Source organism: Indicator indicator, chromosome 14 (genome assembly GCF_027791375.1).
Source record: "Indicator indicator isolate 239-I01 chromosome 14, UM_Iind_1.1, whole genome shotgun sequence".
Taxonomy (NCBI): Eukaryota; Metazoa; Chordata; class Aves; order Piciformes; family Indicatoridae; genus Indicator; species Indicator indicator.
In genome coordinates this window covers 9,324,475-9,465,429 of record NC_072023.1, presented here as the reverse complement: position 1 = coordinate 9,465,429, position 140,955 = coordinate 9,324,475, and the positions used below count along the sequence as shown (strand labels likewise).

The window sequence follows — 140,955 nt, the reverse complement described above, 5'->3', positions numbered from 1 at the left end:
GTTTGCAGCTATCCTAATCACACTGTCTAAGGATGGGGTCTTAGACACAGGGATAATGGCCAAGACCAGAAACACACATCATTCTGAGAGCAGAGGACACAGTGGTGATCCCCAGGCCCTCCTGTAAACCCAAAACTTAATCATGTTTGTATATAAGGCTCCAGAATGGATAGCTGGAAGCTGGCCCTTGCCTGCAGCCTCAATCCTGCCTGCACCTATGCCACCTGGGCTGTGAGACAGGCAGACCCTGCAGCCAAATGCATGCACAAAGTAGGTTGTAGAGCTGCTCACTCACTTCAGTGAGGGAGAGAGTCCAAGCAGTGCCTCACCAAACCTGCACAACTTGGGAACCTTCAGCCTCTTTTTAAAAGACCTTCACGTGCATATGTTCTGTTTGCTGTTTTCCAGTCACCTGAGATCACCCTCTTGCAATCCCAGCTAATTCCATATACTGGAAGACTTGGAAAAATACAAGAGTTAATAATCTCTATTCTCTTCTTCCTTTTTCCTTAGCGTGGTTGCTACCAGAACCCTGCCTGCATCTATTAGGATTTACACATTTTCTGACCACAATTGAAACAACCTCACCCTCTTTAACTTCCTCTCACCAGCATCCTCAGGCTATGCAGCCAACCCTGCTCAGGAGCCAGCAGTCATCTTCCTGTCTTTGGGCACATCTGCCAGCACACCATCCTGAGGAGAGCACCTGAGGCTGCATCACATTTGTGGGTGCCAGCTGGGTGGACATGCCACCACAAAACAGGCAGAAAAGCCTCTTTGGGAAAGAGTGGGAGGGAGCAAGCTATTTCCACCTCCCTCTCTTTCCACTTTGGCAGTGGTGAGGGAATGGCATAGAGCAGCTCCTCCAGGTTCAACAAAATGACAGCTTGCTCAGTAGATGGTTCACACTTTGCTGAGCAACTAGAGGAGCTTCCTGTGCTGGCCTCCACCCTGGGAGTGGGACTGCATCTGCAAAGGGGGAGCAGCTCCATCTGTGTGATAGGCAAGTGAAAATGAAGCACTTTCTTCCCTGTAAGACACAGCAGCAGGATGCTTTGACTCCACATAGACAGAGATGTTGTTTACAAGAAGGTGAGAACAGTCATCAGAAGAGTCTCTGTGTTTCCTGAACTACCTAACCACAGGCACAGAGTGAAACTAAATAATTTAAACCAAATTCATGGCCTTCTCCAGTCACTCTGCTCCTTCCTGGGAGCAAGGCAGCACAGGGAACACATCCAACAGGCATGTAATACACTAGGGTAAGTACCAAGGGCTGTGCTTGACAAGAGTGACATGCATGCTCCTGCTGCTTAGGTGTGTTCTCTGACCTGTTCAAACAACACCCAAGGAGTCCCCTTGTGCTGTGGCATAAGGGTGGGATGTTACCATCCAGCAAGAAATCTTGAACAAGGAAGGGCAAGAGAGGACAGGCTGGCTGCACAAAAAATGTTCAAGAGCAGAGCAGACTGGGGCTTGTCACCTCATGTTCCTGCCCTGCACCTGAGCAACATAGCCACACACACAATAAAATGCTGTGTATGCTGCAGGCTCCTTGAGGCCAGGAAAGCATTTATGTTGACAGATGCCACTCTGCTGACAGAGGACACTTTTCTGTAGAATGAGAGGTGGAGATGCTGAGCACAAGCAGCAGAGCTGGAAGGGAACCAAGCAGTGAAATCCACCTACTGATGAGTGACCTGAGGGATCAGAAACCTACAGGCATTGGACTTCCCCTCCCCACCAACACCACTGCAGCAGGTACACTGCTCCCCAGGGAGGGACCTTCTTTGTACCACCAGCAAAAGAAAGTCCATGCAATTCCAGCTCCTACCTCATACTCAATAGCAAGGTCTGTGTGATCATCAATGTCCACTTTGGCCATCAGCACTTTCCCCCCCTGCTTGGCCACCATCTTCTCTAACCTGGGGCCTAGGATCTTGCAGGGGCCACACCACCTAGTGGAAAAGGAGGAGAGGGGACATCAGAAGAGGTAAGTGCAGAAACAGCCATGGAAGTCTTACTGGTATGCCAGTGCCTTTACCACCATCACCATTCCATTTGAGTGCTGGCCTGGAAACATCATTCCTGAACCGCAGCTTAGAAAAACATTTCTCTCACAAAGGAACTGTCAAAGGGTTTTCACTCTTCTGTGTGGGTGTGTGGTGGTGGGGGCTGAGTGAAAGAAGAGATCACTGTTCAGCATTTGTGGGGCTTTTAATGTTATTTTAATCACACTGCAGTCTCCCTCTTTTTCTCAACTATCCACAGAATGGTAAGAGCTGGAAGGGACCTCTGGAGATGTAAAGCAGGTTCACCACAGCATGTTGCACAGGACTGTGTCCAGGTGGATTTTGAGTATCTCCAGAAAAGGAGACTCCGCAAGGTCTCTGGGCAGCCTATTACAGTGCTCTGTCACTCTCAAGGTAGTTTTTCCTTGTGTTCTGATGGAAATTCTTGTGTCCGAGTTTGTGACTACTGCTCCTTGTACTGTTGCTGGGCAGCACTGAAGAGTCCAGCCCATCCTCCTGCTCCCCACCCTTTAACTATTGATCAGCATTGAAAAGAGCTCCTCTCAGTCTTGTCTTCTCCAGGCTAAACACCCCCTGGTCTCTCAGCCTTTCCTTGTAAAAGATGGTCCAGTTCATAGAATCATAGAATCATAGAATCAAGAAGGCTGGAAGAGACCTCAAAGATCATCGAGTCCAACCTGTCACCCTAAACCTCATGACTATCTACACCATGGCACCATGATGGACTCAATCCCCTCATCCAGATCCAGTTCCTTAATCATCTCCATAGCCCTTCATAGCTGTTCATCCCTACCCTGCTTTGCTGGTGCACACAAGCAAAGCTTTGACCCTGTTGACAACAAAGGAGCCCTGGAGCCAGTGTTGCTGCAGGAGTCACAGCCCACACTCAAATCTGGTTTTGCCCATCATCAGATCATAGACTTCCCCTCCATGCCCACTGCAGGGTTTACAGAAATTCCCTTTTAGCTGCAAAACTCACAGAGGCCTTGCAGCTGTTCAAAGAGAGATCACCTGATCCAAACCCAGGTGCAGCAAGAGGAGACTTTGCGGGGCCCAGTGCACAGAAAACACTCCCTGCATCTTCCAACTGCACCAGTTATGATGGTATGAACATATTCGGTTAAAAAAAAAAAGGAAAAAACCCAAACAGTTAAAGCTCTAAGTGCTCTTTTCTTTTAGAACTGAAGCTCTGATAAACTTTGTTCCTACTCAGTTAATCAATGTTCATTTTGGCTTATCAGCTTGGTCTATGTAGAGCAGAAGTTTTTGAGCTGTTTCATACTCCATTTGCCCAGAATCAGCCATAGCAGGCTCACACTGTGGGACTAGAAAAATATATGAGAAAATAGAGAAAATCAGAATTGTTAATCCTGAAGATAACATCTAGGAATATTTTTACTGGCAAGAGGATGATAATGTTGTTATTGACAGAAAAGGCTGCCAGGTGGCTGTTATTAATATACAAAGACATTTGCTGTCAGGAGCCCTACTTCAAGAGCATGCAGCGTAAGAAAACTCGAAAGGCAGAACATGATGGTGCAGGGGTATTCCAAGTGTAGTGCTCTTCCACAGCTGTTAACATCATGTAGTGTTCATAAAAGGACATTTAGTCCACAAAACTGAAAAATGGAGCTAGCAGAGCTTTTTCTTGAGGTGTCTCTTGTCAGATGATGCAATGCCAGGGCCCAGGTGACACCCAAGCAGTTCGGAGGTGCAGCTATGCTGCTCTGAGGAACACCTTCCTGGCACTTGTATTTTACACTCCTGCAGGGTGTATCTACACCTACACTGCTGCAACCCAACGAGTGAAACCTCTGTGGAGTGCCATAGAGGCAGAAGCACCCTTTAACACCCAATGTCCAGCATGGTGGTTGGCATCTCCACAGCTTGGGAAGCCCTCAGGTATATTCATGCCCAGTGTGCTCTGAGTCCCATCGTGTCAGTAATGCAGCAGGGACACACCTGCATGTGTGATGGCACAGATGGGCACAAGAGCCGTTGAGAGGGAACTTACTGTGCATGGAAGTCCACCACAACAGGTTTAGGGTTGTTCACCACACGGTCCTGGAAATCACTGCCATCCTGCACGTTGAAAGTGCTCCTGCAGCCTGCTGAGGTGCTCAAGGCCCTGCCATGAGGTGCCAGGGAAGCATGCAGTCCCAGGGAGCCCTGTGAGTGCAGTGTCCTGGGGCTGAGGGACAGCAACCGCTGGAGAGCTAGCCTCTGGGCCATCTGTTGGGAAAGGAGGAGGTATGTGGAGTGAGTGCACCCCACAACTGATTCCACTGCAGCAATACCCCACTTAAAGTCTCCTCAGCAAGACAGTCCCCATGCCAGGAGGTGCTCTAGACAGAAACATATGGAGCATTACAAGGGAGCGATTACTGTCCCTATGACCAATCCTTGCCACCCCACTGCAGCTCCAGCCCCTAGCAGTGGAGTCCCACCCACCACGGAGCCCCATCTACAGAACCCAGCGTTCTCCTTCTGTGGGGCAGGATCTCCGCACCGGGAACAGGATCCCCGTTTCCCTCTGTCCTACTGAGCACTGCCTTACCCCCCCAGCCTCTTCCCTTCCCGCAACAGGGTAGGGACCCCAACAGCTCCCACCAGTGGGACAGGGCCCTGCAGCCACTGGGTCTCCGCTCCGCCCCGAACCTGGTGAGGAAGGATAGCCCCACAAGACCACGGGGGCCCTACTGCTCCTCCAGCCCCAGAAGGCAGGACCACCCCAAGCCATGGAACCCAACTGCCCTCCCCACCCCCAAGGGAGAGGAAGCCCTAGCCAGGAAGCTCTCACACCCGCAGAGCCATAGGACAGGCCCCCGCCCACCACGAGACACACACCCCACCCCCTAAAATCCACCGGGACGCCGCCGGGCCACAACACCCACCCCACACCTTCTCAGAGGTGACCCGCGCCTCACACAACTTCCGCTTAGAGCCCCACCCGCCCACACGCTGATTGGCCGCCGCCGCAGGAAGTCCGCAAATGACGGGAGGCCCGCCCTCCCAACCGATTGGTCACTGCCCTAAGCCCGATCTCTGACTGGTCACTGTGGCCGTCCGTCAAGCCCCTGCCCACTGCTCTGTAGCAGCCGGCGGGGTGCGTCACGCGGGGCGAGTCCTGGGTGTTGATTTGCGGCAGCACCCTCCAATAGGCACCGTAGTTCGGCGCGGGGCGTGCTGCACCCCCCGCAGATGGCGCGAGTAAGGGACACGGAGTAAGGAACAGGGTACGCCGTCAGCAGGCGTGATCCGTAACGCAGCACTGCGAGTCACCGCTGAACCGAGTCCCTCAGCGCCACATCTACGCGGCTTAGAAATACCTACAGGGACAGTGACTCAACCACTTCCCATGCTAGCCTGTGGCAGGGCTTAGCGACCCTTTTGATGAAAATAATTTCTTAATGTCCAACCTAAACCTCCCCTGGTGCAACTTGAGGCCACTTCCTCTCGTTTTATCACTTGTACCTTGGGAGAAGAAAACCACACTCCCCTTGCTACAACCTCTTTTTCAGGTAGCTTTAGAGAGCGATGAGTTCTCCCCTCTGCCCCCTTTTCTCCAGGCTAAACAATCCCAATTCCCTCATCCACTCATAATTGTGCTCTAGACCTTTCACCAGATTTGTTATCCTTCTTTGGATACACTCCAGCACCTCAACGTCCCTCTTGCAGTGAGGTGCCCAAAACTGAACACAATATTTGAAATGCGGCCTCACCAGGGTAAGTACAGGGGCGTGATTGCTGCCCTACTCCTGCTGGCAACATTGTTCTTGATGATGTCGGCCTTCTTGGCTACCTTGGCACACAGCTGGCTCATGTTCATCTGACTTTCAACCAACACTCCCAGATCCTTTACTACCAGACACCTTTCCAGCCATTCCACCATAAGCCTGTAGCATTGCATGGGGCCCAGCAGCAGCCTTGCCCTGTCCTGCTTGCCCACACAGCCCCAGCCAGCAGCTCCCCTCCACTTATGGCTGGGTGACGGATGCTGCTGCTCCACCTGCTTCTTTCAGCTTTCCTGGAAAGACACATTCCTGCAACTCCCCAGTACTGCAGCCAGTGATTAACTCTCATCTACATGACACAGTGGCACAGGGAACCCAGCCCAAGTTGTACCCTTGCTCCCACAGGTGACTACAGACTGATGGCATCAGGCCCAGCTGGAGCAAGGCTGAAGGGGCACCACTCTCTCAGCAGAGCCTATGAAGGGTGGGGTCTCAGGTGGCTGCCCTGGGACCCTCTGGAAGCAAAAAGCAGCAAGACCTCTGCGGTTTCAGTTGGCACATCCAACCCTAGGAGATGGCATACGGCATGTTGGTGGGTGCTGGTTTTACAAACGTGGTCACTTTTCTAAGTGAGGCAACACACATACTATGAATCATAGAATCAAGAAGGCTGGAAGAGACCTCAAAGATCATCGAGTCCAACCTGTCACCCTAAACCTCATGACTATCTAAACCATGGCACCAAGTGCCACGTCCAACCCCCTTTTGAACACCTCCAGGGATGGTGACTCCACCACCTCCCTGGGCAGCCCATTCCAATGGCCAACCACTCTCTCTGTGAAGAACTTTCTCCTCACCTCCAGCCTAAACCTCCCCTGGCGCAGCTTGAGACTGTGTCCTCTTGTTCTGGTGCTGGTTGCCTGGGAGAAGAGACCAAACCCCTCCTGGCTACAACCTCCCTTCAGGTAGCTGTAGACAGCAATGAGGTCTCCCCTGAGCCTCCTCTTCTCCAGGCTAAACACCCCCAGCTCCCTCAGCCTCTCCTCACAGGGCTTGTGCTCAAGGCCTCTCCCCAGCCTCGTTGCCCTTCTCTGGACATGCTCCAGCAATTCAACATCTTTCCTAAACTGAGGGGCCCAGAACTGGACACAGTACTCAAGGTGTGGCCTAACCAGTGCTGTGTACAAGGGTACAATGACCTCCCTGCTCCTGCTGGCCACACTATGCCTGATGCAGGCCAGGATGCCATTGGCTCTCTTGGCCACCTGGGCATACTGCTGGCTCATGTTCAGGCGGCTGTCAACCAGTACCCCCAGGTCCCTTTCCACCTGGCTGCTCTCCAGCCACTCTGACCCCAGCCTGTCAGTCAGTCTGTGATCGCTTGTGGGAATCTGAAGATGGAAGAGGAAACATCTGGAGAATGTGTATGTGCAAGAGGGAGGTGCTCTATCTGTGCATACAGGGAAGGAATGAAACAGGCTGAGGGAGTACCAGTCAACGCATCTCAGTGACAGGCCCTTTTCTTCCCCAGGACAATGCTGAAATAAAATGCCTGTGGTGTCAAGGAAAGAGCAAGTGATGGCACCACACAGACAACTCCACACCCTGAGAGCTACTTCCAGACTGGTCTTGGAGCTGGGGCAATGGGATGTAAAGGCACAAAACACTGCTGATTAAGGCCAGCTGAGAAGGTGATTGTTTCTGCTCCTATGAACATGGAAATCTTCCATCAGCAGCTACATCGCTAGCATAGCCCAGTATTCCCAGAGAGGAGAAAGAACTCATTTGTCATCTCCTGCACTGCTTCTCAGCTTCTCCAAGGATGGAGCAGAGGTGGAGCTGGAACTGGGGCTTTATAGAATCTGAAAGAGTGAGAGAGATTTAGGTATAGGTAGGTACACTCCCCACCCCCCACTCTGGGGTATCAGGAAGCACAAGTGCAGAGGGCTATATTCTAGATGCTGAGGGGCTGGAAAACATGTTGAGGTAAAAGGCTGTTCCCTCTTGCCCCTCCTCTTATTTCCTAGAAATCACATGGATGTTATAAGGTCAAGTTCAAAGCTCCTCTTGCTTTGCAACTTCAGGGCTATGAAAGAAGCTTAGAGGGAGGTGACAGACAAATGCACACAGCTGACAGAGGGAGCAATAAAGTCTCACTCAATGCTTGTAAGTTCTCAAGGTGGTTAGAGAGGATAAAATAAAAACTGAGCATTTTTAACAACATCAAGTCCCAAAACTTTCTTGATGGGACATAGTGCAAACAGGAGTGAAATTGGTCATGCTTTACAAAAGACAGAGGCTAACCTTTCAGGCTGCTTGGTGCAGAAGAAAGACGTGAGGACAGCAGAGCTGAACTCAGTGTAAGTCTGTGTCCCAGGCATTCCAGGCAAGCTCCTCACCCTTCAGGGATGGAAGAGTCCTTTGCGATGCTCTTTGGGAAATGACAGATTACCTGATCTAAATGGTAACTAAAAATACCCCTCTCCACATGAGCTCCACAACCACCCTAACTCAAATGCAGGTGAGATACTGGGAAGTTTGCCCACAGTACCGCTTTGGGATCTGGTGCACCAATGCAGCTTACAGCACCCAGGGGACAGAGAGCTGGCACAGGCAGAGCAGGTCACCTCTGGAGAGGTACGTGACATTTTGTTACCCAGGCGTTCCTGCACTCTCTTCCGTGACCCCTGGACGTCACTGCAGACATTGGTCTGCGAGATAAACACAAACACCATCTTCAGGCAACCATGAACTCTGCAAGGACGATGCAGGAACCTCAGCATCACTGGGTTTTGGCTCCTCGGTTATCCTTCAGAGCATCTTGGTCCTCTTTGTAACAGCAAGATCTGAGCAGGTCTTTGGCAATTCATGATCCCTGGAAGGCATGAGGATGGAAAATGTGCATGGCAAAGAGCAGAACCCTGCTGTGGATCTCTGTTACAATATTGTCACAACAGCACCTATAGGTTTCAGTGTGGAGCAAGAATGGTTAAAGCTCATCCTTGGCATTGACAAGATGCTGCAAGGGACGAACTGATATCACATGATCTCTCAGCAGCTGGTCCTGTGGCTCTCTGTGGCTGCCCGGGGGTCTGTCACCCAGCATGTCTGTGAGAGTGTAATCCTCCAGCAGGCCAGCTTCTGCCGCGCGGCGCAGGAGCCACTCACTCCCCAGGAGCCCTTGCATTCTCATGTACCCCTGCTGACAGAAGGGAGGCAGCTTCTGACGGGTGAAGGTGAACAGGAAACAGGACTCTGTAGGGGAAAGGATCAAAAATCACTCAGCAGAGACATTCTCTAGAGAAAAATTCCCATAAACTCTTGAGGACTCATTCAAATCAAGTGGCAGAGAGAATGGGGGAAGATGACTGGAGTTTCCCACCCAGAACCCGGCTCCACATGGCCACAGAATGATTGACTTAAATCCAGGAGATGAAAGGTGGAATCTCCAGTCTGTACTCTAGAGAAGGAGCTGTATCTGAGTTTGTAGCCCTCCAGTGTCTTCTTCATACCACAGAATTGCTTCCTTCTGAGTACCACGTAGAATTCTTCTAGAAGGTTACCAGACCAGCCTTCAGAAAGGGAGGCAGCTGAGGCTCTCTCTTACATCCCAGTACTTCCATTTCCCACAGGAAAGCAATCCCATCATAGGTATTTGAAAAGAGATCTGGTACCCGATGGCACAAATGGAGGAGGAAGGAAAGCTGCAGCTAGGAAAGGAACTGAGCCCAAACTCATAAACCTTTCCCTAAATCTGTGTGTGCCTGGGCCAGTCTCACTCTGGTGTTGAGCAAAAGCCCAGGCTATTTGGGAACATACACACACCACCCACACTCTTTACTGTCTTGGAAGTGCATCCAAGAGGTGTGACTGGAAGTGAGACCATCAGCTAGCTCACCACAGGCAGATCTCAGCATTTGCAGAAGAGATCACTCCTGTCCCTCATCCCTCACATCTCTCCTCCTCCTCCTGTCACCTCGAGCCTGCGCTCAAATTACCTGCAAAGAAATTGCGCAGGTCAGTGCTGAGGCAGTTCTCCAAGAACCGCCTCAGTGGCAGGATGTGAGCGTTCGGGGCTGTCCAGTCGGTCAGAAAGTCCTCCACAATGTGATGGATGGCATCTGGGCGGGGAAGAGGCCAGTCTGGGGGTCGAAGTTTCATCTCACGCTCTGCCAAGAGAGTATTAAGGGAATCTCTCAGAATCAAAATGACATTAAAAAGAACTTGGGAAGGGGAAAGCAGCTACAACAGCTGTTTCAGCTTTTGTCCTGACCTTTCAATCCCTACCTTCCTTTCATTTGCAATCCCCTCTGCTAGCTGTATCCTCAACAGCCCTGCTGCTGTACAGCTGCCCCTTGTCCCAGCCTGCAGTACTTTATCTCATTTCACTCCTGTTTCCCTTAGGCAAGAACTGTGAGATGAACTGAGCTGCATTCAAGCTTTAATGCTGCTACCCATCACACTTGGTTTTTTTTCTGTGCAAGGCACAGAACTTGACCCTCGATTTTTGGAGATGAAGGTTGAGCACACTCATTTCCCAAGGAAATCTCTTCTGAGCATGTTTGTTTGCTGGATACAACACTCATCTTCAAACACTTGCCTTTGGCTGCCTCTGTCACTCTCTGGCCCCTCAAACCTAGACTGGCCACAGACAGCAGCTGTCTTGTAGCAGCAACACTGAAAAACCCAGGCTCATCTACTGGGACTCTGCAAAATACACACAGGGTGCCAGACAAAGGGAAGCAAATATCTTATTTTTGTGGACAGGGAAATTTCCAGCATGCCTATTTGTTCCTACCCTCAAATGGTCTCTGATACAACCCACTCACCCCATGCTTCACATCAGTCTGACCAACAGAAACTCTTCCCAACTCCCAGCTTTTTTTTTCATCTCACATAGTGGTGGCAAGTGGCCCAGAGAATGGACATAAAGAAAGTGAAGGGAAAGGGTGTGCCCCACCACTGGCCTTTATTTGTGAAGTATCTCTGTCCCTCACTGTTTCATTCATATCAGGTAATTAGCAGGGAGAGGCAGGAAAGCTTACCTGTTGGGAGGCGTCTGTAATAGTAAATAACAGGGTGCAAAAAGTTGGACTGCCAGGCATGCTGTGCCTCTCCCACAGCTCGATTGTAGTAGAAGACATCCTTGTCATCCCCAGAGAAATTCCTCCCATACTCCATGATGACCACAAACATCCCGTTGGGAGCCTTCCTCCCCGTCTGCATTTCCAGTTCAGCCAGGACTCCAACTGGGTACTCTTCCAGGTATTCAAAGGCTGTGGTGTTCCTGTGAATTGCAACCAAAACCATCAGACTTTTCCACCAAAGAAAAGCCAGCTGGGATCCAACAACCCTTCAGCTGGTTGAGGCTAAGGCCAAGGAACCAGCAGATAGTAATTATTTTTGGTCATTACATATATGGGCTGGACTTGATGCAAAGCTTATGAAGGCGGAGGATACTGTTACAAGGCTCCATTAATCTCCTGTATTATGGGATTCCTCTCTAAATTAGCACTGCTCAAGGAAAGCTTTTCCCTGGGGACAGGAAAAAAAGGTACTACACCCCTGGGCTGAGAGGGAAGGTCTGGACCGTGTCAGCCTTTTAAGAGAGGAAAGTAATTGGCAGAATTGGGCATACTGGCACCAGTTGTGATAGCAGTACAGGTACTGAGGTGGCTGCCTATGTGATGGCAACGTCCTTATGCAGCAATGAAGCAATCTGTGTGGTGGTACTATGGGAAGCAATGGTAAAGAAAAAGAAATTAAACGATGGAGAGCAGTGCTGGGAATAATTACTCACTCACTCACTCTCTCAGCAGTATGATGTCAGCCAGGACACTGAACATCTGGTAGAGGCCTGAGGCCTCATTCACCCTCTTGATGATGGAATTGGTCAGCTGTGTAATAGGGTAGACTGTGGACGGCCAGGGGACACCATGGTGACGGTTTTCCAATAGGCGGTGGACTGCACGAGCTAAGATTGAGAGAAACACAGACAATTTATCAGAAACACAAGCTTCTGCTCTTAGGAAATCCAATGTCTCTGCTGCAGCACACACAGCTACCAGCAGGACACAATAAATAAGCTTTACAGCTCATCCATGCTCAGGATCCCCCATCCCAGTCACTGGTAACTGCAGTGCCCTCTGAAAGCTGATGTGATGCTAAGTGGTTGGTAAGGGGGTGGGGGGTCCTCAGGGATATTTTATTACTTCTGAGCTGTCCTTTAATGATAAGGATGGACACACACATAAAGACAGAAATTCTCTCTACTGCCCAGAGCCGCTGGGTTTTAACTCCACAGCACAGACCTCTCACACACAGCCTGTCACGAGGCAGAGCATCTGGCAGGCAGAAATCTATTGTGTTACATAAATAAGAGACAACGGGCAAGAGAGACACAAGACAAAACAAAGACAGACAACCAAAACCTTCAGATATGACCCCAAGTCACTTCTCCTGTGCTTCAGATGACACAGCTGCAGCTTGCAATGTTTTGTCCTTCTTATTGCCCTCACAAGACCAAGGGTGATCTCTTTCCAGCAGCAAGCTATGAACTATTCCTTCAAAATGAGGAACAATTCCCACCTCTGCCCTTTCTGTACACCCCAGAACTCACTTGTATACCGGAATCCATGGATAAAGCCCCCAGCAGATTTCCTGAAGTCAACAGAATGGCTAGCAGTGCCAAGAACAAAGAGCCCCCGAGTGCTTCTGGACTCATAGTTGGGATTGATCTGAGGATACTTCTTTTTATACCCTTTTCCTGGCATCATTTTAAGGGATCTGAGGTGCAAAAGAGAAGAGCAGACTGTCAGAAAGTGTGGGGATGGAAAAATAAAAAGGGTTTATGAAAAGGCACACATTCTGTTGCAGCCACACAAGACTCTGCTTCGTGCCCCCACTGTCTTCCATGGGATTTACTACTACAAGAAGGATCTTCCAGAAGGCAAGGCTGAACATCTCAAGGTAGCTCTGGAGAAGATCAAATCCCAGCCTGAGCCACTGACAGAGAATTTTGGAAGACAGTAAAGTATCATTTTCAACTGCAGGATGCACTAAGAGATAAACCAAGGTGGAGTGAAGGTTGCATCCTCAGGGAAAAAAGTAGACAAAACCTTTCTGTAGCCATCTGCACCTCTACCACCCTCATTCCAAAAATATTGCTAGACTTCTCCAGGTGACGAGACGTTAAGTTCCAAAGACACAATTCTTATGTCACCCAGGTCCCAGCCTGGCTGTTTGCTCAGTCATAGAGCCTGTCAGTCAGAAGGCAGTGGTACACGTTCCCACTGTGGGACAGCTGTAGCTGAAGGGTAAACAAGGGACTGTGCAGGAACGATAGCTCAGAGCATGTGGAGGTCTGAGCAATACTGCCAGGAGGGGAACCTCCCTTTCCTCCTACTTGCTCCCCTCACCTGTTGTAGATAGAGAAGTCAAAATTCCAGCCCAGGCAGCGGATGACACGGTCGTAAGGAGCACGGGTGGCAAAATTGTCCAGTTCATCCTGTGGCAGGGTGATGGAGTCAATGCCTGCAGTGGTGTTCCTGTCCTCCAGGTAGAACCGGAGTGTGATGTGCAGCTTTCCTTTCTTGTCCTTGACAATAGCCAGATCTTCCAGGTCCCCCTCCAGAAGCCCGTCCAGAGATTTCAGCTGGTAGGTGTCCAGAAGGCCATTGTTAATTGCTCTATGAAAAAAGAATGTGCAAGAATGGTTAAAAGATGGGAGAAGAAGTGGGATCCATGGTTCTGTCTCAGCTGCTAAAAATAAGACGCCTTTAGCAGGCATCCCACACTCCTGTGCAAAGGCTATCCCCAGAGCCTCAGGGCTCACAGGAACAGCATCCTTGGAGGGTGTAATCAGCGTTTTGGTTCTCCTCTGTGATTGGAATCAAGGCAACGCTTTTTAATGATACATTTTCCAAAGAGGTATTTTCCTAGTTCACAGACTCCAAAGAGCTGTGTGTGAAATACCATCAAGCTCCTATGTTCAGCAACTACAACCTGGACTGCTTTAAACAAACAACCTAAGATAGAAGGCATAACGTTTTCTCTGCAACATGCAGGACCACAGCACATCCTGTGCCAGTCCAACTCATCATCTGGGCAACAAGTGATTCTCCTTGAAACAGTTTCCTACCTCAGATCCCCGACGTAGTGGGTGGCCCATGAGAGGCGCACGCGGGACCGGCTCACCATATGGATGAAGTTCGTGACGCCTAGAATGTTCTCTGCTGTCTCAAAGGCTGAGTTCCCTCGGCCCAAGATCAACACGGTTTGGCCAGCAAAATCCTCTGGGTTGATAGACACAGTCTCATAACCCTCGACATATTCTGAGCCAGGAAAATTCACCACGTTGGGGACCCATGTCCCAGTAGCAACCAATAAAGAGCTGCAAAAACAGAGATAGCACTTGGGAATGCAGGAATTAAGAGAATGAGGCCATCGCTTCATCTCCTCACTCATTTGTCCTCCCACTGTGGAAGATGGCTGTGATGTACACCCTGCAGCCACACTGGATCAGCTACACAGGTCATGATTTCAAAAGAAACCTCTCTCCAGTTTTATCTAATGATCTGCTCCTCTTTTCCCTATCCTCAGGCCAACAAGAAGGAACATCATTATATACATCATTATATATAGCAAAAGTCAGTGTGGATGTCATGCAGATATGTCAGATTGCTGAATGTGTGAGTACTACTCCTATGTCCTCACTGGTCATAAACACAGTACTAAAGTTTTACAGGCTTGGTCATATGTGGCTTAAAAAAGTACTCTGATAAAATTTGTACAGTAGAGCCTAAGTAATTTTTAAGAGGGACAGAAAATGGTTTCAATATTTTAAAACCTAACTTCCAGTCATAAAAACACACTGGCAACATCAGTAATGGTTAACACCAAAATTAAGTAATCTTTTCATATCTCTCCACAAGAAATTCTACTTGAATCTTAAGGACATTTTTCTGACATAGATGGCAACACCAGGCAGCCCAGGTGAGCACCACAGTGCGCTGTCCCAGTCTTGCTCATGCAGCTCCCAAGAGCACAATTTGCTTGCAGTGTGTGGGTGCCCGGGATTGCCTTCTGTCCTCTGCCAGCCTGCCAGGCAACGCACCTCCAAGTGACAGCCAGCAAGACCTGCTGTTGTGGAGCTGAGATTCTCAGGAGGTGAGAAATACACTCCGTATGCTCACAGAGTAACTTCTAGGTTTTTAGGAATACAGCTCAATGGAGGTACAGGATACACGTGCACAAATATGATAAAGGGAATTCAGGGACCAGCAGCCATGAGTGTTATTTCTCACAGGGGGCTCCCCCAGCTGCAACAGCCTCACTTTTTTCTGGTTTCCCTCTGCCAGATTTGTGCTAGTCCTGGGCTTCAGGACTAGCTTCTCTTCTAAGAGAAGTGAGATGTCACTGCACTGACTCACCTGAGTTTGTAATAAAGGCAGCAGTAAAAAGTATAACTGTGGTTTTGTTTTGGGTTGTTTTTTTTTTTTTTTTCCCCACAGAAAACAGTTATTTAGGGATAAACTAAAAGTGATTTATCAAGGATGGATCCTGTGATAATGGCAATCACAGTCAGTTTGTGTCCGCTCTGCCAACTACTCAGCTGTCTGAAGCATAATGTTGCACATGAAAGGCAACACCTTCCCAGGGGCAGGTATTACACCCACCTCACTGATCCCAGTAAAGTATTTTTCTCCTGTGATGGTGGTTAAGGCTGTAAGAGGCTGGGATACCTCCATCTTTGGAGATATTCATGCCTCAACAGGGCAAGGCTGGGACAACTTGATATCACTGGTCCTGCTTTGGGCAAGGGACTTAAATGAAATTACCTTTACGGGTCGCTTCCAGCCTAAGTTATTCTGCAATTTTGTTAGTTTGAAGATGCTCATGGAAAGCAGTGTGGCTATTACCTGCACTTGTAGTTCTGTCTGTCCTGGTCAGTCAGAAGGAAATAGTGGCCATTCCAGGCTTGCTTGTTCTCCTCAAGTGTCACATGGATGATAGCTGTGTTGTACTGAACTTGCAGCTTCAGTAGGGAAGCAAAGTCCTCCAGGTAATGCACCATTGTGTCAGCATCAGGGAAGAAATCATGAGAGTAGTGTTTGAAAAGCAGACGGCGGTCGTGGCTGAGGAGGGAGTTCCAGTCATGGCGGAGGTTGAACTCACTGTTGGACTTGCCTGTGTACCGCTTGTTGATGCTGATGAGCTTGCGGTGGCGAGGGTAGAGGGCGAAGAAGCTGCCAGGTGCATGGCTCCGCTCAAAGACGATGTAGTCTCGGTTGGCTTGCTGGAGGAAATAGGCTGCCTGCAAGCCTGAGGGGCCAGCCCCAATGATGCAGTAGTCGTGGTAGAGGAAAGTAGCACTGCTCACCACGCACAACGCCAGCCCCAGGAGTGTCCTGCAGACTGCTGGGGCCATGACAGGGCTGGGACAGCCACCCCTGCAGGGGAGAGGACCGGGGAGATGGGCATCACCCAAGGGATTAGCAGTTTTAGGTATGGAGGCCTGCAGGCAAGCAACTCCAGCTGATGGAGGCCTCACTGCAACGGCCTCTGCTGGCTGGTCCTAGCCTACCCCCTGCCCAGGCCTGGTCTCCATAACGCCACCACCCCACCTCAGGGCTCCATGCAAGGACAGAGGTGTCAGGGCAGAGCCCCATTCCCTGACAGCCAATAGTAAAGAGGATCCCAGACCTTCCAACGAACGGACACCCAGGGCCACCTGTCTCAGCCAGTATCAGACAATATGGGGTCAGCAGGCGACAAGCTGCGGCAGCACATGTGGACTAATGGCCCCTGCGCTCCAACAGCCAGCGTGAAAGGGAGACGCGAGCCTGTCAACCAACGGGAAATGCGGTGCCCCGCGCTGCCCTCGCTCCCCCACCAATAGGGACCGGCCTTGACCCCGATCCCCCTCCCGCTCCCGCCCAATAGCGTGCGGGGCGTGGCCGCCCTTCGCGAGGTGCTGCACATGATGCGCGGCGCACCTGGAGCGCGGGGCCGCCGCCAGCCGGCTGGACCCGTCCCGCCAACGGCCGCACCTCCACCGCCGAGCTCGCTCTGCTCCCCGCCTCCCGCGCCGCGCACGCGCCGGGGGGGGGCCCAGGGCAGCGCAGCCACTCCCGCCCAGACGGCAGGGAAGGGGAGGTGCGCGCGCCAGCCCCCGCCCCTCACCGTATCACGTGACGCAGCCCCCTCTCTTCCCGCCGCCGTTCGCGTACCACGTGCCGGGGGAATGCTGGGGGGGCGGGGGGAGAAACAGGGGTTCCGCGCTTAAAGGGACAGGAGAGCCATGGAATGAACACGGCCACTACTCTGGCCCCGGCCGTCACCCCGCCCCGCACCCCCGTCCCCAGCCACGCAGCACACAGCGCCACTTTGCCGAAGTAACTTTATTGCGCTTCCTCGCCCCTTCAGACTTATTTGCAGAACGGCCGCGGGCCAAGGAAGAGCTGACACCCACCCCCTCAAGGAGAGGGAGACGAGTCCAGGCACTGCCACCCCCGTTCAGTAGCTGCGTTCAGCTCTCTTCCTCTGAAAGAGAACAGAAAGGCATGAAGGGAATGCAGCAGGGGAAAGAAAAACACCCAAAAGCTCAAACCAAACCCCTGTGAAGGAAATGATAAAAGGACTGTTAAATGTCATCTGGTCCAACCTCCCACACTGAGCAATGGCATACTCAACTAGATGTTGCTCAATGCCCCATCCAGCTTGGCCTTGAATGGTTCCAGGATGAGGCATCCCCAACTTCTCTGGGCAAACCTGTTCCACCTTTACTGTAAAGAATTTATTCCTAATATCTAACCTAAATCTACCCTCTCCCAGTGTGAAACTGATCCTCTTCGTCCTATCACGGCACTCACTGAGCCCCTCCCCATCTCCCTTATAGTCCCATTTTAAGTACTGAAAGACTTCAGTAAGGTCTCCCTCGAGCCTTCTCCAGGCTGAAAAACTCCAACTGTCTAAGCCTGTCCTCACAGCGGAAGTGCTCAAACCCCAATGCTCATGTTGAAGGTCCTTCTCCGGACCTGCTCAGCTGGTTGTTGTCTTTTTTTATGCTGGAGGCCCCAGAGCTAGCACAGTGCTCCAAGAGAAAACAAGCCTGCCACTTAAAGGAGATTCATCCCACCTCAGCACACCTGTTGTCATACCCTCACCACCCCCAAGGCCTGTCCATCAGCCAAGGCCACATGAATCTCATTTGGAATTACACAATCTACATTCCTGAACAAATTACACAGCAACCTAGAATCTCCATAGGGAAAACTAAGGCAGATAGGCTAAGTTTGCAACCTTAAAACAAAAGAAGCTGTAACATATTTTATACATCACAGAAGAGTTCTAGCGTCAAGCCATTTCCCACTGTCCTTGGCACACACAGATCACATGTCAGAGATCACGTGGTTTTAGGCAGCAAAGCAAACAGTTGTCCACTGTGGCTCCACCAATCCTCTGAAACTCCCAGGCTGACCAACTAGTGATTGCTCAACAGTCACTTGCTAAAAGCCTTCACTGAGTTACCTCAATCAGGATGGTCACCATGCAATTTTAAAGGTGTCATCTTACAGTTGGATTCCCCTTTCTACAGCTTTAGTAAAATAATATCCCAATACAAACCAGCAGCCATCTGCTTGCACAGATGCTGGGGCAGCTGAATGAAGGGCCTCTTGGCAGGCTTCGTTTTCCCAGATGGACCTCTGGACATGGGTCCTCACCCTTGATAATATCAGTCCTCATTCAGCATTACCCATACATGGCAAAACATCTGTATTTCCAAATATTAGCTTTTTTTGCTTCCAGCAGAGTACTCCCAATGTCACTCACACCTCTTCCACCACTGAGTCCCATCCTCAAGACCCCAGATTCTCCAGCCTTGCTTCCCTCCTGTTACAGCACTGTTACCTCATCCTTCAGATCTGGTCAACCCTCTTGTATAGACCAGACCACTTAAAAGCATAAGTCACTCAGTATGCTACAAACCTTCCTCCTCCTCTTCTTCCTCCTCATCCTCCTCATCTTCATCAGAGCTGAAGGTGCCATCAGGCAAGCTGTAGATCCGGATCACCTGCTTGTTGGGGTCCTTGAGGATGAGGTACTTCCCCTCATCCAGCTTCATGCAGATGTCAATGACGCACCTCAGGATGCCCCAGGCGTTCTCTATGCTCAGGTTGATTTGGCTGGCGAACTCATTTGGCTTGAACTGCTGCGTGCCCAGTATCACGTGGCGAGCCGAGTCCTTCACGTGGTAACGAGACACATACCTGGGTGGGGGCAAGAAGAAACCAGAGGAATATCAGGAGATTAAGCCCAGCTAGAAGAAAGGCACCATAAAAAAGCAGCATGATCATACTAGTTTTGTTTTCTCAGCTGAAAAGTCGTAACACTCAAACACTGAAAGCTAAAAGGATCTCCTGGCTAACAAAGCTGTCAAACAGTGATGTATCGGAACCCTTCCACCACACCAAATCAGATGAGATAGTACAGAAGATACAGAAAGATTAGTCCCACAGGTAAAAATTAAGCAATACCACAATTAGCCTGGAGTCTGGAATTAAACAGATGGAAACACATGAGTCTCATATCTGAGGATGGAACCCAGGGCTGCAGAACCACCAGAACTGAGTTAGCAAACGCCTCCTGCTCATTATCCACAGCACAAACTTGATTATTTCAAGCTGACAGCTCAAAAAGGCCCAGGGCACTATTTCTCCTCCCCCCAATTTCTCAGTAACAAGGCACTGAGGATCTGAATCCTATTCCTGACAGGTAGCACAGTTGCTGAGAGCTGCAGGTTCCACCTGCCCATCACATTTCTGAGGTCTCACAAAGCTCGTCACCATGCATGGCACATCACCAAGATGCTGAAGGCAAGCAGCTTATACTGAGGCAGCGGGCACATGGCAAACCTTTCCCTCTCAGCCACTCAAAACATGGGGAGATTTTATGATTACTCCTTCTACAAACACTCCACTTTAACAGAGACTGGGTTAAATAATGGGAAATGCACTTGATTTGGTGCATGTTTGCACAGGTTAAGTGTGAAGAACGCATCTTACCCAAGTTTGAGATACTCTGATCCAGCCAGCAGTGCGCAACATGTCCAGCGAGCTAATTTGTAGCTGTTGTTTTTCAGCTCTGTGGCTATCACAGCCCCTCTCTGAGAGTCAAGCTTCTGGCGCCAGTCCACTCCATTGCAGTACTGAGAGAAGAATCAAAACTACAGTCAACCTAACAAGAAAGCAGTTGTCACTTCAGCCACCCTGACATCACACAGGGAATTTTCTCCCAATCTACCTTATGCTAGCACAGGAGGGAACATGAACAGCAGCCTACAGGGAAAGCCCTTGCACTGGAAGGGAGAAATGTGAACAGCAGGGATTGGCCAGTCCTGGTTAGAAAAGGAAGTTTGCGAGGCAAGAGACCCACTGTGCCACAAACCTGGGAACAAGAGGGCTCAAACCAGCTACCTCACATCTGGGGAAGAATCCCATCAGCATCAATGTTACACTGCCCTGGTGGAACATAACCGCCCCAGGGACACTGCCAGATGTCTGTCTTGCTTGCCTGCGGTACCTGACATGTCAGGCAGCAGTGAAGCAGTTAAGAGCTAGCTTTGGAATCTCATTCCTCCTCACCCTGGAATCCCACTCGTTCAGAGTTTTGATGTTGATGAATGACACTTCTCCATTAGCTCCTGTCATTACTCCATCATGTTCACAGCGGACAATGAGATCTATATCATCCCCTAGCTTCCACCTTCGGTACCTGCCAATGCACAATTCAGTTAGTTATTTCCAATCCTTGCTCTCTTCCAGATTCATGCAAGACCTCAGCAAAATCCTTGCACCCTTTAACTGTTCACTGTGAGGACATCTAGGAATCCTCTCATGGTAAAGCTTCTACCAATAACACTCTTGTTTTCCTTTTGTATAATGCTGCCATCTTTCCCCCTTGTCAAACCTAGCCATCAGAGAGAGATTAACAAACCTGTATGCAACAGAGGCTACTTCATTTTTATCCATGTCATCCTCCACAAAGGGGTTTGGGTTGGGGAATTTGTATTTTTCCTTTCCCTGCAGAAGAAAATAGAAAGGCATGTTAAGAGAAAAAATGTGAAGGAGTGCTCTCCTCCTGGGTAAATATTCTCTTAGGGCACCAGTAGCTGATTTCCTTGAACTAGAAAAATGCTGAACTGAGAAGCCTCATCTTCACATCACTCACTTTGCTTTAAGTAGTACTTCTCCTGGCACTTCAGCCTCACTAAGTGTACTCAGAAGTCTGCCTGCTCCACCAATGGGAGTGGGATTTCTTCTTTGTGGAATAAAGGTGAAAATCTTTCTACCAGTTACACTGCTCACTGGAAGTAACCTTACCTATTTTGAAACTGGAGTATCAGCGTAACATACCTCTGTCAATTAAACTGCTTTTGTGCTTTAGTAAAGCAGCCTTAATGAAGTGTCTCCTTCAGACTCTCTGAAATACAGACCCTACCACCCATCACTGCTTGACCTTACCATCCTCAGGCACTGCTGAGAGAAGTTATGATTGATGTAGGTAGCTTCCATGGCAAGGTTGCGTGGAGAATTAAAGGAGTTGCCCTCTTCCTGTGGTGGTTCATTGGCTGTTTCACTCACTGTCAGGAGGTCTGGGGATAAAACCAGACACCAGTAGTTATACTCAAAAGAGGGGGTAACTATGTCAGCTTCACTGCCCATCCAACCCCACAGTGGAGCAGATCACATTAACCCTACACCTAGCAAGTGTACTGCAGTAATCAGGCTGTTCCAGGGGTCTCAGCCTGAACACTGAGACAAAATCAAAAAAGCATAAAGATTAGACTCTTTATCTACTACAGCAGAAATGTCTTTCATGACTTTTCCTCACCAAAATCTGAATTGTCTCTCTTGTCAAAGAAAAGCTTGGAGCCAACTCTCTGGACAATGATGTCCCAGGAATACACGGAGCGAGTGCAGCTCATCAATGTGGCCAGGATGGCATCTGTGGCAAACACATTCCCTTGGGTCTTGGCCAGCTATGGATACAGAAGATGGAGAAAATTGTGTTTCAGCAGCAAGAGACACCTTTTCGCTTCCCCATTCAGGACAAGTGTTAGTAAACCAGATCATTGATGACTTTTCCCATGCTGAGGAAGCTGGACTGGTAGGTACAACACTCACTGTTAGACAAAGCATCAGGTACCACCCAGTAATGCAGGCCCACCTTCACCCAAACATAAGAAACCTGTTACAACAAATGCTAATGCTGCTGGGACAAGGCATGGCTCCTTAGTGATTATTGGACCACAGAGAGAGATCTCTGACTCTTCCTCATCTCCAAACCCAGAAACTCCCAAGAACCAGATCTCTCACAGGGAGATTTATTTCCCAACACATCTCAAGTACCAGTTTGCTTGCCTTTCCAGAACAACAGCTTTACCGTGACCAGTACTCTATGTTTTGTATTCATCTAGGTCTGCCTCAGACTTAAGAACAGTAATGATACCAGCTAATGCTTCTTTTCCCCTGCAAGCTTAGGGATCTGGAATTTTCATGCCATTATCTCATGGTGACAGCTGGTGCTGAACAACAGCACGCACTGGGAAACACACTTTTGGGATTCACAAGCCAGTTAACGTACCTTTCGGATAACTGGGTCATCAGTAGTAGTGACAGTATGGAAGATGCGCTTAATGCTCCTCAGCAGCTTCTCATTTCTTGTTGTAATGCGGTCAAAGGCTTTATCATAGTATTCTAGGGCTCCACAGCACTCTCTGCAAAGGGAAAAGGACCATCTTGATATCTCCCCTATAGATACCACCAGCTAAGAACCACACAGGACAGAGGGCCCTGTTGAGCATTCTATTACCTCTCCCTGCTTTGGGTACCTCAGTATGAACTTCAGAACCAGGCCAGAAGCTTGCTCTCCTGCTTTCCAAAAATCCAGTCAGATCAGAGAGCAAGCACACAGCTGCTTTAGGAACTCACATGTCTTGTGGCTCTGACACCTCCAGGTAACGCATCTTCATCAGCCGAGGGAAATCCATCTCTTCCTTCACCTCCCAATCACTGCGAACTTCAACGGAGGAGTCACGAGGCTTCTGCTGTGCAGCCAGAGGTAGGACAGAGAGAGAGAAATGGAGGCATAGCAAATCAGGATTTGTGCAAGAGGAGGTGCCCCATGAGTGCAGCCTGAGAAACACTGCACGCAGAAGAAAGCTTGGTAGTTTACCTGTGACTTTTGGTCCCACTTCTGCCTCACTCCAAACTGCTTCTGAAACTTCTTCTGTAGGCGCAAACGATCTCTGAAATGACAAACAGGAGAAAAGCTGTGAAGAATTCTCGATTCCCACATGCCACAACCATTCCTAAGCTTCCAAACTGCCACCAGAGGAGCAACACTTTCAGGCACTGAGCCACTGCAACATTTGCTGAGATGTCTGTTGATCCAGATGCCCAAGGCATTGAAAGCTCTGTTCATTATTCTAAGCGGCTCTTCAAATATTTTTATCTCCAAAGACTGCAGTACAGTTTCCAGAAAGGGTACTTTGAAGGGTCATGTTTACTTTCCAGACACGATTAAAAAAATCCTTCTAAATTCTTCAATAGCTGTCTGAAACCCATGCTTCTAACTACCAGTGCCATCAGCAAAACGTTGGACTGGAACTATCCTGAAATTCTTCCTTGCTGTTAGCTCCAGTGGGTTGTTACAGTAAATTCACACCTTTACCAACAGTATGTTCACAGACTCCAACTCAAGCATGGTACGCTTATATCCAAGGCCTCACCTCTCCTTCTGCTTGGCACTCTTTGGAAGAGTCTGCATGCTGAACTGCGGCATGTTCCGCCGGTCCTTGTCTCGACGAAGGTTCCTCTGCAGAAATGATGGAAAGAAAAAAAAAAAAAGGGATGACAGTTGCAAAATAGTTCCCAGCTGCTGAAGCTCTTTTCTGAGCCTCTTTCTGAACACACATTACCTGTGCAAATCGCATACGATTCCTCTGGTACGCTGTTTTCTGGGTTCGTGTTGTATCCACCAGCTGGAAGCTGGTCTCATCCTCCTCATGGAAATAGGCATATTGACTTCCACCTCCAAACTGCGATGAGTACTTGTCTGGATATAACAAAGCATGCTTCCAGGAAATAAACCCTAGCACTTTCCACCTTTCTCCCTCTTAATTCCTTCCAACTGCCTCCACCTAAGTCTGATGGGACTCCTGCCTTACATGAGCATATCTTCTCCCCCTCCATGCCTCCCTGAGAAGCCCCAGTCATGATGCTGTAATAAAAATCAGGAAAAGGCCCTAAGGACAGGGAGAGCCCTACAGAGCTCTCCCAAAGGTGAGGCATAATTTAAGAAGTCTCTCTTGCTGAGGTGTGCAGGTAACCACCAGCGTGGGCGTGTGAGACATGAAAGCTGGAATGACACTTGAAGAAAACTTTGTAGGAAATAAACCGGAGGCGCAGCCACCTGACAGCACGTACTTGTGTATCTTTTATCCTGATACGTAGCTCCTGTCCAATCAGCCACCTAAAAACAGACACAAAGTATTAATATGGCGTTTCCCCCGTCTCTGACTTAATACATGCAGTGCTTTAGGCAGAAGCAGCAAGCACTGCTGTTCAACTCCCAGTTCTGCATGCCATCCTTGCTAACTGTTCCCATCCATGTTACATCTTAGGACACATTGCAAAGGGTGTCAGAAGAGCAATTATAGTAGTAAGAAGTGAAAACCGGTGACAGTACACAGAGGTGGTATGCCAAAAGGCACATGGAGCTCATTCGGCAGCCGCCCAGTGTGATGTGGCACTGTGGAGATACCTTGCCGAGACGGTCTCCTTTGCTGAAGGGCTGGTAGGGCATGTCCCTGAACTGTTCAGGTACAGCACACGGGCCCCAGCCAGAGGGGTTGTCCTGGATCACAGGGGTCACGAATTTCGCCATTTTTTCAAACGTCTAAAGAAAAAAAAACCAAAAAACAAAAAACAAACAAACACCAAAACCCCCAAACACTCAGGTACTGCACGGTGAGCCCCGCCGCAGGCCGTGACACCCGCTGGGGTGGGGCACTGGAGCCCGCGGCCTTGTACCAGCACAGGCCAGGACGGGGTGTCACAGTGAGGGGTACGTAGACAGGTCCCCTCTGCCAGCCGGGCCACATCGAGGTTAATGGCTGGGGTGAAAGGGGGAACCCCGTTCGCTGCTGCCACTGTGTATGTATGGGGAGAGGCGGCGACCCGGCCACTACCGGAACCTGTGGCGGCTGCGCCGGGGGTAGGCTGGGGGTCCCGATACTCGCGTACGAATGTCAGTAGGGCACGGGGGAACCCCGTTCGCTGCTGCCACTGTGTGTGTATGGGGAGAGGCGGCGACCCGGCCACTACCGGAACCTGTGGCGGCTGCGCCGGGGCTGGGCTGAGGATCCCGATACTCGCGGACGAGTGTCAGTAGGGCACGAGGCTACCCCGGGAGCATTCCCAGCGCACCCCTCACCTGTGTGGCCCCGTCACGGCCCCGATGGCGGTGGATACAGCTGTAGCGCTAGCGGCAGCTACGCGGAAAAGGGCCGCGCACAGCCCCGGCCCGCCTATTAGGCGTCAGCGCTGCGCGACAACCGCGCCGCCAAGCGCTGCTGTCGTAAAAGCTTAAAAAAAAAAAAAAAACAAACAAAAAAAAACCACCACCACAACCCAACAACAACCCAAACCCAAAAAAACACACCAAAACGCAGAGGAGGAGAGCGCAGCTGCCGTAAACCGTCCCCCTTGGGTACATAGTACGTCCCAGCCATAGAGCCGCAGAAGCATCGGGCTAGAAAAGCTGCCGCCGGTGGCGGCTGAAGCCGAGCGCTGCTATGGCCCGCTCCGCCGAGAGTGGCCGTACTGAGGGCGCGGTTGCCGGAGTTTCCGTCTGTGTCCGGCTTCATGTCTGGGTGCTTCGGAGACATCGCCTCTCCCTTTTGCTGAGGGACCGGCTCGCTGGGAACGGCTCCGTGGCCCACGCACGCCGTGAGGCTGCGTCCCTTGCGGCGTGTGCCCTCATCGAATCGGTCTGTCTCCCGCCCCGTTGTGCCTTCTGATTTTCCTTCCCTCTTAATCACTGCTTAGGAACAAAAATGCGTGGGAGTGGGAAGAGAGTGACGTTAATGGTAGTAAATTCGCCCTATTAATTAAAAAGCTTGAGTTCGACTTTTTAGTAGAAAAGCCGGGGGTGAGCCATGGCAAAACCATCAGGTTTGTACCTGGTCGTCACTAAGGGAAGGAAAGCGTTTTCTGTGTCTGCTGAAAGCACGGCAGATCAGACGATGATGAGGTGTCAGAAATACCTTCTGCAGTGGTAATGATGATTAAACTTCCTAGAAATGTGGAACTTCTAGCACTACTTAGCCTCCAGTAGGCAAATGTCTGCTTGGAATGGTTTTGGTGGTCTTGTTTTGGACGTGCCAGATTGCAATAGGATGAGATAGGTTGTCAGACAAACTTCCTGTCTGTTCTCTACTGTCATGACGGTAATTTAGGCTTCACAACCACATAAAGGACTGCACAATATCTCTCTCTTTATTTTTTAAAATATATTGAATTCAAATTACCAGACCTAAGATCATGGGATAGAAGAATACTTATCCTCAGCTTAGTCATGTGAAGATTTCATCATCTAGTGTGCAGTCCCCTTCTGATTGTGCTAGGCAGCTCTACAGACATGAGATTGCATTACTATGAAGTCTGGCAGGTAAATTCCTGTGTTCATGGACAAAAATGGAGACAGAAGTTTAGAAATTTATAACTTGGTAGATAACAGACCTAGAGGGCTCTGGAAAGGAAGTATATCAATAAAGCCATACGTCACAACAAGAAACATGACTTAATGCTATGCCTCTTAATTTTCTCACACACACAGCCTCTTGAAATAAAAATATACTCCAAACTATGCAACAGTTTTGCATAAAAGCAGGTAATTTTCACGTTATAGTTGTAGAATAATTCAGCTGACTTTAAAGGTTGTTACAAACACTTGATTTTTGAGAGGTAAAGATGTGTGGAAAATGGGAATTGCAGTTGCCCTTGCTGTGTTCTCAATGGGATATTCAAGATTTTGCATTTTCCCTGATGACTTTCCTTAACCTGCTAGAGGAGAGACCTAGGGCTGAAAGTTGGAATTCAGCCCCAGAGCGTCTCTAGGAGACTATGAACCAGTGATTTAGTACAGCATATGCCTCACATCTCTGCCTCTGTAATTGGGATAGTATTTTTTCTCAGGGAGTGAGGGTAATAAATCATTAAATCTCAGATGTCCTCATGCCAGAATGATTGAAATTTTCACTACCCCACAAAAGAGCAAGATCCTGTTTACAGATCTCTTTAGCTTGCAGGCTAAAAACAAACTCTTTAGAGAATTTTCCTGGCTATCTTTTATCTAAGGAGAGTCTAGATCAATATTTTCCAGGCAGAGAGGTGTGCATTTTCTTCTTTATTTACCACTTGTAATTCCTACTCAGGAAAGAACTGAAGCTACAGCAGTCTCTGCTTTGCCAAGACACCCTACCATTAATCAGAAGTGGGATTATTAAAGCACTTTTCCCCGCTAGCGAAAAAATCCACTTATAGAAATACAGTTTATAAAACGCAATTTGTAACTGTCTCACCTAAACAGCTTTTTTGGAGACAAACATCATTAGTGCTGGAACTGTATAGCTGGTTGCTGGCAGTGGCTGGGTGCTATCCCAGCTCTAGGGTGCTATCCACAGCCTTCCAGAAATGAGGCAGTGGGCTGAATGGGCTGAGAGTAACTGATGGTGGTAAAAGGAGCAAGAAGTTATGAAGAGAAAAGTAGACTGAAGAAATAGACTGATAAACTAAAATCACTTTCCACAGCTTCCTCTTTGCCCCTGAGCCTGTATGAGGTGCTTACAAGAGAATGTGACACTGCTGCTGTCTCAGGGACGACAGATCATGTGCAGTTTGGGCTTAGCCCATATTTTTTCAGGAGACAGAGTTGGCTACAGGCATTGGTCAGAAGAGACAGCATGTATAGGGGGTGCCCAGTGCAGGATAAATGCTCTTTGGGGCATGGATGTAGCTCCCCAGTTTCTTACCATGGGGAAGAAAGGTTCTAAGAAAAAAAAAAAAAGGCTTTGAAGTGGGTGAGATTTGCTGCCACATTTAAATTAGTTTTACCAGAAGAGAGGAGAGAGCGGATCTGTCTCTCTTTGCACCAGGCACTGCATGTCCCATCTCCTGTGCCATGCTGAGGCTGGGACCCCACAGCTGTGTGCACCTCTCATCCTGCCCTGTGCAAACTGTTCACCACCTGGCCTCTGTCTTCTGTTAAAGGCACACGTGAGATACCTCATTTCCCGGAAAAATACTCAAAATACACTCGCTTGCAATCATTTGGTCCTTGATCCATAATTTCAGTTCATCAGTTAATTAATCACTTAATAAGACTAATCACTCTTCCCTGGAAGATGCTCATGAGAACAGCCAGGATAAGTTGCTCCCATCTGGTTTTCTGTTCTTGTCTCCCATTTCATTTTTGGGCTCTGTGCTGGTGATAGATCTGTAAAAAGAGGCATGTTCCAGCAGCATGGCTGCTCCAGTCCAAGGCCTTCACCACCATCAGCTTTTGCTGCAGTTTGGGGCTAATTGGAGAACTGTGGCCTGGTTTTGTCCACTGAGCATCAGGCTCCACCGGCTGAGTGTGGACACTGTGCTCGGGCAGCATCACCAGGGGTTTGCCAGGTTTAAATGAAGAAAAGCACCCACCCATTCCACCTCAGAAAGCCTTAAGTTGCTTTCCAGCTTGCATGGCTGTACTTCCACTCAAAGAGGCAGCCGAGCTTTGGAAACTAATGTTCACATTAAAACACCATTTCCTAGTAGTTCCTTTTCTCATTCTTATAACAAATGCATCAAAAATAGTGAGTTGGGTTCTTTTTCCTCATTAAATAACAGACAGACCGTATACCTGTGCCATATGCTTAGTCTCTACAGTCCCCTGCTTCTTGACAAACCCAGAAACCAAAGGAGATAGTCTTCAGCCTTAACACCTTCCCCCTGTGGAGGATCCTGATGATTATACACCTCTTGGGGTCAGGCCCGTCTTCCAAAGTCAATGACATTTTCTTTAAAGCCACAGAACTCGCTGATGGCTCCTGGGCTCTTGTTGCAATCAGCCTTGGCCATGTATGAACTGGCTCCTGCCACAGGCTGGTTGTTCACAGGCTGTGAAGCCCGGTGTCCTTCCCTTGCCTTCCTCTTCACATCCCATCTTCCACACTGCACTTTTATCTGCTTTCTCAGTGTGCTGTTCTCCCAGACCAGGTGCTTTGCTGTGATGCATGGCCTCATTTTCAGTGCCTTCAGCCCTCTCTTGGGTGCCCTGGAAGCTGAACTATAAAGCTAGCCTCCTCATGTGGCAATTGCTTGCCAGATTTTGGGGGGAAATGCTTGACTGGATTTTCAGGAACCCTGGGAAATGTCCATAAAGCAACTTTACTGTGCACATACTGCGAATCTGATTTTTAATTTGCTGCCTGTGCAATCTAATGGGGCTGGGAGCAGGTGGCACCTGGCGGATTCGCTGTGTGTGTTCAGACCAGCCATGTCCATACAGTAAGGTCCACATAGGAAATGTGCTGAGTTTATTATCCTTGGTAGGAGGTAGTGCTTTCACTGCGAGTTTTTCTCCTTCTTCCTCCTCCTGCCATGCTGAGTTCTCCCCATGCAGGCTGAGCCAGTCTTGCCCTCAAGAACAAAGGCAGGCAAGGCAGGCAAAGGCAGGCTTTCCCCTTCTTAAATCATGTTACTTCTGTAGGATGGGCTCAGAGCCTGGCATTGCGTTGCCTGCTCCTTCTATGCTATCAGGGAAAGTCACAAAGTTATGGCAGACAACAAAAGTTGTCTCTCTCTGAATTAGTGCTTTGTCTTTCTTTGCACTGACCATTTTTAGCATGTGTCAGCTCTCTCCCAAGGCTTCTGTAGCTTTGATTATCAGGGCCTGGACTGCATGTATCATGGGAGAGGCAGCGTGTATCATGCTCCATCCTTATCCTTGGCTGCCAAACACTACCCTTTCCAGAGCTGTAGAAAGAGCCTGGGTCCAGCTGTCTCCTTGCAAACTGTCAGCAAGATTGCCTCCTTTGATCTGCACTCCGTGCTGGATTTTATCCCAGCAGCCAACAGGCTAATTCCACAAGTTTATTCTGCAAAGCTCAATTAGAGCAGCTGGCACTAACAGCGTCCCTGCTGGCTCCAAGCCCGCGGAAGGAGAGGAAGGCTGGTGCAGTGGCTGGGGTATGAGCTTGAGAGTCCTCAGGCTAGACTGCAAATCCTTGCTCTGTGGCTGTCCTCCAGGCCACCCTGGTAAGCTTCCTCAGTGGGAGCGTGGTACCTCCATGCTGCACAGGGAGCAACAACATTTCCCTGCCTCACCATGGAGAAATACGTTAGAGATACAGGCTAACATGGGGATGGCAGACCGTGTCGACAGAGGCAGAAGCAGGTCACAGCTGCTGCATCTGGGAAATGCTGCACAGATCCAGCTGGACCAACAGCAGGGAAGAGGATGGGGCCCCGGGTGATGAAGGGTGTGAGGCACACTGTGCCTTCTCACCTCTGAGTTAGTGGTTTGTTTTGCAGCTGCAGGAGCCCTGCTCTGTGCCCTGTGGTTCTCAAGTGCCTGAATTATATTCAGCACTGCTCTGAAAAGGATCCTGTTGTGTGGGAGCAGAACCACCCGCAACATAGGCTTTCTTTTTGAGGGCCCTTGCCCAGCACAGAAGCACCCACAGTTATCTCCTTCAGTGTCATCGGTGTTATGCTAACCTCTGTGAAAAATCATGATTTTGTGGGGCTAAACATGCTCTACAAATGTTGGTGCCTGGCTGGTCCCTCCTCTGGAAAGCTTCCCATTTATGCCAGCCAAGCAAAGAGATCTGAGCAGGACATCAGGAGGCAGAAACTCCAAGTGATTTCTGCTAAGGAGTGGAGTCAGACCCTATTTGTGCAAGACCTAGTTATGAAGGCAGTGAGGAGTCGAATGCAGATGCTACCTATGTGTTACAGGCTGTTCCTCTCCCAGGGACTCTCAATATATTCACTACAAAAGAGAACAGTGACAAGGGACACACAGCAGCCCAGTGAGCCTGCAGTTGCCATTCTTTCCCCTGCCCCTTGCTAAGTCAGAGATGGGGCTGGCCGACACGCTTGGCCAGGGACAAATGTGCCTCTTGGGGTACAGAGAGTGCAGAGCCTTGGGGCTATTCCTTCCTCTCCTCTTGAGCAGATTTCAGTGCCATCTGCTCTCTTCTGTCTTTGGAGGAGTCAGCCGGGCACTTTTGTACCTTCTGGCAAACTGTGCTGTTTATGTCCCCCATCGGGCATCGGGCGCCTCAAGGCAGCTGGGAAGGATGCACAGTTTCAGCCTTGCTCCAGAAAGCTCACACTGCAGCAGCCCAAGGTCTTTCTTTCTCTTCCCTGTCTGCAGCCTGTCCCTGAAGATGAGGCATTTCCCAAGGTCACAGCTGACTTCCAAGGTCAGGTCCAGGCTTTTCTGTGCCCTCTGCAGGATGGGCTGGGAAGAGACCTTGCCTGCACTGCTCACTCTGAAAAGGACCCATGGGCAGCGCCAGGTATCGGGAGCAGCAGGGGCGAGAGGAGATGTGGGGCAGCCATGGGACTTCCTGACCTGGGAACTGCTCAGTGGGATTGCTTATTTCTCTGCACGCTTGAAGTGTCTTCCCACTAAGCATTCCTGGACAATCCTAGGCCTGGCACCAGCTGAAGATCGGAGGAGCTGCAAAATTCAGGGGAGGTGGGGAGGCTTGCTGATGGCAGGCATCTTGCTAGGAGATGCTGCTTCAAACCTTGTGGCCACACCGAGCTCAGAGTAAGAGCTTTGTTGTCTGCCCTCCCCGATTAAAATCATACCTGCCTCTGGGTAGGCTGGAGTCTGTCCCAGGCAGGACTGAGCCAAATCTCCATGTCCAGGCGAGTTATGTCACTGTGTCCCTCTGAGCTTTCCTGATGGAAGGAGACGGGGAATGAGGGGAGCCCTGGCAGACTGAAAATGGCCTCTGCACACCAGAGGGAAACTGGGCAAAAGTCCTACTGCTGTGTCTCCTGTGGGAGCTGCGTGTCTGTTCTGGCTCCTGCATAGTGCAGCCTTGAGCCTCCATTGCTGTGCTGAGCTCATCCCACAGGATGGCACTGCCTGCTCAGGAACGGGCAGCCAGGCCAGCACTCCTGGCAGGCATAAATTCAGCAAATTAAACGGTGGTGGCAGATTCTGATTGACAGGTCCCTAGAGAGCAAAGTCCCTTGTTTTCTCCATCCCCGAGGGAATCAGGAGCAGCAGGAGGAGCAGCGGTAGAGAAAACACTTTCCCAAGCCCAGTGCTTTGCCCTTGCAGATCTTTTTTTCTGGGATTCAGCCTATACCTGCATATTTTGACCCCTTTGCTGAAGCTGCCAGTGCCAGGCCAGCCTTCTGCTCCACTGTGGACTTTCTGCAATGCCAGGAGCCAACCACTGGTGCTGAGGCCAACTTGTCTGAGTGCTCATTGGACACATGAGCCGTTGGACCCAGGTCTCTCTTTGCCCAGGTTTGACGGCCTGGAGGTTTCAAGAAAGGGCAAGCGAAATGAGGCCGGCAGGGTTTGGCGTCATTCACACGTTACTCCTCTCTGCGGTGTGAAACTGGCACAAGTGACAACGCTCTGCCAGAATGCTTTATGTCTGCGTTGGCTTTGCCAGAGCCAGGTCAAAACTGTGATTTGTAGCCCAAGAAGATGAGGGCTGGGTCAGCACCCAGCCACCAATCTCCTGCCTCTGCTGCTAAGCCCGCAGGAAGCAGCATGACCGATTGGGATCCTGGATCCTCTAGTGGAGTCTTCAGTGCAGCTGGATGCCCAGCACCCTTCTAACTACCAGTGGATGGAGAATCCACCATGGACACTGGGGCATCACAGATGTCTGTCCTACCCTTGCGAGCACAGGTGCCCAGGAAAAAGTCTTTTTAGGACCTGTCTCATGTCCCGGGCTGATGGGGACTTTCTCATCTCCATGGGACATTTTGGCTTCATGGCTGCTATGCAGCTCTGGAGAGCCACCAAAATGTGGTGTGGGTACACTCAGTTTGGTCAGGTCTTGTAAATGTCCTGCCTGAGGGAGAATCAGGATACTGGATCCCACTCCCAGGTTTCAGTTTAATAAGGGGGATGGCTTGTTCTTCTCTCTTTGGAGGGAAAACTCAGGCTGGTGGCATTTAATTCATATCCTCTTCATCAGTGTATGTCCTTGACCACTCTTAAAATTTACCCTCCTTCTTCCTCCCTTCCCTACCAAAACCATTGTCTTTTCCTTCTGTCTCTCCAGAGGGTGTCTAGAAGAGCCTGGGGAGAGGAGGGGATAAGCACCCAGCAGCTGGAAAATGCCCAAGGAGGGGATGCTGAGTCATCTGGAGCCACATCTACCCTTGGACAGACCTCCAGGACATTCAGCTGTCCTGCCCTTTGCCAGATTTGCTTACCTAACAGCTTCCATTAGGTTGACTGTACCTCCTCACAGAGTCCCTTTCTCCATCAGCTTCTCTCCATCCTTGGCCAGGTGAGACATGTGGATCCTCCCCTGTGTCAGTCCTCACACACAAGACAGTAGGCTTGTGTGTCTGATGCTTTTGGCCTTTCTCTGTAGTCATTTGGCACTAAAAATTATCTGCAGAGAAAAGTACTGGGCTCCATACCTGGGTCTTAATTTCCTCCCTTACCGAACCATTATTACTAATTATTGCTTCTAGGTGTTTAAGCCATTTCGACGATGCTGTTAAATACCCAGCATTAATTTAATAGGCAAGTATCTGGGTTTCTCCACATGAGGAGCTCTCAGAATGTCTCCCACAGAAGCAAAACCCAGCCAGCCCTGACTGTGGTCCGTACCAGAGAGAGACAGCAGAGGAGCATTGAGCATACATTAATGGCAGACCCACCAGCTCCAGAAGCCAGGCATTGCTCTGCAGGAGGCCTCCCTTGCTTTATACCACCCCCTAAAGGAAGCGCACTCTTCAGCCATGCTGCCTTCCTTCCTGCAGAGGGAAGACCTGGCACTGTCCAGCATCCCTTGGGCAGAGCATGCCCTCTCAAGCTCAAATCCTTTGCCAGAGCTATCCTAGGGGATTGCTCCATCTAAGTGGGGCAGCACTCTCATTGGAAGACACATCTGTTTGCCTTTCATCCATCCCTGGCCAGCATTTGAGAGTGTGTCCTCAGATTCAGAAGCAGGGGCTGTCAGAAATCAGCCCCATGCAGAGCTGGGCACTGCTTTCCTCTGACACCTGAAAGCAGGCAATGACCAGTGCCCCAGGAGAGGTTCTTGGGTTTGGGGTGCAATGAGGACCTGGCTGAAAATATCAAACCAGACTTTGCCTACTGCATATCCACTCATACTGCCTACACTACAAAGGAACTGCTGGCTCTCCTCTCCCACTGCTGGGGGAATTGGGCCTTGGGCAGGAAAAGTTTTCCAGGATGGGCACAGGGTAACATTGTAGGTTCTCACACCCACCTAAGCATTAATGCACCCTGGGAGAGAGCGGGAATGAATGCTTCCACCCACACAGAAGCCCTTTGCTTTCAATGCTACCCCTTTAAGACATCACTTCATAAGACAGATTAATTAGTTAATGTTTGCAAAGTGCTTTGCACATGAGAAGTGCTGTACAAGTGCTAAGTATTTGTATTAATTATGATGGCATGGAGGCTGGCCCCACCTGAGCAGCACTCCCCATGCCTGTTAAAGCCCAGCCTTTAAAAGCCAGAAGGAGAAAGAGAGAAGAAAAAAATAAGGCCATCTGTAGCCGGCAAGGAAAGCGCCCCTTATGCAGTTGTGTACAGGGGCTGAGTCATACACCCCCTCCACTCTGAGCAGGGCATCGTGTGGGGAATGGAGCCACATCTCCCCAGTGCCCCAGTGGCATGGGGGGTGATAAAGGGAGCACCCTTTTGCGCCCAGCTCTTCAGTGAGCTGGAGTTGGGCTGGGGTTGGAAACATTGCAGGGAGGATGGGAAAGATGTGGAGGGGTTTCTTTAGCTCATCCCACCAATACTTGTATGTGCCAGAGCCAGAAAGGAGGATGAGGAGGGAACAAGAAGGTTTTGGGGGCTGTGAGCTAGACAAAGTGGGGAGGTGGTTGTGTCCTAGACATGTGCATGGCAGGGCTGGGAGTTCCTTGGTGTCCCTCAGAGCCAGTGCCTGGCCCGCTTTGCTACTTCTCCCCTCCTTGTGCCCTCCTTCTTGATGAGGCTGCTCCTGGGAAAGGTCCCCAGAGGAGGAGCAGAAATGGGGTGGTGCATGGCCCAAATTACCTCAGTGGTGAAGCATACTGCTGGCTGGCCCATGAAATGTGTGTGCTGACAGGCATGCTAGGGAGGTATGAGGTGGGTATGAGAGGATACCAAGGGTCTAAATCAGGGGGTGAGATGGAGGGGATTGTGCTGGAAGGGAGAGCTGAGGAGAGCCAGACACGAGAATCCAGATGCTGAGTGCCAGTACCAACCTGTGCAAGGCAGGAAGCAGGGCGAACTGCCATGCTATGATTGTGCTGTCAGGTGTGCCTTTACCTTGCTCCCCACCTGCTGCCACCAGACTAACCCTCTTCATCCCACCTGCTGGTTCAGCTTATGGTCTCACTTACCTGCGATGGGTCAGACCCTGGCTGTACTTTGGACAGGCTTTGTCACTCAGGTGGCTGCCCTTCCCTATCACCCCTCTGAGCTGGTGGTGACAGGGTCTGGTGGGGATCCTGGTCTGCTCCAGAAAGCCATGGAAGGTCTCACAGTGAGTGGGAGCTCAGTGGGGGTTGAGGGGATCTTGGTGCATTGGTGGCACCCTTGCTGCCAGTGGTGGGGTTGGAGGTGAAGGGACATGCCAGGAGCCTAGTCCCCTTTGCTGGGCTGTCACCTCCCTGCCCAGCTGTCCCTTCACCAGTTTCTGGATCTGCAGGTCCGTCAGGAAAATAAAACTCCCCAATAAATTCACATAAACTAGGACCAAGTTATAAAAAAAAAAAATCTTTATTTCATGTACCAGGATTTTTTTTTATAATTTTCTCTTTTTAAAATTTTTTTTCTTTTTAACAGTCTGAAAAAAACCACAAAATAAAGAAAATGGAGGTTGGTTTCTTGTACTGGTTTGAGCTGGATACGAGCAACATCCTTGGAAAAAAGCTTCCCCACCAGCCCTCCCCTGCTGCCCACACACTCTCCCCTTTCCCGCCTGGCCTGGGTGCACACTCGGCTCTGTGAATGCTCCCCAGCTCCATGTGGTGTTGGGGGGGTGAGAGTGGCTGAGGATGGAAACCCCAATACCACCCTCCCTCTCACCGGGGTCTGGGGAACCAGCATGAACTTATTCCTTGGGGGGCAGCTGTAGTTGTGAGGGGGTTCTCTGTGAATCGTTTTGCATGGGCTGGGGGGCCATGGGAGGGGATTTCAGTAGGGTCTGGGCACCCAGCCAAGCTGCTTGCATCATCCTCAGGCCCTGTGATGTTGTTCTGTGGGGGTCACCCCCTCCTGCTGCTGCCCCTCACCCTACCTTGGAGCAAGGAAGGGATGCTAAAGCAGTAGTGGGAGGGGTACAGGGAGGATCAGGTTGCTTTTAAGCAGAAACCCCACTGGGACCCGGAGCGGGGGACTGTGCGGCTCCTAAAACTGGAGCAGCAGGAATGGGGACGGAAAAATACTCCAGAAGTGGGTCTGAGCTGCTGAAAGGCTCAGCGGCCCCATCCTGCAAAGCCTTGGCCTTGTGCCTGCCCAGGCCACTGCCGCTTTTCGGCAGGAGTCCCCAAAGGGGCCCTGTCCTTGCCCCGGGCTGGCCGGTGACTCACAGGGTGTTACAGAGCCCCCCTGTGCTGCCCTGCCACCATCTCCCCACCCGCCTGTATCCACAGCGGCCATCATGGGGGGAGCTGGATTAAAAGTGGTTCCTGGCACCCCTAATGCCCCATTCCCCTGGCACAGCAGGGAGGGAGTGGGCTGTGTTCCTGGGACAGGCTGGCAGGGGCCCAGCTCTCCTTGCTACTGTGGATAAGACCACAGCAGGCCAGGACCCCCTGGCAAGGGGAGGATGAGGACAAAACCCAGAGGGAGATGCCTGATGGCTTTGCACCTCTCCCTGGAACGGCTGCTGGGTCTTGAGGGGCTGAGGATCAGAGCAAGGAGCTGCCTGGGATTTGGGCTGGGGAAGTACATGTGTCAAGGCCAAGCAGCCAGTGTCCGACTTTGGGTCAGGGCAGGCTGGCTCTGCCTAGGGAAGGAATAAGTGACTTCAGGGGGTGGCTAGGTGGACCTCACCATGCCCCCACATGGCTGCAGTCCCAGTGGAGGGACCTCAGGGGGACCTGGGCAGTTTTGGGGGACACACAGCTGCCCTGGGGAACCTCTGGAGCATTCACAGGAGAGCGTGCCTGCCCCTGGGCATGTATGTGTGAGTATGGCGACATGTGCACGAGTTCCACCTCCCTACCCCACCTCACACTGCCCTCAGCTTTGGCCTCCCATGTCCCGACCCCACCACAGCAGCAGCCTCCTGAGGGGATGAGAGCCCTGGTTCACCCCACCAGCCTCCCACCCTCTGCCTGCACCTCCCACCCTGCTTCCTGCTGCCTTTTTCCCGTTTGGTTTTTTTTTTTTTCACAGTTTAAATTTGGAAAAAACAAAAATGAAAAGAAAAAAATACTATCTGCTTTTCTTGCAAGTAAATCCACTTATTGTATTTACATTTATTTATAGCTGTTGTTTTATTAAAAAAATTGCCACTTTTAAGAAACCTTTTTTTGTCCTTTTTTAGTTTTTGTTTTTGTCTCTGTGTGTATATCTTTATTTACTGTGACTGTTTGCTTTTTGCACTGTCACTGTTAACCCCAGGGTCCTCAGGGCTGAAGAAGCAGGGACCGCCCTGGGGGCCACTGTGGAGGGGTCACTCAGCATCAGCTCCTGCACTCCCTAGGGACAGGAGTTACTTTTAACCCCTACACACCTGTGGGGCACGAGCAGATCCCCACAGATCCTGGGGGAATGGAGCAGAACCCCATGGATCCCAGGGGAAAGGAATAGGTTGACGTTGACCTCAGGGATCCTCCATAACTGGCCCAAGGACACCAAAGCTGCTACCGGCCAAAACCCCATGCCCTGTCCCCTGAGGAGCCAGTGCTGTGTTAAAGGTACGTGGGAAATAAACCATAAAATTAAAGAGTAAAACCTCCCTAAATCCAAAGAGCTGCCTCTTCCTCCTCCCACTTGATTTATTGTCAATTGTTTTTTCTTCGTTCCCTTTTATTTTTTTTAAAGTCTGTTTTTATTAAATGTTAAAATAATGGTACATGGGAAATCATGCATTTTCTTTTAAATTTATTTCTATTTTTAAATCTCTTTCTCTCGATTTTAAAGTTTTTTCTTTTTTTTATTTTTTATTTTACTTTTTTTTTTAAGAATTTTTTTTAAATTGTTGTCTCTTTCCTCATGTTTCCTTTTCATTTGCATTTGTGGTTTTTTTTTTTGTTGTTTGCTCACTTGTTTGTCTGCTTATCTCCTTGTTTGTTTAGGATTTAATTTTTTTTGTCTTTTTTTTTTTGTTCTTTTTTATGGATTTTTTTCTTTTTTTTTTTTTTTTTGCATTGGGAAGGTCCCCACCCCCTGCAAGGGGCACATCCACCACCTCCTCCTTCCCACCACCCTGCTGGCCCCTGCCCTTTCCACCCTCCCCATCCCGCAGCCCACCCCTTCTCCTCCTGCCCGCTCCTGCCCCATTTTCAGCTCATGGCGACAGCTTCATACCGGGGTGGTCCGGCGGTTGGCTGTGTTGGTGTGGATAGAGTCCTTGTTCTCTTTCTGGATACAGTTGTGAACCTGGAGGAAACTGTTATCCCTGTCGGAGTTGTAGGTAGCGGTGGGGGTGGTGCTTGCCTTCAGCGGGTCCCTGGTCAGGGTATACATCGAGATCTCTGTTGATGGGAGGGTATTGAACCCTTTGATCCCGACGGGAGAGGCATCCCTGGAGTGTGAAGGCTCAGTGGAGCGGGAGCTGGAGCGGCTGCGTCTCTGATAGCGGTACCGGTAGCTGGGGATGCGGGTGATGGCGGAGGACTGGAGGTAGTCCGTGGCACGAGCGTTGGCGCGCAGCTGTTTGTGCCGGTCTATGAACATGTGGACGGCCAGCACTCCCACCATCTCGGCTATAATGAAGGACAGGGCCCCGAAGTAGAAGGACCAGCCGTAGGAATAACTGTTCTTCTTGGAGTCACTCTTGGAGGGGTCTCCAGCGTTGGCTGATATGTATACGATGATGCCAATTATATTACTCAGACCTGCCAGCCGGCCAGTGGAAAAGAAAGAGAGAGACATCAAGAAGGTCACATGTGGCCTTTGGGGGGGGGCATGGGCTTGAGCCCCTGCCCCCAGGATGTGGGAAGGGAGGGAACCGAGCCACCCATCCTCTCCCCAGGGACAGCTTTCCTTGGGAAACCCAAACAAGACCCTCCTCACATGCCTGCCACATCTTGCCTGGTCTCTGAGAGATGCTGGAAGTAGGGAAACTCTCTCCCTCTAGCAGCCCCCAAGCAGCCGGAAAGCCCCTGCCTGCAGGGCACTGCTGCCTGCCTCTGCCCAGAGAGCAGGCAGGGCAGAGAGGCACCCTTGGACTGCTTTCACCCTGAATAAAGCTCATCAGGCATGAGAAATGCATGCAGTCCTGCCTAGGCAACTGTGCCCCTGCAGGAAGCCCTTAGCTGGGCAGCCCCCCTCCACCTCCCAGAGCCCATCTCTGCGGGCATCAGGTGCTGTGCATCTCTTTACCTGCAGACACGAAGAAGATGCCGGCACTAAGGATGATGTTGTGTCGGGTTTTGTAGAACTCGCTGGCTGCAATGCAGAGTCCACCCATGAAAAGCAGAATCACACTCAGGATTGGGAAAATACTAGAGGCTCTAACAGCCCCTGCAGAGGAGAGAAGGAGAGGGACAGAAAGAACAACACAGGTGTGAGAGAAAGGAAAAAGAGGCACAGAAATGGTGACAGGGTGAGGGGATGAAGGGATGCGAGCATGTTTTGTGGGTGGGGGCAAAGGGGAGAAACAGAGGGTAATGTGTGGGGTGGGGTGTGGAGTAATTCAAGGAGGGATAAAGGCATCAGGGGGTGGAGGGAGGGAGTGAGAGAGAAACAAAGTGTGTCAAAGAGAGCAGAGAGAACTCTCCTGCGCCCTGGCTCTGCTGCTGCCACAAAGCTGCTCCTCACCGGTGTGAGGAGGTGGAGGAGGCTGCAGGGCTGCGGGCTGCAGGGCTGGGGGCTAAGCTGGGAACCTGCCTGTGCTGCCTGTCTCTGCTCATGCTGTTTTTTCCCCTGCTTTTGGGGGGACTGTGCTGGAGTGGGAGCCTTGGCACCATCTGTCTTCTCCTCCTGCAGGGTGCTGCCACTCAAGCCTGCTCTTCAAAGAGCAGCAACCCAAATGCTTCCTGTGGAGCTGCTCAATCTCGAATCCTCCCGAAAGGGCACAAGCATCTCAAGGAGAGATTTTTTTTTTTTTTTTTGTAGGGCTGAGAAGGAGGTATTGGTGCTATACACTGCTCTGCGGCTGCAGTGAGGACTGGGAAGTGCAAGTCCCAGCCCTGCATGCTGAAACGCGGGGCCTGTCCTAGTGATTAAACAACTGGGCTCCTTCCAGAGGGCAGGGATGGGGCTGGATGTGCCAGCTCCCACACACGCAAGCTCTCCATCGGTCGATACATGAAGAGCTCAGCCAGCAGAGGGCAATGGCACAGATGCACGTATGTGCTCAGATGCCCAGGAAAACATACCCCACAGCTTCTGGGGGGACTCTCTCATAGCCATGCAGGGAAAGGCCAGGGCTGTGGAACATGCACACCCACGCACACACACATGCACACGCTGCTGGTGGGCTGTTCAGTGGGTACCAACAGTTTGCCTGAGTTCATGTTGCCGATATTCCTGTTTTCAAAATGGGAAATACCTTCCTTCTTTTCTTCCCAAGAGAGAAGCAGCTGTTAAAGTATGAGATGAAGCCTTGCTTGACAAAGAAAGATATCATATAGGTTGGTGCAATTCTGCTTCTTGAACAAATATCTGGGAGGGGAGATGAAAGCTAATCCCTCCTTGCCTGTAAGAATGAACCCTATAAAACAAGCAGAGGACTTTTTCCTAAATGGGCTTCAAAGACCATGCTTCAAAGACCCTTTTGGCATCTGGATCCTACCAGGCACAAGGAATCATCTCCTTGAGGGGGACGCTAGCCTACCTCTTGTGCATGGGAAATGCAAAAGGCAGGGAGAAACCTCTTTTTCTTGTTTTCCAGTTCTGCCTGGCTGTTTTTCAGGGAACAGGATAGTGATAATAACCATCTTGATAGCTTCTGGAAAGCAAGGCGGCATTTGACAATGTGAAGCTTAAATGGCAGTAAGCAAACATCAAGCAGGCATCTGCTGTTCAGAGGGCTTCTAGAGGAATGCTTGGTCAGTCCCACAGCCTGGCCTTGACCACATCAATTCTATCTGGGTCTTACTTCTGAAATTCATGTCTGTTGGGAGAACACGAAGTTGCTGGCTGACATGGGGAGCTGCAGGCATTATGTGATGGGGAAGGACAGCAGCCTTGCTCAGCCCCTGCATTCTGCCCCTCAGGAAGACCATGTCAGCAAAAGAGAGGCAAAATCTTATCCAGTCTTAAGTCCATAGCCTTTTGTCTAAAGGGAAGAGGTCTCCTGGATGGTGTTTGAATGCTCCATTGTATCATCTGTCTATTCTCTGGATCGAGTGTTTTCTAGCAAAAGAAATGCAGGGATGCTTCTGCTTCCTCTCTGAAAATAGGTGTTTGATTTCTAAAATCCTGAGACATCTTAGGTGGATAGCTGGCAGAAAGAGAGCCTAAGCCCTTCTAGCCAGGCCATGAACACTACCCTGCAATCATTCTGGTCCCTCAAACGAGGTAATCACCTAGTCTGATACTAATATACCACTTCCTAGCTGTTCTTGCCAATATCACCAGACATTGCCCGTGTGCAGTGCTCAAGGCACTCCAGCTGAGCAGTAGTCCTGGGAAGAAGCTGTTCAGTGGGGTCCCTCTCCAGTCAGGCCTAAGCCAGCAGAAATCCCATTTCCCTCAGGAGTGACCCAATAGTCCTTTATTGACTTGCCAAATCTCTCTTTGAACCTGGCTTTTTCTTAAAAAGGGCTCTATCCTGGGGACACCCTCAGGTCCTGATGCTAAGCAAATTTTTGTCTTCAGATCTTGTTCACTCTGAGGGAGCAGGCCCATCCTTCTTGAGATGTTCACCCCCTTCCCCCAACCCTGTTTTTCTGAAGTGAAGCTGATGCTGCAAGCAGCTTCTTCGCTCCCAAATAGCTCTGCAAGAGCTGCCTCAGAGGCAACCTGCACAGTCACGGTGCCAAACTGGATCAAACCCTAGTCTTCAGCTCTGTTGTTCAGGGGCCACACAGCGATTAAGAGATCGATGCTGCAGAAAGGCATCTGAAAGAAGCAATCTCCCTGGGTTATTTACAATTTACAGTGGATGAAGAACAGTTTGAGAAACCAAGAGGAAGCAGCATAAGATCCACCTCTTTTCACATACAAATGAGCCTCACAGAATTTAAATTACCTCTTTCATCCCTGCCGCAGGGCTGGTTCTCCACATCTGGCTTGGAGTACACCCAGATAACAAGGAGATATTCTGAAACACTCCTGGCCTTTGCAGACCTCTGATGCTTAACCTTGGGAGGTCAAAAGCTCTTATCTCAAATTTCGGAAGGGAGAAGATCTCTTCTCCTGATGTCGAAAGGCTTTGGGCTTGTGGAGAGAAGGCAGGATATCAATCGGGGGACATAAGTAGAGGAGTGATCCCTTTTCAGATGTGCTAAAAGACCAGCAGACTCCTGCTTCTGGGGCAAGTGTGAAATACTGACTTGAATTCAGGGAGGGCAACACATGATGTGCACCTGCTGGCCATGCTGCCTTTCCTGTCCCCATGTGAAAAGTGGCATGAACTTCCAGGCTGGACTCAGAGCTCAGATTAGGCTTCTTTACAGAGACACCCTGTGCCTGGGGTACAGCACCTCTCCTGGGGGCTCTGAGTGAACACCAGGTCTATTTTGCAAAGGGCTTTGACTGTTCTTATACCTGCTTGCCGTTCTCATCACTAAAATCACTAAAGACATCAAAGATCAGATCTGCAGTCTCTAGAGGCAAGTGGTGTTTGGGGAAAGATGAAGACAGAAATAGGCGCTCCTTGGACACAATCCAGCTAATTTTTTCAATCTGATGCAACTTGAGTATCAGGTAGGGAAATATAAAATTCCTCTGCTTAAGGAGGAAGCACGAACCTTCACACACACACACATGCACACACACACACGTACATGCACGCACTGTCCCAGCTAGCCCAGTCCTGACCGTATGACCACTCAGCAGCTCTCCAATGGATCTGAATTAAGACTCTGGATTTATAGCTTAATTAATGATCATTATTAAAAAATACCACTGGTTGTTACTATGAATTTGCAGCTTGCACTGTCTCATGGACAGGGCCCCAGGGAGGTGAGAGTGGAGCTATTTTTGGGGGGTGGTGAGACTCTGGGGTCACTGGCATGCTCATAGGTCCCATCATCTCTACCACCCTACCTTCAGAAAGCAAAAGGCACCCGACGCTACCACCTACGAGCTGCTGCAAAGAGAAGAGCCTGCGGACTTACGGAGGAAATATTCTGCTGTATCGGCTTCATAATCTGCATCCTCAGGGAAGTGATCGATTTGCTTACACAGACCTTTAAAATTCCCTAGGGAACAAGAGAAAGAAAAAAAGAACAAATGAGAACACCAACCCCTGCCTCTCAGGAACAGCTGCCCTCTGCGTTGCCCTTTGTACCCTCCCTGCCTTCCTCCCGGGCAGCAGACCTGCTCATGTATGGATGCCCATTAAATGCCCAAATGCATTTCTTGCACACTTGCACACATATCTCCCTCTGATTTGTACAGGAACATGGGATTTGCTGTCTGTATCCAGTCTGATGCCCATCTAGCCCAACACCCTTCGCTCAATGATGGAAAGCACCAGAGGTCAGCAGATCTGACTCCTGCTGCAGATGGCACTGCCTGCCTCTGAGGGCTGTGGAATGAGAAGAGGAGCCAGAGGCTGGGTCGTGCTGCACAGATGAGGGTCAGGGGTTCCTTCCTTTAGCATTGACCAGTGTGGTTGTGGGTGTTTGTGTTTCATCTTTTGTGGCCTTAATGGATCCCAGCAGCACTGTGCACAGTGGGTTGATAAAGTTTGGGTGGAAAAGTGTTTGTTTCTCTCAGCTGTGAATTTGCTGCCTATTCATTTCATTGGCAGGATATATGCCATTGTTCCGGTGTGGTACAAGGAAACCGAAAGCTCTTAATTGACTTTCTCCCTATGACTGCTTGTTTTGCATACGTTTATCAGGCCTCCTCTTGCTTCCTCTCACAGACTAAGGCTACAAGAAACTTGGTGGAAGTGCTTGGTATGCAGCTCTGCAACAAAACACCTTTTGAACTGGAGGAGCAAAATCTTCTTCCATAAGTGAGGGAAACTGGACAGGTTACCCCTAGTTTTGTCAGGGTGGTTTATGTACAGGGCCTTCTGATGGATTTAGTCATGGGGCATCCTTTTTCACATGCTCCCAGCAGAAGGCCAGTATTTTGCCCTTTAGAATCCTTATCAGCCTCTTATTTTCATCATTCATGTCTCTCTTCTCTTGAAATCAGAAATACCACATTGGAGAGGTAATGCTCAAGCCCTATCATCACCATTACCACTGGTTAACTAGAATCTCAAAGGAGGAGTCATGTAGAAGGCAGTTTCATCGTATCTCCTGGAGTACCCCCCCCAATCTTTTTCTCATCCTTTGCCTTGTATTTCCCCCTGGGCTCTTGCACTGGATGGCCATTAACACAGAACTGAGTAACATAATCGGTCCAGAAGGGAGGAATGCAGTGTCTGCATAAGGTGCATGGATAGACACAGTGATCCCATGGGCCTCTTCACCAAAGGTCAGCCACTGATGTGGCTCAGGCTGACTGATCCCTCAAAAGAAGAGTTTGGAGTCCAATTCTGGAGAGTGACAAATGCTGAGGCAGCCTGGGAAAGCCACCTGCCACCTTGGCCCTGAGCCCAGACGCTGGACCAGCTGGGCATGCAGGGCAAGGGGAAAATGAAGCCACCGCAGTTATGATTGCTGCATCTGGGAAGGGTTGCTTGTGGGAATGTAGAGCTCTTCTAGGCAAACTCTGCCTAGGCTGAGACCTGCAGGGACCATGTCAGGTCCTTAAGTCATGTCTCAGAAGGTTTATTCCAGATGAATTCCAATTATCTTGTAGATATTTGAGAAGAGCTGGAAGAAGGACCAAGCTCAAAGGCTGTCCCCTGAGTCTCTTCCTGAGGCCAAACCTTACTGAAGCAAGGTTAGGGATGTGTTGAGAGGCAGTGCTGAGCAAATAAATGTAGAAGGCAGGCAGGTGGGTTCCTCTAGGTCAGCCCCCAAGCTCATTCCCTCTTCATCCAGTTGGCTTGTGTCTGATGCTTCTGAGATGCCTATTGCCTTTAACTAGTTCAAAGAGCTTCCAGGAAGGGGCTAGAGACAGCAGAAAGGAGTATGTGTGCATGTAATAGGTAAGTAACAGGAGAAGAAAGTAGGAACAAAGCTTCTCCATAACCAAGTGTTATTCCCACACTGAAACTGTGAGTTATGAAAGGAGGCTATTAATCACTCATCCCCAATCCAGTTATCTGGAATGTTATCAAGAAGTGTCTGCTTCTCAGCTATGGCTCTTCCAGAAGGAAGGATTCATAGCCAAGCAAATTCCTTTGCTGCAATCCCACCCTTCTACTTGCCCAATTAAATATCTGTGGGTCTCTTTTCCCTTGCTTGCCCTTGACTGCCTTGGGCCATCTGCCCGTGACAGACCAGCAGCTCATCACCCTGGTCCCTTGGCTGCAGTCACTGATGTACGGTGCACATGAACACTGCCACTCTCCGAGGCACCAAGGAAGTATCCAGCCTCAGATTTCATCTCTTTGCCCAACAGATCCTGAGCACTGACTGCCTCCTGTCCACACATGGTGTGGCAGCTAACAGGGCCTCCTTGGCGCAAAGCCAGAGCTCCCCAGGTGGAATAAGCCAAGAAGGAAAGAGGTGCTACATCTGGAAAGTCTCTCTCACTGTGCCCTCTTTTCCCTGCTTCCTCTCTTCTCCGTCTCCCCTGTTCCATTTCTTGCTGCAGTTGTTTGGGAACTGTGCTGGGGTGTCTTTCATATGGACCCATGTGGGATAGCGAGTTAGAGGTTCAGCTGCTCAGACAGGGTGAGGGAACACGCAGGCTCTTTGAAAATCTGCTCCTGGTACCAAGTGTCTAAAAGGCCTTGCTGATGTGGCTTAGCAGGGTGCTTGGCCATTGGCATGTCCAGACTTGACTTGCTTAAAATGCCATGGCATTGAGGAGCTGCCCCTCATGGCAGCCTGATATGCTGTGACAGGCTGATCCCCTGCCCTGGCTCAACTCTGCCAGGGTTCTTGAGGGCAAGGTGGGCAGCACTGGTTCCACTTTAGCCCCACTTTGTCTGTGCTCAGCACAGAGTGCTGTGACTCTGGATGCTGACTATCTGCCTGTGCTACCACACCCTCTCCTCCAAAGCCTCCCAGCTCCTCTGGGCGATGGATGGGGAAAAGATGCAGAATTTAGGTCATTAATATGCTAACTGGAAATATCAGAGAACAAGATTCAGTTTTTGCTCTGCCACAGGCATGCTGTTAAAACAGCTTCTTCTCTTTGCCTTAGAGTCCCAGCCTGTAAAATGGGGGTGACAGGACTCCTCTGCCTCGTGCTGTATGGACATGTGTTAAGGAGGGCATGGTGTGGGTGCACTGGTGCCAACAGCTGTGCAAGTACTTGGAGTAGGTGAGTGATGAATGGTGGCGGTTCAGAAACCCACTCAGTGCAAGGAAGGTCATGCTGCCACCTCTTCTGCCAAGGTCACTTGGCAAATCTCTGATAGACATCTGTGGCCTGCTGAGTTGGTGCAGCAGCCTCCCTGGCAACCTGTGTTGGTGGAAGCACAGTGGCCACACACAGGGAGGGAGATGAAGCAACTCAGCAGTGCTGCTGAGGTCTGACACAACAGCCTTTTCCCATGCTGCACATGCAATTTGAGGAGCCAGGGAGGGAAGAGCCATTACCACCCTATAGTTAATACTCCTGAATACCTGTGCAAGAGCAAATTGTTCTTTGGGAGGGTATGTAGGGTTTGAGAACCCCTCAAGAGAGTAAGAGCAATGTCATTGCTGTACTTGTGTCCCTTTGCCCTTCTTGTTCTTCCTAACTAGAGCTATTTCATGCTGTGAACCCTGAAACAGGCAGATTTTGAGTTCTCTGGCTTCTCCTGCATGCCTTTCTGAGAAACTTAAGCCACGTGCTTCCACCTCCTCACTGCAGCTCTCCCAGCACAGTTCAGGTTCTCTCTTCATCCTTTCTTGTGCTCACCCACCAGATCTTCCTCCTATTTCTCAGTCTCTCTCATTCATTGCAGCCACCTCCATCTCCCTGGTGTACTGGTGTGGGCATCTTCTTCAAGCAACCTGCTCTGGGATGTGCAGGCTGCAAAAGGGCCAGGAAGGAGCTCTGACTTGTCTCAGGACAGAAAGGCTGGGGATGCCCAGATCCATGAAAAAAAATCACAGAGCAGCCCTCAAGTCCCCTGGGTATTACTAGGACTCCTTAGACAAGATCTCCACTGTTTGCTTGTTGACTGCTTAAGCTTTGGGAAACACAGTCTGGAGGAACTATGACTGGTGCAAGAGACTCCCCCAGTGTCTGGACCAGGACACAAGCTGCCCAGCTGGGTCATTAAGAGCAGAAGCAACCTGCCTAAGATGCATGAAAATCCACACTAACTGTGTGTTCAACCCTCAGAGAGACCTCCTCCAATGTGGCTGGGTCATTGTTTGGGTACATGCTGTCTATTCAGGACAGCTGGCAGCCATCAGCTCTGCTGCAGCGAGAGTCAGACCAAGTTACCCCCAATGAGAACCTGTCTTGGTATTGGTGATAGGGTTTATTTTTGTGCTGCTTTGTGCAGCTCTGTCTCTTTCAGAAGTCTTGCTTGCCTGCAGAGTGCAATCCATTGCAAAATAGTAAGTTCCAAAGAATGAAAAGCTACTCCCTTTCTGCAGGGTAGGAACACTTTTAAATGGTCAGGACGGCACATCTGAAAACTGGGAGCCAGAGGCAGAGGAAAAGACGTCCAAAAGGAGAGAAGCAGACAAAGAGGGATGAGAACAGAAAGACCTGTTTTCCTGGAGTGATTTGTGATATTTCCATTTATGGAAAAAAGCAATCCACTGAAAGCTTTCCTTCAGTCTCACTCTCTAATTTAGCAGAGGTTTTGGCATGATGGCTTATAGAGAAATAAATAAAGGAGACTGGATATAGCTGTTGTCTCTAAAAGCTCAGAAAGACGGCTTGGTGTTGGCCAAGGATTCAGTACCTCTTTTCTGCCACACGTTCCCTGTATCATTTTAGGAAAGTCACTTAACCCTGCTCTGCTTTCATTCAAAATGGGAATAAGGATATTTCCTTGCCTTAGGAAAATAGCCTGAAGATAGTTATATTAAAAATATGACAATGATCATACACTGGATCATTTGGGCAAGATAATTATCCCCAGTTTCCAGTTCAAACATAGCATGCTCATCTTTGGTGTGACCTTCCCTCAGATAAATGTGAAGGCTATATACATGTGAAAGCTCTCCCAAATTCACACTTGTGATTCCTGCCTCAGAAGTAATCTTTGCTGCAGATTGATATTTACTATCTACTCATGAAAGAAATGTGAGAAACAGTGCATGAAGGGTGGGTAGTCAGACACAAACACAAACACTTATTTCTGATCCAGGCCTCTGTTTCTGAGTGAAGTCTGTTAGGTACCAGGTGGTGAAATGGGGCTCAGAGCCAGTTTCTGGGCTGGGAATACAAATTCCACAGCTACATGGCAAATTGTTGGCATGTCTTTCTTGCATGTTTTGGCAAAGGGCTTCCAAACCAGAAGAGGAGGCCTGCCGTCCCTGTCAAAAAATGCTACTCGTGACACCGAGTTGTTAATGCCCAACCTGACATGACTTCAAGGGTAAGGAGTGAGGTTTCATGAAGTGCCAAGGGAAGCACAGGAAAAGCCCTTCAGAGGCATTTTGATTACTCTCCACCCTTCCAAGAATGAGAGCACTCATTGTTTTGGGGGATTTAGAGCTGATGAAGAGCACAGTGGCAGGGAGCACAGACAGTGCTTGTGGGCATCTGCTTTTACCCACCTGTACTGATGTACCCAAAAGAAAGGCTGGCTTTTCAAAAGTGCTCATTATCCCTCTGGGGGAATCTCTCCAGAGATAGCACCCTGCAAAAATTAGGCCATCTTTTCACATGCCTCAGTACACATTTAAAGGTCTTGGTTACAGGGTGTAGGGTTATACCAGCAAACGCAGCCATTGTGCCACAGGGATGGTCATTTCTGGGCTTGAGCAAGTGATGCTCTGGCAGTTCTGACCCTTCACAGTGGCAATGGATGCTGTACTAGTGGCAATATCTTTTGACTCATGGGTAATTTCAAGACCAAAGAATCCATAGCTCTTCTTAGGGACAGAAGAACTTTCCCCTACATGGTGAAGCATAGCGGGGCAGCAAATGAGGTCTACGGGCTAAGCCTGGGACAGTAGCTGAGATCCTGTGAGAACAAAGGACCATCAGAAATTGGTGCAAATGCAGTGTGTGCCTGCTTTGATGTGGTCTTCTCTAAGATAAACGTGCAGCAGTGCATATGTTAAAAAACCCAAACAAAACCTTAGCAACATAACCAGTATGTTGCATACATAATTCTCTCCCTGGGGAGAGGATAAAAGAACAAACCACATATGACTGATATCAAGCCCCATCTCTTAATGTGCCACTGGAAATCATTCAGATACTGTGGTGAAAAAGCTTGTAAAAGAACTGATGCAAAAGAGAAATTGATCTTGCAGTTATGAAAGAATATCCCCCCTGCCTACAAGGCAGAACTATTATACCAGCTGTCCTCACCTTATTATTAATAATCATGTTTATTACAGCTGTTGCCAAGTATCAGATGATAAAGGGAGTTTACTGCAGTAAAAATGGTACAAACACTGCCATACAAACTATTGCTACCTTGGTGAGCATGAAGGGAAGGGTGTATCACAGAGCATTAGCAACGACCAATGCTACAGCAGTAAAATGGCTTAGTAATAACAGTTCTGGGGAGAGGAGTTTAGTCAGGAGATTGTAAATAAATAGAAAAAGAAATGCAGACACAGATGGGCAAGGAAGGAAAAAAGTAGGAGAAGCCGGTATAGGGTAGTGCTGAGGAGATGGTGAGGTGAAAGGAGAGAGGCAAAGTGAAAGGCCACCGAGCACTGGGGAGAGAAGTCCCCTTCAAGCCAGTATGAGGCTCCTGTTCAGCCTTTTTCAGCTCATATTCCTTGCTCGCTCTCTCTCCTTGCAGCACCTCCCGACAGTCACCCGGTGAAGGAGAGAGGGCTAATGACAGAGGAAAACGGTATGTGTGGCTGCAGGCGGCCTGGCTTACTCCCCCACAGAGCCTCAATGCTGTGGGAGTGCAGAAGAACCCCATCGCATCTCAGCATCACCCACACGGTCCCCGCGCAGCACTCTGCCTGCCTGCTGCTGCAGCCGCAGCAGCGCACGAATGGGGATCGCTCTGCATTACGGCCGGACCCCGCGCCTGCTCTCTGCCTTCCATCTCTTCGTATTTTCCTTAGAGGCAGCAGCCGCCTCACCTTCCCACCCCGCTCCCGAGCGCTGCTAAGTAGCCGATAGACACTGCCTCAGAGCTGGCTATAGCTATTCCTTGTACGTGGGTAGAGAGGCAGTGGTAGCAAAACCTATTATTAAGATTATATGAAGATTTCCATTTTTAAACACCCTCTTTTTTCCAGGATTGTAACTTTCAAAAATATCCTCACCAGCGCTTGAGTTTTCCTGTGCTTTGTCACAGGCAGAGAGTGGGATTGGCTGGGAGAACTGGGCAAAGGCTCTTGAACGTGTTTGGTGCTAACACAGACCCAGCACTTTGGAGCTTTGCAAGCTGAAACATTGTGGGTGGGTGGTTCTCAGGGACTGCTAGACATCTGTCCGAGTTACGAATGAAAAACCTCAATACAGCAATAATAACAATCATGCAAAAAAAATCCTTTTTCCATGTAAACATCTCCTCTGAGAAACTATGCCTCTATGGTCTAGACTATGGCAGAATCAAACCTGAGCTGAATTTCTTCTGAAAATAGTACCGGTCATAAAAATGTATTAGGCTTGTCTAAATCATCCAAAGCTGTGGATAACTTTCCTCCTCCTAACATTATATTTCTCACATTTCCCTGCTGTGCTGGCATTCTAGAATTGAAAAAGTGTTATATATATACATGTATAACAAATGCATGTCATGGTTTCACATATATATGTCAGTGAAATAATTTTTTTCCTCTTTTTTCTAACTGGTGTTTTCTTGTGTGATTCAGTCAATATGTAAAACATTGACAATACCTCTTATTCCTCAACAGTGAGGTCAGGAACTATTTCTACAACTGCCAGAGCGACTAGTGTCACTCCAGGTAAGCAAACCATGAACTTTCTGGCATACAACCTCTGTTGCAGAGATTTCAAGATAGATCAGCTGAGTCAGCAAAAGCCATTTTCTTTGCCTTGAGAAGAGGCAAAACTGATCACCAAATGAGCTGGGAACCACAAAAAGAATTGAGAAAAGTGTTTGTAAATAGTTCTGCTCAGATGTTACATTGTGATGTTGGGTTTTAAATTTCAAAGGTGCATCTGAATTGCTGGGGCTGCTGGGGTGGAGGATGAAAAAGTGAAGGCAGAAGTTGATCAGAACATGGAAAGAAGGCCAAGCAAAACAGAAAGGGCAAGTAAAAGAAATCAAGATATTACAGAGGATTAAAAAAAAAAATCTGGCAATTTGTAGCAAAAACGTTTGTGTGTGTGTGTGTATGTAACGAGTCAAATGTGACACTACAACTGTGAGCCAAGTGACAGGAAGGGTGATGCAATTATCTGCAGCGAGAGAGAAATGATGTGCATAAGGTGTGGGAGGAGAGGAGGTGCTCCATAGCTACCACAGGCAATCCCAATCCATGACTGCACATCCAGATGTCAGAGGAAGGGAGATGCTAATACAAGCCTGGAGAGAAAGGGGTGGATGGGATGAAGGCAGTATTTAAGAGTTGTCACTTCTCTTTTCTTTGTTTTTGTTTCTTTTTTTCCCCTATCATGGCAACAATATTGTAACTAGGCCAGGTTTTGCATATAGGGTTACAACATCAAACTCTCAGAAATCAAAGCATGTAAACAACATCCCAGCCAGATGAGGACATAAGGACTGAACTGTCTCGAACTTGAACTCAAAGACCCAGAGCTCAAGTGGGTTACTTTCCACCCAAAATTATGCAGAGGAAATCCAGGGGTCAGAAAATTTATAAATCAGCTGACCCTACTGGGTTGCATTTTTCTTCCCAGACATAACTGTGTTACTGACTTGTAAGTGTGCATCAGAGGACAGACCCAGACTCACTTTGTACAGCAGGTCATCTTTTGGGTCAGTGGTGAGAACGCAGTTCTAGGGGTGACTGGAAGTTACTGCACTCAGGCACAGATTTACCAGGCAAGAAAAGAAGGAAACCCAGGCCTCCTTACACAGTGAAAAGTGGTCTGTGCAGCCTGGAACACAGCCAGGAGCTGCACAGTGCCTTGCTTCAGATGGGGGCTGACCACCTACGGTAGTGGTAACTTGGGCTTGCCTATTCTCAAAGTCCAAATCGTGGATCTTGCAATTGTAATGCTGTGCTCACAAGGCTTTTTGCATGCAATTTCCTTAGTCATTTTTAAATTACGAAGGAGGAGAAAAGGCAATTCAAATCTTTCATTTCCAACTCCACACCGCATTTATCTCTGACATATCCAGCTGGATCTATAGGGAGACGCTGTCCTCAGCTAAACCGGTGTAAATCTAGTGTGACTCTGAGCTGCTCCTTCAGCAGATATGGTCACAACCAAATTAGGCTTGCAGCTGGTAATTAGCTTATGAAGTATGTGGTGTGCTTTAGGGTCCTTCAGGATGCAAAGGGCTTTATAGAAATTATTATTAGTTATTAATAATAAAAATACCCGAGAACCCCAGGGAAATAATCCAAAGAATGGAACAAGTCAATGACAGAGGCAGCTTTTAATCCATCCTCCCTCTTCTGCACCACTTAAGCTCTCCTCCTCATTCCCTTCCAAGCCTCAGACACATGGAGGAAGGGAAAGACCCCCGTCACACGTTTAGCAATTTGGCAGTCTCAGTAAGTCTCCTGTGTTCTCCCACACAACACTGTCAGCCTGCAGTAGGAATTGTCAAATCTGTACTGACAGCCAGCAGGAGAAATTTTGGGAAATAGCAAGGCGTGGGAATTCCTCAGCTTGATTCCCATGGAAAAACAGCAATCCTGCTCTGGTGGTCTTCAGAGTCTTTCATCTCATTGCCCTCCCCACCCCTGGGAAAAGGACTGGGCAGGTAGGCACTGCTTGCTTTCTTTAATGATCTCTGGGTGAGGATTTGGGGTCTGGTGGAGGTTGTCTGAGTTGGAGTGAGCAGCTCTACTGGGGATGTACAACCTGTTTTGGCTATTCCAGTCCAGCAGATGAGTATGAAGTTTATTTTAGGTGAGGAAATAGAACAAGAGAAGGGCTAGGTTTTCTCTAGCACTCTTTATACCCCAGGGAACCCAAAGCCCTTCATGCAACACTGAGAAAGATCCCCCAGCGTGGTGGCTCTGCAGACGAGCATGGCAGCCATTACGTGCTCACTGAGCTCGCACACGCTTGCCCTCGGAGAGCGGGGGCGGCTTTACCCAGGCAGGGAATATTGGTTATCCCTTACTCTCTTCAGAAAGCACACTGGAGTTTTTGCTGTCCCTTCAGGCAGCCCACCAGAGATGGCCAGGAGGGAGCTCGGTGTAGGATTTCCTTGGCAGGAAGCCCTGCTGACTGCAGCGCTTTGGGTTGAGCTGCAATGTGCAGGGCCATGCGCTCGTGGAGATTTTCTGGCCCGTGCCCTTTCTGCCCTGAAGTGCCCCACCTTCAAGGAGAAAATTAAACCCCTGAGGAAGAGGTCAGGTCAGGACTTCATAATCTTTGCAATTTCCTCTAACAGTTGCTGCCCTGGTGTTGAGGGAGAAGCCCAACACAGAGCAGTTCCCCAGCTGGGCCAGGGCTACCCAGCACTGTGCTCTGAGGAGCACCCTGGCATGAGGGGAATGTGAGTGTGACAAACCTCTTAGGATGCTCTCCCTCAGCACACCCACTCCTGTCCTGGATCTCACTCATAAAATGATCCAGAGCTTCCAGAATGCTCCTAAAGCAGTAAAGAATCAGGAGGAAAGATGGGGCAGGAAGAGTGGATGGCTGGCTTGGTGTCCCCAGCTACCCCAGAAAGAGGAGCTCCCTGACTTGGCAACGTTCCCAGCTCTTTCCCAAACACCCTGAACACTGGATCCAAATGTAGCTTACTGTTGTTTCTCGGATTTCCCAGCTCTTCTGGGACTTAGATTTTGAAGGGTTGTGTGGCTTGCATGTATGGGTCATAATTCCCTGGGGTGATTACTCTGGTGCAATTGCTGGCAGGAAAAATACCTGGAGTAACAGCCGGACTGGCCTGTGGAAGCTGTCAGAAAGCAATGCCCTCTGTGCTAAAGGAGTCAGAACACAGAGTTTGCTTTGTTACACACAAAACAAACATCATGCTCATATTTTCACTTGGGCCCTTGGAGTTCAGAAAGTGTCGGTAAACACAGTCTGTATCCCACAGGGCTGAACAGGGTAGCTGGCCCCTGTGAGTCTGATGAAATTGCCTTAGCACAGCTATTTTGCAGCTCTCAATGTCTCCAGACAAGCTGCTGCTGTTCCAACTGCTGCTTTACTCATAATCCACATCAAACATTGGGTGTTAAAGTAGATATTGCACAGATTTGATTTTAGGTCCCTTTTTATGCAGCTGAGCGAAAAACAAATGCCAAGCCTTGCAAGTGGAGTTAGCTTTCAGAGGCTGCTATTAGAACATTAATAATTTTATGATTGTTATTTCCACTGGGTTGCAGGTACCCCAGTGATTTACAAAGAAACAAAGTGACTTGGCTCCCTTCTGAAGTGCTTACAACAAAAGTTAGACTTAAGCACAGCACTGGGCTTATTTAACAAGCAAACAGTGCCAGCAGGGTGTTTGGAAGAGGGAGGTTTATAGCAGCACAGGATCATGAGACATTTATGGTTGTGTATGCATGTGTATCCTGGCTTTTCAAAAGAAAACTCTGGAGGGAGAAGTGTGCTAGATTTACAGACAATGCCTGCAAGAAAGGTAAGTGGAGGTCAGGGAGGGAAGAATGATTTGGTAAGGGGAGGTTGAAGGGGAGGCTGCAAAGCAGGAGTGTGAAACTATCTGTGGCATAGCCAGCGAAGGCATACGGGGGAGCAGGTACTGCTGCTCAGTCATAATAACCCCTTTGAAGCTTGACTGCAAGCCGTGCTGCCGCACCAATATTTTTTCATCCACTGAGCACACTAATTTATTACAGAAGCGTCTGTAGGTGTGAGCTATGTGCTAGGGCTAATCTCTGAAGCGTTTTCAGCTACTCCACACATAACATTACTCTTGCGTCCTGGGGAGGAGGCTATTCATAATGGGATAAAATTTACTCACAACAGTAGACTAGGGAATATTATTTCTAATGTGATCTGATCCAGTTACACTCAGTTAGAAACCTGAAAGGCCGTTTCAGGGGTTTGAATCATGTCCAAGCCAGGTACCAAGCCACCTTCTGTGGCCAGGATTGTGTTACTTGGAGACATGCCTATCCGAGCTTGTTATACCAAACCATACCTCCCCGCCTACCCTACATGTGGAATAATGTGGGTCTCAGAACTGAAAATTCCCTGGTTTCCATGCAGTAGAACAAAAACTTTGCCTCCTAAAGAGTGCCACACACCCCACACCCCCCCCCCCCCCCATGTTTCCTTGGAAAAAATTAGCAGTTCTCCACTACAATAACTGATCTGAAGTTCCCTTCCTTAGTTTCTAATTTACTGCTATAGGTACTGCAGTCTGTGAAGCAACAACAACTATTGTGCTGCACCTTAGATCTTAACCTCATTATCTTACCTGGTATGTCAGGGAGTGTTTTGACTGTATTGAGGTTGATGATGGTGATGATAGACTTGAGTGTTTATGGGTAAGAATCAGGGGGAAGGCCAACAGAGCAGACATCCTGTTGGGAATCTGTGGTAGACCACCTAACCAAGATGAAGAGACAGATAAAATACTCTTTAGGCACCTGGCAGAAGTCTCACGATTGCTGACCCTTGTTCTCGTGGGGAATTTCACCTTCCCTGATACCTGCTGGTTTAATGGCCACAGTGCTGTTAGGTCGATGGTTGGACTCGATGATCTTAGAGGTGTTTTCCAACCAAAACAATTCTATGATTCTATAACAAATGCATTGTGTAAATGCCTCTTCGGGTCTGCCCTCCGTCCCCGCTGAGGGGCTCCACTTTTCCTGCAGTACTTGGGAGAGTGCTGCGGCGCAGAGGCGGTTAACACATCAGCACAAGAATGAATGACTTTGCCTAACCGCCGGCATCCTGTAACAACCCCACACTCGGAGATTCCCCTGCGGGGGGGAGAAGAGAGAAATTTCTTGACTAGCTGGAAGCCCTGTGTACAGAATACCTGTGGAGACTGGCAGGGAAAGCGAGTGAGTTGAGACTGGATGCCTTCCAAGCATCAGAGCAAAGCTGAGTCTCTCAGTGGAGGATGCTAAATTTTGACAACAGGGAAGAAACAGATAGACAAAGGGTGAGTGGGAGCAGAAAGCCTTTCCCTGCTAATGCTGCCTGCTTGTAGCATTCAGCATTATTATGTATTTTCACATGCCATCACACGTACGTGGAGTTTTACTGGCAGCTGAAAAGGCAGAATTGTGCCCCCAGGACTTTGCACTACAAAGACCCCAGCCTCTGGGGCACTAGCAAGTGAGGATGCTCAGCTCTTCAGAAGAGGCTCTTGGGCAGCTGTTAGGCAGCAACTATGAGGCCTGGATCCTGCTTCTGGTGAGGTCAGAAGGGAAAACAGTAGGGACAAGATTAGGTCTGAGATGTGCAGGCTGGAATGAGGGAAGAAAGTGCTTGAGAAAGGTCACGAGCTGAGCTATGGCATGTTCATGTCATGTTTGCTCTTGGCTTTGGCCGATATCTCTGAATCATTCCTCATTTTAAAGATGTAATGCTGTAAACAAAGTTAATAGTCAGAAGGGGCAAAGCTTGCCAAGGGCACAGGAGAAGTGGAAGTCATTAACACAGGAAGACTAGCTGCAGTAAATGAGTCCTGAGGGCAGGCATGAGGGAGGTGAATAAGGTTGTGCCATGAAAGGCGGGGAGAGGGCAGAATGAGAGAAGGAGCAGAGTCATTGCTGCAGGGAGATGGAGGGGAGGGCAGAGAGAGGGAGATGTGCTGTGTGAACACTGAGTAGGGTGGGAGAGGAAGGAGAGAGCAAGCTTCAACAGAGCCACGTGAGGGCTTGAAGATGAAATGAGGAACTGAACTTTGATGTAGAAGGAGACTGGAAGTCAGCACAGGGATTCAAGAAGAGAGAGTGACACAAGTGGAACAGCAGATAAGGAAAAGATAATGTAGCTGCTGCACACTGGGTGCTTTGGTGTAAGCATTAAGCCTCCCCTATAGTCCTGCTGGGCCTCTCTGGCTCTGAGAATTGAAGGGGTTTGTGCCTTTGTGATCTGGTCTAAATAGCTTGATAGAGCACTGTCTCTGTATTGCTTTTGCCTGATCGATCAGTCACACATCAGGAGTGTTAATTTGTAAGGGGAAGCAGTTGCAGGGAAATGCTGCCTGTGACCTGTAGGATGGGTGCTGACACAGCAGCAGAACAATATGACACTGAGAGGCTGTGGATCTCCCATCCTGGCCCATAGGTTGTAGAGTGCAGAGCGTTTCTACAGAAGGGAAATCAGTGGGATTGCCTCAAATCTCAGCATCTCCCCATAAGGTGACCAAGGAGATAATCCCAGCAGCAGAGCATTCCCACACTCTGCATGTTCTCAAGGAGATCAACCTTTGAGCAACCTGATCTAGTGGAAGATATTGCTGCCAATGGCAAAGGAGTTGGAACTAGATGATCTTTAAGGTCACTTCCAACCCATACTATTCTATGATTCTTTGATAATACTGCTGTCTCTGGCTTTTATTGCAGCTTTCTCTAGATCATGTACTACCAAGGACAGAACTTCCAGCATGAGCAAGAAACAGAAATGTTCCTATTCCTGTGATTCCCTTCTGGAAGAAGACCCATATCTGAAGCTCTGAGTAGAGCTTATGTTTTTGAACTGCTCATCTCTCCTTTCACTCCTGAAGCAATTTTCTACATGTGAATTTCTTCTATGTTCTTACCTTCTATGACCTTTCAGACTTCCTACAGTCCTTGCTTTATTGCTCCGACTGTGGCAACTTTTTCTTCAGGCTGCCCCTTCCTCTTTCTTCTCCTTCTTTCCGTCTTTTCCTTCTTTAGATTGGAAAAGACTTTTAAGATTATTGAGTCCAACCCTTAACCTAGCACTGCTGAGTCCACCATTAAACCATGTCCCTGAGCACCACATCTACACATCTTTTAAATGCCTCCAGGGTTGGTGACTCAATCACTTCCCCGGGCAGTCTGTTCCAGTGCTTGACAACCGTTTCAGTGAATAAACTTTTCTTAACAACCAACCTAAGCCTCCCCTGGTGTAACTTGGGGCCATTTCTTCTTGTCTTATCACTTGTTACTTAGAAGAGGAAGCCAACACCCACCTTTCTGCAACCTCCTTTCAGGTAGTGGTAGAGAGCGACAAGGTTTCCCCTGAGACTCTTTTTCTGCATGCTTAATGTCCCCAGTTCCCTCAACTGCTCCTCACAAGACTTGTGCTCTAGACCTTTCATCAGCTTCACTGCCCTTCTTTGGACATGTTGCAACACCTCAATGTCTTTCTTGTAGTGAGGGGCTCAAAGTGACATGGTGTTTCCCACCTTCAGCCTTCTGATCTCTGTGACTATTCTAAAGAGCCCAACTTTTCCTTCCCTACCCAGCACAGCCTTGCTTAGTCTTCACCAATCTCTATTGTGTCTTCATCTCAAGATTACAGTAAACCTTTGATGCCCTTCAAGCATTATCCCCATGTGTTTTTTATCACCCATCTGCAGTTTGGCTGTCTCCCTCCTTTCCTCTCTCAGTCCATTATGGCAATACCTGCAGTGCTGTGTTAATCTCCATTTCTGTCCAACACCATCTGCATTAAAACCCAAAACCAAACACGACCCATCACTTCAAGATTTTCTGCAAGACAATTTGTCCAGTTTCTGATTTTCAGTCATTTGGGTTCTACTTTCAGAAACAACAGTGTGAACCCCTCCATCATATGCATCAGGAGACTTAGGGCACTTTATTATGTATAGTCATTCCTTCTTCATTTCTCAAGCTACTTTGGGCCCTTCCTCCCTGTTTTTCTGACACTGGTATTCTTCCCAGCACACCCATGTTGTTCACACCTAGCCCTTTTCCAGACAAGTACAATACCCTTTTTTCATCTTTCAACCACAAATCGTGCTGATTTGTCTCACTTAGACTTAACACACCCCTCTCCCAAGCCCTTCTCATGCCTCTCCTCCTACTCTCTTTCCAGCCCTGGAAACATCTGACATAATTCAGTCACTCAAGAAAACAACTACTTCTCTTGACCCTGGTACCTCTCATCATTTAGGCCTATCTCCTTACTCCAGCTTTTTACTTTACTCCTGTTCCCAGTAATTCCTTAGCTTCTGGTACTCTGCTCAGCTCTTTGAAAAGAAGCCATTATCTGCTGTGTCCTCAGGCTCCTCCATCGACACTGCTGTTCCATTTAACAAGCACCCAGAGCCTCCTTATTCTTCATAGAGCACTTAAGAGAGTCACTCCCTCTTATCTCTCCTACATGACTGTCCTCGTCCATTTTCGCTGCAGGTTCATGCAGACCGTAGTGCAGGAATCTAATGATCTCCTTTCTGCTAATGATGCTTGGTCCCATTTCTTTTTTACCTTGTGGCAGCCTTGTGAAATGGTTGCCCACTCCATCTGTCTCGGGGTATTCACTGTGATGAAGGTACTCTGGTTTCTTAGCAACTGCTCAACTTTCAAGCAGTTCTTCGGACAGGGATGCTCCTTCTGTGCTGGGATCCCTTCTCTGGGGATAAATGATCCTTTTTCTAACAAAAATTGCAATCATACTTAACACTCATACTGCTTTTCTTCTGTGAAGCTCAAAACGTTTTGCAAAATCAGTAAGCATCATTTTCTCCATTGTAGAGATGGAAAAGCTGAGTCACAGAGATGTTAGGGCCAATATTTTCATGTGTTCATTCATTTTATGCATCTTCATTTCTGGGAACCCAGTCTGAAATAACTTAACCTAATTGCTTTGCTGTAGGACTTGAAAGGGAGCAGTAGGTCTTCAGCACCTTTGAACAATGCAGAATAGAACAGTAGGTGCAAAGTAGCTCAGAGGAGGCACTGAAAAATGACTACCTATGAAAACGTAGTTGTATACCATCTGATCAAGAGCACACAGAGCTCAGCTGCTTCTGGCATCAGAGTCAGAGACCTTCATTCATGAGGGTCTTCTTTCTGCCTTAAGTGGTAGAGAGATGTGATGGTGCAAGCCATCAGGGTACTTTAGAAGTTTCAAAATAAATCTTCAGTTCATACTGTGACATATCCATACCTCCATAGTTGGTTTTTTTTTTTTTCCCCCCCTCTGGGGAAGGAAAGAAACAATCCTGCCCTAGAAGTGGTCTAGCAGCTAGGCTTAATATTGAAGTGGGGAAAACTGGTTCAAAATTATTCTTCTCACCTAGCAAAGGCTTCACCCCAGATTTTCTGTATTCTAGATAAGTTAATTAACCATTTGGCTCTTCTGATTGCCTCTTCTCTTTATCTTCTTCTGACTAGTGATCCCACCTCAGATCTAAGCAACCTTTTCTGCTGAGACTAGAAAGCAGGCTCCTGCAGAGTGTCAGCTTCAACAAACTGACGTTCACAGACAAAAAGCATCTTTCAGTAAAAAAGTCTTCTTTCAGTAAAACATTCTTCTGAATTCCTCTTTCAGTAAAAAATTCTTCTGAGCTCTACCAGCTGCTTTAATGTCAATAGTCCTCAATTACACAGAGCTTTTATACCCGGCCCTGGCTCTTGCCTGCTTACCTGCATCCTCTCTCACCTGAGAAAGCTGCTGGATTTGTATCAGCATTTCTCAATTTCTCCACAGGTAGAACAGTTCCTCTTAATCTAAAATCCTTCAAATAACTCATATTTCTCTCCTGCCCCATTCTGTATATGCTAGTCCCAATCCGGGTGTTTCTGTGAATTTTTAAGTCACCTTCTCTACATAGGTTTGTCACAGCAGCAAATCTACCAGGCATAATATCTACAGCGTTCTCTGACCTTTGAGATGTACTTAGTTGGGGCTTTTCCAAATTTATACATACAACTAAACAGAACATTATCTCCTTGCCTTTTCATCTCAAATTCTTTGTTTTCCATTCAGTTCAAAGCAAATTTTCATATTGTTCTCTCTTTTTTTTTTTTTTTTTTTTTTTTGTCCCAAGCTGATTTTCTCCAGTCTGGGCCATCACTCACATTTCTCTGCTAACACCAGCTTCCTCAGCGTCCCACAGCTCCAGCTGTTGACATCTTGTCCTGATACTGCTTGCTTTGCCTTGACTAATATTTTCTTCTCTCTGCTTTTTGGACTCTTTCTCTCTTTCCCCTTTGTCTTGATTTCTGTTCATCTCAGATCTGTCATCAATTGTTTTTTAAAAATTCCATCTTGTATTTTTCCACTGTGAACCGGGGCCAGCCTGCCTTATTCCAGCACATAATAAGGAATTTTGTTTCTTATTTACAGGAGATGGGACTGAAAACATCTCAGTTGAAGTAGACGTAGAAGTACAATTCCATGCACGATCAAGAGAGAGCCCTTCTCTCTTTTGAAGAGTCTGGGAGGTATCCACTCCCTCAAAAGTATTAACCCTCACTCCCATCTGTTTTTAAATAATTCTAGGAAGAAAATAATAATAATGATTTCCCTTAGTTTGTTTGTTGATTGACACGTTTTGACAACACAAGTGCGATTCAGCCTCTGATTTGTTTGCTAATCCATTTCTGCCAGCATTGCTTTAAGTGTATGAGACGTAAAGTTCAGTTCTTTTCCGACTGGACACATCTACTAAGTTAATTTTATCCTATACCATCGACTGGAAATGGAAAGCATTTTATTTTCCATTGCTCCTTAAAAGGGAGGATTGGTGCATTTGCCTCACACACAACGAATTTTCAGTGACAATTTGGTAGTGGCTTTAACTCATTAATAGTAGTGTCTCATCAGAGTGAATGCTTCTTGATTATGGAGTCAACATTTGCTTTTTTTTAAACAAACATGTTCACTTAAATGTTTCTGTTTGAGTGAAAATCCATGCCAGTAAATATGTTGCTGGAACAGTCACAGAAGGGAGACAAATGGAGTGGGAACACAATTGAAGCAAATTTGTTTAATGTAAACTGAACGATCACACACAAATATTTGATGTGATATTTACTGCAACCTATCTCCCTGCCTCTCTGATAACCACAGCTGAATTCTTGCAAAGCAAGATGCAACGTCCTGACATCAGACCCATTGGAGCATAACCTGTCCTTTCACATGGTCGGAGCTAACCAACAGTGGGAGATGCAGCATGCTGAGTTTTCATTAAAAGGGTAATCTTAGAGGTCAGTCTAAAATCCAGGTCACACACACTCTTCACTCCAAAGGCACGTCTACGCTCAGTGGCAGTTTGACTGCAACCACAGAACCCTTCCTTGATGAAATAAGCCATTTAACAAAGAAAATGTGACTGGAGAGGCGATGCTTCAGGATAATGATGGGTAGAGGGTATGAATTGCTCACTTCTCCTGGTGGAAATGTATCAGCTTTCTCAATTACTGCTCTGTCCAGTGATGTTTCTTTTCTTGGCTGCTTCCTGGGATGCTACTGTTGTAGTACAAGGTAGTGTTGCAGGTGCTATTAGGAGCACCACATTGCTGTCCTGTTTGTTGGGCAGCAAGAGACAAGTGCAGGGGAGTCCAGCAGTAGTTAAGATAGGTTAAGTTGTGCGAGTTATGTGCTGGCAGGACAGGGAAAATGGCACATCACAGCAGCTCACAGTGCCTCAAATTCGCTCAGCTCAGGCTGTGAATGCAGCCATACCTGTAAGATTTGCTGGCATTTTTATCAGTTAAAAAACTTCCATCTTCTCCATCTGAGCCAGTGAAACTGCTCTTGTAGCTTGCTGAACAAAAAGCCTTTGCTTCTGAGTGGAGAAGTCCTGAAATTAAATCCCAGACGGTGTGTGCAGCGAAATGGCTGCAGCACAAAGTGATGGCTGTGGGTAAATAAAGCTGCTATTGGCAACTTATAATGCAAACATCTGATGAACTGTTCAAAAGAGAGATGACAGCGATGACAGTGCCACCACATCTAGCTCTGGATCAATCAGGCTACTGTACACCATTACAGGCCTAACATATAGATTATAAGCCAGCTATAAATCTGATCAGCAGCCCTGGGAATCACACACGTGTCGAGCCCCACAAAACATCAAGTGCTCATCTACCCTGGGATGTGGCACAGTGGCACTCTGTGCCATGGGCTGCACTGGTGAATGTGAGCAAGAAAACCTGGGGCCATTGGTGAAGTTGTTTGACTGGGCTCCTCTGACTGCACAGCATTGGGTTTGGAGCACAGTATCTCTCCAGCAGAGCCCTCTTTCCTTGCTGGCCTGGGCAAGCAGCTCCAGAAAAATGAGGCTGACAGTGACCAATGTGTGTGTGTGCAAAGAATGACTGGAGGTAACTGTAAAGAGGAGATGCCTGCGACCAGTGTAGCCACTGCTATGGCAAAGAGAGAAGCTTCTGATCATACAAGAGGCCCAAGCTGTTACTGGGGGTCTGCACAAAGCTGTCTGCAGCCCTCTGTCTGGTGTCCCTGGAGCATCAGTGTGCAGAACCACTCAGAAGTGCAGCCTCTCCTGGGGGCCCAGAATTTGGGAAGGATCCTCTGACTGCAGGTTTGACTGCCTAGACTAGACTAGATGCAGTGGGCCAGCCTAAAGCCTTTTTTTATGTGTTTGTCTAACACATATCACAGCAGGAGATATTGCTTTATGAAATACTTACTGCTCCTAATTACAAACCAGGGTTTTCCAGAACTGTGGCATTAGCTGACAGACGTTCACGTGGTCTCAGATTGCCTTCTACTGTGTTTCTCATCCTCTCATTTGTCCAATAGACCATTGAACTATTGAGCAGCCCTGGGTGACACAGTTTTGCAGCTCTGAGACCTACAGCAGTAGATCCTCAGCATATGGAGGCTGTGATCCCTTGTCATGTTCAGGGAAAATAAAAAAGTAGCTTTTTTTCTGCAATGGCTAAACTGTTCAGTGTTGCTCTTAAAACTTCCCTGTCCACTTTGTACTGCATCATGAGAGTGCTATACTCCCTGAGCTCCCTGAAAAATAAGCCAAATAAATGGGATTTCAGGGGCATATTTTTGTCCTTGTCTCTCCAGACAGGACATTACCATGGGCATATTCCAGCACAGGAATTCAAATCCAGTAGTATCCATGCTGACTGGAGATAATTTCACTGGATGCAGACACTCACCCTACTCCCAGGACTCTGAGGATGGGCAGGTTGGGTAACAATAGGGTGATGGCTTCTGTCTAACTCTGTCAACAGAAAGGCTTAAGTTCCTGTTACACGTGCAGAAGCCTCCAAGAGATGGCTCACAAAGAGGACCCCACTCATCCCCAGGACAGAGGGGAGCTCCATGTCAATCTGACTGCAGGGACTACAATATAGCGTGTGGGATTTCACCTAGTAGTGCAGAGGAGCATTAGAGATGTTCCCGTGGGTTCCAACCTCCTGTGTGGACATAGTGAGCTCCCAAGGAGCTTGATGCTACAGAACAGGTTTTTGTACATCTCTTACTCTCTGGCTACTCTCTAGTTGTTGTGATAAGGTAGATGCTTGTGTGCACCTCTTGGGAAAGTCACAAGGTTCTTCCTTTGGCTTCTGTAGCAGCATATGGCCCAAGCAAGGCTTGCAGATTCTATTGATTTGAGATCTAAGATGAGCTATTTTCAGGTCTTTATCAGTACCCAGTGAGGACTGTCAGACTGAGGAGTTAAGTTTCAAAGGTGTGATGCATAAATGACTAAGACCAAAGCATTAATTTTTAAACAGTTACATGCCTCTGGAAGTTTGGGCATGGCTGTTCTTCAGTGATATACCACAGTCCTTTAAAGTTCTGCTGGGATGTGATATCAAACATGGCCCCAGCTGGATAAAGGCCTCAACAAACTGGTCTGGCTTCATAGCTGACCCTGCTTTGAGCAGTAGTCTGGCTGAGAGACTTTTGTGAGATCCCTTCCCACTTGAATGGTTCAGTTATCCTGTGATTCAAACTTAGCACAACTCTCTGACTGACCTTTCTTCTACCATCACTCCCTGCCCTGTGATTGGAGGGTCTATAGAAACAAGCACAACTGGAGGGGAAAGTCAATGCTGTGTCACTGCAAAGCCTGGCAAGCCAGTGCTAAAATACATATGCAGAATGATAATGATCAGACTAAAACCACCTATGGAGCAACTGTAAAATTTCACCCTACCACAGGATCCAGCTGCTGAAGCCTGAGTTATAACTCAAGAGAATTCACCAGGAGAAAAGGAATCAGATTGAAAAACATGTGCAAGGGAAAACAGACTTTCTCAGGCTGACAACATGGTGACAGACTGCCATGCTAGCCTAAACATAGGAACAGTGTGAGTGCTCCATCAGATCCACTTCATTGGCTGGTCATGATGTTCTCCATAACTGGTAAGCACCTGAAAACATTTTGGGATGGCAGCCTAGGCTTCACTCAAGATTTATGATGCATTATTGTTTTCAACTTACCAGTGAAAACAAATCAGAGGAAAAGAACTGAATCTGCTTTCTAACTCAGGCCAGGAGTATTTTATTTTTATTCATCTTGGGGTGACCAGGAGTCCCACTACATTTGAAGAGTGCTGTGTGCAGAGCAGGAAAAGTGGAATCCTGAAATCCCAGTGAAGGAATCTCAACAGCCAAAAAGTGAAGCACTTCACTGGATGTTGCTGCTTTCTGGTGCAAAGTGAAAAACCAGCTTGTACTTCACAGGAAATTGCATCAAGAGTCCACTGACTCTTAAAACCACCAGTAAACCCTAGCTCCTTCCCCCTGCAGTCCTGAGCATAATGTTTCCTCAGAGACACACACTTGCTGTAGAAGAGGAGATGGAGATTATTAGTTTTGTCCCTTCTCCAGTGGGGCTTGCACAGGTTCATTCCACTACTGCACTGATGAGACTGGTGCGGGCAATGAGGTCATGACTGCAGTTACCTTAGACCTTCGAGGGTCTCTGGGGAAGCTAACCCTTTTCTCTAGGAATGCAGCTGCATGCTTTCAACCTGCATTTATCTTACATAGCAGCGTGTCTCGAGTGGAGGTTCTGCACAACAGAATTCTTCATAATGGACTTGACAAATCTGGGGCAGTACATAGAAAATCTCCCTGCGAGGGAACAGGTTCAGGTGCACTGACACCAATTTTCACTCTTCAGCAGATGGAAGGCTATTTAAAGGTGGAACACTGACGACGGCATTAGTGCCAGGACTTGCACCCTGGGCTCGAAGGGAAGGGAGTAGTCAAACAGGAAGATAACGCTGGTAAGAAACTCCCAGGCCACCCCAGCTCCATTGCAGCAGGAACACTGAATGAATGATCAGTCTCCTTGAGCAGATACTGCTTTTATGGGGTAGAGGGCTTCATAAAGAATTGTTGTCACTGTGGAATGTGTCCAAGTAGAGATATGAGATGTGTTTGAGGAAAGAATCTCAGACAAAACAAGAAGTGTACAGCCATCTAAGCAGATGGAAAGTGATAGCACTGACTGGCCTGACAGACTTGTTTGTATGTGCATGGTGAAGTTTGGAGGTGAGCTGCCAGGGATGGCTGAGTGCATTCTCTCCCTGAGGACTTCTAGATGGGAACCTTGGACTGGGATGTCCTTGTGAACTCAGTGAAGCATACACCAGTTCTAGACTCTATTGCATGCTCAATAGCTTGTGGGAGAGGAGGAGGGTAAAGACAGTCTTGCTGCTCTGGGCTTCTAAGGTTACTCTAGTGGGGGTCAGGATCTTCACTTCTCTGCTGAAATTAAGGAAATGTTCCAGGCATGAATAGAGTCCCGGGAAGTCATACAGAATAAAGCTAAGACAGGCATGCTTCAACTTTTGATCAGTGAGAGAAGAGGGATGAACAGGCATTTCCTTTCTTTGCCCCATCCTGTCAGTAGCTATTGGACTCTGTAAGGCTGCTGAGGTTTTGCTAACTCACTGCATTAGAATCTGCTTGTTGCTCCCCATGGATGTAGGAGAGGACAGAGGGCTCATTTGGGAAAAGGCAGAAAGAGAGGGAGTATGGAAAAGATCTTGGAAGGAAAGCCAAGGACAGTCAAATATAGTCATGATGCTTTGGCTGGCATGTATATTGAATAATACTTCCCAGTTGCCCATAAAGTTAAGATCCTGGCAGAGGATGGATCTGGATGCTAACTCAGCATTTATGTGTTGTGGTGAGAATACCAAGACGTCTCAGTCTGTTTTCCTCACTGAAATGATAAACTCAAATTGGTTCCTACCTCACCCAACCAAAATTATCCTCCTTTGAAGGTCTCCTTCCTCATTCATGCTGTGTTTGTGCTCTCTCTGTAAAAACTAGTGTGTCTCAAATGCAGCTGGAGTTGAAACCACAGAAGGGACACAGAGGCCTCTTATCCAAAAGAGACCTACACAGAAAATTAATCCCATTTTGCACACTGCAACAGCTCCCAGATTAAAGAGACAGAAGACAGTAGCATGGCTGGACTGCTGACTATACCTCTGTTTGCTGCCCTTGAAAGAGGACTTTGCTCACCTGCACTAAAATACCTGAGGAGTTAGAGGAAGGTAGAACGTGGAAGATCTTGTCCTGATGTTACATCAGCACATCGTGTAACTTAAACTGAGGGATTGGTTCAACTCTGTAACTGTGAGCAGACATAACTACAGTGCAGCAAAATTGTTATAAGGAGGAGTGAGAGGGGTTTTAGGGACTGACTTTTGTGACATATCTCTCAGGGAGAAAAAAATCTCAGTGAAAGCCACCAGTATTAATGAAAGCCAATCGGAACTCGGTAGGAATTATTTTGCTATTTTGTCAGCGTTGGTTGGAACACAGGGATTTAGGAAGATTTCCTTTGTAGAAGCACATCTAGGAGCTGTCTATCCTGAGCTGTGAGATGCACAAACCTTTGGAAATTTGTATTTCTCTCAGGATCTGGTTTGTATTCAGCTTTCCAGACTTTTATGGGAGACCAACAAACCCACTTTGCTGGCATCCATTACCCGGATGAGAAAACATGAGCACAAACACAAATCCTACCTCTGAGCCGTGAGAGAACCAGAAGAATGGAAGGGAAATTCAGGGCTGACAACTCTAACCACTGCATCTCTTCTAATGGTCACCCCCACAAGCTAAGAAGAGGAGACCCAGGATGGATAAACAAATAGCTTTTCACAGTGGGCTAAACTGCCAAGTCCCAAAGAGTGGGCTTCAAGAAAAGTCTTCTCAAATCATTAAATAGATCATATCAAATAAATGGCACACGAGAAAGTGGCCTCTACTGCCCACTGTCATGATGGGTTCAAAAACTGGAGTGGGAAGGCCACACAGTAAGTGAGGACCAGGACAGCATGTAGGGACCCCCAAGAAAGACACATGCTACAGCTGAGACATTTTCTAACTGCATTTGCTGGTATTGCACTTGGCTCTGATCAGAGCTATTTGTTGCTTTTTCTTGGGAGCACGCAAACATTCCCTCCCCTTTAAAAGGAAGGAGAAAGAAGAGCTCAGCTGCAGGGGAGAACAGAGAAATCAGAGAGCAAGGGAGGGAGCAGCAAAGAAAAGAGCAGGTATAGCACGTCCGATGATGTCCATCTGTTCCTCATTAACCAGATGTCCCCCACCCACCTCCTGAAGTGCCATTGACTGTGTATTGTCAGGACGAGAAGGGGATAACAATGCCACCATGGCGCAGACATTCATACACCAACAGGAGCCCTGCCATGCAGCCATCCCTCCCTCCACTACCCGTCCAGATTGGATGCCAAGTCCCTCTTTTTCCTAATCAGCTTTTAAACAGTTCCATCCTCATAATGCTTCTTGCATTATAATTGCCATGTGTTTCATCCTGCTCTGAAAATGGCAAGTTATTGCAGCCCAGCTTACCAGAATCAGACCTGACTTCCTGTGTGTCACCACTTCCTGCAGCATTTAAATGAGAGAAGACTGAATCCTTGATTAAAAAAATTTCTTGCTTGCCAAACTTCATCATTTTAAGAGTCAGAGAGTCCTTGGATTCACACCTGTATCCAAAGACCAGCAATAGATTTATGAACAATTCAACCCACTAAAGATTATTCAGAAATGCAGGAAGAGCTGTAAATTACTTTGTCCGTGTTGTTAGCCAAGGATCATTTACACTAAGAGCTGATCGAGTCATCCTTACTCCAAGGGTGAGCTGTGCATTGGTCTGTGTGTGGGCACATGGGCATAGGAAGACTGTCTCATACCCTAAGTTGTATTCACATCCTGTTCATGGGAAAAGTTCCCTTGCCTCCATGTCCTTGATGAAACCAAAGCACTCTGCCCTCTACCCTCTAAATCTTACTGCAGCAGAGCCCATAAGCTGTAGTGTGCAAATGAAGCATCTGCTGAGCTGCAGCCATGGATAACACGATGCTTCCACCTACCCCCCTTTGTAAAAACATCTGGGTTATGTTGTGTACTGGGTCCATGACTCATGTAGCAGCTAGAAGATAACCTGTACTTTGATTTCTTTTTCTTTCAGCTCCTGTGATGAGAACTTGAATGGGTGGACAAGATCCAGGTGGGCGGGTGTCCTCCAGAGCCAGCAGCTCTGAGCACCTGCCAGATGAGCAGTTGAGGGCCCCAATCTCTCGTTGAGATAAATATCTCTACTTCTTTCAAAGTCATTGAGTCATTGTACTTACTGACCCTGCAAACACTACTACAACAGCACTAGGTTGAAATGCCTCTTCCCTAGGTGCCAGCTGTTCAACAGCTGGTCCTGAGTCTCATGTTGACACGGGACCTCTGCATGAGTTGTGCACTCTCCTTGATGTCACAGAGTTATTACATGACTGTAACTGTGAGAGTAGCTTCAGTGTGGAGGCCTGCTCACTGTTAGGCAGAAAAGTCCTTCGTATATCATTGAGAGTAGCTGGTCCTTGAAACCTTGTGGGTGATAACTGAGACTGAACACAAAGGTGGTGAGATTGCTGAGCCCTCTGTACATTACAAAAAGGCAAAGAAAGCCAGGTAAGGATAGAAAGGATTAAAGAAAGACTTGGACAAGGAACAAACCAGGCAACTTCATCAAGAGACAGGAGAGAATGGAGAGAGAGAAGAGTGAGTGGTTTTTAAAACAATAATAAAAAAGCCTAATTTAGTGAAGGTAATAACCACATGCAGAAGAGACAAATTATAAGCTGGCAATGGGAAGGCAGGAGATCTCCCACTGAATCAAAGGGAGAGGGAGAGGTGGGTGGGGACACTGTTTGTTGTTTTCTCTTGATCTGTATTTTCTGAGAGATGCTGGGTTCAGCCATTATGTTCACAAAGTTCATCTTTATCACACACATGTTCCATCTAACAGTGCCTGAAGAATTAAAGTGTATGCCAGAAGGCTCACACCTCATGATAGGATTCTGTGAAAGGCTGCACTTAAGGTACCTGGGGGAAGTTGTATGAGCCTGCAGGGAAAGGCAACTGCAGTAGGAGGTCAAGCTCTCAGGAAGAGATGGTCGATAGAGGCTCTGTGCCTCTCAAACATCCCTGGAGATGCCCAGTCAGGTGTAGAGCTTTTGTCTCTCTTTACGCTCCAAAGCCTAAAAGCACATTGGAAACCCAGCAGCTGGATTCTGCGGTAGCAATCTGATTAGTGTCCAACAAATGGCTCCCAGCCAGGTTTGTGACAACCTGATCAATCAAATTCAGAAAATCCCTTTTTAGCTACACAGCTGATGTTGGAAAAGATCTGGGAACATGTTTGGGAATTGAAGGCACCTGCTGAACATGAATGAGAAAGAAAAAAACCCGCAGATAAGCAGATGGAGAAAGAAATGAATGGACAATGGCGAGATGATTCCTTGTGCTGGTGTGTGGAAGAAAGCAAGCAACAGGAGGTGCTAGACTGTGTCTTTGCCTGCATCATGTAGTACACTGCACTGTGGTGGCAAGTTAATGTTGATGTGTTTCCATGTCTTGCTTTTCCAGTGGAAAAACACACCTGAAAATTTCTCCAGGTGAGTTACAACTGGCATGGAAAGCCTGGAAAGAAAGCTGTACTCCAGCAAGACATGGAAAGGCATATCCAGAGTGGCTGTTGTTGCTATTAAACACCATCTGTCACAGATGTACACAGGAACTCCGTACTGGATCCTCCTTACATTGCAAAGGTTAAATGAGATAATCTGCATCTTAGCCTCACATGTACCATTGCTGAGCAGAAGAAGCAGGGATTTATACACACTTGTAGCAGCTATGGATTTGACCTGGCATGTCAACCTCAGTCCTTACTTCCCTGACACTGCCCAAGACTTCAACAATATGGATTTCCTTTTTCTTTTTTCTTTTCCCATTTTCTTCTTCTCACTCAAAGCATTATAGAGTTGGTTTGCTTTTTAATAAAACCTTTTTTAGGTACCAAGTAAGTCTGCAACTGCGGCAAGAACAATACCCCAGTGTTCTCTCTTTCCCCTTTGGTTCTAACAATCTCTGAGTATCAAACAGGCTTTGCTTTGGAGAGAAAAAAAGATTATAATGAACGACTTAAAATAGCTCTGCTGAGGAAAAAAATGAGTTTGATTTCAATTGCAGAGGGAATCACTTTTTTTTCCTGGCTCACTCACTGACTCCAATAGAAGACCAGAAAGATCTGATGCAGCTCCTGTGGAGACCTCCCTTGTTCAAAGAATCTGGGAGCTTGCAAGAAGTACTGTAGAGCTTCAATTGGCTCTAATACACTACTGATTGCAATCCATGACATTTCCATGGTGTTTTAGAGATCATCTAGGTACTTCACTTGGAAAACGCACAGCACTCTTCTGTGGTGTGATAGACAGGTGAATGCTGCTCTGGGAGAATGGTAGAGTGATCTGGATGTGAATCAGTGAAAAGTGAGTTCACCTCTGTTGCAGTCTCTGTGTATTCTTGGCTAACCACTTAACCTTCCTGTGTCCGAAATTTTCCACATATAGAATGGGCTTGGGAGCATTTTCTTATGCTCCAGAGACACTGAGTGATGAAATGCATCAAGGAGTGAAAAAACATGCACTAGCAAGAATGACCTGCTGCTCTGAGCAGAGGACAGCAGTGGCATGCACAGAGAGCACAAGTTAAATACTCACTAGCAGCATTGGTTTTGCTGATGAAAAATAGGACATTTCCTTCATCTGTTAGTCTTTGTTTACCTGACCAGTGATGGCACTAGTGGGTTGGGAACGTCATCCTGATGGGTACCAGTCAAACTTTCATACCACAATCTGCCACTCTATTCTGGAGGTGCCATGTGTGTCATGGAAACATACATTTATTTTGAGAGGTTTAAAAATGTTATTGAGACTATTCTTGTGTTCCTTCTCTGTGAAAGCAAGCATCAGTTACTACTCATCTAATCACACAGACCTTACAGGAGGTCATAATAGTCTACTTAAAAAATCCTAGAATAATCTTTCTATACATAAAAATGTCAACATTTTAAACTCTTGCCATTCAAAGTATCTTCTGTTGGGAAGCTGTGGATTTCCAGTTTTCTCGGTTGTATCTAAAACAGGATGGATGGTGTGGGGCTTAAAGATGGCTTTGTGCTGTGTTTGTATTTTTCTGACCATCAGACCAGAATAGATAGACTTAGTTTCTGATGCAATTTATAATCACCTCAGGGGTCTTCTAGCATATACCTGACCAAAACTGTAACTCAAAACAAGGTCCCACTGAAGCAAGGGACTCCTGAAACATGAGGTTTTGTTACTTGTTCTAGTCATCCTTAGGCCACATCCCCTAACTGAGGGGAGGTTGAGAGGTTACGGCTGTGTGGGATCTTCCCTGTAGCAGGGAGCTTAAACCAGCAATGTGCAGCAATGTTAGCAGAGGGCATGAGCTCTTTCTTACTCTGTGGGGTCAGGCAGTAACACATTTCACTGAAACAGTGTGATGTTTTCTGTTCTGAAAACAAGAAGTCACTGGCTCAAGACTAGATATTGCCTGTTTTGGGCTTTGGGCAGGTGCTGTTTTGAAGGGAACAGATCACAAAAGTTTGAACTAATAAATGAGACAAATGCACATTTTTCAGAGGAGAGATACTTCAGCCATGGGAAGAGATCATAACCAGGTGCACTAAAAAGCCACACAGCAAACTCTTCTCATCATTCCCCTGACATACTCCAGCAGGGCTCCTGATGAGTTCAAGAGATGGCATCTGAGAAACCCAGCATGACCCTGTGACCCAACATAAACTTGTATGACACAGCAGTACCTGATATAACCAGTGCAAAACCACCATGATAACCTGGCATGACCCCCAAGACTGACCCTGTGACAACATCTGCTTTATTCCGAGTGACACGGATTTAATCACTCACCGGAGAACGCTGAATGACGCAGCAGAGCGTTGCTCACTGTGGCTCTACTGAACTGGCACGCTCTGATTGGCTTTGGGGACACACCCATTGGGTGATTCATCCAATTAAAGAGCAGTCAATCCTCCCACCGCTAATGAAACACATCCCTACTGCACTTGTAGCACTTTCTAGCAACCCATTTAGGCTTTACTGCTGCTCTCATCACCCTAAGGTATGAGGACGGACAGCCGGTTTGCAGTTGAGGTCAAAAGGAAAAAGCCTGGTTCCTGAAAGGATAGAGCTGAATAATTTGTAAGTTTGTAATCAGAACACAAAGGTTCAGTCAGATAATTAATTATTTGCTAGCTTAGCACAGGTTGGATGTTATTCCCCACCCCAACAAGGTTAACATAGAATTGTTAAGACTGTAACCCAGAACTGTTAGGACTGTGTGCACTAAGCAACCCAGTGTTAAACTGTTGGTATCAAGTGTGTAAACTGTTTCTCAAATATGGTTTGAGATTTCCTGCAGAACATGAGAAAGAGATGGTGGTACTTCTCCAGTGGAAGGAAAAGTAAAGATAGCTTCAAGGTGCAAGGCAAACTGCCCACTAAGATCACTAATGCATTGGCAGATGTCTACAAAAGCATAGAGAGATTCTTTCCAGTTGTTTCACTCCATTTAATAGTGCAAAATAGCAAAGAATGTTGGTTAAATTCCACCTGGAGACATTGTGTATGTAGGGGAAATCCTAGAGGACATAAATTCAGAGACATATGAATGTGACAGTAGTTTGACTTTTTTCCTCTCCTCTGTCATTCTGGGCCAAGTAAAATCCAGACATCCTAGAGGACCTAGTCCACACGTGAAGGACAGCCAGCATGGTCTGTCATGAACCAAACAGGATAAATAGTATTGTCTCAACCTTCATGACAGACCTATTTATCTATTACAGCCTCAGTTTCCCTTACTTCTTTTGCAGGTCCCTTTGTCTAACATCCATGAAGTCTCAGCTCACTTCTTTCCCTGCATGAAAATGAAATCTCCCCTTAGCTGTAGGCTCTACCCCAATTCCCCACTCATTTCACTGCTGCACAATTAAATCCCAAATTCTCCCTCATTCGCTCTCATCAGCCTCCTAATCTACTGCACTCCTATTATTCTTGTAAGAGCATGTAGAGATGTGAACTGATCTGCCTCCCATCTTGTCATCTTCTCTCATATATCCGACCCAGTTCCCAGGGTCTGATTTTGTACAACTATGAACAGTTATTCGAGAAAATTTATCACTAGCCCATAGGGTAAATGTTTGCTACCCAGAGGAAAAAAAAAAAAAAACCAACCACAAAACCAAACCAAACACCACCACCCCCCCCCAAAAAAAAAAAAACAAAAAACCCAAACCAAACCCACAAAAACCAACCCCAAGAAATTAGAAAAAGGATGACATTACAATTATTCTTATTTTAGGTCCTGAAAAGGGCAGAAAGTCCTACCACATTAGCAGTGAAAGGAGCAAGGGTGGCTCAAGAAGCTCTTGGCAGGTTCATGAAGTTATGACATTTGAATGCAAAGTCCACATTTGATCACCTATCAACAATTTATCAATAGCTCAGTGATCAAAAACAAAGCTCTTTCACTTCATTAACCACATTCAGTGCCATTTGCTCTACATTCCAAATGGCTGAACTGATGTTCCAATGCAGCCTATTTTTAGTATTTCTGATTGGTTCATTATTTGGGAAAAGCTACTGGCTGTGTATCTGTTACAAAGATCCAGTTCTTCACACGGCTCTGAAAGAAGAGCAAGGCTTCATGTAGATCTGGAGAATTTGTTTGGATCTGGGTTCAACCTCTGTCACTGCTGTGGTGCAGCTCAGCAAAGTGATGGCCATGGAGCTTTCCCCTCCTTCAGGGCTCTCCTTTGTTTTTATTATGGGGAAGAAGCCATGCAACATATTGCACCTTCTTTTCCCCCAAGAAAACTAAGATCAAGAATGACGGAAAACTAGCAGTCTCAGTGAGAATTAAACAAGATACTCAAAATAAGTGATCTCTTGGGTGTCTGAGTAAATTACCACCTCCACATCAGATTTTATTTATTTTCAGAACAAACTATTTCTTTGCTGGTAAATCCTGCAGTTTTGTCATGAATCCAATGAATTTTCACTGGTAAGCGACAACCCTAGAGACAGAAGTGGCCGTGTATCCCCAGGGCAGATACCACATGGGCAAAAGCATTCCAGCATTGCCTCTTCAGCAAGCTTCAGCCTTCATGTGAAAGGACAGGATCTGCAGGTCACATGGAGATTAGTCTCTGTGTCCTTCAGCCCTGCCTGCTAAAACTGCAAAGGAGAAATCCAGCTATGATGGCATCCTCTGGCTCTGGTTTTCTCAAGCACTGGAAACATGTCTGGAAGCAAGCTCCCTTTCAGACTCCCAAATAATACAATACCCTTCCCATAGGAACAGAAAGAGATGTGATCATCTATTTCGTTCAGACCACCTGTGGTTACCAAGTATAGGGAAACTCCCCCCTATAACCACATAGGCATGCCTGTATGGGAATTAGATTTGGATTGAGAGCTGAGAAAGGCTCTTACCGTAAGTTTCCTTGACAAAATATAATGTGACCTTGCATGGGTCTTGGAAGCAGCACACCTGAGTAAGCAGTGCATCCTGACAGCTCTCAGGCACACTGCTAATTCGTCTGTGCAGAGCACCATGCTTGAGTACCCATTAGGGCTTGAAAGACCTAAGCTAGCTTGCTTAGAGTTATTTGGGTATTTCCTTCTGGCACTGGACAGACATGCCCTCTACTGCATTCTGCTCTGCCTGGAGAAGGAGGTGAAGTCAGTTCTAGGTGTAATATTCACTTACTGATGTCAAAAGCAGCAATGCAGAAACAAGTTCTACACATTTGCTGTCTTCTGCTTTGTTGCCTTTCGTATGTCATTTGTCATCTTAGATTGTCACTTCCTTTGATGTAGGGACGACAGCTTTTGTGCATACATGGTGTCTATAAAGGTGTTTCCACTACACATGGAAGAATTTCAGTGCATCCATAGTGGTAATAAAGGGTGAAATACCCAGACTCTACTGAAGAGCAGCAGTCAGAGAGGAGTGTTTAAGTTTTGGTTCCCCTTCTTTACTGGAGATAATCTGGCCAGACTGTGGGTTCTGTTCCATGAAAACTGTGCCTCAGGCCTCCAGAAGAAGGAATCACAGAATCACAGAATTAACCAGGTTGGAAAAGACCTTCGAGATCATCAAGTCCAACCTATCAACCAAAGTGCTTAATTTACTTACAGCTGTGAGACCAGCAGAAAGCCTCAGTGCAGAAGGTGGCCATGTCTGAGTTAAGTTGCTAACACAGATAAATTTCTTGGTATCCCCAAGCTGGGACCAAAGAAAAAAAAAAATTCCATTTCCTTTGATTCTTCCTCTTTCCTGCTTCCCCTCATCAGATTTTACTGCATCAAGCTGCAACCACTGGTCACACTTCCTAAATTACTATAGGTCCATGGTTGGTTGGTTTGTGTAACTGATTTTGCCCTGTCTATGTGTCTAAACCTTTCTTCCATGAGCTGGAGCAGGGTGAAAAGGGAGAAAAGGTCTTAAATCCATCCCATTCCACAAGGCAGAGAAGAAGGGTGAGGAGGTCTGTCTCTCCATCAATCAGCTCCAGCTGATATTCCTACTTCTCTCAGCAATTCCAGTCTCTCATACCTCTGAGTCCCAGGGTTTCTCCTGACTCACCCTGCTCTTTGAGACCATATTTCTCAATTATCTCCTTCCAGCACTCACACTGCATTCCTATTATCACCTCCCCATGCCATGCCATGGCCAAGTCCTGGCACCCCTCTTGCTTAGTGTTTCCTTCTGGCCATCTGTGATTTCCAGCTGCAACAGACACTTCCAGCCACCACAGATCCTTCCAGCCCTCTGTTTCCAGCATGCAGAAGTGCTTTCCTCCACACCTGAGTCTGACTACTCACACAATCAACCCACCCCATTCAGTTTCTGCAGAAGTGTCTACATCCTCCCTGGCCTTGGTGCCTTTACACCCTTCCAGTGCTCTTTCTTGCAGTCTTGTTTTGCTCGGAATGCTTTCCCCCTCGCTGTTCCTGTAAATGTGGGCCAAGCTGTAATGATGCAGCACATGGAAAAACACCTTTCTCCTGTGATCTTAGACAGCCCCTGGAATTAATTCCTGGAAAGCTGTTCTTGGCCTTTCTGAATAATGCTTTCCTGCAAACACACAGTCAAGGTGATAAGCGGGGAGCGGAAGAGCGGCGTGGTGGCTGGGGAAGAGTGGTGCAATGATTGCTTGGTCACCTGAAATTCAGGAAAATTGTCAGACCCACACTTGTCCTGTGCTCTGTGCTGCTGTTTGGATTGCAGCTCACTCAGCAGGGTAGACATATTAGTTTCTCTATTGCTGCTTTTCCCAACAGCAGAACAGCTGCTCTGCTCCGCTCTTGGCAGTTGTTTCCTTTGAGACTATTGAGTAGGGTTACAATGGAGGTGTCTCAGCTAGAGAACACTCTGCAACATTCAGCTCCAATCAATCTCCAACACCAAGCCCGTTCACAGCTGCTCTGTTATCCCAAACCCTTGCACTTCATGATAGACCATGTCACCCTCCCTGTTCTTCAAAACCTCCTATTGAACTTTGAATTATCTCTTCTTTGAAAGGAATACATGGCTCCTGCTTTTGGAAACACAAGTGGAGCTGGAGAGTTTTAAGCATCTCAATGACTGGAAGACTTAGGAGTGTAGGCCCCTGTGCAATCTTTCCCAGCCTGGGAGCTGTGAAGGAACCTAGACCTGGTTATTTCTTGAGGGAGCAGCTGTTCCCTCTCCACTTCTGTTGTTTTGCAGGTCAACTTAAAATTCCTCTTTGTGCTGCATACACTGAGATGATAGGGCTCCAGGCAGGCAAATTATCTGAGGAATATCTGGGACAAAGCTTTCTGTACCAAGCTGTAGCATCCCTCCACATCCCAAAAGCACAAATTGCAGGGATGCTCTGAAGTAAGTTGGAGGAGATAGAAGCCTGGAGATAACCGTTCCTAGACTTTTCCTCTGCCCTAGCTGCATTTCAACAGTATATTGGGATCTCTGTCTCTCATTCAATTCCTTCCTCTGAACACCAGCCCCTCTTGCTGTCCTCAAAATACTCTAAACCAGCTATCCAGTCTTCATACAATGTTCCCACTGTCTGTGACCAAGTATGGAGACTGAAATGCAGGGAAATTATCCATCCTGGGTTCACATCATTCAGTAAAACTTCATAGTTGCTTTAAACTATTCCCTGCACTTCATTTCACCTCTCAAGCACCATTCCTTAGTCTCTGAATATTTGATATATTCTGTTTCCCCCCTCTTCCACCTTCCTGTAAGATAACATTCGTTTCTGCTGGAGTCCTTTCAGGCGCTATTGATCTTGAAGCTCCCCAATTACAACAACTTTTCTTGTGATGGTGACACCTTAAGAGACAACAGCAGCTGCCTATAAAGGGCCTCTGCCATCTGTTTCCTCTGCCACTTCTTTGAGACAGCTCTAGCTAAATACAGAAAAATATTTATCACAGTTCATTCACTCCTTCACTCAAAAATGAGCAAAGAGGAAAATGCCTTCTTTCATGGTTCTGCCACTGCCCTTCAAAAACCCATGACCCTCAGCCTAAGGAAAAGGGCAGTACTTGAGTCTAAAAGGAAGCAGCAGAAATTCTCAATGATTGATCCCTTGAGACCCATTCTGAAGGCAGTTCTGGGGGGCATCTGCATTTGGAAATGACTCTTCATGTCTGTCTGAAAGGCAAAAGTCAGAGCCAGGCCACTTCATCTCAACCACCAAGCTTTCATGCTGACCATATCTGAAAAGAGATGCACACGTGCATGTGTGCACACATGCAAGTACACTTAGCTCTTGATCCTTTTCAAGCAACTCTCCATAGACTGTACAGGATGGGAGAAAGGGGAATAGTTCCTACCCAGAAGGACTATCAGCTAGAAATGTAAAGGGAAGAGAAGAAATAACATCAGGGGTGGAGGCTCGGGGTGAAAATGACAGACAGGAGAGATGATGTGAAGAAAAAGGGAAGAAAAGAACAAACAATGAATTCTGAAGGGGATTGAAGAAGATAATGAAGAAAAATTGAAACTGAGAATGAAAAAAAATTAAAACTGAGAATGAAAAAAATTTTAAAAGATCACTTTAAGAATGAGAAGTATTCAGCATCACCTTCAGGAGGAAATAAAGCTCTAAGTTCTCTGAAATTTATTGGTTAGAATCACAGAATGATCTGGGTTGGGAGGGACCTCCAAGGGTCATCTAGTCCAACCCCCTGTGCAGTAAGCAGGGGCATTCTCACCTAGATCAGGTTGCTCAGAGCCCTCTTGAGCCTCACCTTGAATATCCAGGAATGGGTTACAAAAGAAAGGTCACAGTATGGTTAGAAGAGTCAGCAAAGAGGGTTGGATCAAAAGTAGTTCGATTGACATTGCTTGGTCTATAGTACTGAACAGGATCATAAACCTGGGAAATATTCAGTGTTCAAGCATGATCCATGGCACTGCAGCTACACTGGTGTGAAGGTATAAACAAGATCTGAAGAGAGAAGTTCCCTGAGCAGTAGCAAATTTAAGAATGAAACATATGAAAAATGAAGCAGTGGGAGGAGAAAAATAAAACAGACACTAAAAAAAAAATCATGTTCAGGAGGAGAATGAAAACTGAGAAATGAGAAAAAAAATCAGAAAGGGATAGAAAATCCATGGGGACGGAGGTGGATTGTGTTATTCCTTATTTGACAGACTGTATACTTTATACAACAAGTTAAATCAGAAATTTATAGTTGTTTCCTTCTAGCAAAAACACACATCAGGAGAATTCCTACCTGTGGACAGGAGGGTGTTTTGTTCTCGAGTTTTTGTGAACCATTCTAATTTTCTGGTCTTCACAGCTAGCAGGCAAGAGATAAATGCTCTGGGGGAATAGGAGGTGCAGGATAAAGGCCATACGTTTCTCTGGAGAGTTATAGATTTGGTAGGAAGCTTGCATAAAGACCTCAGCAGCCTGTGCCACAAAACCAGAGGTGGATTTCACCTATCCTGCAGGGCTTGTTATGAAAACTCTGATTGTGTAGTCTGAAATTTTACGGGAGGATGAATGGGGCTGGGAGTCAGAAAGCTGTCAGTAAATAAAAGATTCAACAAAAGGCAGGAATGCAAAAAGAAGGAAAAGAGAAAGGCAAATACCAGAAGGTTCACAGTCCCCTCTGCCATTGCACCCACTCACCGATCCAAGGTGAGGAGTCCGTAAGAGGATTTTTGGCCCCTGGGAGGGCAGTCAGGATGAATTTTTCTATCGAGGGTGAAAGATGATGAAAACAGAAATAGTTAAAAGTGGAACTGCTAGACTGGGTGAGCAGCTGGCATGAAGAAGTACAGAATCTTGGTAACTTTGCACCCACTCGTGCTGGAAGAGATTTCAGCCCCTAGTTTGTCGTGTATGACATCAGCAAACAGGGACAGGCAGTGACCTTGGGGGCATGGCTGTTTCAAGCATACACAACCTTTCCTCAGCCTCATTCTCCCCTTGCCTACCCCGACAGCATAAGCAGCGTGGCTCCATGCGAGTCAATGAGGTTGCATCAGTGCAAACGAGGGGAGAATAAGGCCTTCATCTCTTGTGCATAGAAACACTACAGCACTGTACGTCATCAGATGCCAGTTCAGTAATCATTTCCACAGATACAAGAGGAAAAGAGACAACCTTGTTTCTAATTTAGTCATGATAGCATCAGAGACCCACAGCCTATCGCTTTCTGGGAAGCAGGGACTTCAACAATAATAATTCTTCACACATATATAGCACCTTCATTGCCAACTACTTACTTTATACCCTGGGGTGTGAAGAGAAAGGACTCCACTTAATTCCATATGCTCTTAATTGCCCTCTATCCCAGATCCTTCCCAGAAAAACATGATAGAAATACCTAAGGTTGCCGTTAATTTGTCAAATTAGGGCAGTCATTGACACGGGCAGAAACGCAGGCCCAGTTTGCATCATATATTGCAAGTGCAGAGCATAGCATCTAGAAACAAAAGAAACACCAGACTAAGTAAATCTGAGCTCCATTTAATCCCTGACAAATGTTTCAAGGAAGAGGCAAGATCCGCATGGCAGTCAGATAGGGGATAGGCTGCCCTTGTGAAATGTTATCCTGGTTTTTATGATGACTGGCTTAATTGCTGAATTACGAAACACCCCAAATGCTGCTCACATCCATTAGGAGGGTGCTCGCTTTTGGTGAACTCTGTGGTAAATGCCCACTCGCTTGCTACACACTGTTAAAATCTTGGCCACGGGAGCTCCGGTGGCAATGAGCTCCACGGCTCGGGTATGCATCAAGTCAGAAAGCTTTAACCGGGTCTCCGGTGACTCACGTCAGGTCCTCTTGTCTGTGTGTTACAAAATGGGGAAATCAAGAGCTACTGATCCATCTTCTCTAGCCCATTCATTATTCAATACAATCCAATCACTTTCCCTCTCATTCACCTCCTTTTCCAGGTAAACATGCCTAATCTTGCAGGCTGCCTTCATACACATGGTCTTTTCTACACCTCCTTGTCCCTATCCCCCTTTTATGAACCCCTTTTTGACTTTGCAAACCTCTCCTGTGGGTAGCCCTTGTTCCTGCATTCTCTGTTTTCCCTTCTGCTCTAGTGCTTGTGCCTGTGAGACATTGTGGTTCACGTAGAGCCCTGCATGTTACACAGTCTCCCTTTCTCCATCAGCCAGCAGTACCTTCTGACCTAACTTGCTGAGGTTCATACAGCCAATCTTCAAGATCCAGTGGGTCTGGAGACCTCAGCCCCATACACCTCACCACCTTAGGCGTTCCTGAGGATCTCAGAGTAAATCATACCCTGCAAACAGCTTAAAAAGTACGATTGCTTGCTGAGAGACTTTTTTCTGACAACTGGGGTTCCTTCTCTGTAGTGCACAACAACTGCCCCAGGGTTGTGGCTACAGAGACCCTTATCTTCCATTTGGATTCTGGCCTGATCCGTGTCTGAGGGTTGCAAGAGAGGGTATTTAGGGCTGTCGTGAGCTCCTTCCAGCCCAGTTGCTGGCTGCATGCAGATGAGCCAGCTCATCAACTGAGCTGCCAGTGAGCCCTCTGGCCAGGAGTGGTTGGAGGCAGCAAAGTGGAGGGATGTTAGCTTGACCACAGGCAACAAACAATGAAGGGAGCAGAAGGAGGGGCTTGAATCTCTCTCCCCTCATAGGTGGCCAGGCTGCCCTGGGGGCAAGCGAAAACAGCAACTGGTGTCACACACTGCTTTGAGGAGGGGGACACTGGCCACAGAAAGCAGGGGGAGAGCTAGAGAACGGATGTAAAAGAGTTGCCTTAGAGTGTAGAGGCAACATAATTCCAAAAGAATGGGGTTCTTCAGCTGGAGAAATGACTGCATGTGAGATGGGAGAAAGCCAGGGGGAAATGAGGGCAGAGGGAAGAGGAAACAGGACAGAGAGATGAGACAGCAGGAGCAAAGGGGACAGAGAAGAGCAAGGACGAGATAATGTAACAGAGGAAAGAGCAAGGGGGATGGGCCTCAGACAACTTGGAGAGAAACAGGGAGAAATAATGAAGGAGAAGCTGCTCTTCAGAGAAAGCACAGAAGAGACAAGAAGATGAAAGAGAAAAATAAAGAGGAAAAACAGGGGAGGGAAACGAGAACAAATTAAAATGGAGATGGATAGAATGAGTCAAAGATGGAGGGCAAAGAAAAAAGCCGGGGTCATACAGGCAAGGGGAAAATAACTTTTAGATGTATTGTATTTACAATACGTTCTGTGCATGCCTGACCTGCTCTGCGCTCTGTGTTTCTCCTGCCGGGTAGCTGTCGCCCTAGGATGGGGACTGCGGGGAGAGGAGAGAAAGCGAGAGCCCTGCTGCTAACCCATTCCCCTGGCAGCAGCCCTCTTGCCTTCCCAAGAGCCCCCTGCAAGGGGGAAGGTTTCGTGCCCACGAAAAGCAGCAGCAGCACATCCCCTGACAGCGGGTGCAATATGGAAGGGAGAAGCAGTGCAGAATGGAGCAGCGAGGGCTCCCCCTGGGATAAACCGGGTATGCTTGATTGGGAATCTGCTCTCGAAACAGGGGCAGGGGGCAGAGCCAGCTGAGAGCCTGAAATGTTTCCTGCTCCCCCCGGCAACCTCCTCACTGCTGCTTTTAAACTAAATAAATATGGAGATTCTGCTGCCAAACCTCAGCAGTCTTCTTCCCCCCAAAAACTCCTGCTTAGATCTTAGCAAGCCACAGCAAAGTGAGGCTGGGGCTCAGAGGGCTGCAAGGGGAAAATGATGGGTTAAAAGGGAAACGTTGGATAGGAATAGCTCCTGGTCTTCCTGGCAAAGAGACATTTGTTCTATCTCTGTGTAATTTCTTTATACATTACTGCTGCCACACTGCATCTCCATGTCCCTCCCACTGCATTTCACTCTCACTCTCTTCAGCAAGGCAATTTCTGGTGCATTTCAGGACAATATTAACCCATTCCTCTTTCTTTGTCAGTAGGAAGATTCATAATTTAAGAGCAATTTAAAACTCAGTTCTAGCAACTCACTGGTGAGGAACCACATATCCTTGTCAAACCTTACAAAGCAATTACACTTGCAGGTTTCAGCTGCTGAAATTCTTGCCTTCTCAGTTACTTACAGCCAGGTGTGAATTTAAGCTGAGAGGAGAACCAAACCTACCCAAGCCTGGGATCCTGAATAGTACTTTCTCACCATCTGCCAGCCCACTTTCAAAAATCCTTTATCTTCCTCTTCATCCAGGGCCTGTTCAGCTCTGCATCCTCCTCTCTGGTAGATGCAATGCCAATGGCAATCAGCCGTGCGCTGGGCCTTTGCCTCCTGCTGCATCTCAGAGCTGTGCTAGGCTGCTCCCAGTCCTGAATCATGAACATATGGAGACCCTGACTTAAGCTGCAGCTGTTTTCACTATATGTTCAGAAAAGTCCCTAGATTAGGACAGCAAGAGTCAGGGGAAAGGACCCAAGCAGATTTGTGGATACTTGGAATTAGGATGGCATGCAATTCCACAGCACAAAGCTTGAAATAGTCAGAGAAACAATGGGTAAAAGAAAGGAAATTGGGAAAGGTAAGAGGGAAGATAAGGAAAAAAACCCACTCATAAGATGTGTGTGAAAGGAAAGAGGTGGCCAAGGAGCAAAGAGCAGTGGGAGAAGGCAGCACAAGGAAGCGATGTAGCACCAGAATTCTCTGGCAGAAGCTTGTTCACTGCTTGTGCCCTGCCTCACTTTGCTGTCAGCTCTTCATTTCTGCAAACCCTGAAACTGCACTTAACTCTCATGCACTGTTCAGATATAACAAGCTGGAAGGGAACTGATCTGCTCATTAATTTTCCTTGGGAAGGGTCTCTAGGCAGGAATTATTTTCTGCACCAACATCCATTCAATTACTTGCCTTCACACCAGTCAGATCTACAGGGATGTCTAACCCCATGCACATCACTCATGCCTGCCTGCCCTGGACTCTTCTTTCCCTTCTTCTCAGTATAAAAGCCTCCCAGACCTATCCCTTTCCTAATAATAATGACAACATGACAAAACCAATAACCTGCAAATACAACGTACATTTCATTTGCTTGCTTCATAAGACCCTGATAAGGCATCGTCGCTCACTTTTTGAGATCCTGTAGGAGATCTACAGGAGCTAATGAAAGAATTAGACAAGGCATCACTCATAATAAAAAGTGGTTTTAAAGCATTTGGTGCCCAGAAGGAATTAGGCTGGAAGATCTGCAGCCATTTCGAAGTTGTATCCATGTGTAGCATGAGCTTGCAGATCTCAGTTGCTCAGTGTACATGTGTGGCTTGTGCCCATGCATTTAAAGCACTGAGAAAGGCCTTTTTTTCTTCAAGACTAAAGATTTTTGAGTGCCCCTGGAACACATCTGGGCAACTCCAAACTCTGAGACAGAATTATCTTGAGGAAGATTAGGAAAACAGTCAGAAGTGAGATTTGCAGTATCACAAACTGACACCACCTTTCTGCTTTAGCCCCACTGTGGAGCAGGGGCTTACTATAGGACAGAAGAAGGGAGAAAGAAATCCTGATAGAGGAGGAACATCCCACATGACACTCCTCTTTGAAGAAATACAAAAATCTGAAAAATGATGACTGAAAATCCATTGCGGAGAACTGAATGACTGGAGAGAGGGGAACCAGAAAACAGAAAGCCTGGGGACCAAACTCTCCGAGAGGGGCTTGCAATGGGTCTGTGTGTACAGCCTGAGACTGAACCCCTACATCAATTTTTTGCTGCTGGATAGCTTGGCCAGGAAGAGAAAAGACAATTTAGCACAATATTTTGAACACGAGGAGTCCACCGTTTCTGACAGCTTACGGTGTTGACTAATGCCAGCATACCCCACATCCCAAGAAATTAGCCTCATCAGAGACTTCCCACCAGTAGCAGGAGGAAGTATGGGCTATTTCTTTGATTATTTTCATGCTACAAAGCCTCCTGCTTTCCTTTTCACTACCTGCCCTCACACTACAGACCTGCCTTTGACAGCCATCCCAGATAGCAGAAGCATGTCTGTCCCATGCCCTTTCTCAGATGCCTGTGTCACACAATGTACAGGGTGTGAGCAGAGTCCAAGGGGTTTGCCCTTTTCACAGCCTTCTGGGGCCAAGCCTTTCCCTCCACAAATCCACCCACCCTCTGCTTTATGGGGAAAAGGAGCTTTTGCTGCACCCTTCTCCCTCCTGCTCAGCAGAAAGCAGCTTTTACCAGGGAAAGCAAGTCAACTGGGGACACCTTTCTGATTCCTTCTGCTGAGAAAGAAGATAACCACCCCTAAGGTGATCAGAAGTGACACTAAGGGGCCTGCCATCCCGGGGCTGGTGGGGTTGTTTGGCTTTGCTGTTCTGGGAGCAGGAAAATGCCAGCCATGCAGGTGGTGGGGCTGCAGGAAGCCAAGCGGAGGCATCTCAGCAGCGATGGTGCCAGACCTGTGCCATGCCAGCCCATGAGGTAAACCTGTGGCCATAGGGATGGTTTTGCCTCTTGCTGAGATGCTTTTGCTACCGAGCCTTTCTCCAAGTTTTGGTGCAACCAGTGCCCTCAGGCTAGGGACTCAGAGCTGTGCTCAGCTCCTGTGTGGTGCATTGCACCCTCCTACCCCACTCAGTGCTTCTGCCAGCATTCAGGGGCTGGTCAAACAGGCCAGCCCAACACTCACAGGGCTGCAGTGAGCAAGAGCACCCCGCCAGAGCCATGCCACTTGCACTCAGGCTGCATTTCCCATCCCTCGTGTGGGGCTGCAGCCTGAGCCCACCGGAAAGTGGCAATAGGGAAGGCAGGGGTCTGGGCTGGCAGTGCAGCACTGGTAGGGCTGGGGCTGCTTTGGAGCTTTTAGTTGGAAGCATCCTGGCACTTTCCTTTGCCATGGAAGCCACTTCTCCACAATGCCTGTGGGGTCCTGTCAGATGTAAAGGAGAAGGAGCCCCAAGCTCCTCCGATCTGACAAACCTCACCCGCCCCTTCCTCCTCCCCCTCAGACCGCGTCCCTCTGGGTACGGCTCTGTGGGCAGATAGACATGATCTGAATTCACTGCCTCTCCCGGCCAGGGTCCTCATACTTCTTGTCTCCACCCCAGCCTCCCTCCACCCTCCAGCTTGGGGACACGGCTCAGAAAGGGAGTTCTTCCCTGCAGCCTGCCTTTCCCGCATGGCTTTGCATTTGAGCTTCCCTTTTTTTTTTTTCCCTCCCCTTCTCTCATTAATTTTTAATTAAGGAGATGTCTCCTTCCCCAGTTGTAATGAATAGCTGTGTGAAAGGCTTTTCATTTTTTATTGATATATACCTCTATATATTTATCTATTTGGAGGAAATGTGTGCATGTGCGTGAGAGAGTGTGTTTAAAATATCCCCCATTAAATTACTGCTATTGATTTTCTGGCGTGGAGACAGCATATAGTATTCAGCATAGAGCTCCTCTGCAGGATATGTTAAAAGGCAGCAGTTTGGGTTGACAAAGGGCACTAAATGCAGTATGCGTCAAATAGACCATCGCTCAATGAAGTCACTTAGCTATTCAAAACATGTCCAGCCATCACTCAACCGTTTGCACCAAGAACGGGGGGGAAATTCACGCTTCTTCCCAGACACAACCATTTCCAAACAGCAGCTTTAGCTTGCTTTGGTGAGAGGCATCAGGACATACACAGTTTATTCCCCCCTCCCCCCTGCCTTCCATCTCCCAGTGCTGGTCTTAGGAAATCAGTTCTGCGGTGCCCACTCCCCGTTCTCTACCAGCCAGGAGCTCCAGGCACACCCAGCTCTGGTAGACACTGACAGACACAGACGTTATCCCTGGATGTCCATAAACCCCCGGCAGCCCACCCTGCAGCTGGGAGCTGATTCATAAACAGGGCTTTTACACTGGGCTGTGATGTGCACTCTTGTGCTCTGGCTCACTCCTTGCTACATGTGTAACACAAACCACGCATTTACAGTGGTTGCCTCTATCCCTCCGCTGTGGGCTGAAGACCACCTCCCCAGCCCACATGTACACCAATAGAAGTACTGAGCAACACATATTTAAAAGTGAATCACTGGCCCATCTTTTCTTTCCTCCTCCCTTAGGAATGTCTGATTCCAGAAGTTGGCTGCGGCGGTGTCTCTTCTGCCATCAGACATGTCACTGAGTTGCTGTTCAGTTTCACCACATCAGACTTAGGCTGATTTTTCTGTATTTATTTTTAGCCTTTACCATAAACAATTAAAAAAAAAAAAAAAGAAAAAAGGGGAAAAAAAGTGCCTCAAACAAAAACCTACCCCCAACAACAAACAAAACAGGGGAAAAATCCCAGCCCCAAACCAAGCCAATCAGCCACCAACTAGACCCCTCTGCACCCAGCCCAGTGCGATGTGGTTTGTTACAGACATTACGAAATGCTCTGAACTCTGTTCGAGATGACTGGAATCGTTAGAATCACTGTACGAGGCATTTTGGGCATAACAAGGTTACTTCCCTTTCCCTCTTTTTTCCCTCCTCAAGTGAACTAATAATCGCATCCAAATTGCTTTGCAGTCACCCCGTCCCCACAACTCCCCTCAGTCCCAGTCTTGTCTTTGCAAATAAGCCATTTGCAAAGAGAGCAATTATTTCACTCTGTGCCTACAGCCGGAGCACAGCAATAATACAGCTTTTTGGCATTGCTTTCCCAGCAATACAAGCAAGCTGAAGACAGGCAGACTGCACAGTTGCTTTTTTGAAAGCGTCTCTTGGTGTTTTTGTAACACACAGAGTATTCCGGTTGGAGGGGGAAAGTGATTTTTTGGGGAAGGTGGAGTGTGAGGGGGGAGCGGAATGGGAATGGAGACGGGAACAGAACAGAGAATGTTTTGCCTGTCTTCTTGCCTCTGTGCCCTGAGCAACTGAGCCCACCGTTCTTGATCTGTGGTGAAAGGAATGAAATGAGAAAATGGTGGGATGTGGAGGGATTTATTTGGAGGGGAAGAGAAACGTGGGGTGGTGGGAGAAGAAAGGGGGGAGTGGGGGGGTGGGGGGGTGTGGGGGGTGTGGAGATCCAGAATCAAATACCTTCCAGGCAGCAGGTTCTCCATAATCCAGAATGGGTCATGACTTCCTCGTTCTTTTTGCTGGTTTCGTTCTCACTGACAGTTTTAGTCTTGCAAACCCCTCTGGAGTAAAGCCAGTAGTCGGTCCCCACAGCTATGGTCATCAGGCTGAAGGCAGCGAAAGCACCAACGGTGGTTAAAAGCATCTGAACACCTCTGTCAAAGAGCCCCATAATTCTTCATTATACAAATACCCAACCGCCTTCTGATTCTTGGGGTGTGTGTGTTTAATAAAATAAAAAGAATAATAATTCCGACTAATAATATAATGGGTATATAGAGAGAGATAGATATCAAAAAAGGGAGGTAAGAAAGCCCACGGAAAAGAGTGTAAATTAGAAAGACCACACGGGAAGAGGCTTGCCTTTTAAATCGGAAACGTTCTGGTTGAAATATAAAAAAAGGAAAGAGGAAAAAGAAAAAAAAAAAAGGCGAGAAAAGAACCAAGAAAAACTAAACAAATAAAGAGAGAACCCCCCCCAAAACGAGACGCCTTAATCCCTTTTTCTAAAATTCTGGTCTCCAGTTTCCATATGTAATGGCTAATTTGGAGATGGCTTCCACAGTGAACAGGGGAGCAGCAGCAGCATCCTCAACACAATCTCTCATTATCTGGACCTAGACAGTTAGAGACTGTAAGAGCAGAGATGCAACCTTCAGTCTTCTTGCTTAGCTCTGCAGCCTGCGCCATGAAAATCCTTTTCCTTCCCAGTTATCTTCCTTGGGTTTTTATTTTTTTTTTCCGGCAGCGGCAGTCGCTCCAATCCTCTCTCACTTTTTCTTGCTTGCTTCTCCTTCCTTTGGTTCGCTCCTACCACCAAGCCAGACTGCCCAGTATACTGTAAGCCCTTGATTTCAGCTGAACAGGTGCCGAGGTCTCGCCTCCCATGGCTTTTCCGCACAGCCGCGGCGCTCGCTCCCGGCGGAGGTGGGCGAGGAGAGAGAGGGGGGCTCCTGGGGGAGGGGGGGACGGGAGGAGGGGGACAGGCGCGGCGCCCCTCCCGGGCGGGGGGCGCGGAGCGGAACCCGGCTGCGGCACCCCCTCCCCCGCGGCGGCCCCCGGCGACTCCCGGGCCCCGCTACTGCATCAAGGCGGCGGCGGCGACGCGGCGCTGGACGGCTTCCCCGCGGCGACGGTGGCCGGTGGTGCCGCAGGACAGCTCCCCGGGCGGCGGCGGCGGCGGGGCGGGAGCAGCGCTGCCGGGCCGGTGGTGCCGCAGGACAGCTCCCCGGGCGGCGGCGGCGGCGATGCGGGAGGCGCGCAGCCGGGCCCGCGGTGCTGAAGGACAGCTCCCTGCCCGCACCGCCCGCCCTGCCCGCGCCGCCCGCGCTCCAGCATCCGCGGGCGGCTGCCGCCCTCCTCCGCGCTGCGCGGGCAGGCGGGCGGGCAGGCGGGGAGGGGCGGAGGGGCACCCCCCTCCCGGCTCCGCTCCCCGCTCCTGGCCCCTGCGAGGGCTGGGAGCTTCCCCAGGCTGCCGAGGAGCCCGGAGGAAGGCGTATCTGGGGCTCTCCCTCTTGCTCGCTTTCTGCCTTTCTATCCCTCCACCTCCGCTCCCCAGCTCAGCTTCCTTCGCAGCCCCGCCAGACTTGCCCAGAGCTGCAAGTGCAACCCCGCGGTAAGACCCGCACAAAACTTCGGTCAGTCCTTGCTCTCCACAGGAGATAGGCGAAATGTAACGTGGAAGGGTAATTTGAAAATATGACTGCTACTATGGCTGTTGAAATGATTGTTAAGTGCTTCCTCTTCACTCTTCTCGGGTTTGCTGCAAGTTGCATATGTTTCGGTGTTGCTCGTTTCCTGTCCCTCTGTCTCCCCCTGACCAGTGTTGTGTGAATCCCCACGTTCCAACTTTCTCTTTGTAGCTCTCTGTGAAATCTCAACACCTGCTCCAAGAAGCAGACATTTTGGGAAGATTCTTCACAAGAAAGGGCGATTTATAATTATTACTATTATTTTGTTAAGGAAAGGAAGAACCAAACCTGACTTCCTTCCCCACACACCCTCAACCCCCAGAATGTAATCCGCCTTTCACATCCTCATTTTACACAGAAAGATGCATGAGCTGAATGGGTGCAGACTGAAATTTGTCACTGCTCAAGTTTCCTGTGTCAGACACAACCTGATAGTACTGGGAACATATACAAAATTGTGGAGTACTGACTTCTAAGTCTGTCATAATCCTCTCTCTCTTCCTCAGCAGTATCATTACACCAGGTTAATTACATTAGTCACCTCCCAGTTCTATACATGTAGCTGCTCATTAATGCAACAGTCATAAAGAATCTAATTCTTGATGCTGCCGATTTTGTTTCTCTCTGATAGGATTCATTGTTCAGTGAAGAAGAGACCAGAGGAGGTGCTTTAGGTTCACTGCTGTTCTGTGTGTGGGAGCAGGCCTGGGGGAAGGAGGTGGTGGGAGGTGGAACCAGTTGGAGGGCTTCAGTCACATTGCAATTTCTTAATTCCCTTTTTTTCCCCTCCATTTCCCTTGCAGGACAATTTGCTCCAGGACTGTTGGACATGAAGGGCTCTATAGCAAGCAGCAGGAGGGCCTACAGACCACTGGTCATTTCCTCCACTTGGAGGGTACCAACCAGGTTGTCCTTGAAGCTGATACTGAGATAGAGGTGTTTACTAGCAAGCACTCATGGTGACTGGCATGAACTGTATGAAGATCCTCACCAGTAGGTAGTAAAAGCCCTGTGGAGCAGAAGAAGGGATTGAGGTTGATACCACTGAAATATTTTAAGGGGACTAACACAGTCTTCACCTAGGAAAATCCTGGCCTTGCCCTCTGTCACAGGAGCTGGGAATCACTGTCTGTACTCACAGAGATGCCAAACGGCTTAGGATGGATAAGAGGGGAGAAGGGCCCCCGTGCACCTTTAGCTCTCAGAGCACAGCCTGCTGCAAGAGTGTGGAGGATGGTAGCTGTGGACAGGGTCTCTGAGATGTTTTCCTTGGGTCAAAGAAATTTGAGAGGCAGCGAGATGTAGAGAGCACCCCTAAGCTGGTTGGAAATGATGGCTCTACAGGGATGGTCTGTGTTGAGGAGGGGGCTCTGTGAGGCCCTTCTGAAACATTCTTACTGAAATGAGGAAGGGGCCTTAAAGAAGGAAAGCATAAGGGAGGAGAAAGAAATTTTTGGAACCCCAAGGCATTTTCTTTTAGTGTTGGTGGCAATTCCCTTCCAACCACACCCCAGTATTAAAGTCTTCTCATTCTTCAAAGGTGGGTAGAAAAGCTGGGCCAGGAGCCTGAAAGACTCTGCAAAGGAAAAAAAACTTCATCTGCCTACTCTGGCACTCAAATCCATCAGGCACCAACATCACATACGTGGATGGGAAAGACACTCTGGAAATCCATGGAGCTCATAACTCCAAGGCAGGTGGGCTTCTCAGTTACTCTGAGCCCTCAAGAAAAGTGTAGCACAACTCTTCTAGTAATGCCACACAAGCATCCTGTCTGGAGCGAGTGGGAGCAAAAAAAGGCTTAGGCCCTCTGAAGGCCCACCCATCCTTACACACCAGGGTCATTCAAAGAGAAGAAGGAGAGGAAGGGTTTTCACTTAGGGCTTGCCTGTGTAGCCCATGTGGTTGTTTATTATGCCTTTACAAATGGTAGTGCTGATTTGGGTCAGGGTATGCTGGGCTGCACCAAGAGGGGCTGTCTTTGGGTTGAGTAGCTTCCTTTTGTAGCATCTGAGTCTAGAGAAATCAGTAGGGGGAGGATTGCAGAGGTTATGGATTTGGGCTTGCAGGAGACCCCAGCGCTGTGACAAACTGCAGATTAATTCTCTGACAGGAAAAATACTGCTGAAATGTCACCATTACGTATCTTTACATTTACCAAATCCAGTCAGATGCAGAGGACAATTGAGCAGCTGGGCCAAACCAGAGACACTCAGACCAATCCAGAACTGTTGCTTCTGTTACATATTTCCACATCTTTGACAAGTTTGGTTTTGAGTGACTGCAGCAACAGGAGAAGGGCGTGTTCTTCCCAGAGAAACTGCCAGGTTTGCAGGGTGGTGAGCTCTTTAATCTCTGGCTAGGAGGAATGACATCTATGGGAACTCAGCACATCTCAGAATCAGGACTAAACATGGCTTCCTGCCTTGCTCTTCCCAATTTCCAGAAATCTCTTCCTGCTACCCTACTTATATACTCTTAGACCACTCACAATAATCCCTCTCCAGTTCTAAATGCCGCAGAAGAATGCAACAAAGGCAATGCAAATGCCAGACTGTCCTGTGTGACTGCTTGTGCTGTGGCTAGATGCTGTGCTGAGATTTCATCTTTCCTACCAAGAATCATTAAAAATGATAATACAAAGCAAGAACACAGAATAAAAACACTGTGACAGATTTTAAAAACACTTGCATCTTGCTGAACAGCTCAACACAGAATGACATCTATAGCAGAGTAAGGAGAGAGAAATTAATAGTCTGGAGGAAATAGAGAGATTTTAAATTACATTTTAAATTACTTGAAATGAGAAGCTGATGAGACAGGGAGCTGCAGGAAGTCTGCTTCCAGTGGCAGACCAAGAGTGCTGCTATTTGTGGAGAGAAAGGACAGCGCTGTAGGAAAAAAAGGGCACAAGAAAGATGCAGGAAGGGAGATGCAGGGCACGAAGTCGGAAGCAACTCCATGGGATGGTAATAGAACTAAACAGAGTGTTTGTGGGTTGAGTGCTGCAGTGGAGCTTTTGGGCACATAGGAGAAAATCAGACAGCGACAGTATAGGAAAACTGCCATCTGGGAATCTTCATCCTGGGGAGGCCATCTCAGAAGAAGCCTCTGTAATAGGATGTAAAAGAGACAGAGTTGGTGCAGCTGTACTCACAGGCAGAGCAGAGGTGTTAATAGACAGATGCACCAGCAGAGGAGATGTTAGCAAAAATAAATTTGGGTTAGGGTGATGATTATAGATCTGGAAGCCAATGGGGCAGAGAAGACAGAAGTGAGATATGATGCAGAAGGAGAATTGAAATTTAAGAGACTTCACTGGAGAAAGCTGGAAAAAGTTGCGTATCATATGGATAGACAAAGAGAAGGGCCAATCAGAGCAGTCATCCCTGCTATCCAAAGCTGAGAGTCCCAAAGCACTTAACAACCATTATTCACATCATATCTGCATATCAGTGGTTTCCTTAGACCAATTTAACAAACTAAGGAAAGAAGATTCATGTTTTTGCCAGATAATTGCAGGTGGAGATGTTAGAGCTAGAGGTGGAGATGAGATAGAGATAAGGAGATAAATGTAGATGGAAAAAAGCCTCAGTGGTCCTCTCCTATTCGGCTTCACATAACTTGAGGAGGAACATAAAAGTTCAAACATCAAATGAATTCAAACGCTACAGGAGAGTCATCTCTAGTGTAACACTGTGACCAGAAAGGAAGAGAGAAGAAGGGAGATATAGGGCAACAGAGGTCTAACAATCAAAATAAGTAGGTTTCCACGAAAAGCGGTGCTACCCTGAGAGTGCATAAAAACCTCCTGTGTTGGACAGGAATGGAACTCTCGTGCCAAGTACGAGATTATAACACTACCATACATAACTCCCTCAGCTTCTGACCTATATCCTCTTCCAAGCTAAATGTTGTACAAACAATTCATTTATCCTCACAACATTCTTATGAAGTAACATGTTCATTAATGTGCAAAGGCACTGGGGCACTGAAAAACTGAGAACATAACCGCAAAGCCGACCAAAGCAAAAGTATTGGCACTGATTTTATCTGGGATCTGGGTGCCATTACAAGTGAGTTGGGTACCAATGGATACCAAATAAATCTGTTCCAGACTGAGTCTTCAAGCTAGAATTCGTGTGCTTTCCATGCAAGACTCCTTTTTCTCATGTAGCCTTTTCTTCCATTGTGGGGTAACCTTTGAAATGTTTGCAACTTGAAGGTGGTTGGAAAATAAAAATGTCATCTCATGAGCCCTGTAGGCTGATTTCTTCAAAAAGGGAAAGGCTTCCTTCTTTACTTGAAAGAGATAGTGGGAGAAGACTGGGATTCTCAGGATGAATTTTCTGCCATGATGACTTGTGGGGATGTGAACTGCTTTGCCTCCCTTTCTCTTTCCATGCTGTGCTGAGGTTTGTATGTACAACAGCCTCCTAATCAATAGGAATAGAAAAAAAAAAAACAAGAAAAAATCAATGCCTGCAACCCATTAGCTCTAACAGAGGGCAGGCTGTTAGAGTGGAAATCACTCTAGCTGAATTCCAGTATAGTGAGGATATATGCACACACACACACACATATATATATACACACACACACATACATATATATGCATACACACACACACAAGTTTTCTGAATAAGAGTAGCAGAGGAAATAAGTTGTGAAAACATTCCCCCTCCCACCAGCATGTCTATCCCCATGCATTTGCATAACTATGTTAAACTAAAGACTCTATCCCCCCCGCCTCCCCGATGCTGTCCCTCATACTTTTCCACTCCAGAGTACAGATTTTTCTACACTTGATCTATAACCACAGGTTACCTTCAAGCTGGACTATCCTGTATGCAAATAAATATGTCTCTCCCCCCTGCATAAACCACACACCACAGAAATCCAGTTTCAGCCCCACTTATTCACAAACATACAGCCATTTCTTCTCCTTTGCTGTATCCCCAGATCCTCCATGGAAATACTCTTTTTTATTTTTTCCTTCCCATTCATATCCCAAACCTGGCACAGATAGTTCCCACCGACACTCATCTATATCCAAACTCTGGAAGCATATTCCAGGAAAAAAAAGCTGGAGAAAAGGTTATGGCACAGATTTTGTGATCAGAATCTGCGCTAAGGCCAAGGTATAGGGAAAGGTGCTCCAGAAGGGATCAGAAGGGGTCTCACTGGCTGTTGTGCATGAATTATGGTCAAAAAGTACTGTTTTGCCCCCAATAAAGCCTTTGTCCATTCACTGACACTAACTGTAGGAGACTCCCTCCTGTTCTGCCCCTCATGGAGGGGACAGTCAACTCCAGAATCCATGAGTTTAAAAAGCCCTGATTTCTTGACAAACAGGTTTATGAAACACCTATGAGGAAATGTGCATTGATTGTGCTTTGGTTCTTAAGGAAGAAAAAAGTCTGCTTTCATGAAAACACAGCAGCAATCAGAGAACAAAGAATAAGGCAAGAAAGAGAAAGGCCTTGATTGTTTTCTTCTGAACCGAAAACTTTTCAGAATCTTCCTGGAAGCATCAGCACAATGATAAATGCCGAGGCAAAGGTGAGGCCTACAGTGAGGATGGTTCATGTTGACACTGATCAATATCCTGTGATATCAGGCTTTCTTCCAGTGTAAAGGGCACAGAGAAGAGGATCCTATGCAGCCTCATCTTTTCAGTATCACCATTTAAAGCCACGACCCAGCCCAGACACGAGCTTTTGCCATCCGGTCTTCAACAGCCACAGAGACATCACTGGGGCTTCCTGTTTGAGGCAGTCTTCCTCAGCTGGTGGTACTGAAGGAGGTAATCCTTCTGCAAACCAGTCATACACACTTCTGCCTTCTTTAGGACATCTCCAGCTCTTCCTCTGCCTGGTAGTTTAGGATATCAGAGGAAGAACATTGAACTTTTAATCTCTCTGATGCTCAGCAATAAATCAGGCTTAAAAAACCACTTAGGAACATCCTAAGTAAAACAAGAGGAATGGTTAGTGTTTGGGATAGGTTATTTAGTTCCTCTGACCTTTCAGAGGGACAATTCAAGAGAAGCAAATACCCCCACACCTATTCAGGAGCACAGTGAGTGGGTGATCTTAGAAAATTCAAGATCATCAGGTCTCACTGGTGTTACTAACAGGCTACTGATTCAAATGTGACAAGGGTTTGTTTTTGTAGTCCCACATAGTCAGGGAGGCATCCCATGAGATGTGAATGTAAGACACTGTGTTGCAGAAAGCCAGCTGGTGTACTGTGTCCACAGAGCTGTTCTATGAATTCCTAGGATTTGGTTTTACGTTACTATTGTAAAGGTTTAGGATCCCCAAAGTGAATTTCTAAAGAGGAAGTAGGTTAAACACATCAGATGAAGCCAGTCAGATGCTAGACTGGAGCAGTACAGTCATGCACAGGAAAGTATACCATGGAGAGAAATTGAAGAGAGGTGATATTCTCTGCCTTGGGAATAGAGGCCTATTTTAAAAAGAAGGCAAAACACATATGTCTATTTAGGCTTCTGACTCCATGTTTAGACATCGAAGAACTGTCCTGATTTTCAGATGTGCTGAGCAGTCACATTGATTTTGTGAAGATGTAGAGGCTCCAAATACCTCTGAAAATCTGGATGTCTGCTTTGATACCTTCATGTCATTTTAGCAGTTTAAATTTGACCTTGCATAACAACAAAGTTCTGAATAGCCACGAAATCAGAAGTCTCAAGGCCAAATGTTGGGCTCATGTGAATTTGCCACTTTCAGTCATTCATTGCAGCTACTGACCACTGGTGAAAATTTCTGGGAATGGTCTGAAAGCAGAGTTTACCTACATGTATAGTGGGAAATCATGGGAATTGAAGAGTCCACTGCAGAGCAAAGCAGTTCCCAGTGAGCAGTGCACTTGGCTCATTCTGTTCCACTAGACCAAGCTCAGGACCATGATGATGCCTTTCTGCTGGCTCTCCGGCTCTCCTTGGCAGCACCAACCCCAAGAGAGGTTGGCCAAACATTCCAGCCCATCCTCCAAGGGTGATGGGGCATGGCTCTCCTTTGTGCTTCTCTAATGTGTGTGCTCTGTTGTCTGCTTTAACACAGTGAGCAAGCCTGGCAGGAGGCATGGGGAAGCATATTTCAGCCATGCTCCTCCCTCCATATCATGGACACAGGAGAAGACAAAGCAGGTAAAGGGAATCTCAAAATGGCTATTCCCTGGATTAAGGATGTGGCTGGGAGATGAGCAGTCCCCTGTGCAGAGCTGGTCCCTCTGTGCTCACCACTGTTGCATTCTTTGACAGGATACTTTTCCAGGTTGTTTGTGCCTTCAGTTGCCATTTTTCCAGTAGTCAGTCTGAATGGACAAAGCACTTCTCTGTTTCACAGACCATTGGGACTCTTCTCTGCAACTGACCTATATTAGTTATAAGCTTCATTTTTTCTGGCCGGCACTCCTCTCTCTTCTCCCACATGGAGCACATGCACTGCTCCTCCCCCTCAAACAAACACCTTTACAATGTCCTTGGATGTGTAAAAATAAAATGATCACAACCTGGCCCTCTGGGAACTTTGGTTTTACAGTTTGCCCAGCTCTGATGCCAACGGAATTCACAACCCAGTTCAAGAGAGACAGACAGTGAGTGAGAGAATGCAGGCAGACCAGCACAGACAGAAGGAGATGGAGGAATTGGAGAGAGATAAAAAGGAACAGGGGAAAAGAAAGAGGGCAAACAGAAAGAATAAGCTGCAACAACCAAGGGAGGCATGTAAACTAGGAGTCTTGAACACAGCTGAGAAGGGGGATGGTATTACAGGGAGGAGTAAAAATTCAAAATGATAGAAAGTTGGAAGATGAGGTAAAGAAGATGAAAAAAGGCAGATTAAAGAGCACAGAAGAGAAAATAAATGTTCCAGCACAAGAAAGGTCAGGGAGGCAGCAAACCAAGGTGGTGTCTTTGACACGAGGCAGAAGAATTAAGAAGGTGAATCTGGGCACTGTTTTTTTCACGCCTCCTTTTCCATTGAGAGTACACTGCGGTGAAAAGGGCAAGAGGAGCAGGAAGGAAAGGATAAATAAATGCCTGAGCTGCCATCTTAAACAGCCCCCAGCACTCAAGCAGGTACACTAGAAATAGGCAGTCCACAGGTTGCAAATGCTCCGGTACACATTGCAGTTTGGCAGGCAGGAAGCAGTCTGCACTAGAATGGTGGTATTTGCACTCCCCAGTCTATTGGGTCTCTCCATGCACTGGCAGGGAGCTCTGCACACAGAAAGAAGCTTCTGCTCAACACTGGGGAATTCTGCTCTGATCTCTACCCTACATCCTCTCTCAAGTCCCAGGAAGAAAACCTCAGCTTCAAACACAAGTGCTGTTAGTTTCCCTTCTTCTCATATGAATCCTCTTCATTCCTGCTGATCCCAGTTCTTGTTTGCACTCCAAGGGCTGCCTTGACTTCCCATGCCTCTCTTTTCCCCACAGTTCATCTCCAGCCTTGCTCTTTTGATCCTCTGCCTTATCTCTCTCCTCTTTCCTTATGGGTCTTCTCCTCACTGTCATTCATTCAGCTCCCCCTTACACAGGCCTATATAAACACAGAATTCCCCCCCACACACACACACTTTATCTCCAACTCTGTAGTTATCTACTTACTAATCACTGTAGTACCTACCTGACGCACATCTCTTTCCCACAGACAATCTACGTATCTCCACACCACACACCTGTCAAATCTGCCTGTCTGTCTTTCCTTCACAGCCTTTCTCTCGTTGTCCCCCAGCCACTCCATTTCTTTGTCTCCCCTGCCAAGTTCTTCTGTCTGTCTTCCCCCTCTACAATCCATTCCTCTTTCCTTCTCTCCCACTCTTCCCATCTGTCTGTCTGTCCCTCCTTCCCACAGTTCTCTCCAGCTGATACACATGCACCCCAGTCTCTCTCTCCCTTTCTTCCCCCCTTCACATATTTCGTCTCTTTGTGTCTCCCACACACCCAGGCCCACGCTTGCTCTCTCCCATACTGAGAGGAGGCGGCGGTAAAGAATTTGCTGCTGACCGCTGCATTGCTAGGAGGCAAACACATGGCCGGCCTTGTGCAGGCCAGTTTCTGCCTGAGTGCCCCAAGTCACATATCCCCAGCATCATCTCTGGCACTGGGAAAACAGATGGTATAATAAATGAGCACAGTCTGACAAAAGGAGGAAAGGGTGCCTGCCTCGGATGCCCCTCACCCACATAGAGATACACCTCCAACACAGACATAGCTCTCCTGCTCCTGTACCAGGCCAGTTTTGTGCTAGAACTAGCCAGCTGAACAAGGAACAAGCTCTACCCTAGTGCCAGATGGAGAGAAGAGAGGTAGAAGAGGATGGCAATGGATAGAAAGACCAGTGGGGTTTTTTTTCTGACAGCATCTTATAACCTCAGAAAGAAAACTACAAGGGGAGATCTAAGCAGTTTCTGGGTGATGGGGAGATGGAGAAGAACTGTGGGAATGTATAGTTACAAGAGAAGGTGTAGCAGAATTGTGGGGGTGTGTAGTTACAAGACGTCCACACGCAGAGACAGGAGGAAAAAGGCAAGAGGCGTGGACAACATAGGGGAATTGGGTGTCAGTATGGCTGTGGATCAAAATGGCAACCCAGTGATTGTTTCTGTCGTGGTGAAGAGGGAAGGGCACCCTGCTGGCAGAAACAATGACTTAGTCCATTTAAGTGAGACGTTTGCAGGTCTCAGTGGATGCAGAAACCACAGGACAGAGTTTGCATCACTCTGCTTTTGCTTGTACCAACACTGTCTTCCTGCCCTTGCCCACTTTCATCACATTGTCCAAGAATACTTCTTTACCTCCTCCACTACCTCCCCACACATCTGCATCCAGAGACGTGCAGCATCCTTTTCTCTGCATGTACCTCAGTTACAAGAAACCCACACTTGTTACTTATTTCCAAACCCACCAGCGTGCCTGCTCCATCTAACATTTTCACATTCTTTGCAGCCTGATCTCTCTCTGCTGACAACAGCACTGAAAAGCATTATCTTAACCCTGTAAGACATCTTTCCTAGACACTCTGTTCTGCTGTCCTTACAAGCTGATTTTATGTCTGATGCTTCAGCTGTAACCTGAATTCCAAAACTTCCAGCAGTTCCCAAACTGAAGTCACCCAACACCACAAAAACAAAGTCCTAGAAATAGCACACGATGGCCACGCACAACTATCAGAGAAAGAAAAAGTGGTGCTTCACAGGAATCAAATAAATTACCAAAAGCACAGAAAGGGAACCAACAGAGAAGAGATTCCTCCCATGCAGAGCTAAAGGCATTTCTTTTATTGTAGGTGATTTTATTCCTGAACAGAGCGATTTCTATCTGCTTTACCCTGACCTCACACACACTGCATTTTTCTGTCTTTTGAGGTGAAACACTGATATCCTGGGGAGGTCTTTGTCTGTATGAACTGATCATGGAGTCTTGTTGTTGTGACATGTCAGTGTTCAAGTTGTAGTGGGCACTTCTGCTTGATGAGCAGATGAACATAACGTATTCAGGATGCTGCAGCAAAATCAGCATAAGTTTGTGTTGCTCCTTAGCCTTTCATCCCCATCTCCCCATTCCACCCCCCCAAAAAAAAAAAGAAAAAGAAAAAAAAGAAAATGTTTAAACAATTAGATTACCCCTCTTTCTGGCAAAAGAAAAGAGATAATGCTGCAACTAATCTGTGTTTTAAATGATACAAAGACGTGTGGGTAACAATTGTAGGCTCCTATTTCCCTCCACTCAGAATTCCCCTCAGAAGAACTGTACTCAGTTTGAATTTCCAACAACACTTCCAGCCTGATAGTTTGATACTGTCCTTAGCATACCTACTTTATATTTATGGGCTCACCCGGACATGCTGATTCCAACCACTACTCTTCATAGCATCACGGCTTGCTGCTCTTATCTCCCCACACTACTCCTAAATTATCATTCTGGACTCTCTCTATTGCCCTGTCAAGTCTCAGCATCAACCCTGTCATGCAGACTTTAACTCATCCTGTCTTGTTCTAATGCAGGCCCTACATTTTGAACCTAACCTGATGGCTACTGTTGACCTTACCTATCATGGCTCTGAATTCCCCAAACTGACCTTGGCCACAAGCCCTTGGCCCTGTAAATCTCCATTCAGTTATTTATTCCTACCACCTGCTCTCCCACCTGCAGTGTCATCCAGCTCTACCCTGTATCCTCATTTTCCCTCAATGGCTCATACAAAAAATTACTTTTCCTCCTACTTTATTTCCATACATCATTCTACAACCAAGCCTTACGTCTTCCCACCCCTAATTTCTACCCTCCCACTCTGCCTCAGAAAATCCTTTGGGCTCTTCAAGAAGGGATAACCCCCCCCAGTTTTTCCAAGATACTCCTGTTCCCCTACTGCTCCTCCATTTCCCCTCTTTGGGACACAGCAGCTGATCAGTTCTGCCTAATGTACCTGCTCTGCTCATAGTCCCTAACTCAAAGTCCTCACATCGTGTATTTTTCCAGTACTTGTGCAAAAAGATGAGAGGCTTCACATTTCTCCAACTGATGCATATCTGGCTGGAGGGAAACTCATCAAACTGACCCCATCTCTGACCCCAGCTTGACATGTAGGGTCTGTCACATTTCCCAGATTTGGCTTTGATCTCAGAGACCAGAAAGGAGAGCAGTTCCAGGCTGCTCTTGACAAATGGCTCTAGGGGAGGAAACATGTGAAGCTGTGACAGAAGAATGAGAGAAAGACCCCCAAGGAGTAGAAAAGAAAAAAAAAAAGCCACCAAAACTCCAAGTGAGAGCAAGAACACTGCAGCAAGCGCTAAGGAGCCAAGATGAAGCTGTCAGGACTCAGCTGGTGGTCTCCTGGCAGGAAATTACACTCTAGACTGAGCAACATCCCCATTTCTCAGGTGACTTCAACAGGGAGGCACAACAGCTCAAAAGCCTTGGAAAAACTCGAGATTGAGTAGCTTTCCTCTTTCTCCCTCCCCCAAGCATTGCTGTTCCGGGTCAAAAGAGCCAAGGGCAGCTGGCACAGAAGATACTGTTCTCTAGGCAAGATGACAGCAGGAGGAAGAAACAGGATGCGAGAAGCAGAGAGCTGATGTGCCCTTAGGCTGAGAGATACGTTGCAGGGGCCAGCGTGGCCCTGAAAGAGCTCCTGCTCAAACTCCACCTCTGCTGCAGGAGTCCTTTAGCCCCAGCTTCCATGGAGCACCATCTGCAAGACAGAAAAATTACTTGCTAAGAACAAGCAGAGGTAGATTTTCTCCATCAAGAGCTGCGTATGAGAGAGGAAAAGAAGGACTGAGAATGCATGAGGAGAGAGGAGTCCCATCATGCAAGTGTCAAGAACAGGAATGTCTTCCTGCTACTAGCAAATAATCTGCCATCACACTGCAGGCTTTATACAGGCAGATAAGACCTGAACATCATAGGTATGGTAATTAGAAGCAGAGCAAAGTCCTGAGTGGGGTATGGACCCCCCATGGATCTTTGTAAGCACCAGTAGAAAGCAGTTGCTGCCTAAAGAACAGAAATGCAGTGTTTTCCCTGCTGTCAGCACCTGTGTCAGGCTCCTGGCTTCTCTTGAGATACAGCTCTTAATTGGGATAGATTGTACATTGTCTGCTGCAGCCCAGCCCTGCTCCCAGTTTAATTGCTAGTTTATGACTTAGCCTGTTTTGTGCTTTCCATGCTATTTCTTTCCCCACTTAATCTAACAGAATTATAGAAAGTATTGCTGGAAGGACCTCAGGAGGCTGCACAGTTTATCCTTGTGCCCCAAGGCAGTATTTCATTTTCAACAACATCATGTGTCTTTTACTATCAGGTCAGATCAGTCCAAGATGTATAGTGGGTAAAGAAATGGAGCTTACCCAGGGGAGTCAATTGGCATAAAAGACTAAATCCAGCCCTTTCTGTCACTGAAGTTATATCAGAAATAACCCTGGTCCGAACGGTGTCATTTATCAGATCAGCTTTCTGAACTATGTCCTTTCTTAAGTTTTGAGTCTCCAAAATGAACAAATCTCTGGAAGAAACTGTTCTGACAGCCACATTTCAGTATATTTAATGCTTTGTTATGAACAGCAGTGACCATTCCATTGTTAAAGACTGAACAGATCTTACCACAGTATGATCAGCTTTGAAACTCCTATTAATTCCCACAATAAAATCTGATCTTTCTGCATTTCACTCCACAGTAGAATATGTCTGGCAAGACAAAACAAAACTCTTAAAGTACCTTTAATATGACAACTTTACACAAACGAATTTCCAGTAAAATTTCAGAGCGTCAGTCAGCTTCTTAAGGTTCTTTCTTCCAAGACAATTTGACTAAAAATTCCACTTTTGTTTTCTTTCATCTATTAATCTCTCTAAGAAGAAATGTCTTGCAGCCTTGGGAATAGATAATGCAGAAATTAGAAGGATAAAAAAAAAAAAAAGAAATCAGTTGGTGATGTATCAAGCTAAGTAGGGCACAAGTATAACAGGGATTCTGTGCAGCAGAACCACGAGGACCAAAGGAAAGGTAAAAAGAAGGGACTTCAAGGAGGAAAGAATGTTTTTGTCTAATCAAATAAGCAAGCAGGGAAAAAAGAAGGGCTATCCTCTTATAAGTGGTTAAAGGCCTGTTTTTTTCCCTCCCCTTCTTTTGAAATTTCAGTCCTGGTGGAGCTGGGTCTCTTCTGGGTTGTAAACACCCATGCTGAGCACTGCACAGCTGGATGAAGTAGGGGAGCTGTAAGAAGACAAGAAGCTTCCTGGTCAGCACATAGACTTTCTGCCTTCCTCCCACTGCTCTCCACTGTGTAACTCAGAGTGATGCTAAGGCTATAAGCAGCAAACACATATCCTCACCCTGCAGACATTTCTGAACACAGTAAGAGAAACTTGGTAATGACTTTAGATTCTTACTCATCCTTTTGGTCCAGCTCAACTCCTCACTACTCTAAGCTCCTTCACAGAGGCACAGAACTATTTTCCACAGCCTTCCCATACCTGGCTCTCTACCCACTCTTCGCTCCTTGCCTCTGCAACCAAGGCCACAAATAAGCCAGGAAAACAGCAAAAAGCATCACCTGCAACTTGCTGGTATTATACAGTACACATTAGCCAGGAAGGACAACATAATACTTTTAAAATGCATTTGGAAGGACTGAGATGGTTCTTGATAAACATGCCCATTTGAAGGACATGAAATTGTGTCTACATTAGTACTGTAAAAAGCAAGTTGGGCAACATGCTTTAGACACAACCTCTTTTCTTTTCTATTTCTAGTCATGGCCTGTGGAAAGAGGGAAAGGGGCAGTGGGTGAATCCCTACTGCTAGCTAATTAGATCATACATTTCCTCTCTCAGGCAATACATCTTTCCCTGCATGGGATACATTTTTCTTCTCTAGCCTCTCAAAAGCAGCTTCCCTATAAGTCACAAATCACCACTGCAAGCATTCCCTTAATGAGATCCTCCATCTTTTGTGTTCATTTAATAAAACAGTGTTCACCAGTCTTCATCTTACTGGTGCATTTAGACTGCTGATCTGAAGACATCAAGAGGCCCTTCTCATGGAGAGAGACTGAACTCCCTGGTTAAAGACTGCATAGGATTAATTTTATCACCCACTCCCAAGACATTCATCCCCCCATATACCACATTACAGGTGGCACACACACCTGGCACACTATTTTCAGTATGAAAAAACATCTCTCTTGTGTGGGAATCACATCATTCATAGAACTGAGGGCAAACAAGCTACTAAATCAGACGAAACCTTTAGTTCTTTAACTAGATAGCACAGCATCCAAAATAATTTTTATTCCTAATAGTCAGAGGTATTAGCACCTGCAGGCAGGTGCAGCAGCACCTCCTCTCAGCCCATGTAGATCAATGGACACCCCCAAGGATTAACAAGACAACTCATACAAAGTATAAACGCCAGTAATGCTAATCCAATTTAAAAAAGACTGAGTCTTCTAGTTACCCTAAGCCCATGGAGGAGTCCTTCCTTCTTTGGAGGAAGTAAGAGCCTTCCCAGATGGTTCTATCTTTTTTGAGGTGGTTTTTTAGCAAAAGAACATATTTATTTTCTTTTCTTGTGGGGTGAGCTCCTTACTTAACCTCCTTAGCTGGTATTCATGCTCCCTAGCTAATTCCCAGCATCCACAGTGTTGCCAGCGAAATGAGCCCAGCTGCTTCTCTAGGTTCTTGAAGCGCTTCATAAATTCTGCTACAACATCTGCAGCCGTATTTCCTATGTTCAATCCAATATACTTTCCCCAGCACTGGGCATAAAAACGGTTATAAAACGCACATATAAAAATCTCGAAACACAGATTCCTGAAAAGCCTGCCTGAAAAAAATCACTCTCTACAAAAAAATTACCCTCTACAAAATTCAGTTTCCCTTGCCCAAGGGAGGCTAACATAATCTGGCAGAAGAGAAAGGTTTCAGTCTTGAACTTCTCGGTGTTAGGCTCGGTTACAAGGCAGTACCTTACCATGGATGCTTTCACATACTGCCTTAGCAAACAGACTCTTACATATGCAGCATCAGTGCTCCACACAAAAGAGCAGCTCTGTCTAAGCTTGTACCCCATCAGATACCAAACTTGTAGCCAGACAGGGCTGAGTCAGAGTAACTTAGCCAAGCTGCCTTTCATTTCCTTAGTCCCGTTTCCACTGGCAACACCAGAATCATGGTCTTCAATTCACAATGCAAGGATGAGCTTGGAAAGTTTATCAACAAAGAGGGCTCTGATTCTAGCAAAGGACTGAGAACTGAATCTAATGAGAACATGGAATTGCCAAGTTCATCTGACAAAAGAAAAATGACACAAAAACACATAAGATGACAAGGAGATTGAAGAAGAAAGGATTAAATGTTTTAAATTTTAATGTTTTAAGTTTTGGACTTGTCTTTAGAATAAAAGCAATATTCATGCTATCTGACCCCATTGTGCAGGAAAGCCAATTTGGATGTGTCTGTAAGAAGACCTGCTCGCTTCAGGAGAGGTAGCTTCTTGAGAAATCTTGTGATCTGTCACCAGCAGAGGGCAGTACGTTACCAAGTGACAGCAGTACAGATGAACGACAGCTCCTACCAGACAATGAAAGTGAGCCAGGTCGAAGAAAAGAACCAGATTCTAGGAGTCAGAAACACCTATTTGTCACCAGCATACCTGTTCTTTAACTGATAAGGGTAACACTGTTAAAACAGGCCTCCAACTCTGGAAACTGCTAGAAACACACCCAAATCCAGCTTGGTCCCCATACATCTTGGTCTCACAAGTGCTGATTTTAGGGCACAAGCCTCCTACTGAAAATGCTTTCCAAGCAGCAGGGACAAATCAGTCCTGCCCTGCAATGCATCTATCAAGGTTGGGTTGCTTATGTTGAAAAACATCCTGTCAGCTTCCTCTCTCCTTCTCCAAACCTCTAAATCCTTGCTTGTAGCAGCAGGAAGTCTGTTCAGACAAGAGGCAAGACAATATCAAAGCAAAAAGCTGGCAGTTTCCATTCTGCCCTCCCCTTTTACTCTCCGCCTCCTCCAACCCAGCAGAATTTCAGTGAGCAGAGAACCAAGTTAGAGGACATGAAAGGAATGCTGAGGTAGCATGTTCAGAAGAGTGTCTTTCCACTTGCTTATTTCTAGTTTATTTTGAATTACCATAAGATGACCATGAAGAAGGAAAAGCTCATCTTTTTTCTTCTCTCTGTATTCCATCCTGCAGGATTCTGGCCACTGGAAGAAGCTTAGAGGATAAATAAGTTGTGCCAGTCACAGCCCTCGAGCTAGTGAGTGAAAAGTTTCCAGTTTCTCTTTGTAGAGTTGGTGGAATGACTTTGCCAGGATGAGGAAAGGGGCCTCAAAATTTTTCATCTCCTTCTGTAAAGAAATAAGAAATTTGTGAAGGACAAATGGAATAAGCATTTGCTCTAACTGCTTCACAAAAGGCAGATTAAAACTGAGGGTGAGTGTGATGACAAACAAGTGGAAGAGAGCCTCCCACTATCTCCTTTTACCTGAAAGAGAAGGTAACCTTACCCCCTTCCAGAGATGGTGAAAGGAGCAGATACTTACCACTGACATCTCACAGTATTCCAGACCATGCTTCTCAGCCCACTCCTGTGCTTCTTTCTGCTCCACAACTCGACGACCAACCAGGTCTGTTTTATTCCCCACTAAGACACCTACAGAAAAAAAAACCAAAACAACACACCACAAAAACAAACAAATATGAAACAAAGGAAAAACAGCAATGCAGAACAGCTATCTTGTTACCAAGAAATGTTACAGTGCTTAAAGAAGTATGTGAAAAAGTTGGAGAAATGGAGAACAGCCTACAGCTACCTAGAAAATGTTCCACAGAGGACATGTATTCATGCCTTATCTGCTTTGAGATAAAAGCAAAGGAATTGTGAGGAAGCCATGCCTGCCCCCGGCTTCAAATGACTGCTCTGTGCTCCATCTCAACTGGAACAATTGCTGTGATGCAGGAGGAGAGCAGAAAACAGGAATCTCACCCATTTTTTACCTGGGATGTGCACTCCAACTGCTTGAGCCCTCAGCTTCTCTAACCACTTGGCACAGTTGTTGAAAGATTGCTCATTAGTGACATCATACACAAGGCACAAGACATTAGGTTGCTCCCACTGCACAGCAAGAAAGGAACATTGTCAGCTCTAATGAAACTGATGTGGTCAACAGCCAGCCTGTAAACACAGCAAACACAGATGCTAAGACAAAAATAAAAAGCCTAACATACAGGAATCCCATGCCCTGGCTGAGGCTTCACAATTCAATTGAGCTGACTAAATGAATTGCTGGCACTGGGAGAGGTGGTCTTGCTTTCTTTCCCCATTCCTGTCTCCATAATCCTGCTCCTTTACTTGTATTGGCTCTGGCACTCATCTGATCCCTGGGGAAGCTGATTCTTCATGCTGAATCAGCATAAAATTAATCCCAGAGAAAAAAAGAGAAAGGTTTTCTTCCAGTTTGAAAAGCTGAGACAGCTTCTAGAGGGGTCACTTGCACAACAAACCTAGTACAAGGGCAAAAGTGGAATTGCCTCTTATAGAGCAACAAACCATTAGGTTGACCTAGCCATCTTAAGATACCTCACATCAGTTAATCAATCCTACATCTCAAAATAAGGTAACACAATGGAGAACTGTACAGGTAAGGACACAAATGCACACAGGAAAAGACTCAAGGGCAGGATTATGCCCAAGGACAAGAATAAGCCCTCTTGGATCAAGCACATCATTGTAATACAAAAAGCTTCTCTGTTGGAGGATGTTTTTCTAAGAAATAAAAATACCTTTAACTAACAGCACACAGTAATTCTCAGTTATATATCCCTTTTTCTTTTGTAAGATAACTGAACGACTATCTGCCTTCCTTCCTCTGGAAAGTATTTTTTCTAGTACTTTTACAAGTTTTAGAGAGGCAGAACAGGATGCATTGGCAAGTGAGGTAATTGCTCCCATTTATACTAAAGACAAAGTTTGCTACATCTGCCAGACTAGGAAGTTCAGATCTTCAAAGCAAAAGCACTTCTTTGGAAGAAGAGGACTGTTACATAAGACTTACCAGCTTCTCCAGCATTTCAGAAAATAGATCTTTTCCTGCAGAGTCAAAAATGAAGAATTCCTGAAAGCGGAAACAGAAACATGCAGTGTAGGAAAAGGCTTTGAAAGTAAATACTTGAACTTGTAACTCCTGCATTTTGCTCAGTACAGCAGTGTCATGTCCCTAAGGGACAAGTTTCCCACACTGAGAATAATCCTGTTCAGATAGTATGAGAAAAGAAATAACTGGTTTTCATATATAACCAATAAAAGGGTTACCTCCAAGGCCCCAGATGGTTTCCATCCCTACTGCAAAAAGAGTATGTGGAATGGGGCAGTAACCTGCACCACTTATACAAAATTGCACATGGCCCACATTTCACTAGTGGGAGTTTAGAGCAATAAGGGAAAATCACAGATAAATTCCAGCTTCTGCAGTTCTAAGCAACATGAACTACACCTGAGTGCCCTAATGGACAGAACAGAATGCTAACAAAGCTAGCAACAGCTTTGGTTTAAGATGTCATGTTTGGATACAAGTATGTAAAACTTAGGTTTTTAAGATTAAACTAACGCTGCAGTATCAGCAATTGTACATGATCAGCCTCATTTCCTTAATGCAACTCAATGTCCATGGAACACGCAGAGCAATTGTGCACCAGAATGAGACTGAAGTGAGGTTTGAGCTCTGAATGTCTCTTTCTGACCCAATTTATGTCACAGAAAAACTCACCACACGATCACTTGTCTCTGGAACTGATACAGCCTTCACCAACAGTTCCACACCCGTTGTCTGTCAAGAAAAATCAGCAAAACAAGGATCAGAAGAGTTTCTAAGAGCCTGTCTGACTGCATACCAACTATGCATTGAATTGAGACAATTCTTGTGATCATTACAATCCCATCAAACAGACTGCTCATAGCTCTGGTAACATACTCCCACCTACATGTCAAATCCATGTAGATTTGCTCTGGTGGGGGAAAAAGACAAAGAACCAAGGGCCAAGGTTTGCTTATATACAACTGAGGGTACTAGCTGAAATCTGCAGGGCTATGTTCGCTGCCACACTGCTGCTCCAAAGCATGCCTTGGAACGTTTTGCACTAACCATGTGATCAGCTAACATATGGGACTGAGGTTCTTTAAGCCTCTTCAACCTTTTATCTCATTCTGCTTTGTAGCTTGCTCATTTGTTCCGTTTCTATCCTTAACTTCTGGTTTCCATCTTTATTTCAATGAATAAACACATTTTAGGTTGGGGGTGTTTTGGTTTTTTTTTTTCTTCCACACTCATATTTTCTTCCCCCCTTACTTATATTTACTTTTATTTTTATCCTGCTTCTCATTAGTCATCACCACTGATTCTCACACTGAAATACTGCAAACTGTATCCTCTTCATCTGGGAACAGTTTCTGTAGATTATAATTATCTTGGGGCTATGCAGCACATCTTCATGTTTGCATAGTGATAAGCACCCTGTCCACATGCACATTTAATAGTCAGAATTAAAAGCTTTCTCCTCCAGCAATGCTTTTCCATAGAGCACTCCTTAAAGGGGGAAGCTCTCTAACACCACAAAAGCTTGTGAAAACATTGGTTCAGCAGGAAAATTATAAAATTAACTAAATTACTCTGCATTGTTTCAAAACTAGCACCCACATAATGTGAAGACTTACAGAATAGCAAATGGTTTCTTCTCAGAATCGAGGATGTAAGAGGAAGAAAATGCCATGACCTCACTCTGGATGCCTCAAGTTAAAATAATGTTATGTATCTTGTTCTAGACCTTCTTAGTTCTCTCATGCAACTTAGAAAAATGCTGGATAGCAGTTTGAGCCTGTTGTATGCTTACCAGTGTGTAGTTCTTCTGAAAATGAGCCCCATTACTGTAGAACATCTTGGCTAAAGCACTCTTCCCCACAGCTGGATCTCCTGCAAAACCAAAAACAGAAAATATTTTTGTTTCATCTTAGAGAACCTTATTTTCCCTCAGTTCTGTTAGTACCACGTGTCATAAGAACTTGGATGCTGTAACTCTGAATACAGGCAAGATAACTGTCACAGGAAGCAGAAAATGATCTACAAAGTACTGCCTACGTGAGGAAATCAATATTGCCATTATGCATACTGGTGCTGACTTCAGATTTCTGATATATGAATGACAGTAAAGGAAGCTCAGTTCAGGGGGCAACTACTACTTCATGCCTAACCTATAGCTTTCACGTAAAATATTAAAATGTCCCAGATATACTGCCATGCAATGTGAACAAGGCAATGGGGCTGCACAGGAGGCTATTTCCTCTCCTTAGATTATCCATTTCCCCAGATTCAAATCCTTCTTTTACACTGAGTTTAGAGAACAGACAGGTCATTTATATACCACATAGCTGCGTAAGCTGATAACATTCCTCGATGAACTCTTCTTGCTGACCCTGCTAAGAGAGCAACTCTTGCTGACTCAATACTGCTAGTGGCTCATTAGTTGCATCCTGGGTATAACAGAAGCAAATCCCACTTGGCTGGAGAGAAAGAGCCTGCTGATTCATCCCTATATGGAAGGAAAACCAACGGGCTTTAGTTTTTGCTCTTCTAGAGCCAAGGCTTTCTGGTGTGGCTTGCACAACATCTTGGGAAATCCTGGCAGCTGCCTGCTTTGGCCTGCTGTTACAAAACTCTCTAAGATCCAAGGCAATGGCAGAGAGCTGTAGAATTCACACATGCCCATATCACCCTATGAAAAATATCATAATCCTTGCAAAACAAAGACTTTGTGTTCCCAAAGGGCTTATCCTCTCCACACAGTATGTACTGTCTCAGTAGCCTGGGTAGTTTGAATGACAGGAATAGGGAATCAAATACCTCAGTGGTTCTAGTCTTACCCTTAAGGAACACTCATGGCAGCCAAGCCTGGAACACAAGTATTTTACATTATGTTGTTAATAAATAAACCCAGAAAGGGGTAGATTTTGACCCTATTACAGCCTCATAAATGGTGTTTTGAAGAAAAATGGTAAAGTTATATGTTCACATAATATTATAGAGGAGGAAGGGTGTTTAGGATAGTCACAATTGCTCTAGATGCATTAACCAAATGTAGGTTTTGTTTAAACATTTTTAGCATGCTTGCTTACTTTGAGCTGAGTTGGGCTCATAATATTTAGACAGGAAAATATGGTAAGCCAGCTTGTTTGTTCCCTGATCAGTTCAAGCTTGTGCTGAAGACAACACTCTGTTCTGAGTAGAAGCTATTCTGTATTTCAATAGACAATTAGGTCTTTGTAAAATGAGACAGTGAAGCATATATTGCTCCAAACTGTGCAGACATCAGACAGTGCAAATTCTTAACTAAAGTGTTGCATTTCTCCAGTTTGACAGCCCCAGGTGTTCCTTCCTTCTTGTTCTTTGACATACTCTCAGTCCATTACATCACTACACTTTCCCAAAATAATCTTCCTGGCCCTTTTCATTTAGTTTGGTCTCATCTGCCAGTACTGCATCCGACAGTATTCATTCCATCCATATTTCTGTTATTCTGCCAGAATCTGTAGCATGTCTCTAAAATCCCTGCTACTGCCAACTGTCTTTCTACAATTAAAATCTTTTCGTAGTGTCTCCATAGTAAGCTCAAACAACAATATTTTTTTACTGTGTCTGTAAATTACCCTTGAGATAACACAGGAATAGGTTTTATTGTCAAGTTAATAGTCTCTTTTTTTGCTAATAAAAGCCCTTTTCCCCTGTTGTTCTCTTTGACCTTGGTGCAGCTCCCAATACTGTGAGATGCTCAATTCTTCATAATTATTTCCTTGGGTACACAAGAGTTCCCTGTTCCATCTCTGATGGTTTTGCTCCTACCTATGTAATTGCATTTTCTTGTCCCTTTAGGTTGTTACTCATCCCTTTAGGTGGTTGTTACTCGTCTCTTTTGTCTCTTTCACTACGTTGGTCTTTTCAGCAAGACAGGAGTTATTTTGCCCACTCTGCCTCATTAATGTATTATTTTTAATAATACATGGATACTATTGTAACACTTAGGAGAATTACATACGGGACTAGACCTTCCTGTTGTTTGTGTTGTGAATAGAATTGAAAAGGTAGCTCCAGAGCCAATTAGGATTAAACACATAACTAGGTCACCCAAAGAAAACCTATGTGGATTTAAAATGGTCATGGAATTGTTTTTTGGTAACACTACACAACAAAACTTGAAAGACTTAAGCGGAGGCTAGGTATTGGGAGCTGGAAACTTCCAAATTGGAAAAAAATGCATAAATTTCTAATCTAGAAGCCAGGCAAGATACGCATGCTGTTCACAGTAACTGTCAACAGTGGCAGGATGGCAATTAATTCTTTTGCATTTGACAAAGATCACACCCAGCTTTGTGGAGTTAAGCCTGGGAGTTGTCTGCACGCAAAAGTTTTATGGATTTGTTCTTTTGGCTGAGGCTGCACAGAGCTTCAATGCAGAAGTAGGGGTGTGTGGGGGGGGAAGTTTTCTTCCCACAGTGTAAACAGTTAGCTGCACTTACTGTCAGAATCTCCATAATCCATCCTGACTAAATCCACTGATGTCTCCATCTCACTTTTCTGCAGGGTAACCTCCATTTTGCTTGGGGGAAAAGATGCTTCTGTGAAGTGCACCTGCTTTGTCCTTCTACTCTTTGCTGCAGCTCTACCTTTCCATCACACTCTTGGAAGCATACCGGCTTCTAACATTAATTTTTCCTCCAGCACAAAGGGAGCTTCCCATAGGAGACAGGACTGGGCTGTCTACACTGATCCTTTCACACTTTCCTCAGCCCACATTTCCACACTGTAGAAACACTGTCTTCTCTTTCTTTCATCTCTTTCCTTACTTCTTTCTTCTCTTCTCTTTTCTTTCTTTCCTTCATTTCCCTTCCTACTGATTTCCTTCCTTCCCTTCCCTCCAAATTCCTTCCTCTTTTTAAATTTTTTTTCTTTTCTTTCCCTTTTTGTTATTCCTTGCCTTTCATCAGGTCCAGCTCTGCTTCACATCCCTCCTGAACACAGCTCTCGATTCTCCACAAGTCATAAGAGGAAAAGGATGCAGGCCAGGTAACAAGGTAATTTCCACCATTTTCATCCTGAGGAAGCTGGAGGTCCCCACTTCTCTCTTGCTGTCACTTTCCCCACCTCTTCTCCATCGGTGCAACTCCCTAATGAGGAGCTGAAAGAATCCTTTGAGATCATCAAGCCCAATCGTACATCTAAGGTTGCCAAGTCCACCATTAAAGCATGTCCCCAAGTACCACATCTACATGTCTTTTAAATATTTCCAGAGCTGGAGACTCAGCCACTTCCCTGGGCAGCCTGTTCCAATGCTTGACAACTCTTTCAGTGAAGACATTTTTCCCTAACATCCAACTTAAACTTTCCTTGGTGCAACTCGAGGCCGTCTCCCCTTGTCCTCACTTGTTACGTCAGAGAAGGGGCCAACATTCGCCTCGCCACAACCTCATTTCAGGAAGTTGTAGAAGAGCGAGAAGATCTTCCCTCAGCCTCCTTTTCTCCAGGCTAAATAACCCCAGTTCCCTCCGTCACCTCCCAGCGCAGGCCTCCACCACCCGCCTGGGGCTCTCTCCTCACCGAGGGGGCCCGAGTGTGCCAGTGCCGCCCCCGTGCTGGCCTCGCCCTACCTCACGGAGCCCATTCCAGGCCCCTCCAGCCAGCCCGGCGGGTGGCACCGGACTTACCTGCCAGGATACACTTGGCAGCTAGCTTCACCATCTCCACAGCCTCGGCAAAGCGGCGGCGGACCAAGAGGGCAGCGGTTACCGCCGCGTTCGACAGCGGCCCTAGCAACAACGCGGCCCTAGCAACTGAGCGCCCCGCCTACTCTCGGGGTGACCGCTCAGATCGGTTGGCTGTGAGCTGTGCCCATCAATGCCATCCGAAGTCCTTATTGGTTTTTTTGTGTTTTCCCGCCTACCAAGCATTCTGTCATTACAAACCCGATCCCTCCCGCCCCTCCACTTCTGGTAGCTAAGCTGGGGGCCCCGTTCAGCGGATGGCAATGGGGACAGAGGAGTAGTTTCTGCCTAGCAACTAAGTACGTTATTAAGAGCTGGTTTTGTTATTGGGCAGAATACGGCGGGCAGTACCAGCGAGCCGAAATTAACCGGCTGGGGACAGGGCAGATAATAATAAAGTTACAGGCAAAAAGCTGTGTAACAGGCGCAGCAGCATCAAGGCGGGCAAAGACAAGCGAGGGTGAGGGAGAGACGCCTTCATGTCCTGGGTATGAGCGCACAGAACCCGATCTCCCATCCCAGAGCACGGTCGCTCGTATGCGCGCCACTGGCCGCTCTCACTTCCGGCCCGCCCCCTCCGCGGGAGCGCGCTCATTGCTTTCCGCGCCTCATTTGTGTGGCAGTGCGCGTGCGTCGCTGTGGGCTAGTGACGGTGCTGCTGGCGCTGCGGGGTCCAGGCCGACGAGAAGGGGCTGTGTTCAGCCACTGGCTGCAAGAGCCCCGTGATTTGGGTCGGTTTTGACTCAGGGCCTAGAGCTGGATTCACATCAGACCCCGAAGTCTCAGGTGTGCCCAGCTTTGTTCTTTGCTGCGGTTGGTTGTTAAGTCGAGCGCCCGCCTCCTGTTTAGTGTTGTTTAGGTCAACAAACTGGAACACAGGAACTTCCACCTCAACATGTGGAAAGTCATCTGTGCTGTGAGGGTGATGGGGCACTGGAACAGGCTACCCCAGAGAGGTTGTGGAGTGTCGTTTTCTAGAGACTAAAAACTCACCTGGGTGTCTTCATGGGTAACCTGTGCTGGGTGATCCTGCTTTGTCGGGGGCGGGGGGCAGCGGTTTGGACTTCATCTCCAGAGGTTCCCTCCCAACCTTACCTTGTATTCTACAAGTCTTATGTTCAAAGTGTCTGGTTTAGAAGGCCTGTGTGTCCAATGCAGAAGCTGAGCAATGTTTCCTCTCAGCCTGGGTAAACGTTTGATCTGTTACCCTTCTTCCAATCCTGCTTTCTCTTGCTTTTGACTATTGCTACTGTTCTGGAGAGAGTTCTCTCTTGCTCACTAATTTCTTAAGTTTATGCTTAGTGTCTCAATTTTGTTCATGCTTTCCCTTCTTTGTTACCTTTGTAGTCTTTGGCACTGCAGTAGCTTGGTTCTTTTTACTATTATTTTTCAAGTATTTTTACTTGATACTTGACTACTCTTAAACTATTTCTATGCTGTATTCTCAGTCTTCAACTGATTTGTCTTAAACAGTCCCAGTCAAAATGGGTCTGGGTTACAGCTGAAAAATGCTGACTGTGAAATGTCTTTTTTTGCCCCTCCTTCCAATCCCTTTGAAAGATCTTAGGCTGTTAGAAAGCATGTCATTAATAATGATACTTTTTCAGGGTAAAGGTTTTGCTTGGGTACGCTTTAGGTTGTTTACTGTGGAGTGCAGAATCTGCTTACTATGAAAAGCGTTAAGTAAGCTTGGGAAGAAGAGAATATTGAGTAATGAATCTGTGAGTTACAAGACTGGACGTTCCAAGAGTAGAGTTGGTTGAAAAGTATTTTTTCCAAGGTTTATTTTAACCTCAAAGCAGTGTTTTCTTTGAAGGCAGTTTTTGTTTTGTTTTGTTTTCCTAGTATGAATGACCCATTTTATGTGTTTGGGAGTAGATGACATATCTGCCAGATATCTAGCCAGGCAGCAAATAATATAATAAGTAACTATAGCAAAATCAAAGGAATGTTCTATATGCACATAAAAAAAATTGTGTACTTCCCTAGCCCAAGTGGGCAAAGAGTTTAATTGTAGATGATTGTAGCAAACTACAATGAGGGAATCACTATTACGGGTTCCTTTAAAAAGGAATTAAGCCCAGGCCTTATTGTTGCTTTCACTGTTTTCCATTCCTGAATCTGCCACCACATAAAACAGGTGTATGGTTATTGATGTTCTCCATCCCTTGTGGCTAAATAGCTTACCTCCTTTTTCATCTTGTCTGCCTTCCGCTCCATCCTCTCAAGAAATGCACTTGTCTCTGTGTTGTTCCATTTTTGCCATCTTTGCATTATCCTTTGTTGTCTATTTGTAATATTGTCCCAGTTTAGTGACAGGTCTGTATGTGAAGGCTTTGAGGCTCCATTATGATGTACTTGAGATTTATTGATCGTGGCTGTAATGTAGTAGTATCCATCAGCATTTACTGAGGTCGCAAACATCTCTACCATTTTGCCCTGGGATCAGTGTAATGGTAGGTGTTGGTTCTGCTGGATGGAAGTGAGATTTTCACTACTGTTGAAAAATTCCACTTGGAGTCTGGCCATCTCTTTTCTCATAGCTACTTTCCTATTAGCACCCTGGTCCTTTTCCCATTCCCTCCTTTCCTACTTACCTCCACATGCAAGTGCATAGAGCACTTAATGGATGTGGGTCCTCTCCATTTCTCCTGTCCTTCTGCCCCATATTTTGTTTGTTTGGGCTTTTTTTTCCAGTCTCAAGCTTTTCCATTTTCTGACATCTCACAGGTAAAAGCTGCTCCATTAACAACACTGACAGTGATAGATTTAGGATGGAATTACTTATCTGCACCTTGTAATCCAAGCAGAATTGCAGTCTGTTGTTAGCAGTCTACAGGGGTTGCTGCTGAATAAATTGGAATACTGGTAGCTGTGCTCACTGAAGCTTCTCTCATCTTGAATATGTGAGAAAGTGAAGAGAGACCCTGTGGATTTAAAAAAAAAAACAAAAACCCAAACCCAAACCTGCAACAAAGGATGATGTCCTTACCCTAGAGAACTGTTTGTTACGTTAACTATTGTATTTACCAGCTAAGGAGGAACAGGACACTCTTTTTATTTGCACATTTCGTTTCTTCCTCAAATAAAGCAAGATTCCTGAGTGGGAAGTGCCCCATCTCTAATTGGCAGGTTGCCCTGACAGCCACAAGACCCTGGAATTTGAAGTCACATTCCTTCAGGCAGTGGTCACCAAACAGCAGATAAAGTGCTTTATAATGTCTATGTGCAGATCGCCTCTCATCAAGCTGCAGAAGGCAGCGTTGGTAGAACTGCAGCTCCAGGAGGAGTGGCAAGGCATTTCAGAATCAGGGCTTCACAGAGGGGATTAAACCAAGGCCATGCAGTCTTTTAGATGCATGGCTTATTCTTCAGGGTCTGTCTAGCACTGTCCAGGTCACTTTGTTGTCTCCTTCAGAACATAAACCTGTTAAAAAGTCATTTTTTGTGGGGCAGAATTCACTAATATTCCTAGGACTCCTTTGTACAGTTTTTTTCTGTTTAGGTGCAAGCATTCTGGATATGTTCAGAGTTGAGCAGGTGACAACCTGTAATTTAACCTTGCTGCCTAGTAAAAGCTACTGAGGAAGTAATGTAGCTTTCCTTGGAACAGGCAATGCGTCTCAGGAGAGCATTAATGTGGAGGAAAGGATTTAGTAAATCTGTAAGTGTTTAATCAGGTTGGGTTTGGTTTTGTTTTGCTTTTTTTTAAATCTTGCATCATTAAAAGGAAAATGTGACTAAAAAATCCCATCAGAAATGCCTGGCAAATGGATGAATATTCAGAGTTCCTGCAGCTTTTGTAATGTATTGATTCTTACAGAACTGCCTACCAGTGCTTACTGATAGGTCTGGAGAGCTTTGACAACTGCAAGAACGATGTGTAAATTTTATGGCAGATTTCCATTCTTTACACTTTCCCCAAGCAGTACAATAAGTAGAAACTTCTTCTCTTTTGGGGGGCATCCCTCAAAACTGCTTTTTGTTCCTCTTCAGAGTGTGGCTATTAAGCACAAAAGTATGAATTTGGATGCTTTTGATATCACTGCTGATAACAGCATAACTATAATTCTGGGTCTTCGGATTTTGCTCTTTTGTGTTAGGGAGTGAGATACAGATATGAAGGCTTTTTGGCTAAGAGTCGGTGCACTGAAATGTAAGATGATTATGAAATGGCTGAATCAGCCAAAGGATTTGTTGGCAGTTGCAGCAGTGCTTCTGACTGAACTGGCATGTCTGTCATTTGTTTCTGATCTACTACATTGGAAAGGAGAAGTTAGAAATGAGTGGCAGTTGGGGCATCAATGAAAAGTGGTAAATTATTAGATGCAGGGTGGGTACCTCAGCAGGGCCATGAACTTGGTTTGAGTGTGCTAATTGTAACTGTTATGTTTTCTCTTCCAGTGAATATGAAATGAGGGACAGGTTTCTCAAGGGTGCATTCAAACCCACAGAGGATAAAGATGAGTATCTGGGGGGAAGAATTTATTCTGCATGTCTGGAAAAATTCCATCTTGAATCTCTATTTGTTTATTCTTGCACATGAAAGCTGGCAAAAGTGCTGGGAACAATACCTAAATCTGTATTTAGTTTTCTAACAATACACCCCAAAGCATTAGACATGGATAGCTGACTGGGGATCTGGAACTTCATACAGAAAGTCTTCTGGTTGTTTAGATATCTCCAGGGAGGAATATCTGTGACAGACTAAGGACTTGCTGTGGCCTTGTGTGTGTCCTGAACCCTTCTCAGCTGTGAGCATGCTGTTATTGGAGCAATCAGTTACGCTCTTTCACACAGAGTCGTGCACAGTGTGATTGGATGCTGGTAAGTAAGAGCAGAGTGCATCATGTTGAATACAGAATATATGAATATGTGACACCTTTAAATGAGCTACCCATAATTCCAGCATGCCAGTCATTATGTGGTGATGATGACTGATATCAGCTAGGAATCTTTTTTTGGATCTCTAGTTGCTGTCTGCTTAGAAAGCAGCTGCAAGGTTTACGCTTAGTGCTGTATCTGAACGATTAAAAACTGTAGGAGAGTGCATGCAAATAATGAGATATATTGGAAAATAAAAGGTTATGTTTTGGTTTATATCCTGTTTATGCTTTTAGGGTTTGAATGTTCAAGGTTTTCTCTGCAGGCATGACAGCTAGATTGTTTTTTTTCCCCTTTGCTGAAAACTGAGAGTTAGCCGTGTGACTCCAGGATCTGGAGGTTTAATGGAGGAGGGGGAAGATAAATATTTGAGACTCGTAATTAAATTTTCAAGAGTTTACAGCACACTGTATCCTATCACCTTCACTTTTCTAACAGGTTAATTTTTGGGTGCAAACTTTTCTATCTTATCCATGTCCTTTCTTTTCAAGGTCAATTTGTTATAATAAAACCTCTTCTGCTCTAAGTTTTTCAAATCTTCCCTCTAACCATTGCCAGTCTTCCCTGCTCTTGATGCCCTTTCCCCCCTGAAGTCTCATACCCTAAATTTCTGTGTTGTTCACCCTCTTAGACCTCTGTGTCCCAGCTATTTTTGCACAATCCTTCTTCAAAAGCAAGGCTTCCCCTCCTGCATTTCTGGTAGCTGTTAGCTGGTTGCACCAGCTACTTCCTTCCCATTTGCTGCTGAGCCTTGGTGGTCAAAATCACTGTGGCTTTCTTCCTACAGACATCAAGCCTTGATTCCTGCTTCTGATGAAGGTTTAAACATCTGGGCTTCACAGTGAACTTATAAAAATTCTGAACAAGAAGGATCCTGAGCTTGTGAAAATAGGATACACCCAGGAAAAAAATTACGTGGGAGACTTTCATTGTTAGACCTTCTGTGTTGTATTCAATAGACTAGATGAAGTTTCAGATTAATTTTGACCTATCAGGCTTTCAGTGAGAAATAGTTTAAGTTCCATTTTATCAGTTGCCTTCCTTTGAAGCATTCAAAATGAAGATTCATTTGAACCCTAGGATCCTCAACAGGCCAAAAAACATGTAGAGTCATTAAATCTATGGGCAAATGTCTCTTAAGACACCTCTGCTTTGCTAAGAAGACTATCGCATATGAACAAGAAAGTTAATACATGCAGATAGGAACAGAAAAACACTGGCTCTAGTAATGGAGATTATTACAGAATATAATTGAACACTGACTGCAGCAAAGCTAAAAGAAGACTTGCATTACAATGACATAAAATCTTTATTTTTCTCCTAACCTCTGATTTCAGCTGTCTGACTAAGAGCAGGTGCTGGGCAATAGCTCAATTTCAACAACCCATTGCAGCTGAAAGAGTAGATGCGATTGTGCTGTATCCAGCAAAATTGAAAATTACTTTAAGGGGAGGGGGAGGGAGAGAGAAATGCAAATGTTTTAAGATAGAAAATGTTCGTTCATCTGCAGAAGGAAGCATAAAATTAGCACAGCCATGTGCTTTGTATTAAAGCAGTTATAAGTGCTTGATAATTTGCTATTACCTATATGTTTTAGTATCTTTCTAGTGGTTTTTTTTTTTTTTTAAGTGCATTGAATTGCACTTAAAAGTTTGTTACAGCTAAAAAATTAAAAAATCCTTCTGGGCAACATTTCCAGGACCTGAAAAGGTCTCCAAACTATTTGACTTTTTAGCAACCTATGGACCTTCCCTCCAGTAATCAACACTTAAGCATTTGACCTCTGGTCCTCTGCCTCTTATGACCTGTCTAGAAGCTCCAGTGGTGGAGACAGGAGAGTTACCATGTTCTTACCACCTGAAGGCTTAAGTGTCCATTTGTTAATGCCAGTGTTGTGCCACTTTAACACCAGTGAAACCAAGTGCATTTTTGTGCATAAACCATCAGTCACTCAGATGAGCATCTCCTGTTAATGCCAGTGTTGTGCCACTGTAACACCAGTGAAACCAAGTGCATTTTTGTGCATAAATCGTCAATCACTCAGATGAGCATCTCCTAGAATTACAATCTATTGTTGCAAGAGGAGTTGGACATTGTAATGCAGACACTGACAAGATCCTTTCACTTAGATTTTCCTTGGTGGAAGGCTGAATGAGTGGAAAAAACACCTATCTTTTATAGCTGCATGTCCTATAGGCTTAAAAGTAACTTCCAGTATTTTCATTTGGATCTTCTGGTCCATTTATTGTTGTAGCTCATGCAGTCCCTTCTGTTTTTTTGGTAGCTGGAAAAGGGACTCTAGTTTTGACTACTCGTCTCTTGTACTCACAGCTAACCCCCTTTAGAAACATTTGGCTTCACTCTCTTGTTTAAGAGGAAAAGCATTTGGAATGTTGGAGCTCTAGAGAGTGTTGGGATTTCTAAGGGGTGTGTCCCTTTGGAAAAGCTGATCTCTTAAAATACTCTCTCAGAATGAGGGTGCAGCAGCTCAAGTTCAAGTACCTGTTAGTGATGAGAGGATGTATTTTAATCACTGGCATGTGCTAATGCCTGTGCTCTTGTATTGGTGTTACCCGTGGTTCCTGGATGGTCTTAGGAATAGAATGTGTGCCTATACTTTAACCACAACTGAATTTTGGTGTGTTAATGCATGCCATATTATTTCTTTTCCATTTGCCATTGATCTATAAGTAAAAGAATCTGTTCTTTATGCACCGACTGCTCACATGTCAATCTGGAATTTGAGAGGCAAATTAAGGTTTTTTTTTTGTGTTTTATGCTAATAAAAATTTTGTGAACTATTTTGTGTCTTCAGTGAACCTTGTATAAATTCATAATCTTTAATGTTACTTTGTTGAGACAGAGCTTGTTGCAAATTTGTGAGCAGCCCTGTGGAGAAAGGCTTTGGGGTGTTGTTGGTTGAGAAGCAGCTCAACATGACCTGGCAGAAAGCCATCTGTACCCAGGGCTGCATCAAAAGAACCATAGCCAGCAAGCTGAGGAAGGTTATTCTTAACCTCTACTCCACTCTGGTGAGAACCCATCTGGAGTACTGTGTCCAGCTCTGGAGTCCTCAGCACAAGAGAGACATGTACCTTTTGGAGTAGGTCCAGAAGAGGCCCATGAAGATTTAGGGGACTGGAACACCTCTCTTATGAAGAAAGGCTGAGAAAGTTGGGATTGTTCAGCCTGGAGAGGAGAAAGTTCTGTGGAGACTTTGTAGTAGCCTTTTGATACTTAAAGGAGGCCTACTGAAAAGATGGACAGGGATTTTTTACATATAGGGATGGGAAAAGGGGTAATGGTTTTAAACTGAAAGTGGGTACATTTAGATTAGATATCATGAAGAAACTCTTCACTATGGGGTGGTGAGGCACTCAAACAGGTTGCCCAGAGATGTTGTGGATGCCCTGTCTCTGGAAATGTTCAAGGCTGGGTTGGATGGGGCTTTGAGCAACCTGGTCTAGTGAAAGGTGTTCCTGCTCACAGCAGGCAGATTGGAACTAAATATCTTTAAGGTCCCTTCCAACCCAAAGCAGTCTGTGATGATTCTATGATAATATTGTGCAATGCCAGTTTTTAATTCCAACCCACCCCAAATATCAACTCTGTTTTAGAGAGAATGTTGTTAATGTTTAGATACTATAGCACAGAGGCTTTAACAAAACTATGTGTGTGTTGTTGCAAAGGAGAACATGATCTGCATTTCCCATCTTCAAAAGTATTTAGAAACTAGGGGAACTTCCCTCACAAAGATGCAAAGTCAGAAAAGGCAAAAGAAGCAAACAAGCAAGCTTTGTGTTGATAAAGTCAACAACGTGTGGAAGCTATCATAGGACATTAGGCAGTGTTGAGCTCAGGGCAGGTGGATAGACTGTAAATATGAATCCCAGCTCAGCTTCTGCAAAATGAACAGGTGTTACAGCCTCCAGTCCATTGATTCCCAAAATAAGATGTGGAAAATTGTTGATCCACGAAACTCCATTAAGAGCTCGGCAGGATCCTTAAAGCATCAACAATTATTCATTTGATGGTTAAAGTTTGTTAATAGTAAATGGTGATTGGAGAAATGTGAAGAGTTGGTGGTGGTCTGTTGGTGCAAACCCTCTTTGTTAAATGTCAGGAAATGATGATTTGTCTGTGACTTGACGATTTGGCTCTTCTTCCTTTAGAGTTGTAGCTGAGAGTGAGCTGTGTTTATTTCCTAGCCACATTTAATACCAATGTGAACAAGTAATGTCCTTTTTTTTTGGTGTGTGTAAACATAATTTACATATCTTAAATCATCCAGTTGTGTCTTGTTCCAAACCATTGGCTATGAGTCTAAGGAAAAGATGTGCACTGATTATTTGAGATTTTGTCTTCAACATCATGGCTGAAGTTGTTTGGATTTTTTTTATAGTTTCTGGTATATTACAACAGAGTGGGGGGAATTATGGAACACTTACTGTTCAGGACAAAGGTGATGTAAGATGCCAATTAAGAAATTCAAGGTAAATGTTTCTTGGAGAAACTTAATTTTGCTCTTTTGCTTATGCATGTGGAAATTCAAGCATCCTTCATGAACATTGCAGCGTACTGTGGACTACTTTTTTTAATTATTATTTGTCAAGTGTACTATAATCCATGCTCTGCTGGAAGCCTGATTAAATTTTGTAGCAAATTCTGCTTTCTTCAGTTTTACAGTCGTTTCTGAGCCAGTCTTAAAGCTCTTACAATGAGAGCAATATGAAAATGAATACTGTATTGAATGTATAATGCTTTATTCTACATTTTAGTGTAACTTAAAATCCTGCATTTGTTTACTGCATTTTGAACCATGAATAGATAGCTTCCACCTAAAAGGAAAACTCTATGAGACTTTTTGTTAATTGGATGTGGAACCATTCAAGATTTGAGGAGGGTTTAGAAGGAGTTTGTGTGGGAAAATCATAGAATCATAGAATGGTCTGGGTTGGAAGGGACCTCCGAAGGTCATCTAGTCCAACCCCCTCTGCAGCAAGCAGGGACATCCTCAATTAGGTCAGGCTGCCCTGTAAGAATCTAAGATAAACATTGAAAAGCCAACAGTGCAGAAAAAGCAGTGGTTTGATAATTGATAAAGCAGTTATTTTATGTTTGGGCAGAGATTATATTACACATTTGATTTTAAAATATTCTTTTCTTAATCGATTTTTTTTTTCCCCTCTGCTTTAGTGAGACAGGTGTGAAATGTTGAAACTTGAATTTAAAATATATTAGGAAAAAAAGAGATTTAAAACAGGTTTTATGAGAATTATGATAACATGGGTTCTGAGTATATCGGTTTCATATTTGAATGAACTGACCAAATACATGTTAGGAACATCAGGTACAGGGACCATGAGAAGTGAAGATGGTATTTCAGAGGTCTTTCAACCTACTGTAATTTTTGCACTTTGAAAGTAAGGGATTATTTCTTTTCATCTCATTAATTACTATATAGGTGAAAAATTCCAGGCCAAATTAGGCACTTGGTGTTGCTTGCTCAGGAGTGATTCATAGAATGTTTGGGTTGGAAGGGATCTTAGAGATCATCTAGTTCCAACCCCCATGCCATGGACAAGGAACACCTTCTACTAGACCAGGTTGCTCAAGGCCTCGTCCAATGTGGCCTTGAACACCTCCCCGGGCAACCTGTTCCAGGCTTGAGCTCCATCTTGGAGAAAGTTAAGCTTGACATCTCTCTGTCCTGCATTAAACCTTCCCCAGTATTTGAGAGCCACCAAAGGCAAAACCAAGGAGGAATCTGATTGGTTTCTGGTTTTGTACTTTTATTAGACTGAGGGAATAATGTGAAGAAAGACTGATAAAGGAATCTTTGGGGTCTTCAGACTTTTATGCCAGTGAAATATCCGCATTAATGCCGCTGTAATGCTTCACATCACGTACTATAACTAGTTTCTTAGACACATGAATGGCTGTATTTGTTTGCTATTTGTTCTGCTCTGCTAGGGTTTTTTGGTTGGTTGGTTTGTTTTGTGAAAGCCCTGGATAAAATTTCACCTTTCATGCCCTCCAATGAAATATTGAAATATAAATCCTTGCAGGTTCAAAGACTAGAAAGAGACCGTAGAGGGCTTTGCTTCCATAGCGATTTTTATGTCGGCTCTCTGATGGCAGGGGGCTTCGTTCGTGGTATTTCAGTGGCTGGGTTCCTACCGTTTCTGATCTCGCCTTGTAATTACGCGTTGCTGCCACTGGAGGTCAGCAGCTGCCGAGGAAAAGAAGTCAATAAACTGTGGCTTCATTGCGGTCCGTTTTCATTTGCTTTATTTAGAATACTTAAAAATCAATACATTCTTCAGATCCCTATATACATTGTGCGAAACCAAAGGATTTCTTTCGAGCGCACAGCAGCTTCAGGAAAAAAAAAAATCTTCCTTGTAAAGTTACTACAGAGTGAAAATCTAGAATAGCTTTAGGGAGTGTTTATTGGCTTCCCCAGCAGCAATGGGTAATCGCTGTGGCAAGGATGGTATTCTGTACAATGTGATGGTGACAGAGCTTCAGCTTTATCTTTTGGTGTCTGCTAAATTAGTGATAGTAAATCTGAATGGAATAAGGTATTATTGCTGCAGGGCATAGGTTGGAATCCAGACATGGCAAATGTCCTTCCTATTTATTGCATTACTAATCAATGTTCTGTCAAGATGTGGGGACGATGCTGCCTAAAAAGATTTCCCCCCTCCCCCTCTTGGCTTTTAATCTTTACTTAAAAAGAAGAACAAAAAAAACTCAGCCAAGAAACAGAAAGCATGATCTTGGTGCCAAAGTTACTGAAGAGGATCAGGGTTACAAGTGTTTAGCTCTTGGCTCTGCCATAGGCTTATTGTTGGCTAGTCATTTTCTTAGCTTGAGTCTCAGTTGCCTGTGTGTAACTCAGAATAATAATTCATTTCCCTGGTAAATTTTAGAAGAAAGAATTTTTTTAAAATATTATTTTATATATATATATATATATATATATATATATATATATACTGTTTTAACAGTGGGAATGTCAACAGTAGCACCCGTCAACACCTGAATCTTGGTGTGCCCCTTCCAAAAATTCATACTGTTGTTTCTTGTGAGTATTCCATTCTTCTTGTCCTAGATAGTTGTGTAACACTGCTAGTAAACATATCCTGTGTTTCAGAAGTGAACGCTTTTCCAATTGTTTACAAAGTTATTTCCATGCATGATTGGCAGGCACCAGCTGATATTCCTGTCAAACCTTTTATTAAAAAATAACAGCCAAGGATCAATTTACTGATCACAAAAATGCAGCAGGGGAGCTGTAGGTTAAATATTAGGAAATACCTTATTTGTTTTTTTGGTTTTTTTTTTTTTAGCTATAAGACTGATTAAGTCAAAGGAGCAAACTGCCAAATGAAGTTGGGTAATTGCCTTCAGTAGAGATTTTCCAGGCTATGAGTATGCATCCATTTAGCAAGGATGGCTTAAAAATAATGCAGTCAGTTTTGCCACAGTTCAGAACTTGGACTGAATGACTCATTATATGCATGTTTTATCCCAGTTTTTAAATTTTTTTAAAAATTATTTCTTCCCACTTTAACCTAGCTAGGGATAAAACAGCAGGAATGTCAGCAAGAAGGAGTAAAATTTTCTCTCAGTGTGTGCCAAGCCTGCATGAAATAAGAAACAAGTTATAGTGAGAGAGAATAAAGCCCAGATTGATGTGACCTTTATTACTTTAACAGTGTCTTTCAGCACAATTACAGAGTTGCAGGATTGCAGAGAACAGAGCTGGAGTATAAAATAACATAAATAAATAGAACAGGAGCCAAAGCAGTCAGCAGGAGGTGGTTGGAATTGGGCAGTGAAGGATGGGTGAAGGGTTTGCATTGGTCAAAGCCTTTATGATTCAGCCACCAGAGTTGCAAATTCTGGAGAAAAGAAAAAGTTTAAAAATTATTAAAAAAAAAAAAAGTGAAGAGGCAGGAAGCATATTACAATGATTAGAGAGTAGAGAAACGTCACAATAACAGAAGAACAAAGAAATCTGAGTTAATTAAAGGGAAAGTATGACTTGGGAAATCTTACAGTGAAATGAAGGGATTTTTTTGAGGTTAAGGGAGAAATGCTATGCCAGACTGTCAAGATTCTCCACTGCTATTCATCTGAAGAACTTGATTAGTTCCCTGTGATTCCTTTGTAAATCTCAATGGGATGAAGGCAAGAACTAGAAATTTAATTTCACAGTGAGATAAATTTCCTTTATATCAGCGTTTGGCAAAGAGACTCATTAATGAGTCTTTCAGAGTATTCGTATCCTTATATTGTAAGTATATTGCATTTAAACTCAGTTTCATAATGACAAATTGACTGAAAATGACAGATTACAAAAACCAGAGGGCTGACATCAACCTGCACAGCAATCTTGGTGGTAAGGAGACAAAGTCTGGTGATTTCAGAGAGCTTATGGCTTTGATTAGTGTTACATCCATAATGTTTGGGGTAATTTTATGCTGTAGTATATATAATACCTTTTAGCAGGGTGATAAAGCATGGAAAAGGCAGGTTTGTGTCCTGGTGAATTGCTGCTTGGCCGACTGCACTCCAAGGAGGTTGTAATTCCTAACTCCATCTAACCTTGCAACAGTTACACATGGGAATACCTTGAACGCTTCCCTGTGCCTTGAGAGCCTTAAAAATGACAGACTGGAGGGAATCCCAAGAAGGCAACAAAGATGATAAAGGGATTAGAGGGTATACAGAGAGAGTGGTTTACAGGTTTAACATAATCAGCTGAGAGCAAAATGACAAACAGGGGGAGCAGTCATCTGTAAAGACTCAAGAGAGAATTACTGAAGTTTAACATAATGAAGAGTAATGTCTTGCAACTGAAAACCACAGAAGATGAAAATAAGCATTTTAAATAACATTCTAATGTTCACTCGAAAACCACTAAGCTCTAAACAAGTTAGATCTTTACTGACTGGAATGTGCAAACAGATAACATTTTTGATGATGTGTTAAAAAAACCCCAAAACAACAAAACACATGATGCCAACTTCTGACAAAACCAGACTGAGAAATAGAAGTGTCAGAGGGTTTAAATTAGATCCAAATTTACCCCTCATTTTGAAAGAGATGTAAATCCAAATTAGGATTAGTGATGCAGATTACTTGACACAAAACGCATGTAAATCCTGCACACAGTGGGTACACAGACCCAAAGTGTTGCAAACTGAATTGAAGAGATAACATAAAGTGCTTGTGATAGAAACCCAGACTGCTCGGGGTAGAAAAAAGGAAAAAGGCTATGATTACTAAATCACTGTGTGAAGAAATCCTGCAGAGAGAAGCATGGACTGCAATGGATGAATCCTTTCCAAAAGAGAAAACTAGCTATGCATATTCTATTAGAACAAGTTGTCATACTTGCTACAGCTAAATTAAAAACTTTTTATAATAATTTGTATCTATGGAACGTATTTGGGAAAGGTTATTCAGGCTTGCAGCCAAATATTTTCTATAATACATTCTGGTAGTGATATTATCACTTAATGGCAATGTATTTTATGAGTACTTTCTGATAGCCAGCAAACCATGAAATACTCCTTCATGAATAACTGCTATGTACTTTATACTTTTTACGGAGCTTTCAATATACTTTAAATATCTCAAAGATGTTCCAGCTGAACAATCTTGTAAACTAGTTCACTCTTTATTTTCATATGAAGGTTAACCCAACCACAGGTGGCTTGTGGAGGCATTGTTACAAGGTCTATGTATGCAAAAGGTCTGAGATCAGGCTCTGTATATTAGCCCCTGCCTGTTGGTCATTCTTGTAAAGATTTATTGCCTCTGACTGGCCTGGTAGTGAGAGAATCCTTGTGATTGACTATATCCTCTTTTCCAGTTGTAATTCTCCTTCCAAACAAAATTAACTTTCATCTTTCATTGCACAAAATAATAGTTTTAAATTACAGGGATTGAGTCTATTTTGTCATCTAAAATAATTTACTAGCTGTCTGGTGTCAAAGCTCTGACTTCAAAGGAGAGGATTGCTTCACTGTGTTCACTACGGTTCAGTAGTGTATACCAGCCTAATGCATACCCTGTAGGATCTGACCAAAATGACAGATGTAATTACAGAGGACATGTTATAGGCTAATAATTTCTTTCATCAGATTGTGGTTGTGTGGTTTTTTTTTTATCTGTATAATAGATCTGTTTAGGAAACTTCATAAATAATCACTTAACACTAACCTATTTTAGAATCTAAAAGAGCACAAAGAAGGGTAAGAAATGAAGGACTTCCAGAATATTTTTCTTTTTTTGTTGTTTTGACTTTCACCTGTGGCAAGGTCATGACTTACCAGTTGTAATTTTGAAGGCCTAATCTCTCATTTGTATGACATTGAAAGAAAATGATTGAATAATGAAAATATCCAGAGAAGCTGAGCTGTATCAAAGAAAAGACTTTTGACTTACTGGGATATAAATTTGGATTTGTTCTGTCTACAGTGCAGTGAAAATTCTCTATGTACTTTCTCAGGTCTATAAATAATCAAGAACCTGAAAGGCAAGGTGTGCATGTCCAGGTGCCAACACACAAAACAGATTAAAACAAACAAACTTAGTAAGCAGAAATCTTAATTTTTTTTTTTCTCCTTTCTTATAAATGTTCTCCTGAAGTTGACAGAGCTGCTTCAGCATCACTTCCCAGTCTGGTCTGGAAGCTAATATTTGTAGTTTTATTAAGCAACCTGGCCTTGATCTGCAATTTTTTTTTTCCAGGTTCATCATCTTCTGTTCACATCAGTGGAAGATGGAGGGGCCTTGACACCACACATGTCTTCACATGAACAGGCTGCAAGTTTTCAACTGAAACTGGCAGATCAGCCATAAATTACAAATCTTGATGGGACAAGAGGTAAGCTGGTAAAACTATTTCTGAGGTGAAGAGTCCTGCAGGAATGTTAAAGGGTTTAAAGCAAGAGTCCCAAGAGAAAAATCTGTAATGTGAGACCCTAATTGGAAGAAGGCTGATTAGGTTGGGATTAACATTTGTGGTGATACATCTGAAAAAGATGGCTTTGTGGTGTTAAAAATCCATGAAGATCTGATCTTAAAACTGCTATGGGCTCCTGAGGGACAGCTCTTAATGGCCATCTAGTGAATTCATATTAAACCCTGTGAAAGGCTGCATGTTTGTAACCAGTTAGTTGTGTACAAAGGAGTAAAATTGATGTCTGACAATTCAGTTGCAGTTTGTAACAGGAATCCAGCATTTCAATACTGAATATGAATGCGATGCACAGTTGTGACTTTACATTTTATTTGCATAAGCTACTATGATCTGGAATTGGATTTATGAACCAAAGGAAAAGCTGCAAAGTATCTGTCAGGCTCATCCTTTGGGCACAGTCCCAGCTGTTAGCTTTGCATGTATTTCAAGCCTGTCTGGTGTAACAATTTGCTGGTGGAATCAAATTTAAGAAATGGAAGAGAAACTGGTGATGTTGTGCAGTAGGGATATAGCCAGAAGAAGCAATAAATAAATAAACCCCTTCATTACCTTCTCATTATCAAGTATAAATTCACAGTATTCCAGTTCAAAGTTAAGAAAGATTGAAAGTTGCAGAAGATAGAGATAAGGAGAAGAAGTGTTTCATATTGCTGTATTACAATGTCCTGGCTCTCAGGCATTGTTTCAGCTTGATCAATCTTAAGCAAAAAAAAAAAAAGTTAGTGCTGTATTTTCTTGTAGAAACCAAAATAATTCTGTAATGCAGCTGTTATATTCCAGTTTATACTGCTTTTGTTTTGCAGCCTTCTGGATATAACTAAAAGTGTATATGATGTGAGGTTAGTGGATCAGCTGAAAGTTTACCTGAATCAAGTATTCCTCTGAAAATCTTGCCCACTGATTTCAGTACTGCTGCCACTAATTTTAATAGGAATTAGGAAGACTTGTATAATAAACCTGTGAAATGTCAAGTAATGACACACTCATCAGGTTCAGTAGCACTGTTGAAGTTTAGCAGGAACTTCCCTATAAGTTTCACTACTGGTCCTCTTCAATCATAATATAATCATGATATGAGAAATTAAGAGGCTTTAGTCTAGAAACAGGGTCAGAGTCATGCCAGTGTGCTATGAACAGGCAGTTTGGTTAATATATCACCTGACTAATAGGTCAGTGTCTGATGTTCTGTGGAATATTTTTCAGCTTTTAAATTAAGAGACTATGTTAGTTAACTGCATTTTGCTTTCTATTAAATTTTTAATTGTTTGGGGGTTTTCTTCTTTTTTTTTTTTCCCCTCTAGATTTCAGCATATCAGTATGGTGAAAACTTGGCAATTGCCTTCTGTCTAGGTGGTTTAGTACTCTGGCCACAAGCTTCCATTACAATTGAATCTTGCCTGCAATAAGGAAAGATTCAATTTAAAAATACGTTTATTCATGTCTCTTGCAGTGTGTCTCAGGGATATGGAAAAAGGAGAAATTTTGTATGTGGGTTAATTTGATTCATCCCAAGGGGGAACAGAAAACAGTAGGATTTTTTTTTTTATGCAGTGTTGTGAGAAGTTGCTCTTTTCTTGTAATTTTCATGTTTCGTAAAAGGGAGTGACAAGCTTTCTTAGCTGTGAAGACCCATATAAACACCAGCAAAAGCTGGGTGGACAAATATTATATAGAAATACTGAATCAGACTGACTGTAGTTTGAATTTTAAGAGCACTGCTTTGCTAGGTTATGCATTACATTCTGTTTACTGATCATCAGGCAGAAATGCTGGTATTCGACTCTTTTTTTTTTTTTTCTTTCTCAAGTTTTATAGTCAAGTCTGGGCCTCTGAATTCTCAGTGTCCTGATCCTCACTCCAGTGGAGTCAACAGAAAATGCAAACTAATTGAAGTATAATCTGGGATCAGTAGTTAGCCCTGTGCTGTGCCTTAACTGCCTCTGGATTTTTGCAAACTCTTGCCCCCTCTAGTGTCAGAACTCGGCTCCTGTTTCCCCTTAAGCCTGCAGGCAAGGTATAGCAAACCTTGGCATTTCATTAAATCTGAACTGTGTCCTTCAGAAGGTCACAGCCCACACTGATTCCTAGATTTCCTCCATTCCTGTCTGTTAAAGCAATATTCGATTGTTACTGTCAACGTTTACTCCTCTAATCACATACCATCAGCGCCAATTTTACCATCCCCGTCCTTATCTCCAGCAGCCAGAAAAGCCTTTGTTTCTTTGTCTGATAGGTCTCTTCCATCTGGGGTAAAGCCCTTCAGTACAAACCTAAAAAGGAAGCATGGGAAAAAAAGTGTCAGGTTTTTTCTTTTATTTTCTTTTCTTTTTTTTTTTTTCAGATCAGTTTCACTTTGTATTTGTACCACTGATTGGATACATGAGTTGGATTCCAGGGTTGTGTTTTCTGCTGTTGACCTTCTTTAGCATTCAAGAGGAATACTTTAGTCTGAAACTCCATTTGACTGAAGAACTATTGGTAAGGTATTGATCACTGGTGTGCTTCAGAGATCCTGCAATAAAAGTTACAACTAGCTACCTCCAACACACTTTAAACCATATGATCAGCAAACAACTTATTGTTGCACACAATTGCCAGTCAAGAGATGAATTGTTGCTATTATCTAGAGTCTTGCGAAAAAAAAAAAAAGAAAATAGGAAATCAGACTCTTAACATGAAGTCATTTGAGAAAGGACACATCTTTACTTACTTTAATTCATCCTCTTCAATGAAGCCACTTCGATCTTTATCAAGAATATGGAAAACCTTCTTCACATCTTCTGGGCTCTTCTTTTTCAATCCTACCATCTCGAAAAACTTCTTGTAGTTAAAAGATTCAGCCGCTATAGAAGAGGAGAAGTCAGAGAGCTGCTTAGAAAAGTCTTTGAAACATACAGCAACACATACCCGTGCTTTTCTTCCATACTGCTGCCTGTCCTACTGTGGGAGGCACAGTGGACCCCGGCTGTGGCAGGAGCTAGATGTACACACTGTAATTGTCCCTGCTTCACAGACACTCATGGAAATAAAGAAAGGGGAGAGGGACAGTGCTTCCTTGAGCAGGTGAAGAGCTGAGCTACAGAAGGATGGAGACTTGCCCAAGGTCACACAGGAAATCTGTGATAGAGTTGGGAGCTGAAGTGTAACCTGCTTGGTCTCATTTCAGTGCCTTGAATCCTTTGTGTGTGTGTGTGCCCTAAGTTTTACATTAAAAGTCACCTGAGAGCAGGCTCTGACCATTAGATTGCTGCCACTTTTTGGACATTTTTAGCCACGGGGAGGAAAAAATCAAAACAACAAAAACACGCTCTTGCTCAACCATGGAGCCTAGCTTTGGCAAAAAGTGTTTCACAGCACATGGCTGTTTGAGTTCTGTTTCGTTTTTCCTGAAGACTTACTAGAAATCAGTGTTGTGTTTCGACCGCTAAAGGTACTTGTAGTCGTGGTCTATAAGCTCAGACACTGCAAGGGAGTGCTGTGCTCTGTGCTGCCTGCAAAACCTTGTCAGGCGCGATCGCCGGGGAGGGAAGAAACCAAACAGAGCTCTTGAAATAGGAGCCGAGATAATCGAGTTTACCTGCTCCACCTCTCCTTTAACCGCACCTGGTTTTGTCCCACCCATGTCGCTTAACGACTGCGGTGTGGATTAGAAAGATATGGGTTAGAAATGTAATACAGTGACCTCCAAAACATGCTGTGGACTTTTCCCCCTTTCCCCATGCATTCTTATTCCCGCCGCAGCTTTTCCTATTATGTAAAATTAAGGAGGCTCAGTCTTTAGCGGTCTGCTTGACTGAGATCTGTCATTAGTTGCTGCTAATTGCATCTACTCCGGGACTTGGAAATGGCCCTAGAACAATGAAAGATAATGAGAAAACCAGCTGCTGTGTTCAGGGAAGCAGTTTGTTGGTCCCTTCGATTCTCCGGCTGCTCAGTTCAGTCAGGCTCAGCGGGTTTTACGCTTGTCTGCTCGGGAAGGTCATGGCATAAAGCAGGACAGAAAGGGGCTGCTCTTCTGGGTGATGCGACCAGCCAGAAGGGCTGAGAGGAGGGCTGGGGAGGGAGTGGGGGGAAAACAGTGTGCATCCTGGAGCACGATTTCTGCCGTAACTACCTGAATTTTTATAAGCACAGAGAAGCTTTGCAGTCAGTGTAAAGGGGCGCGATGGATTAGAGCGGTAGCGAATATCTGAAACCCAGGGGAGTCTGACAGGGAAGTATGGACCGCTGCATACAGCCATTCGTCCTGCAGAAAGCTCCTGCAGTCAAGCAGTGCACCCGCTTGCTCTGCTGTTGCCTTCCACTCCATCCCGAAAAGCAAAGCCCACCCGGGGATTCCGCATAGAAAGCGGGAAAAGAGCGGTTCCTTTACCCTTTGAAAAGAGAAAGAACCGTTCTGCAATACCTGAAACTGAATTTCAGGGGAGTATGGGAATCTGCCGCCATCCACAGCTGACTTCCCTATCCTACATCAAGATATAATCCACCCTGCGTCGCCGAGAGTTTTGTTCCCTTTGAAAGTATCCTCCCGGTAGAAGCAAAGTCTGTCCGCAGTTACTCCTTGCCTTCCTTTGAAATAAATATTTCGCCTCTATAATGTGCAGGGTAACTTTGCTGAGGATGCAGTCTTGTACTTGATAGAACTGTCAGGCTTTCACTGCACTTCTGCGAACACATCCTCATTTGTTATTTTGTCTAGCCGGATCTTCTGCTCTTCCCCGAGTTAAAATAAATGCACTGCTATCCTAAGATAAAGAGACTAAATGGGGAAAAGAGAAGAGGGAAAGAGAAAAAGCACTCACCTGAAAAGGCTCCCACAGCCTTCTTGATATCGTCAGCGCTGAGCACGTCAGTCATAGCCATCCTGCAACTGTTTGAACAGGGAGGCAAGTGCGAAAAGATTAAAAAGTGCTTTTCTCATCATTTCTGCTCATATGACCAAAGCTGCAGTGCTGTGTGGGGACGGCACACCGGGAGAGGCTGGCCCCGTGCCAGCTCTATAGCTCTGCCTGGAGAAGTGCCATGGGCTGTCGCTCTCCAGTTTGCAGAGCACCAAGTAGTCCACAGACGCGAGGGTTCGGCTAAAGAGAGGGTACGGGGATGCCTTTGCGGGAACTGGGGTGGGTAGGTCGCGGGTGGGGGTCGCTCCCCCCGAGGAGGGAGCCTAAGCCTTACTGGAGCAGTGCCAGAGTCTGTTGTGATACCGGCTGGAGGAAGAGTTGTGCCAAGGTCAAGTCTCGGGTGCGGTGTGAGAGCTAGTGGTGCAACGCAGAGCCTTTCCCTTTAGGAACTCAGGACGAGCTTTACCAGTTCTGTTCGATATGAGTAAAGAACTGCAGCATATGCCAAGCTTCGAGCTGCTCTTGAGGTCGGGAAGCAAATGGAATGTAGCTTTTTGAACACTTGCCTTACCGTTCGAACACTTCAAACATCTCCCCCCTCCTTCCATCCCCCTCCCCTACACACACATACTCCTTTTTAGACCTCGTTTCTTTCGGGCCAGTCCATATTAAGCATCATCCTCGCTGAATTAATTATCACATCCCTACGAATCCTACAGATCCCGTTTGTAATGCACAATATGCTGCAGAATCATCCGTGATATGCAATGGTGAAACGAGATGTGAAGTGACAACATACTCGTGAGGAGCTCCTATGCAGTGGTGGGCTTCCCAGGCGGGACCGGCCGCTTCCTGACATCGTTAGGAAAGATTTAGCAATTGTATTTTCTAGGGCTGAGGTTTGTTGTTGTTGTTTTGTTTTGTTTGTTTGGGTTTTTTCCTCCAAGAAACTGCCTATTTTTCACATGAAATATAGCAAGTAGTCCAGCTCGCTCTCGGAGTTTGGGTGGGAGCCATTAGGCTGAGCTAGCCAAGGGCCCAGGAGTAGGACAGATCTCTGCAGGAGTGTTGGCATCTCTGGTGCAGGAACGACGGGGGGGCACAAGAGCGGTGGCAGCGAGGTCCCCACGCTGCCATCAGCGGGTACAGCCTGATCCCGCTGACGCAATGGCACCCTTGGCCCGAACGGGACCGCGAGAAGGGAGGCGGCTGCTGCACAAACGCGGGGCGCTCCGGTCGCTCTGGCAGCGGCTCCTTCGGTGCTTCTAAAAGCGCAAAGCCCCATCCCTTCCTCCGCTCCCCAAGTTCAGCTCAAGCGGGTGATTCATTAGCACGGCACTGAGCGCAGAAGGATGGAGGAGGAGGTGACATTGGGGTCCCCTTTCTTTCCTTCCCCCTCCCTTTTTTAAAGTCACTCTTCGTTGTGGGAGGGACTGTCTTTCTTTCTCGTCTGAACTTTTTTTTCCCCCCACCCGCTTCTGTGCGTTTCTTGAGATACACGAGAGGCTTATTTTCCGCCAAGGACGAACAAGGAGATGGGTGTGGGGGGGTGGGGGCTGAGCCCTCTCCCCAAGCTGAACACTTCTTTTCGCAGGGAAAGAAGAGCTGTGCGCTGGGATGAGGGCCCGAGACAAACTGCGGCCTCACAGAAGGTCCCTGTGCACCTTCCCTCGCGGGCAATTCTCACTAAGCTGTCCCCCGCCCTGGGTTCGAGCTGGGAGGTGCACGGATGCGGTAAAGACAGGACTGGGGTTCCTCCTGTCTCTTGCTTTAGCAGAGTTCAGCTTGGAGAACGGAGTTTGAAAAAGCGTCGCCTAGCACGGGTTAAAACCCAATCATTAAGCCCGTTTTGCGCTTGGGTTAGGTAGACCTCGTCAATATACAGCTATTTGCAAGGGAAATCAATGTGCCTGATCTTGTGTAATTGGCGTCCCTTTCCTTTCCCGTAACCGACAGGAGAGGAGAGTCCCTTCTTGTCTCAGTGCAGGCGCCTCCGGCCTGGCACAGCATCGCCAGCCGCTTCCCAGCTCCGATCCGAACAGCGCTGGCGCAGCCTAGAGCGGAGCTGGGCCTGTTTCCACCTTTTTCCTCCTTAGGAACCTTTTGCAAACCCGTTGCTGAGGTATCCTAGTTCTTAGAGTTGTCTCTCCAGACAGGGACGCCGCTGACTGCCCGCCAGCGGAGATGCTCCGGCCGCGATGACTCGCGTTTCGGTGCGGGGGTTGCAGCACGCCTTTGGCAGGCTGCCCTCAGCCGTAACCGGAGCCGCTGGCTGGCAGAGGTGATGCGCAGCGCTGCCTGCTGTGCTGGCAGACTCCGGGCAGGGTAACTATCCTCATGCCAAGCGAACCGGTCAGAGGCCTCCGGGGCGCATTCCGTGTCCTGGGGATGGGAGTCCAGCAGTGCCCTCCGCATCCCGAACGATGTGCGAACCGCCCTACTTTCCCTCGTCATCAGATCTGCCAGGCTGCCACGGCCTAATCATGCTGTGAAGGCGAAAAGTGAGAAGTGCCAGAAAAATGAGGCTTCAGATCAGGTGAAGCCATTTGTAGAGCGTAAATAACATTTCCTTCAGCTTCTCGTCCCTTGCTCAGCAGCTGAGGCTGGGGAAGTGAAAGCTACATGAGGGTTTGCGGAGGGGACAGCTGTGGGTCTGACCTGCAGTAGTGTCTGAGGCCCATCTCCTAATCTCAGCAGGGCATCCGTTTTAAGGACAGCTAGCAAAGTACTAGGAACTTTTAACCACCAAACTTTAGTCAAAACTGGTACGTTTTTCTAATAGAAAAAGCATCACACAAATTGGCAGTTTCAGACTCGACCCTTCATCTTTTTTCTCATCATCCCTGCGAGATGAATCACGTGTTTTGGCTTTCTTTCTGAGATTTTTGCCAATTTTCCTGCCCGAACTATTTGCAAAATCCACACCGTGGATTTCCAAGGTGTCTGCGCTGAAGCTTTCCTGTAGATCAACTACCCCATTCACCGGCACCAGAATGATGGTATTCTTACTAAAGAAACCATCGAGTAAATTAAGTAGAAATCAACACGCCTTTGTTAAAAAGCAAACAATTCAGGGAGAGTTGCATGAGCAGCAAGGAGCCCCCACGCCAACAGCTGAAGCAGAGAGCCCGGGATCCTTTGGAAAAAGGGTGACACATTTCCTTTATCTTCCTAAAGACCACACCAAAGAGAGGAACTTCATCCCATTGCTTACGATTGTCTGTGCATCAAGAGAGATGTCATTTCTACGACGCCTTTTCGAGGTGGTTTTTCTTTTTCCCTTTGATTCACAAATGAGCACTTCGCGAGCATTTCCGTTCACCGTGTCCTTCCTCGCGTTCTCGTTCGATTTACCCCCCTTCCCTCCCCTTCCCTGTTTTGTTATTTCCAGTTTCTCACTTTCTCTTTTCATTTACTTCTCTTTCCCTCTCAGTGTGTTCACCCGTTTTCTCCCTTCAACGACCGTCTCTTCTCCTTTGGAGCCTTCTCTGTGGGAAGCCATTCCTCAGTGTTTAGGAGATTTACATCTCTTTGTCTCTGGGCTTTTGTCTGCAAGCAGGGAGAGAGGATCGGAGCGGTGGAAGATAGCCTTCTCTGCTTTCCTTCGGGTGAAGGTCCAGGGTTTCTGTCGGGAGCGGGCGAATCCATGTTGCCTGTGGAAGTTTGAACATTTTCTTGCTACTTACCTTTTGGCCCTCTTCTGAGCACGCTTGAAATGGGTGTAAGATACGGAGGTGGTCAAACAGAGGTGGAACTCGGAGTAGGAACCCCACTTATATAATCTCTCTTGCTCTATCTATTTTTGGCAGGTGATACCCACTCCTCACTGGTATCAGATATTCAGGGATTTTGGTGGCCGTATCACATTTATCTTTCCCTTAACTAATCAAGGAACACTATTAATAATCCTTGGCGCTCACCTTCCGCTGGCTGCGAAAACCTATTACCTCTGCAAACTTGGAACTTTATTGTCAGAGGGAGAAGCAGGAGGTATAAATGAGCTATCTGGGGGCAAATAGGTGCTCTGTATTCCATCAGAGGAAGGTGTCACCGGGGAGATCACCATGAATCAGGAGGCTCAATTCGAGAGACAAGACTCTGCTTAGAAGGAAAGGAGAGGCATTCTCTTCATCAGAGTGAGGGAAACTCAGAAATTTGTCCTTTTCTGTCTTTATTCCTGGCAGATGCTACTCAAAACAAGAAACAGCCCTATTCTGTCTCCTGCATCTAAAGCTGCATCATTCCACTTTACTCCCTGGCCTTGAAGGAAGGCAGAAATAAATTTTTTAAATTTATTTATTTATCTACAGACCACAGCAAACTCAATTGTGTAACTCTGGTTGGTCACACTTAAAGGGCATCCAAAATATCCATTTTTATGCCCCATCAGGCAAGGTGTTGTAGAAATCTGAAAAATGTACAGCCTGAGCTTTATGAGGAGAGGTGGGACATTGTAAATAAAGTAATCCTACATATAATACATTGACTGTAACCTTTTCAGCATATAAATTCTTTTTATGCTGAATTGCTCATTACAAGGAAAGACACCTTTGAAGACACTTTGATTTTTACTCTGTCGAGCAAGAATAATATCAGTAAAGATGCCATTGAGATCTATTTGCCATTTTGTAATCAATGAAGGGACACTTTCCCTGATATTTAATTTCTGGGGTTTTTTTTAATTATTATTG

At 46.2% G+C, this 140,955-nt stretch overlaps 6 protein-coding genes across 8 annotated transcripts in view; all 6 read right to left on the bottom strand.

Moving 5' to 3' along the window:
• Positions 1-4,960, bottom strand: part of TXN2 (thioredoxin 2) — a 9,000-nt gene extending 4,040 nt beyond the window's left edge. Inside the window, exons 1-3 of one of the 2 annotated variants that reach the window (XM_054386726.1) lie at positions 4,935-4,960; positions 4,048-4,265; positions 1,835-1,958 (exon numbers count right to left, since the gene is read on the bottom strand). In XM_054386726.1, the coding sequence (XP_054242701.1) occupies positions 1,835-1,958; positions 4,048-4,265 (342 nt within the window). In that variant the 5' untranslated portion in view covers positions 4,935-4,960. Of the gene's footprint in view, positions 1-1,834; positions 1,959-4,047; positions 4,266-4,927 lie in introns of both variants that reach the window. The other variant, XM_054386724.1, reaches the window with a different exon arrangement.
• A 3,796-nt stretch (positions 4,961-8,756) lies between these two features.
• Positions 8,757-16,196, bottom strand: FOXRED2 (FAD dependent oxidoreductase domain containing 2). Its single transcript, XM_054386782.1, has 8 exons — positions 15,688-16,196; positions 13,908-14,159; positions 13,186-13,455; positions 12,387-12,553; positions 11,576-11,741; positions 10,813-11,054; positions 9,766-9,936; positions 8,757-9,022 (listed from the first exon to the last, which is right to left on the bottom strand). Exons 1-8 carry the CDS (start codon positions 16,194-16,196, stop codon positions 8,757-8,759), a joined length of 2,043 nt encoding a protein of 680 aa, XP_054242757.1.
• A 967-nt stretch (positions 16,197-17,163) lies between these two features.
• Positions 17,164-25,339, bottom strand: EIF3D (eukaryotic translation initiation factor 3 subunit D). Of its 2 annotated transcripts, none has more exons than XM_054386492.1 (15): positions 25,268-25,339; positions 24,596-24,730; positions 24,259-24,304; positions 23,751-23,887; positions 23,562-23,647; positions 23,006-23,078; positions 22,762-22,877; positions 22,415-22,547; positions 21,662-21,809; positions 21,292-21,422; positions 20,765-20,850; positions 20,413-20,542; positions 19,834-19,976; positions 18,758-19,038; positions 17,164-17,311 (listed from the first exon to the last, which is right to left on the bottom strand). In XM_054386492.1, the coding sequence occupies exons 2-15, from the start codon at positions 24,716-24,718 to the stop codon at positions 17,298-17,300; spliced, it is 1,647 nt and encodes a 548-aa protein (XP_054242467.1). In that variant the 5' UTR covers positions 24,719-24,730; positions 25,268-25,339; the 3' UTR covers positions 17,164-17,297. The 2 variants fall into 2 exon arrangements, with proteins under 2 accessions (XP_054242467.1, XP_054242468.1); XM_054386493.1 differs by having other exon boundaries at positions 22,762-22,874.
• Positions 25,340-38,593: 13,254 nt separating this feature from the next.
• CACNG2 (calcium voltage-gated channel auxiliary subunit gamma 2) lies at positions 38,594-89,667 on the bottom strand. The gene is made up of 4 exons (XM_054386818.1): positions 89,457-89,667; positions 43,522-43,605; positions 39,617-39,757; positions 38,594-39,129 (listed from the first exon to the last, which is right to left on the bottom strand). The coding sequence occupies exons 1-4, from the start codon at positions 89,665-89,667 to the stop codon at positions 38,594-38,596; spliced, it is 972 nt and encodes a 323-aa protein (XP_054242793.1).
• Positions 89,668-107,972: 18,305 nt separating this feature from the next.
• IFT27 (intraflagellar transport 27) lies at positions 107,973-115,514 on the bottom strand. Its single transcript, XM_054386829.1, has 7 exons — positions 115,481-115,514; positions 111,619-111,698; positions 110,499-110,558; positions 109,788-109,847; positions 108,730-108,847; positions 108,276-108,385; positions 107,973-108,080 (listed from the first exon to the last, which is right to left on the bottom strand). The coding sequence occupies exons 1-7, from the start codon at positions 115,512-115,514 to the stop codon at positions 107,973-107,975; spliced, it is 570 nt and encodes a 189-aa protein (XP_054242804.1).
• An 11,925-nt stretch (positions 115,515-127,439) lies between these two features.
• Positions 127,440-136,315, bottom strand: PVALB (parvalbumin). The gene is made up of 4 exons (XM_054386536.1): positions 136,226-136,315; positions 134,134-134,266; positions 133,584-133,693; positions 127,440-128,331 (listed from the first exon to the last, which is right to left on the bottom strand). The coding sequence occupies exons 1-4, from the start codon at positions 136,284-136,286 to the stop codon at positions 128,303-128,305; spliced, it is 333 nt and encodes a 110-aa protein (XP_054242511.1). The 5' UTR covers positions 136,287-136,315; the 3' UTR covers positions 127,440-128,302.
• Positions 136,316-140,955: the final 4,640 nt, after the last annotated feature.

What these genes read in the sequence shown, in the direction of transcription:
- FOXRED2 (XM_054386782.1), bottom strand. Translation starts at nt 16,196, where the DNA reads ATGGCCCCAGCAGTCTGCAGGACACTCCTGGGGCTGGCGTTGTGCGTG. An exon ending in AGACAGAACTACAAGTGCAG is followed by an intron (nt 14,160 to 15,687) that starts GTAATAGCCACA and finishes CTGTTTTTGCAG; the next exon opens with CTCTTTATTGGTTGCTACTG. An exon ending in GACATCATACTGCTGAGAGA is followed by an intron (nt 11,055 to 11,575) that starts GTGAGTGAGTGA and finishes TGCAATTCACAG; the next exon opens with GAACACCACAGCCTTTGAAT.
- EIF3D (XM_054386492.1), bottom strand. Translation starts at nt 24,718, where the DNA reads ATGGCGAAATTCGTGACCCCTGTGATCCAGGACAACCCCTCTGGCTGG. An exon ending in ATCGTATGCGATTTGCACAG is followed by an intron (nt 23,648 to 23,750) that starts GTAATGTGTGTT and finishes TCATTTCTGCAG; the next exon opens with AGGAACCTTCGTCGAGACAA. An exon ending in GAGAGACAATTCAGATTTTG is followed by an intron (nt 21,423 to 21,661) that starts GTGAGGAAAAGT and finishes TTTTATCCCCAG; the next exon opens with ACCTCCTGACAGTGAGTGAA.
- CACNG2 (XM_054386818.1), bottom strand. Translation starts at nt 89,667, where the DNA reads ATGGGGCTCTTTGACAGAGGTGTTCAGATGCTTTTAACCACCGTTGGT. An exon ending in GAGAACCTGCTGCCTGGAAG is followed by an intron (nt 43,606 to 89,456) that starts GTATTTGATTCT and finishes CTTGTTCCCTAG; the next exon opens with GGAATTTTAAAGGTCTGTGT. An exon ending in CATCTTCTTCGTGTCTGCAG is followed by an intron (nt 39,130 to 39,616) that starts GTAAAGAGATGC and finishes GCCGGCTGGCAG; the next exon opens with GTCTGAGTAATATAATTGGC.
- IFT27 (XM_054386829.1), bottom strand. Translation starts at nt 115,514, where the DNA reads ATGGTGAAGCTAGCTGCCAAGTGTATCCTGGCAG. An exon ending in TGCCAAGTGTATCCTGGCAG is followed by an intron (nt 111,699 to 115,480) that starts GTAAGTCCGGTG and finishes TTGGTTTTGCAG; the next exon opens with GAGATCCAGCTGTGGGGAAG. An exon ending in AGTTGGAGTGCACATCCCAG is followed by an intron (nt 108,386 to 108,729) that starts GTAAAAAATGGG and finishes TTTTTTCTGTAG; the next exon opens with GTGTCTTAGTGGGGAATAAA.
- PVALB (XM_054386536.1), bottom strand. Translation starts at nt 136,286, where the DNA reads ATGGCTATGACTGACGTGCTCAGCGCTGACGATATCAAGAAGGCTGTG. An exon ending in ATTGAAGAGGATGAATTAAA is followed by an intron (nt 133,694 to 134,133) that starts GTAAGTAAAGAT and finishes CTTCCTTTTTAG; the next exon opens with GTTTGTACTGAAGGGCTTTA. An exon ending in TGGTAAAATTGGCGCTGATG is followed by an intron (nt 128,332 to 133,583) that starts GTATGTGATTAG and finishes TCTTTTCTCCAG; the next exon opens with AATTTGCAACTCTGGTGGCT.